Raw genomic sequence first — 108,721 nt, forward strand, 5'->3', positions numbered from 1 at the left:
GGGGGAACCTTTACCTAGTTAGGATCAGCCCTAAATTAATGTCACTACTGTGGTCACTTGGTCCTCGCATTCCACAGGACAGCAACACCCTGACAACACTGTCAGCGTTTCGGAGCTGAAAGGGAAACCGAGGCCTCCCTCGGAACCAGAGTTTGCGCAAACTCAGCTCAACAACAGGAACCCGCTCATCTATCTAGCCCCCTTCTCTTGGCTAGCGGGGGGGGGGAGGGGGAGAGGGGGGCGGAGCCTCGCGTTTGCAGTCGGTGCGGAGGGAGGGTTTTGGAAGAGCCTCCGGCTGCCTATAAAAGCCTCCTCCTGGGCTCGTCGCGCTCAGTCCGGACTTCGCTTTTGGCTACCGTTCCTTCGCTCTTGCTTCAACAGTGCTTGAACGGAGCAGGATCGCAGCCACCCCATCCTTAAAAGTCCGTTTGCCAGCCAGTCCAACCAACCTCGAATTGCACCATGAGCTCTCAGATCCGCCAGAACTACCAAGCCGAAAGCGAAGCAGGCGTGAATCGCTTGGTCAATCAATTCCTGCAGGCCAGCTACACCTATTTGTCCTTGGTGAGTATCAGAAGGCAGCTATCGCCCCTTTCGCCCCCTATCTCTTGACGTTTTCCTGGCTTTGCCCATCCCGGTGCCCTGGATTGATGTTGATGCTCGATACGGATGATGGGAGTTGCAGATCGGCGTCTCTGGAAAGCATCAGGTTGCGTCCCCCCCCTCCCCTTGTTTTTCCAAAGAGCCGGTCTTTGTGTGCGCGAAGCCCAAAATTATTTATTTATATATAAATATATAAATATATATATATATTTTTCTCCTCTCCACTTAAATGATGGATACACGGAGCCCGATTGCTTTACTGGGAGTGACTGGCAAAAGTGCTGCCCTCTCCCGCAGTCCGCTCTTGTGTGCGTTGTGTTGTGCTATTGTGTACCGTAGCCCCACCCAGCGAGTCCTTTTTCTAAATCCGTCGAGTCTGGCTTCCTCTGTTTGTAAACTGCGTAAGAAAAACGCCGCCCTCCCCCATTCTCCCCCACCGTAGGCTCTGGATTTAGATGGGCCTCTTCCTTACTTCCTCCAGAAAATTCACTGCCCCCCCTTTTTTCCCCCCTTTTCCTGCAGTAACCATGGAGACCTAAGCACAGTTTTCCAGCAACTCTGCTCTTCTGTTCACTTGGCATCATAGGAGAAAGAGAAAAGGGATTCTTCATGGGGGTAGCTTATTTAGCCATGAAGCTAACCGTCCCCACCCTGCATCTCCAGATGTGTGGGGGCTTCAGGTTCCCATCACCTCCATCTTTTTGTGGGGCTATACCAGGGGTAGGCAACCTCGGCTCTTTTATGACTCATGGACTTCAACTCCCAGAATTCCTCAGTCAGCTATGCTGACTCAGGAATTCTGGGAGTTGAAGTCCAGGAGTCATAAAAGAGCCGAGGTTGCCTACCCCTGGGCTATACTAACTGCTGTAGGTTTCTTTATCCTCTGCTTTTGATCCTGTTAATATTCTGATTCTGCTGGCTGAATCAGCAAGTCCTTTAAGGTGAGCCCATAGGCTGAGTGAACTCTTTTACACATCAGTGGCTCTGGTTTGATCATATGAGGAGCAGCTCCCTTTGAGATTCTTGATAGCCCTATTAATTATATATACAAAATCCTCTTTTTAAATGCTGTACACATTTGCCCTCAGGTTGTGCTTTGCTCCAAATGGTAACACTGCCTTCATAGATAGATAGATAGATAGATAGATAGATAGATAGATAGATAGATAGATAGATAGATAGATAGATAGATAGATAGATAGATTGATAGATAGATTCAGCTCTTTATCAAGTTATTAAAAAGAGCTTGTTCCATTCACCAGGCTGTTCTAGTTGGGGATACTGTATCCCACTACCAGAAGGTATCTGGTTAGGAAAAATGCCATAGCAAATAGTCCTTTTTGCTCTGTAAATAAGATACCTGTTGTTTGTCCTTGCAGTGTAGTTGGTTTTGGCAAGCAAGGAACTCTACACAATTTTGGTTTTGATACAAAGTCCACCTCTCCATGTTTACCCATAGTTGCATCCTCTAGAATGGTTTTAAGGGAGAAATGAGGTGGGGTTAATGATTTAATTATGTCAAACGTCTTTATCAGTACATAAACTAGAAGCAAAGGCTGGACTGATAAGCTGAGGAAGGGGCAATGGGCATTTTGGCTAAGGTTTAACCATGGCTTGTTGGATATAGCAACAGTTAAGTTTGATTAGCCAGAAACTGTAGTTTATAAACCACAGTGGGCAGGTTTACACAATGTGTCAAGCCATAACAATATTTTGGTTATGGGTAATCAATTTTTGATCTACAGTATTTTAGAAGCAAATAACTTTTTTTTCTAGATACCCATAAGTTTCTCCCTTTTAACTAGCACTTGTCCATATCCATATGGTAGATAGCAGTTGAAGGGGAGGTTGTCATTCAAAGGGCTTAAGTTAGGAATGCTGCTGGTCAGGGTTGAATCAGGCAATTCTTACATAGGGTTCATGTACCTATATCACTGCTGATTAGTGCTTTTCCAGAAATATATCGTTTCCTTGCTAAAGTGACTGTTAAAAAGCACATGCAGGCAACTGCTGTTGTGCATCTTCATCACTGCAGATTTCCTGTAGTCTACGTTGAATCTGGAATTGAAGCCATGATATGTGTGTTTTCTTGTTCTAGCTTTTGGCCTTCTCAGGACTGTTCAGGGAAAGGCAGAGCTGCAAACCATCACTGTGGATTGGCTGCAAGCCAGCATGTAAAACAATGTCATTAAAAAATTTTTATTCTAGAGCAAGGGTGTCAAACTCGCGACGTCACGTGATGTCACACGACGTATTGGAGCTTTTTCCCCATTGCCGGCAATGGGGTGGGCGCGGTTTTGTTGTGACGCGTCCGACCCGTGGGCCGGCAGTTTGACACCCCTGCTCTAGATAGTGTAATTCGCCCTTCCCGCAAAATAAGATACAGCTACAAAATATGGTTATGTGTTGTAGTTCAAATCAGGTTTTTTTTTGGTTTTGTAGATAAGTTACTAATCTATTATTCTATTTTGGGGTCTTATCAAACCATACTGTTGATGCCAACCCATGATGTGAGATGCATGCTGGATTGAAACCATCAGTATTTGGGAATATAGCATGCTAAAAGCCATGAACTATGATTTTTATAAATCACACTGACCAAATTCACACAATAAAACCAAGCCTAAACAAACTATATATCGTAATGTAGTAAATTAGAGAGAGGCTGCCTCCCTTTTGTGTAGGTAGGCAATTTTGACCATGAGCGATAATTTTACAGAAACATGGGTGAAAAGGCAAGTTTAAACTTGTGGCAATTCTAAACTTTACTTTTTCTTCCTTCTGCCCAGAGTTTTTACTACACCCGGGACGATGTGGCACTGTCCAAGTTTGCCTCCTTTTTCCACCACCTGTCTGAGGAGAAGCATGAACAAGCTGAGAAGTTCTTGACTTTCCAGAACCGCCGTGGAGGAAGAGTTGTCCTGCAGGATGTCAAGGTGAGAGCGGAAAAGTATGCTAGGGCAGGGCTTTTCAACCAGTGGTACGGGTACCACCTGTGGTACATTGGCACCTGGCAGGTGGTACGCGGCCATCCTAGAAAAGTGGTAGCAGGGGAGGGGAATGAGCTGAACCGGTGGCAGCACCGCACAAGCCTGAGCAAGACAGCTGGAGCTGCAGGGCTGTCAGGGCTCAGCGGAAGCGCCAGGATCAGTGCCAGGGTCCAGCTGGAATGTTGCAGCATCTCCAGGGTCTTGTGATTTACACTCAGATGCTTGGCAACTGATTCATGTTTATGATGGTCAGAGTGTCCTAGGGTCACGTGAATTGACCAAAACCTGCTGCAACCACCCAGCAGATTGGGGGGGGGAATAAAAACCAAACATCCCCCACCCCACCCCCACTGCCAATCCTCAACAGAAATGCTCACAACAATGGAAACCTCGGACAGGAGGAGGAAGAGCGCGGCTGGGCGGGCAGGCAGGTGCCTTGCTCGGCTGTGGCTTGGGGGGCACTTTTTCCAGTGCCATGGTAACTTTGAACAGTCACTAAGCGAACTGTCATAAGTCGAGGACTACCTGTACTTCATCACTTTTTTCCTTTTTTTTGGTCATCAAGTTTTTGACACCTTGCTAGGCAAGGTACTCGGATGTTGCCATATCCTAAAAGTGGTACAACGGGTGAAAAGGTTGAAAAGCCCTGTGCTAGGGCCCACGGAGGGTGAAAGAAAGTGGTGGTTGGCCGACAGGGGACATATGAATAAGTGGAGTGCTACTGAGACCTGATTAACTCTTTCTAATACTCCAGAAACCAGAGCAAGATGAATGGAAGAGTGGAACCACTGCCATGGAAGCTGCCTTGAAGCTGGAGAAGAGCCTGAACCAGGCCCTGCTGGATTTGCATCAAGTTGCTTCACGCCATACAGATCCCCATGTAAGTTGACAGGAGGAGGTTTGCAGGGTTAGATCCACTCCCGTCTACTATTACAGTAAATCCCCACCAAGGTATCCTGGAATAATATGTTTTTTAATTACGCTTGTCAAATTTTGTTTCGGCATATTCGCATGGGCTTACACTTAGGGAAGGATGGAGAACCTGCAAGAATCCAGCTGCAAGAGATATTCCTCATTGGTTAAGCTGGGTGGTAATGTACTACAGGCAGTTGAGGTTTAGCAGCATTTGAACATCAGGAGTTGCCTTATTTAATCCACCCCAAACCACCCAGCTAAGGTGGCTGCCAATTAAGTGAATTGTGATTTGACAGGCCTTGGATGCACCGTCTTCTCTGAAGAACTCAAAATCTGCTTTCAATTTTTAATGGGGTTAGGGTTGAGTTCTTTGCATGGTATATGCGTTTTCTGCAGTCCTACTGTCCCAAATGCTAACTGGCCAATTATCAAGAATGCAGTGGATTATTATTATTATTTTTACATTGGTAGAAGATAGGATCAGCTGATTTTGAGATTCCTTCTACTTCCTGATAGATTGGATGATTGAGAGGCATTAGTCCTTCTAATCCTTGGACTACTTATTTAATACAGGTAGGTTTTTCCTGTGGAACCCTTGAATTAAAACTCCTTTCTTTTCCTAAGCTTTGTGACTTCTTGGAGACTCACTATTTGGATGAGGAGGTGAAGTTGATCAAGAAGCTGGGAGACCATGTGACCAACCTGAAGCGTGTCCGTGCCCAGGAGGAAGGCCTTGGAGAATACCTGTTTGACCGCCTCACCCTAGGTGAATCCAGCGACTGAGCCTAGAGGTGTTGACTCCCTCCCAGCTCCTACAGCCTTAAATGTATTAAAAGCTGGCTGCTCAATAATATGGCCTCTGTACCCCTATCCATTTTTGGGAAGAAAGGAGCTGAGTCTGTAACTGGCATTAAATAAACTTGGCATTAAGCACTACATCCTGTGAACGTGTATATAATTGGGAGAATGGTCTAGTGCAGGGGTAGGCAACCTTGGCTCTTTTATGACTCGACTTCAACTCCCAGAATTCCTGAGCTAGCATGGCTCAGCATGGAAACCTCCATTTCTCCTCAGCATGGCTGGCTCAGGAATTCTGGGAGTTGAAGTCCACGAGTCATAAAAAGAGCCAAGGTTGCCTACCCCTGGTATAGTGGATATACCTGTCCAGCTTAATGGTTTGGCAACTGCTGCATTAGATTAAAGATCTGTTTAATCCAGGATCCGGTCACAACTAGTGACAAACTTAACACGAAACCAGCATCTTAAGTCAAACGTGGAACGCTAATGTAAATTCCATTTACTGCTAATGGAAGATCTGAGATAACAGCCATATGGAATTGGAAGTTCTAAGTAAGGAACTGCAGGAAAAAAACGAACAGGGCTGTATCACAAATGCCAGTAGGACAATTTTTTGCTGGCTTTGAGTGACGATTTTAAATTAAATTAAAAAGTCATCACAATTAATATACTCATCAGAAAGTAATTATGTACCGTGTTCTCAATGAGAAACCTGGACCTGGAGTTGAAGGCAGAACCTTGAGCCTGCAGCATGCAAATCAATTGTGTAACTCAGATACACCCTTTTGAATCATGGCCATCCCTTCCCACGAAGGAACTACTTTTCCAGTGCCATCATCAGCAATTAGTGTGTATTATTTGTGATGGCTATTTCTGTGTAGGATAAGGACAATGTCTCAAGGATCTGAAAACCAGCAGAATCCAGAAGAGCCTTTCTGCAGCACAAGCCACACTTCCTATTTTCCAAAACAATTTCCAAAGCAAATTTTATTCTGAAATTGTTTGTTTTCTTCATAGTCTTGTTTTTCCACACAAAGGGGGATAGAGAAAGGGACACAACAAAATTCAAGCTTTTTTTTTTGACATCCATAAATAAAAATCTAGGTGGGGAAAGTTGGAGAAAAGAGAAAAGGGGTTTAAAGGCCCAAACCAATGTCCTGCTGTGTTAAAAAAAACCTGTTTGTCTTCCCCAAGTTTAGAGGCAAGTAAGCCCGGAATTTGCAGGGCTGCCTCCCCATTGCACCAAAGGATTGGGAGAAAGAGGAAGTTCATGATATTTTTCTGTAAAAAAATGATTTTCCATATTGATAAATAAAATTGGCAGGAGAAGCAGAACAGAAAGGGTTCTCGAGTGTGTTGGCATCTGCTCTGCCTTTTGAGGTAGTTGCCTCTCGTGCTAGGGTGGCTATTATCCGTATAACAGCTAATTAAGTCTCTCAGCCTCCAGGATCACGTCTTCGCTGCCTGTCTGCACTATAATGCCTGCTTTGGTCATAGCTACGTCATCCCTGATGCAGGGTCACACTGTTTCATACTGTATCATCAGCAAAACCCTGATCCCAAACATTACAGTATATGATCGGGACAGTTCCAACAGTTCTGGCTCTTTCTTTAGAGACAACCAACTACACCAGGGGTAGACAACCTTGGCCCTTTTATGACTCATGGATTTCAGCTCCCAGAATTCCTGAACCAGCCATGCTGAGGGGAAAGGGAGAGGTTTTCAAGCTGAGCCATGCTGGCTCAGGAATTCTGGGAGCTGAAGTCCACGAGTCATAAAAGAGCCAAGGTTGCCTACCCCTGGCCTAGGCCACTTTATGACTCATGGACTTCAACTCCCATGACTTCAACTCATTCTCTCTCTCTCTCTCTCTCTCTCTCTCTCTCTCTGCCACTTTATGACTCATGGACTCTCTCTCTCTCTCTCTCTCTCTTGGCCACTTTATGACTCATGGACTTCAACTCCCATGACTTCAACTCATTCTCTTCTCTCTCTCTCTCTCTCTCTCTCTCTTTCATTTTAGACTAGCTTTTCCTCAGGATGTGCTAGACTGTAACTCCCATGAAACCTAGCTACGATGATAGTCAGGTTGACTCGTGCATCCAGCTTGGAAAGGAAGTCCCACTAATACTATCCTTGAGCAAAGTGCATTTTAGAACACTCCTCTAGCTTGTTTCGCATGCAGTCTATAATGCTGGCCTTGATCCTGCAGTACAACTTGACTCTGCGGTCTTCTGAAGTTCATCACGGTCTATGCAGAATGACCATCACCACCCTGGAAATCAGTCTAGAATGCTCTTGAGTGTCCATGGAATATGACAGCAATTTATGTGGCAAGGTGGTCCTAAGTCTCCTTGCACCTTAGCATTTCATATAAGTGCACATTTTGATCCTTTGGGCACTTTACAACACCCATCCCTGGTCCCTGGCCACATTGGCCAAGGATGATGAGAATTGAAGCCCAGCACATCTGGAGAACAACAGGCTGGAAAACATTGAGCAGGAAAGCTTCCTTTTCCTCAGTCAAATTCCATATCCTCTTCCATGGGCACTTTTTCAGCTCTTTTCTACAACGGCCCTTTACAGAAGACCTTCCGTTCGTTCGAATCTTTGCTCTAAATGGCTTTGCAAATTCCTTTCCAGAAACAGACGCAGCTAACTGGCAAACGGTCCCAAAGTATTGAATTGAGATTGTCTGGACACATTACGGAACATCCTCTTTTCTTTTTCTTTTTTTTTAAAAAAAGGCTGTGTCTAAAGAAGTGCAGAGTCATGGCTTTTAAAGGGAAGTTCCCAAACTCTGAGCACTGTCTTTCATAGTCCTCCAGATTACTCTGAAATCCTGTTGAGCATACATCCTCACCAGGCCTCCACGCCAGCCAACCGTCTAGGGCCGGGGTAGGCCACCTTGGCTCTTTTATGACTCGTGGACTTCAACTCCCAGAATTCCTGAGCCAGCCATTCTGAGGGGAAAGGGAGAGGTTTCCAAGCTGAGCCATGCTGGCTCAGGAATTCTGGGAGTTGAAGTCCACGAGTCATAAAAGAGCCAAGGTTGCCTACCCTTGGTCTAGGGTTCCCCAAAAAGATAATAATATTAGACGCACTCGTTTTATGAGCAGCCTTTAAAAGGTCTGCTCTGTTTCTGGTTCAAGGAAACCTTTGTTGGTAGGGAAGGGGAGGTAACACGATACCTTTCCTGTGTCCTTCCTACGAAGGCCTATCCCTTTTCCCTTTTCTCCCATTAGTAGTAGTTCTTATTATTGTTTTTAAATGCAGCTAGGTTCTTAAGACCTGGAGAATGCCTTCCAAAACATCAGCAGCATATGGGAGGGTGTTTGGGAGGAGGAAATGCACGACCTTAACATTTTTGATCCTTGCTCGACACAAGGATGTTCTCTTTTGTGTTCTGCAAAAAGAGCCAACGGGTCACTTCCTGACACCTTCCGGAGGAAGAGGTCCTCCAGCCTTGGCCATTCTGTCATCCAGAGACTGCCTTACCGTTCTTTAACCGAACTACCGTCAAGTGTAAGCCCCCAACATTTCTGACTGGAACACCCTAGAACCTACACTCCAGGCTTCTTTCAGAATGCAGCGCTAGGTAACAAGCTGGCCTCTTGAGGATAGGGGGAGGCGTGGGGAAAAAGAGCAGGCAGGCAAGTCAGCCTGCCTACCTAATTCTTCTCTTCGATCAGAGAACTGGTGGGGCTGCTGAGGTCACTGGGACTACTGGGGAGGGTGGGGGTGCTAGCATTGGAGGAAGTGCTTGCCTCGCTAGACCCCTTCTTGGAGTGCTTTCGCCATTCAGGGACCGGACCCGTCATGGCTGGGGGCTTGATGTTCTGCCTGTCCTTTTCTGCCTCTTCGTCCTCGTCGTACCGCTCATCGTCCTCTTCCGTCTCGCTGTGATGGGGGCTGGAGTGGCGGGAGATGGAAGGAGAGGGTGGGACCGAGGCTGGGCGCGGGTAGCGGAAGCCCTGAGCCTGCAAAGTTGAGGACAGGGGAGCAGAGTGGATGGGAGAAAGAAAGAAGGGCGAAAAAAATCAATCAACGTTGCCCGGGGTCTCTTGTCCACCCCCTCCTGCTTTCCACCACTTCCTAGAAGCCCTGAACTCTCTTTTTGAAACCAGACTGCAAGACCAGCATCCCAGCTTCTATTCCAATTTTTCCAAGGTGAGAACACTACCTGCCCTTTGAGAACTGCATTCCAGACAACGGAGAGGAATGCAATCAATAAAGTAGCCTTCTCTTTCATTAGCCACTTGGATTTACTGTTTTCTCATTCTAGCAGTTTTACAACTCGGGAACCATTTTGGATGGAGGGTTACTGGGACCTGCATCATGGACTTTCAGCCTCAAGCTGTGCAATGGACATTTCATCCTGTAGAACAGTGGTGGCGAACCTATGGCACATGTGACAGAGGCGGCACTCAGAGCCCTCTCTGTTGGCACGCGTGCCGCCACCACCACCACCAGCAGGTCCATCAGGCCACCACCGCCACCCGGAGCAGGAACCCTGCCCAGCACAAAGGAGACGAAGTGGATGACTAGCAAGCTTGAGTAGAGGTGGTAGAGCAGAGATCACCAACCATTGTCAATTGGTGGACTGGAAGAAAAGGGAGGGGGAAGCATTTTACATGTGTGCATGCGTGCACGGGGCTGCAAATGGGGCGGGGGTAGTGCCTGCGTGATACTCACTAGCCCTGCTCCATTCTTGCATGGTGCAGTGCCTTGTACCTGCACCCTGCAGGGTGTCGGTGTCCGTTTTTGTGTCTTGCAGCACGGTGGCCCATTTTTGCGTCCCAGTTTTTGCATGCCAGAGGCGGCACTCAGAGGTGTCTCCCTGCTCCCCCTGAGGGCACCATAACGCTGATGCGGCCCTGGCACTTTGCGATAAATAAGTGTGTTTTCGGTTGCGGTTTGGGCACTCGGTCTCTAAAGGTTTTGCCATCACTGCTGTAGAATCTACTTTTATTAGAACCTTCAAGTTCACCTACTGGAACTGGCTCAAATAAATGGACATACCCTACAAATTTGGCACATATGCCCAGTTGGGAGTTCGTGATCAACAGCAGAATCAAATCATACGCAAATCTTATCTCCTCAACCCTTTCAGGCCTTTTTAGCAAGGCAAAAAAATCTTTCTAGATACAGGTTGTTTTTAACTTACGACCACAATTGAGCCCACATTTATGTTGCTAAGACAGTTGTTAAGTGAGTGTTGCCCCATTTTACAACCTTTCTTGCCACAGTTGTTAAATGAATCACTGCAATTGTTAAGTTAGTAACATGGTGGTTAAGTGAATCTGGCTTCCCCATTGACTTTGCTTGTCGGAAGATCACAAAAGCCGATCCCGTGACCCCAGGACACTGCAACCATAATGAATACATGCCAGTTGCTAAGCATATGAATTTTGATCACATGACCACAGGGATGCTGCAACTGACATGTGAAAAACGACCGTAAATCACTTTTCTCAGTGCTATTGTAACTTTGGTCGCTAAATAAATGGTTTGTAAGTGGAGGATGACCTGTTTTGAGGTGATTAAAAAACCATGTCATTCTACTGCGCCTCACCAAGCAGTATATTTAGATTTACTTTTTTGGCCTTCTTGCCTTTCATAAATTTGAGCTTGGTTATAATGGAACAACTGCATTATTTTTTGCTTTCATTCCTGCCTCTGTCTCTTCCCCATTCCTCTGATCTCCTAAGGCATGGGTGTCATTTGGGACTTTCCCAGCTGGCTTCCAAGCAAGCAAAGTCAACGGGGGAAGCCCAATTTGCTTAATAACCACAGGATTCACTTAACAACTGCCAGGTTTTTTTTGCTTAAAATCTGAGCAGAAAAAGGCTGTAGAATTTACTATGATTCACTTAACAAACACCTTGCTTAACAACAGAAACTCTGGTCTCAGTTGTGGTTCCAAGTCTTTAAAATCCAGTATCAGCTCAGACAATTGCCCACATGACCTTGGGATGCTGCAACTATTGTAAACACATACCAGTTGCCAAGCACCCACATTTTGATCATGTGACTGTGGAGACTGCTGCATCTAAGGATCAGCCTTAAGTCTCTTGCTTTCAATGCCACTCTAACTTTGAATGGTCACTAAATGAACAGCTGTAAATCAAGTTGTAAGGGGACCCTATATTAGGCTTAGGTCTCTTTCGTTTCCCACAAGGGACCTTACTTACCGCAGTTGTTTCGTGTGGCTCATAGGTGAAGTTATCAGGGAAGGCCTTTGCAAGGGCCATATGCCGGGCATACATGTAATACTGCAAAGAAGAATATGGTAAGAGAAAAGAGAAAATGAATGCTGGGATTCTGGCCCCATTGCTGATTTTCTTCCCATTCCCACGGCAAGCAATAGAATTTGTTATCAGTCAGGCAGTCAACACACATCTTGTGCTGCCACCACGTGGCTGTTTTGGAGTAATTACAATGTGGGCAGTCAGACCCTCCTACCCTATGATGTATTTCCTCTTCCCTCCCCTTTCTGGGATGGACTTCCTCCTCCTTTGTCTCTGGAGAGAATCCCATCCTCCATTATTATTCAGCTAACATGTGACAACAGCAGATGTGCAGTCGCTGGGAATATTACCATTTTCTGACTATTCTGAATCCAAGCCATTGTGTATTAATTAATCTCTTGATAAGACCTCTATGGTCTAGATAAGCAGATTTCCTTAACATTAACAGCTCTCTTCAGATAGTTGAACTAGCGGAAAACACCTTTTATCATATAGAAATACCTTTATTGCATGTAGATTAAGATGACGTTTGTACAGCATTTCCAAGATATTTCCAAGGTATCTCCAAGGTCAGAAAATGGTAATATTCCCCGTGACTGCACATCTGCTGTTGTCACATGTTAGCTGAATAATAATGGAGGATGGGATTCTCTCCAGAGACAAAGGAGGAGGAAGTCCATCCCAGAAAGGGGAGGGAAGAGGAAATACATCATAGGGTAGGAGGGTCTGACTGCCCACATTGTAATTACTCCAAAACAGCCACGTGGTGGCAGCACACATCTGCTTTCCAAAACTCATTGAAAAGATTCCCCTTGGGCCCAGAACTGCAGAATCATCCACTTGGTTCTAAAACAATTGACTTCTGTCTTCAAGAGTTGATGGGATCAGGTTTCTCTACAGTCAGATTCTTTGATGGATGGAAGGAACGGGGCTGATGAGCATAAGCAGGGGAGCTTTCTCTGTATCTACACTTAAGCTGTGGCATGCTTTGCCCCGGGCAGCTCAATTTTTACGTTGCATTTGTGTCTGTGTAACTTTCTTGGAAACCCATGATTGCCATGAGTTGATTTGGCTCAAAACAAGGGCTGGGTGAGATCAAAACATGGTCTCCTGTCTTCCCCACACAGAGTTCTTCTCCCCACCACCCAACTGCCTTTTCTGTAGATGGAGAAACAGAGGCAACTTTGTCAGCCTACAAAAAGGGCATCCAGCAAATTGGCAAACGCCAGATCGCTTCCGGAATTGCAAGTTGATTGTGGAAAAGAGACAGGTGAGGGATAAGGGCAAGTGAAGCAGGTGGGAAGCACGGCAGTTCACCCTTGATTAAAAAGATAGGTATTTCCCACCACTGTTTTATTAGATCAGCCTTTGCCAAGATGGCCAAGTTGGCTAAGGGGAATTCTGGAAGCTGAAGATCACACATCTGGAGGATACCATAATTAGGAACCCATATCAATAGCTACATCTTTAATCCTATAATGTATTTATCCTATAATCTATTTTATCTCTCCAGTTTTACTTTATTACCAAATCTCAGCATATACTTAAATGGACCTAGAATTTTACAATATTTTCAACAGTTTGTTGATTTTTGACTTTAGGGATGAATGAACTTTGGGCCCCATAATGAAGGCTTCATAAACATCAAAACAATAAGATGTTGCACATTTCTGAATAAATGAAATTAATTCCTATTTGTAGCAACATCGTTTTGTATCGCAGCTTATGGAGTGGAATGCTTTCCTATACAAATATAACTTTCAAAATGAACATTTTGAAGAAATCTACAATACCTTTTTGCCTATAAGGAAAATGCGGGTGATCCTTGATTTGTGGCCACAATTGGAACCAGAATTAAGCTAAGCAAGCTGATGTTAAATGCACTGAGTCCAATTTTATGACCTTTTTTTGTCATGGTCCTTCAGTGAATGACCACGTTTTTTAAAGTAAATCTTGTGATTGCTAAATAAGTCCGGTTTTCGCCTCAGTGGGGGAGGGGCAATCTTTGCTAATCAGAAGCCGGCTGGGAAGGTTGCAAATGGCCACCATATGACCCCAGGAGTCTGCAACCGACATAAAGACATACCAGTTGCCAAGTGCTCGACTTCTGATCACGTGACCCCAGGGATACTTTGATGGTCATAACTGTAAGAAGTTGTTAAGTCACTTCTTTTCAGCACCATTATAATTTTGAATGGTTGCTAAATGAATGGTCATAAGTTGAGGACTATTTATATTATTGTATAAGAAAACTTCCAGTTATTAAGCTCTCATTTAGGGGAGTACATGTGTGCGTGAATTGCAGTTGCCACAGGAATGCGCAATTTATCATTTGCTTTAAGGACTTCATTGATAAAGTTGAGTTGAACAAGAATTTTTCTCCCTCATTTGTAGTAGATTTTCTCTAAGTTAGGAACTTAGGACCTGTATATGAAATTCTGTACATGCAATTTACTCTTTAGGTAAGAAAAGATTTAATAATGATCGTTTATGAAGTAGACATTTTTTCCTTCTCTATTTTTTTCCTTTAAGAAAGGAAAATAATCCAATCACTTCAAATGCAGAGTTGCATTCTGACATGAACCAGAATGTATTGGGAAGAAAACCTTTTCAGAGAGCTTTTATCATACCCAGCTTTTCAACAGTGAGTTAAGAATAATTTGACACTAGCCTTGTTATAGGTGGGTAAAAAATTCTTGGAGACCTTATACATTGTAAATAAATAATTATGCACATAATTGTTTGTACTACTCCCCATAATCTACTGACAGGTGCTTTTACTTAACCCTCCTCCCCCCCCCCCCAAAGCTGGTAATATTCCTGATCTGTCCTCAAATTTATTTCTGCTTCCAGGAAATTGCACAGGGCAGAGAAGAGAAGTTATGATCATAATAAAGAACTGGTTGAACAGGAAAGGTCCTTCAGTGAAAAAAAACCAGATAAAGTAGTATTTGCACTATCCGCCCTCTAGAGGCAAACATGGGGATTACAACACAGGAAGGAAAGCAGGTGAGCTGCCATAGAGTAGAGGAGTGGGAGGACTGCCACCATTGCATGTCACTGTGAAGAAAAAGCTCACCCTTCCTAGATATTTCCAATCCAAGAGGTCGGAAAGCCTCTCTGTGCGGTTGCGCTGGATAATGCGCTGCCGCCGTGACTGCTGGCAGAAGCTGTAGAGGAAAGAGGTCAACTGCGTGCACGACTCATCCAAGCCTCGGAAACGCCTGTCTAAGATGTAGATCCCTGGTGGGAACCAAAAAGATATCAAAAGCACGTCATCACCTTTGATTCAATACAGAGAACTGACAACTGACCAAAGGAAGACAAGGCTGACTCTCTTATGCCTAACTGAATGGCTGTTGCCTGAGATGCTAGAGAGTAATATACAGACGGTCCTCGACTTATGACCACAATTAGGACAGAAACTTCCATTGGTAAGTTAGGGGACTGTTGTGGCTGCTCCCAATTTTGTGACCTATTTTGCTATGGCTCTTAAGTGAATCACCATGCTCGTTAATTGAATCACATGGTTTTAAAGTGAATCTGGCTTTCCCCATTGACTTTGCTTGTCGGAAACCAGCTGGGAAAGTTGCAAATGGTGATCGTGTGACCCTGGGACACTACAACTGTCATAAAGCCATGTCAGTTGCCAAGTATCCAAATTCTGATCATGTGACTGTGGGAACACTCCGAAGGTTGTAAGTGTAAGAACGACTGCTGGTAAATCACGTTTCTCGGTGCTGTTGTAGCTTTGAAAAGTCACTGAATGAACGGTCACAAGTCAAGGATTGCCTGTAATGAAAAATGTTTTATCCAGTACACGCCTGCCTTTATGATGCTCTACTGTCCGGGAATTGTGCAGCTGGTATCCAAATGGAATCACAGATGCTGGCTCGTACTTGTAGTTTTTATATAAATAAATATATTTTACATATATTTTACACACGGAAGAAAAAGATGGGGGGAAAAGGGAAACTCCCCTTCCACACCCATAGCAACCAATCACAGCGTAGCAACCAATCAGCTATAACTGTGTGTTCTGGCTCACTACACAATCCCACTGCTCCAGCTACTAAATTTAAATATCTTAACATCTATCATATACAGTAGATTGAAATGGCTCAACCTTCTCCAAGTGGAATACCACTGATCTTTGAATTTTTGCTCCCTTATGCCCCAGAAATCTTGCTTTAATCAGCTAAGACTGGGCTAGAACAAGCAGAATGGAATCACCCTAGGTCAGGGGTAGGTAACCTTGGCTCTATTATGACTCATGGACTTCAACTCCCAGAATTCCTGAGCCAGCTGGCTCAGGAATTCTGGGAGTTGAAGTCCATGAGTCATAATAGAGCCAAGGTTGCCTACCCCTGACCTAGGTCATTTCTCCCAATATTTTTTTTCCCCTCCAGAAATATATAGATTGATCTACCCACCCAAATTATTCTCCCCAGATCCACCTGAAGGAATTATGCTGTGGTTGAGCAAAGGTTGCATTTGTTCCCACTGTGCCAATCCCTGTTTCCAGAGGTCCCGATGTGATACCAACCGTAGGCAGATGGATCTGCTATGTGTTCTTCCATGAAGCAGCCAAAGCCAGAGAGATTGGTAGAAATGCTGGGGATCCCCATCACGGTGCATTCAGCTGGAGGATAAGAGAGGTCACTGGAGGACACGGAGGGATTAAATGCTGGGGATATGCACTATCTCAAGAATTTACCTTGGAGCCTGTTCAGTTTTGGTCACTTGAATTGACTAAGCTTTCCACTCCCTACAGATTTTATGTACATGTTTGTTTGTTTGTTTGTTTGTTTGTTTGTTTGTTTATTTATTTATTTATTTATTTATTTATTTATTTATTTATTAATTTATTTATTTATTTATTTATTTATTATATTTTTATACCGCCCTTCTCCCGAAGGACTCAGGGTGGTGTACAGGGCAATAAATATAAAAACAGAATACAAAAGTTAAAAAACGATTAAATGTAATGCCCAAGTTTAAAACAGTAATTAAAAGCATATTAAAACCCCAACCCTAACCCATCAAATGTTAAAAATAGTAAACAGCTATTTTATCATCACCAGAACTTTGTTGTAGGCATTACAGGAGGCTGTGCTTTCCTCAAATTTACATTTACGTATCTGCCCCTCTTTTCATTTCAGCCATGATTCATAATATAATTTTGTTTTTATATCTGTTCCCTTAATAAGGTTCAGAAATGAGTTTTCATCCTTTTCTAGCCAAACCAGAATTACTCACATAATTTATTTATTTTTTTAATCAATAGATGATTTACATGATGTGATATAATCATAACATTAGTTACATGGAAAGCTGATTGACTACTGGAGGAGAAGGAAAGTTAATAGGCCTCAAGAGTAACAAGATGCATGCAGAATTATGTGCAAAACATACCTGCTGCAATTTTGTGACACTGTGGTATCCACTGACAACCTGTGCCTATTTGGTTGTCCTTTCAGACATATTCCCTTCCTCAATATCTTCCAACAGTGAAAGTGTTTCTAAGGCATTGCCTTCACTGGAAAAGTTGGCATATATTCACAGAGGTATCCCTCTTGAAAATAGCCCCATGTTGAACTGTGTAGCACAGTCAAACAGTATGGGAAATGTTGCAAGGCATTTTGTATTATGTCATAAACTGTTTTATGATAATTTTTGTCATAATAATAATAACAATAATAATAATTTTATTTATATACCGCCCTTCTCCCGAAAGACTCAGGGCGGTGAACAGGGCAAGCATAAAAAAATACAGAGTTACAAAAGTTAAAAAAGGATTAAATATATGCCCACTAAAAACAGTAAATACAAATATTAAAATAACAATAAAAAACCCCCACCCATCCCCCATCAGGCCAGGCCGGCTTGTTCAAATAAGAATGTCTTTAGATCGCGACGGAAGGAGCGAAGATCGGGCGCCATCCGGAGCTCAACCGGTAACTGATTCCATAGCTCCGGGGCGCCCACAGAGAAGGACCTCCCCCTGGGGGCCACCAATCGACACTCTCTGATCGGTGGCACCCTGAGGAGGCCCTCTCTGTGGGAACGCACAGGGCGAAGGGAAGTTGATGCCGGCAGCAGGTGTTCCCTAAGGTACTCCGGACCCATGCCATGTAGGGCCTTAAACACCATTACCAGAACCTTGAATCTCACCCGGAAGACAACTGGCAACCAATGCAGCTCACGGAGCAGAGGTGTAACATGGGAGTATCGGGGAAACTCCCAACACAACTCTCGCGGCTGCATTCTGTACCAGTTGGAGCCTCCGGGTGGTCCTCAAGGGCAGCCCCATGTAGAGAGCGTTGCAGTAGTCTAGACGAGAGGTCACGAGCGCGTGAGTGACCGTGCATAAGTCATCCCGGCCTAGATAGGGCCGCAACTGGCGCACCAGGCGAACCTGGGCGAAGGCCCCCCTAGTCACAGCCGCTATGTGGTCTTCCAAAGTGAGCCGTGAATCTAGGAGGACTCCCAAGTTGCGAACCCTATCTATTTTATAAAACATTTTATAAAATTTGCTCATTCCGAACCCCTACCTTGGTTCAAAAATGTTGCCCCCAAATAAAATGCACTATTTTACCCAGTGCACAATTACAGGAACAAGCACTTTAGTAGTAGGTAGATAATTTTTTTTGGCCTGTTTATAAACAGAAACTGAACAAACTGAAGTACAGCCAAAATATTTACGTATTTGCTTTATTCCAAAGATAATATAGTTTGGGAGACTGCCTGGAAATTTCAGTTTCGCCGTTAAAAAAAACAACAACAGGTGACAAAATGTAATTTTGTCCTTTTCTCTAAATACTTTCCTAGTTATTCTCATTTCCAACTGCTCTTTCAATTTTTCATATTTCTTGTTTTCTGGCAGTTAAAACTGATCATTATAATACACCACTTAATTATGCAAAAAATAAATTCCTATATTCGTATGCAGATAGGCCTTGACTACATTTTGACCCACATATGAGCCCAGACTTTCTGTTGCTGAGCAAGGCAGTTGTTAACTGAGTTGAATCTCATTTTATGACCTTTTTTGAAACATTGTTAAAAATGAATCACTGCAGTTGTTAAGTGAATCTGGCTTCTATTGACTTTGCTTGTTGGAAGGCAGTTGCAGAGGTTACAAATGGGGATCGCAGGATCCCAGGAAAGTGCCACAGTCATAAACACACGGCAGTTGGCAAGCACTTGAATTCTGATCACGTGACCATGGGGATATTGCCACAGTCATAAGTGTGAAAATAATTATGTCACTTTTTTCGATGCTGTTGTAATTTTGAACATCTGTAGATGTCTTCAAAGTAAGCACAACTAAGTAATCTATTGAGTACAACTGTGTAATCTATTTCATTCTGTGTTTCTGATGACAGAAATACTAGGGTTTATTTTCAGTACCCAAGTACATTGGAACGGGGTGTGTGTGTGTGTGTGTGTGTGTGTGTGTGCGTGCGCGTGTTGAGTCAATACCCACAAGCCTGCCCTTACAACCCACCTACCTGGTGTGTAGCCCCATGGTTCATAATAGGAAGGAAACACTCCCAAATGGCAGCCTCTAACAAATTCTTCATAGTCAACAGGAAGCAACGGACTAGTGGAAGACAGAAATTCTGGATGGAAGATGACCTAGAGAGAAGAAAAGAAAAAAGAGAAAGAGATTGTATTTATTTGTTTATATACTATCAAACTCAAGAACCAACCTCTAGTGATTTAATATAATGCAATACAGATAGTCTTTGACTTACAACAGTTCTGTTTAGTGACTGTTCAAAGTTACAACTGCACTGAAAAAAGTGACATGACTATTTTTCACACAACCACCAAAGCGTCCCCATGGTCACATGATCAAAATTCAGATGCTGGGCAACCGATTCATATTTATGACAGCTGTGCACTGTCCCTGGGTCATGTGATCAACTCTTGTGACTTCTGGCAATCAAAGTCAGTGGGGAATCCAGATTTCACTTAACACCCATGTTTCCAACTTAACAACTACAGTGATTCACTTAACAACTGTGGTAAGAAAGGCTGTAAAATGGGGCAAAACACTGTCTTGCTTAGCAACAGAAGTGGTAGTCTCAATTGTGACCGTAATGAATAATTATGAATGATTATAAAAAAGCCATAAAACACAACGGTGATCTAGTGAGGATACATTTGGAAACACACATCATTTCTGCTCTTGTAGGCACAGCCACCCTTAAAATTCTACATTGCATTTCATCCATGTGTATCTTTATGTATGTGCATATAGCTGATTCAGGTTTAGGCTGCTAGTATTCAATTCATAGGGACGCGGTGGCTCAGTGGGTTAGGACGCTGAGCTTGTCGATCGGAAGGTCGGCAGTTTGGCGGGTCGAATCCCGAGTGCCGCGTAACAGAGTGAGCGCCTGTTACTCGTCCCAGCTTCTGCCAACCTAGCAGTTCGAAAGCACGTAAAAATGCAAGTAGAAAAATAGGGACCACTCCGGTGGGAAGGTAACAGCGTTCCGTGCGCCTTTGGCGTCTAGTCATGCCGGCCACATGACCACGGAGATGTCCTCGGACAAGCGCTGGCTCTTCGGCTTTGAAACGGAGATGAGCACCGGCCCCTAGAGTCGGAAACGACTAGCACGCATGTGCGGGGGAACCTTTACCTTTTTTTATTCAATTCATGTGTTTGTAAGGGATTATGATAATACAGGATCCTTTTAAAAAATAATATATCCCATGGAAATAAGCAGTTAAAAAAACAAACGAAAAGTACAAAGATTCTGATAAACAGATAACTAGGAATAAAGCCAAAAGATGAAAAGAAAAAATAATATGACAACTATAAAACATTGTAAAATACGACCATATACCAATTACAATAAAACATTTAAAATACATTGGACATATATCTAAATTGCATCCACTAAAAATTCTTATTATTATTCACATCAACTATAGGCACCAAGACTAAAGGAAAAGAGCCTGAGTTCAAAAAATCCCAGCAGAGGAAATTCAAAATAGACTGCAAACCACCATTCTTTCCTTCAATCATTATGGCTTATCATTATTACCGTAAGATTTCCAAGAATAAATAAAAGGTTGACAGGACAATTAAAAGACAAAAATGACCAGATAAAATCAGTCATTAAATATTATAATTTCCAGCATCATCTTAAAAATGCTGGAAGTTATAATATTTTAAAATGCTTTTAAAAATACTGTACTGCAAATATCTCCCCCAAATATCTCCCCTCACCTGGCATGGACAGGCACCTGTTACTCACCTTGACACGGTCGGCACTGCTATTGAAGAGACCGATGCGCCTGATGCTGTTAAGAATTGGGTCGGTAGAATCATCCAGCATGTTGTGAGTACAGATTGGGGGGAAAGAATGGCGCTGATTGAAGAGGGGAAAAAAAAATCCAGACAGATGTTAACAGCTCAGATTTAAAATCTTAAGTCTAGAAGGGAAGCAAAGGCTGTAATTCACACATTAAACTCAGGCCCATACCTGAGTGGCAAAGATGGCTCTCTTCATCATTGTGAAATCTTCTTTGTCCAACATTTTGTTTATGTCAGGAAGGTTCCCCCTGAAATGGAAAAGCAGGCAATGAATAACATGGAAATTAATAATATTTACGGTACTCTGGGTCTAATAGAAAAAGACCTGGGGGGAAAAAATGGAACTCTTGATTTTATATATGGTGACGGCAGCAAGATTGCTCTACACCCAAAAATGGAAGGATTTTTCGATCCCCACCATGGACGGATGGCTACAAAAGCTGATGGAATGAGCCGAGATGGCTAAATTAACTGTTTTGATTTTTAAAAAAAGAATATAAGTACTTTTGTTTCTACTTGGAAACCGCTTCTGGACATTGTGCTTGAGGTAGAAAAAAAATGATACTATGATTTTGGGTTTTACTGATTAGATTGATTTGTTGATATAGAAATGGCTAGTTCATACTACTATAGAAATGTAAAAAGTTGAGATTCCATGTTAATGCCTTATCCTACTGCCACAGAGGGAGTTGGAAGTCAACGCCTTTTTTTTTCTTTTCCCCCTTTTCCACACTTCTCTCCCCCCCCTACGATTGTTCCTTACTATTTGTTTTTGTGTTTTCGTATTTTATGTTGTAAGTGAATAAAAATCTTTTTTTAAAAAAAATATTTTTTCAGTACTGCTCATCACTTGGATGCGCATTCTAGTTTTTATATCGGAACCAGGATTTCTGAAATAGGCTTCTATCAAATTAATACTTCTCAGAAGAGACAAGGCAAAGAGAAGGAGAAGGTCTCTTAAGTTCCCATTCTCTGTAGCCATGGCAACCCAGTAGTCCATTCTCCGTTGCTCAGCACTTTATCATATTTCTTCTTGCCTTCTCCTAGGAGACTTACACGAGGAGGGATTCGTACAGTTTTTTGCCAAACTTCTCCTTCACTGCATTAGCTGTATCCCTAGAATTAAAAAAAGGGAAAAAGGGGGGCGGGAAACAGGAGGGGGGGAGGAAGAAATTATGATTTGTGACAGGACCTAGGATTCCTTGAATGCTTCTGAATCAAGGATTAAGAAAAAATGGCTTCCAGTGGCTGTGGGATTTTCTTCCCAGAGAGAGTTAAGTTAGATCCAACAGACTTGAGAAAAGAGGAAGTCTGTCTCAATATCGGTATTTCTTCCCTGTTCTGAGGCTTCAGAGTAGATTGGACTATTCTCATAGACTGAAGGCCAAACTGGATGAGAAGTATGGGAATCTTTCCATTACTACCTATGTGGTGCATTTTTATCCGGCCTGTTTTGAAAAATCTCACAGCAATTTACTGGGAAGGGTCTCGTTCACTAGCTTTATCCCCATAACATTTTCGCTTTGAGGTAGGTTGGACTGAGTACAGGTAGTTGTCGACTTAAAAAATTCATTTAGTGGCTGTTGGAAGTTACAACGGCACTGAAAAAAGGGACTCAAGACCGTTTTTCACACTTACAACTGTTGTGGCATGCCCAAGGTCACATGATCAATATTCAGATGCTTTGCAACTGACTCATATTTATGACAGCTGCAGTGTCCTGGAGTTATGTGATCACCTTTTGTGACCTTCTGACAAGCGAAGTCAACGGGAAAGCCGGATTCACTTAACAGCCATGCTATCAACAACTGAAGTGATTCACTTAACAACTGTGGCAAGAAAAGTCGTAAAATGGAGCAAAACTCACTTAAGAAATATTTCAGTGAGCAACATAGATTTTGGGCTCAATTGCGGTTGTACGTCAAAGACTACCTGTAGTAGCCATTGGGCTAAAAGCTTACGATTTATGTTAAATAAAGCCTAAGAACAATTCTATTCTCCCCCATTTTACCTTGGCAGTCTTCTAATTTGTATACAAGCAGTCCTTGATTTATGACCACAATTGGGATCAGAATTTCCACAGCTGAGCAAGGTGGCATTGAATTGTGACCAATTTAGGACCATTTCTGCAATGGTTATTAATGGTTATTAAGTGAATAGCAGTAGTTGTTAAGTAAATCATGCAATCGTTAAGTGAATTCAGCTTCCCCTATTGACTAGGAAGGTGGTAAATGGCCATCACGTGAGCCCAGGATGCCGCAACCACTGAAAATATGTGCCAGGTGCCTAAATTCTGTTCACGTGTTTGTGGGGAATGCTGTGATGGTTGCAAGTGCAAGGACCGGTTGTAACTTGCATTTTTCTGTGCCATTGTAACTTTGCACATTCACTAAATGAATGTTATATCTGGTTAGAGAACAAACTAAGACATTTGAATGATTTCCCTTATATCAGCACATCCTTTCCAAATGTACTTTGAACTTGTATGGGCAGGTTGGTTTTCCTGATCAGGAAGGTTGGTGTAATGTATTTTTATTTCATTCACTACAAAGCCTGATGTTTAAGGAAGCCTGTTACAAGGATAGATTTATGAGATTTATGACACAAACTTACCAGAGCTGTTTGCGGACGGCTTGGCCTTTTAGTGTCTCCACGTTGAAATTATTTGTCCTAGCTGGCATGATAAAAAATGCTACTACTGTAATCTGGCTTCCATTCACCTATAGAGGGAGAAGCCACAAAAACCAGGTATGAAAGATCACTACAGTACTTTTAAGTACGGTCAAAACTGCTCCCAGAAGCAGTGGATAAGCTGACCCATGTTAAGAGTTTAATTAAATGAATTCATAGTTTGTTTTTAGACTTCATCTCCCCCCACCCCTTCTAATATGTGGCTGGTTCCTCACGAGTCATTTGCATTAGCCTTACAGCATGAGGACTCCTGAGGTGCTTATTAAAAAGCAGAAACTCACATGTTCCAGGCAGATAAGTGAACAATGGCCTAGAAATCTGACTATGCTTGGCAAGGATGAGGAAAACTGGATGAATAGATGGATAAATCAGGAATGTTCCTGGGATGTTCTTGTAGGAGCTACATGGATCTCCAAGAATCATGAAACTATCATATAATCCCAGGAAAGGATTCGTGACAGTAAGGCTGGTGTGAACATCTACATGTAATATGGATCTGAAATGCAATACGTTCTCTCTTCCCTTCTATTTATCCTTAGGACTGGGTTGAAGAGAGATTAGGTGGAGATGATGGCCAGACTGGGGGTCATCTATTTAAGTATCTTTTCATGGCATATTCTTGGGATACGGTTCAATTACCACTCCTGCCAGCTTAAAATAGTTCCAATATATTCTTCCTGCTTTCGTCCAAATGTATCCCGTGTAGTCATTCTACCCATTGTCTTTCCTCTCTACAACAATGTAAGCGTGAAGAGAAATCCAAAATCAATCTCCAGATTCCTTGGGCTACAGCTCCTTAACTTGAGACACATGGTGGTTCCGTTGCTGTAGCCCATGGGTCTCCAACCCCCAGTCCGTGTACCAGCACCAGGCCACCGCATGCCAAGAAACCAGGCCACACAAACAAGCAAAGCTCCATCCATGGAATGCAGGCTCTGGTCCGTGGAAAAACCTCTCTCCACGTAACCGGCATCTGGTGCTCAAAACGTTGGGGGCCACTGCTGTGGACCGTACCCTCTCAACACAGCCACATCTAATTGCCTGCCCAACATCTCTCACATCTCATTCCATTACAGCCCCCATTTTACTAATCACCCTCAGCAGGTAGTTGAGCCTGGCTAGGGCTTCCAAGAAAACGTCAGCTCCTTTGTTGGAGTATTCATAGCGTCCAGCGATGAAGAAGAAAATAGTTTTGTCAAGATTGAAGTCCAGGTGCCTAGGAAAATAACACGAGGTGATGGTGAACATGACTCTAAGTCCAAGCTTGAAAAACCAGAAATCCTATATAATTTAAAAGCCAAGACAAGTAAATTGGCTAAATAAATAAAAAGATGCACTAATAGATTAGAAATATCAATGGTGCTTATATCAACAACAACATTACAAAAATAGTTGAGGGAATCTATGTGGGGAGTGGGGCAGGGGGTGGAATATCATCCAACTCAATATGAAGAAGCAAGTTCAACAGAAATTATTTTTATGCCCTAGAGAGAAGAAATCAAAATACGTGTGGTGTAGTATTTAAGTGAAAGAATGAAATCTGCACTTTCCAAATCTGCATAAACCAGAATACAATAATCCTTCAGTGTTTATACTTTTCTGGTAATATCACACACTCTTCCCAATAAACTGCTGGGAAAAGCTTTTTTTATGGATGGGATCAATGTGCATACTTAAATAGTTGTGAGTCTTCCCTAGCAACATGCAGCAAAATGTTTTAAAATGAAGTGTGTGTGTGTGTTTAGGTGTGTGTGTGTGTGTGTGTTTAAAATAGCTCAAACACATATGCAGAATGTACAGCTGGCAGAAATCCTTTTTTTTAAAAAAAAAATCTTAATAGTTCCCTGGATTCCAGTCACAATGGTATTATTTATTAAGCAAAGTATGAATGCAAAGTGGAAAAACAAAACAAAGAAGAGATAGAGCTCCACGTGTAGGAGTTTTTCAGTGCAATAAAAAGAGAAAGGAGAGTGGACCAGAAAATAAGAAGCAAGAACAGGAAAAATGTCAGAGCTGTGACGGATGAGGGAAACCAAATAGAAGCATATACAGGTAGTCCTCGGCTTACAACAGCTCGTTCAGTGACAGTTCAAAATTACAATGGCACTGAATAGTGACTTATGACCATTTTTAAAAGTGACTCATCTGTTGCAGAATCCCCGTGATCACGTCATCAAAATTCGGGCACTTGGCAATTGGTTCACATTTATGACGGTTGCAGAGTCCCAGTGTCACCTTTTGCGACCTTCTGGCAAGCAAAGTCAATGGGGAAGCCAGATTCACTTAACCACCGGGTTACTAACTTAACAACTGCAGCGATTCGCTTAACAGATGTGGCAAGAAAAGTTGTAAAATGGGGCAAACCTCACTTAGCAACTGTCTCACTTAGAATTGTGGTCATAAATCGAGGACTACCAATATTTCTAGTCTGATTTTCATTAATGTACAGATGCCTGTAACCCTGAATAAGAAAGCAGTAGTTCTTCTTTTAGTTATTTATAAACCTATTCTTTATGAATAAGAAATGATTTTTCTCTCATATGAGTGTTCAGGAAATTTTTTCTATACCTCATTCTTTGATTTTGCTAGCCTTGAGCAAAACAAACTGCTCATTTTCCCTACTCGTCTTTGAAAGTTATTAACATTATTTATGGTCTATTATTTCATGAATTTATATCCTGCCTTTCCTGTGAGAGCTCATCCCTCATCCAATTTTCCCTTTTTCTATGCTGTCAAAGTGGCATCTCTTGCTCTCCATACAGAAAGGAAACTTATTTCACCTAAAAAGTGGAGACCAAAACCTGAGTCACTTTCAGGTGCGAAGAATCAGGACCACGGGTTAAATTCCAGTTAAAATTTATTGCTCAAGCCTATATACAGGAATCTAGTCAACTAACAGTCAGTACTAAATTGGCACTAGGTAAGAGTCAACAGAATTCAAGGGGGGCTGGATGTGAATCATTTGTGGCAACATAATGACTCCAAACGAATTCCTCTCTTGACCCCACCCCCAGTCTCTGCCTCTTCCTTCTACAGTCCCATGCATTCTTTTAAAAGGAAGAACACTAAGCCTTCACTTTACACTTGAAGGTGTGTTATGGCAACAAGATTGTGGAAGATGAATGGAGCACAAGTAGTCATTTGTTTTTAATTCATGAATATTTACATTACTTATCACTACTAGCTTCAGTTTGTTCCCTAGAAACTCAACTTCTTAGGGCAAGCTGTTATAATTGATATGATACTAGTGAAGCTAATGATAACTCACCCATAAAAATGGCCTCGGACAAATTCCTGGATACGAGCTTTGCTCTGGGCATGGAGATTTTGGAATTCATGCATAGCAGAGAACTTCTTGACATTCAAACCATTGGGAGTCACAATATCTGGATATGAAATGCATATGGAGATGGGTTTTGTAAAAAGTGGGGTTTCTCAATTTACTCAAGCTGCAATGATATATGTGTGAGTCACAGCAGGTGTTTTCCCAAATGTATTCAGCTTCCTCAGACATCCTTGAAAATATAATTGATGAATGCATTTGAGAGCAACTGATTCAACGTATAGGAATGGATGGGGTAAAACAGACCCCAAGGAGAAGGAAGGGGAGTGGCCTTGTGACATCACAAGGAGCCAGCCAATCGGAACTACTAGTCTTAGCTGCAAATAAGAATAGAAATTCTCCTCCTCCTACATCCCTTTCTTTATTCTGAAAAAGGATAAGCAGGCTGGTCCTTAAAAAAATAATCAAAAATTCACAGTACATATTAAGATTAAAAAATATTTTTAAGAATTTTTAAAATGAATTGTAAAATGGTTATTTTATATCAGGAATTCTTTCTACCTAAGAAAGAGATTAAACATCAAGCTTCAATGTACAATTTATACCAACAGTCTAATTAGTATTGTTTAAAGACTAGAAAATTTCATTACAAACTACAAGACCTGAGATTCTGCATTCTGTGCAAAGCAACCGATTTCCTTGTAATATTATTCTGTACATAAATCAAAGAAAGCTTAAACTGGATAGGATCTTGTCACACAGAACAATCGTTTAGCTTTTAAGGCAACTCACCAGGTTTCCGTTTTAACAGATGTTCAGCTTCTACTGCTGTGATTTGAGAAACGGTGGTAAAAACGTGTGTGCAGTGGACAGCAGCTCTCTCCATACAGTAACGATGGTAAATTTGCCGGTCTCCAGCTTCTTTATCCACGTTAAACTGGGGGCAAGACAAAGTATATTAAACATCCTGAAACGCACAGAATTGCATGGAGTAAAAAAGCAGGAAAGAATACAGGTAGTCCTCGACTTATGACCACAATTGAGCCCAACATTTCTGTTGTTAAGTGAGACAATTGTTGTGAGTTTTGTTCCATTTTACAACAGTTACTGCCACAGCTGTTTAGTGAATCGCTGCAGTTGATAGGTTTGTAACCTGGTTGTGAAGTGACTCTGGCTTCCCCACTGACTTTGCTTGTCGGAAAGTTGCAAAAGCAGATTGTGTGATCCTGGGACACTGCAGCCGTCATAAATGTGAACCAGTTGCCCAGCATCTGTATTTTGATCACATAATCACCATGGGGATGCTGCAGTGATCGTTCAAGTGTGAAAAATGGTCATAAGTCCCTTTTTTTTCAGTGACACTGTAACTTTGAACGGTCACTAAACGAGCTGTTTTAAGTCAAGGGCTACCTGTAGTATCCTGAAGGTTGAACAAAGGGGAATGCAATTCAATAATCTAATTTTCAAGATTCTAAGAATGTACTAATTCTACAATTTTTTTTTGTGAAATTCTTCTGTAATCCTCTTACGAGTGCTAACAAGTGGTTTCCTAGACTGAGAGTTAGAAAAACTGAGGATAGCATTTTTTTTTGTTTTCTCTTATTAATCCAGTTCCAACTACAGACAGCCCTCGACTTATGACCATAATTGAGCCCAAACTTTCTGTTGTTAAGTGAGACATTTGTTAAGTGGGTTTTGCCCCATTTTACAACCTTTCTTGCCTCAGTTGTTAAAGTGATTCACCACAGTTGATAAGTTAGTAACACGGTTCTTAAGTGAATGTGGCTTCTCCACTGACTTTGCTTGTCAGAAGGTCACAAGGGGTGATCACATGACCCAGGGATACTGCAACGGTCATAAGTATGAACCAGTTGCCAAGCATCTGAATTTTGAACACATAATCATAGAGATGCCGCAAAGGTCATAACTGTGAAAAAGGTCATAGTATGGTTATCCACACTAGGTAACGTTATCAGTGCTACAGGAAGTTTGGTTTGCTCTGTTTCTATACAAGTGACTTGGTGGGAGTGGTCGGTGGTTCCTTGATTAGGCTGTTGTTTACTATTTGATTGTTTGTCTGAGTTGGTAGTTTCTTGAGCAGAGTATTGCTTACTGCTTGATGGTTGATCTAGTATTAATCTTGATGTTAATTTCTGCTTATCTGAGTATTGATGGCAGGCAAAGAGGTGCTTGGGTCATTTTGTTTCCTTTTTAGCTTTTTGACTGTCTTTTTTTGAATGGCATGTAGATGTTGTCCATGTCTCTGTGCCTGCTGATGGCTGATTTGTCTGAGGGCCACACTTCCAGGAATTCTCCACCCACCAATTGATTTTCAATCCTAATGGTTAAAAGACTCACATCCTGCAGATTGTTGTAGAAGTCCACACTTCCTGCGCACAGGTAGCGGCCAAGCAGGGTAGCATGGGTGGTGAAGATGGTAGCTATTGGAAGTTTCCGGATCCGACAGAGGAAGAGGCCAACACCAGACAGCCACTCATGGAAATGACCAATGATGAATGGCTTTTCTTCACATTGTGCAGCAAACTGTACAAAAAAGAAACAGAAGAAGAGAGTGAAGAGAAAGATGTTGGGAGAGACGAAAGGAAGAAAGTTTTCTGATAGAAACATGTTGCCTTACCTCCCCTAGGAACCAGGCTGTGAGGAAGCCAAAGAGGACGGCGTCATTGGCCTCTCGGTCATACCAGGGAATCCCAATGGAGCAGCTTTCCCACAATTCAGTCTTCCAGCGATCCAGGCTCCAAGCGGTTGCCCCAATATCAATGAGGATCACATATGGACCCCCTTCAATCAGCCAGCGGCCAAAGTAAACCTAGATAGAAGTTAAAGACAGCAGATTAATGAATAGGAGAGGTATAAATTGACATTTTTGTATCTAATCCAGAGATATTCTGTAAAGCACAATCAACAAAGCATCAATCATAAAGGTCAGTGCTCAATTAAGCAAGTTTTATCATCAACTTAATAATACCCACACTCATGAGGTTATGTTCTATAACAATGATGGCGAACCTTTTAGAGACCAAGTGTCCAAACTGCAACCCAAAACCCACTTATGTATCATTGGGTGCCAGGTGGGCATGGCCCATTGGGTGGGTGTGGCCCATTGGGTGGGTGTGGCCCATTGGGTGGGCATGGCTGTGGTGGTAATGGCAGACTGGGTGGGACTAAAAAGTTCAATCAATTCCAACTTTGCAAGATCTTTTTTTTCCTGAGAGAAGTTGAAATTAATTGATTGATTGAAACTTTTTTTTTTGCAAATGGCGGCGGAGGCCTAGAGCGAACAGGTTTTATAAAACCTAGCTGAAGGCCTAGGACTGGGCCAATGGTGTGCATGCCCAGAGAGAGGGCTCTGCGTGCCACCTGTGACATGCGTGCCATAGGTTCGCAACCACGGTTCTATAATGATGAACAAGCATTTTGTCTCTCAGATTCTTGAAGGAACATACATTTTGCAATTTCAGGAAAAAAAGGAATCAGCACACTGTATATAGCAAAAAAAAAGATAACCATCAGAGTGAAGAATACAAAAGAAGAGGATCTTATATAAGGAAATTCCATATATACTTCCTACTTTAAATCCTGTGAATTTTCAGCTCTGCCTATTTATATGTTCAGACTTGGTCTTTTGTTTTGTGTGCCAGAAATATAAAACTTCTTTTTCTGTAGAAGCTGAAATAGTTCAAGGGCCCAACTTTATACCCATTAGATTTATCAATGGAATTACGAAAAAGTAAGCTTAAAACTATTTGTGTATACATTTAACGTGGAATCTGTACATGCAAGGAGGCTTAGATCATGACTTCTGCACTTCAGATTTTGCAGACCTCCAAATCTGAGGAGAATATCTCGGTAACTTATTTTTAATTCTCAAATTCTCCAAATGCTTTACTTTCCAGTTGAGCTTGTAAATCATGACTCCATTTTAATCCAGTAGTCTTTTTCTCCTTCATCTCTCAGACCTGCTTTAATTAATGAGGTCATCACCCCTTCTCCACTCATTTCACATACCAAAGTGTGCAGAGATATGTGCACCATGTGTGTTGTTTGTACGTCTCTAATTTTAGTCTCTGGTTCATGTTACCTCATCTCCATTTTATAAAAGGTCGCTTTGCCTGGGGTTGCTTTGCCTGGGTTGTTTTTTGCTGGGCAACCCAAAATAACTTCTTGCTCTGAAATGAGGTTAGGAAATAAAAAAAAATCAAGTAAAAAAAGAGAGAGTATTAAATGTAAGCTATATGTACCTTCCATACTGGAAATAGTCAATATCTATATTCAATAGTTCCAGCATACATTTAAATTTGTTTTTACACCAGTGTTTTCCTGCTTGCTTGTAACTGTTTTAGGTGGTTTCATCAGGGAACTGATCATAATATATTTGATATTGTCTCCAATTTGGAACCAGTACTTACATGATACAAAGATAAGCCAAAATTTCTGGCTAACTGGACGAACAATATACAGATCTGTGCCAGATTTATAATCCTAGTTTTGGGAGCTGTAAACCAGCATTCTTGGTTTTGTCACAGTGGCTGGGGTCTGTCATTGTTTTCCACAGTTTATCAATTAATGGGGACTTGTATATAAATGTGAAATCCCACAAACCAAATGCATTAGAACATACCAATACATTTTTCCTGTCTTTCTTCTTCTGGGAAGGGAATGTGAGCAAATGTGATTATTTGCATTTGTACAATAACTCAAGAGTGAGAAGACAACTTGGCATTATCTTAATATTTTTAAAATATTTGCTTACAGATATGCAGCAGCACAAAAACCCCACAATACAAATCTTTTGCTCAGCTGTGTTCTAATGACTTTTAAGCAGGCATGAGACTCCCTGGGTCCTTTGTAACAGTTGTGGGATCACAACTCTCCTCATTCTTATCTTTGTGTTGATTCTCGCTGGCATGGATGGAAACTGGAGTTCAACAACTTTAGAAGAGTACAGTTTCCCCCTTCTTCTACACCTGCACCTTGAAAGAAGATGCCTTCCCATGCAAATATTCCCAAATACTTGTGGCTTGCACCACGATGATGCAGTTTTGAAGCCTGTAGCATAATGGCAGGACCCTCATTCTCTTTGCACACAGAAAGTCCCAGCATCAATCCCTGTCAGCTCTGATTAAAATAGGGCTGGTGGCCTTTTGCCCTTTCCCAAAATTCATTCTATAGCTAACAGATCAAGCTGCCAAAATCTGGCAGCCAAGCAAAAGTTTCTCAGGTGAAATAAATGAAATAAAGGTTACCTGAGATGTGTGAGATTTCCCGTGAAGCTCAACTTACTTATTTTTGCTTTAAATCTACCTGAAATTTCCTAAAAACATTTTGCAGCCTTTCAGGAGCCAGGGACTTGGGGAGGGGAGAGGATTTCCATATTCATGACGTATCCTCATAAGATTTGGAAATTGAGAAGAGAAGTAAAAAAACAAATGCCTGACATTAGAATGATCTTCAATGGCAACTAACATTTATTTCTAGCGCTACACCCTGTTGGAATCCTACATTTCTCTCGATGTTCCTATGTAAAGATGAACAGATTGGGCCGCGGGCAGAAACCATGCCAGCTCAGGAATTCTGGGAGTTGTAGTCCACGAGTCATAAAAGAGCCAAGGTTGCCTACCCCTGCTTTAGAGTAATCTCACTGGAGATGGCCTGGAGATGAAGAATATTCCTTTTACTTTGAGGGAAAAAAGGATTAAAATCTCTGTAGGATGCCTTCACCTGGGCAGAACCTCCACAGTCCTGGTCCTGCAAAAAGGACTGGCAGGGCTATTGTGACTTCCACAGCTTCTCTCCAAGTGATTGAAGGTGTTCAGGTGCAAAACAGTCCAATTGCAAAAGATCAAACACCTTTTGCTGGCTGAAGGGAGACTGATGCTTCTAAACAGCCTTCCAGCAAGGTTTCCAACTATTTCATAATCTGGCCCAATTTCTCCCATTGATGGGGGTCCCATTTAATTAATTTAACTAAGAGTCATTTCTTTTCATCTTCTTGTCCTTTTTAATGCCCTCAAAAGTATACAAAGGGAAAAAGAGGAAAACTAATTTTAAAAAGGAACCAATGATCTTAGAAGAGCTGTTTCAAAATGTTCATATAGCCCAGGGTTATTTGTTACACAAAAATTGTGGATTCCTGGAAGTACAGTAGTATCTCAAAAGGTGTCCACAGTGAATTAAAGTAATAATTTTAAATGTTGCATAAATCTTGCACAATTTCAGCATTCTCATGGAAGACTTCACCAGATTTCAGAGTGAGATTGCTGAGATTCTATGACTTTTGGAAACCTTATAATAATATCTCAGGATTTGTGTATGTGTGAATACACTGCAAGAATCTCCTGGTTAGTGGAATGCAGGCAACCTGATACAGGTAGTCCTCAACTTACAAGAGTTCCTTTAATGACCGTTTGAAGTTACAGAGGCATTGAAAAAAGTGACATGATCGTTGTTCACACTTATGTCCATTGCATCATCCCCATGGTCACATCATCAAAATTCAGGCATTTGGCAGCTGACTCATATTTATGACGGTTGGAGTGTCCCAGGGTCATGTGATCCCCTTTTGTGACCTGACAAGAAAGTCAATGGGGAAGCCAAATTCACTTAACAACTGAATTACTAATTTAATTTCTGCAGTGAATCACTTAACTGTGACAAGAAAGGTCATACAATGGGGTAAAACTTAACAAATGTCTCACTTAACAACAAAAATGTTGACCTCAGTTGTGGTTGTAAATTGAGGACTACCTGTATTGGTCCAAAAGGAAGTCTCTATGTTAGACTGGCCAACATATGACAAAACTGATCGTAAGTTTCTATACTGTAAGCATGTGACATAGTGACTCACATGGAAATATGGTCTACACCTTCTTCAACTTACTAAAAAGAATTACTGTATCTAAAACCTCCTGGATGATGGAGAGCAATACACATGGGTTCATCCAATGGTGATCAATGATTTGAAACACTGTAACTTGGAATATAACTGTAGCAAATAGTGAAAACATGAAATTATAAAATTGGAAAGTTGATTGCCCAACTGTAATTCTTTAGCAGAATTCTTAACAAATGGTCCAACATTAAACAGGAAGTAAGACAAGAATGAGTGACATCCCCTTGATTGCTTAATGCATTCATGGATAATGCTTGAAATGTTATTACAGTTGTGTAATTTGGGGACATGAATAGTGTACTTTTGTGTGCACAAATGATTTCCAACAAATATTAGACAGAGCATAAGATGCAATAAGAAGTATGGATCTAAACACTCTACCAGGAAAAAAAGTACTTGTATCTGACAACAAAAATGAACAATTGCAAATTATTCAGAAATGGCAAAAATAGATGAATTTGCGTCCGTGATGTTGAAATGGATAGAGAAATTTTAAGATGTGCAAATGCTGAAAAAATATAGTAAACAAGTCTATTATGAGAATATCTGTTGAAAGACATATAATGGATGTGTATAAGTATAGATTTCTGCCCACATTTTATATGGAAATGAAAGTTGAATATATCAGAGGAAATGCAGTGTGATGGGAATGGAGTACTTAATACAGTCAAAAATCAACCAGTGCTGAATGGATGAATCAAATACAAGAGACCACTATGAAAAATATATATTGAGATACTTTGGTCATACAAAAGATATTAATAGGAGTCACATTGCCAAACGAAGATAAGAAGGAAGAATGAGTGGATTGGGAGTAACCAAGAAAGCTGTGGTTGGGTGGAGCTGATGAGGTCCTCAAAAAGAGTGAGAAGTTTAAAGAACAAAGGAAATGTATGAAATTATGTATGCATATAGTTTGCAAGGACACTTTGTAAGAATATAAAGATGTAGTGATGGTATTATGAACTACAGGTAATCCTTGACTTATAACAGTCCATTTAGTGACCATTCAAAGTTACAACAGCACTGAAAAAAAAGTGACTTATGACCGTTTTTCATACTTGCGACCATTGCAGCATCCTCAGGGTCATGTGATCAACATTCACATGCTTGGCAACTGACTCACACTTATGACGGTTGCAGTGTCCCAGAGTGATCACTTTTTGCAACCTTCTGACAAGCAAAGTCAATGGGCAAGCCAGATTCACTTAACAACCGTGTCACTAACTTAACAACTGCAGTGATTCACTTAACAACTGTGGCAAGAAAGGTCGTAAAATGGGGCAAAACTCACTAAACTAATGTCTCACTTGGCAACATAAATTTTGGGCTCAATTGTGGTTGTAAGTCGAGCACTACCTGTACCTTACTTAACAATGCTTTCATTTCTCCAGCTTATAATATTTACCCACCTTTTTGCATGGCATTATGTTGGTTAGTCCAAGATGAAACAGCATGCTGGATACAGTATGTGTATATGCATCTATGTAGATTCCTCAGAAACAAGGTTATCTCTAATCTCCTCTGACTTGAAGTTCTTTCTTCCTAGCCTAAAGTTGAGCTTTTACCTATCACCAGCTACCTGACATTCCTTTTAAACTAGAATTACAATGAGCTGAACTGAATATTCTTGGTGTACCGCTGTATCCATAAACATTCCTCACCAACAGAGGCAAAGAATTGCTTATGAGAATTAAGCCCACTGAGGCGTAAGTCCCACATATTTTTCCCCCCATCCTGCAGTCTCTTACTTTACATCCTTTTGAATTCATGGAGTCCATGGTTCGGCGAATGGCAGGATTGGGAGGTTCTATCAGCTCCACCTGTGTGCGCACATTCAATTCCAGGTAAGGTCCAATCAGGAAGTAATTCTCGCCCCATTCATCCAGTGTAATCTTGGCTTTCGTTTGGATAACAGTGAAGATCCCACCAACTAAAAGAAGAGAGAATAAGTGTTTGTTTTCTCCTTGCATGCTTGCAAATAATCCTGAGCACCCACTTTAGTCAAGAAGCTTTACAGCAGGGGTGTCAAACTGCCGGGCCGGTGGGCCGGTTGCATCATAAGGAGGCCATGCCCACCTCAGCTCTGGCAATGCAAAAAAAGTCACGATATCTCGTGACACGTCACATGACATGCCGAGTTTGACACCCGTGCTGTAGAGCAATGTAAATTTATTGTAGTGCAGGTTTTCTCCCTCTTGGCAATTTTAAGATGTGTGTGGACTTCAACTCCCAGAATTCCTCAGCTAGCTTTGGAAGTTGAATTCTGGAAGTTGAAGTCCATATATCTTAAAGTTGCCAAAGTTGGGAAAATCAGCTCTAATGGATTTATTCAATGCAATTTATTCTTCTACATTGTATGGATATGCTAATACATCCTGAATATGTAACAAGCAACATAAACCTGTTTAAAATAAATCTAAGAATGTACAGATTTTAGCATCTGATCAGCCTATGCTCACTTGACTCTTAAATGTGAAATTCATCAGCTGTAGCTCCGGGACAAAGTAGCATATTTTTTCATATAATCCCTTTTAAATTACTGCAGATTTTGCTAACACAATGTTTTTAACCATGCTGCTGTGGAATTCAAGGAATTGTAGTCATCACCTATCAGGTGAAGATCAAGGTAAGCTGGTCAAAGTTGAATTACATTATTCTTCACAATCTAAATATGTATTTAAAAGTAACTTTGATTAATGCATGGAAAATTGGCCTGTTATTGGCTATTGGCCCCAATGGCTGTTTCTATATTGAAATTAGCCGAATGTAGAAAACTTGTAAAACTATTTTGAAATTGCATGCAATCTGTACACTGTTGCAGGGTTATTGGTGAGCCTTTGTGTTTGTATCTCATTTTTAACCCATTGCACTGAGGGATCTTTATCAAAATCTCTGCTGATAGTCTCTTTCCAGATTCCTTTTAAAGGACTGATTTGAACTTTAAAGTCTCGAAGGCTGCATTCCCCCTATCCAAATCTTATGATCTTCTTTGGCCTTCCATTTCAATGTGACCTTCCCAAATGAGCAAAGTGGTAGAGAGTATCAAGGAGATTGATTTGGCCTTTTGGTGGCTTATGAAAGCGGTCCCCAACCTTTTGGGCACTAGGGACCAGTTCTGTGGAGAAAGGTTTTTCCATGGATGAGAGGGTGCGTGCTGCCTGCAACCCACAGATGGGCCTTTGCTTGTTTGTGCGGACCAGTTGCTGGTATGCCACGGACCGGTACTGGTCCACGGACCGGGGGTTGGAGATCCCTGGCTTATGATACTCTGATTATGATTTCCCAGAGAAGTTCACCTAATATTATCTTTATGATCTTTTTGGTCCAGATAAAGATCATGGTTATTCATTCAAGCTTTTACAATGCTTTCTCTCTTTAGTCTAGATCTCCTATTTTTAGACGCTGCTTCGCGTGCAATTGTTTTATACTGTTATTTTAACATTGTATTTTTGAGACACTTGACAGATCCAGCTAAAATGACCGATACTTCACCAGAAAGCAAAAATTCAGGGTTATGATCAACCCAAAACTCCTTTTGTTCCATTCACCTAAGCCAGCGGCTCCCAACCTTTTCTATACGCCACACCCCTAGAACGCTTCTGATAACAAAAGTTTGAAATAACAGCAACGAATTATGCATATACACTATAATTTTGAAAACCCAAGTTTCTGCATCTCCCTGGAATATCATCTTGCACCCCCAGGGGGTATGAGCACCCCCAGTTGGGAACTCCTGACCTAAACAAATCATGGTTTTGTCATACCTGCACCCCACGTAAAAGCAGATGGATTATGGAAGCAGGCAGACTGTTATCAGTCATACCCAGCACAGAAGATTGCTGCAACAGTTCTTAGTCCTCTCTCCCTCTCTCTCTCTCTCTCTCTGTCTGTGTGTCTTATGCCAGGGGTCCCCAAACCCCGGTCTGTGGACCAGTACTGGGCCACACAAACAAACCAAGCCCCTTCAGCGAGATGCAGGCAGCACACAAAACCACACCCTCTCCCGTCCATGGAAAAAACCTCTCTCCACATAACCGGTCCCTGGTGCCCAAAAGTTTGGGGTCCTCTGTCTTATGCTATACAACTAAGCCAAAAGACGTTTCTTCATATATTCAATCTCCTCTAAGTGGCTGGACTCCAACTCCTTTCCTGGGAAGCAGGCAAACCACTGTATTTACTTTACACTCAAGGACCCTGGCTCCTTCAGCTACGTTCTCCTCCCCTCTTGGGGAGCCTTGCTTCTTCTTCCAAACCAGGGAGTTGTACCGGAAAAGCAATAAAAACACCCACATGAATATTCTATGAGGGAAGAATGAATGGGAAATAGCACTGGAGAATACAAGATCTTGAAGCTTCGCAATGAAACCAAACAGAGCTTGGACTGTGTCTAGAGGTGGAGGGTTAGAGTCGTGAGAAACAGTAAGGTCTTATTGCTGAGGAACGGTGCGCATTTAGAAGGATTTATCCAAATAGTCATTTAAAGCAACCTTTCCAGCTTGGGTGCACCTATATATGTGTCCATTTCTTCCAAAATTTAACAGTCGCTATCTGGGGAATTTTTAGAGGAGTTGAAGTCCGTACTTCTGGAGGACTCTTGTGCTGGAGAAGACTTCTTTTAATGGGTTAAATTGATTTTCTTTGTGAGATCATTTCGTTATCGTAGCAGAAGAGCTAGAAAGTGAACAGGGTACTCTTATAGGCATTTTGCATTTCAGATTTGCTCTCAGAAGCAAGGAAGGGAAATGGAAATCTTTTCCACAAAGTTCTTGGCACAATCCTTTAACGTAGATACCTTGCTGAAGGAATGGCAGTCTATAGCTTCTGGAATCCTTTTCTGGGCCCTATAAACCTCTCCCAAGTGTATCATTGCGAAGAAATATCCTGCTATTAAATCTTAAAAAAAAAAAAGATTTAATATAGCAAAACAAAGGGGGGGGGGAAAGTGCAACTCTCCTGAGGAAAAACATCCAAGACTATCTTGAACTAACTCGGGTAGGCAACCTCGGCTCTTTTATGACTCATGGACTTCAACTCCCAGAATTCCTGAGCCAGCATAGCTGACCCAGGAATTCTGGGAGTTGAAGTCCATGAGTCATAAAAAAGCCGAGGTTGCCTACCCCTGAACTAACTCAAATCATGGGAAGTCTCCCCAATAGCACCTTGTCCCCCTACCCACTATAACCACAAACTCTTTTCGGGGGGGGGGAAAATTAAGCAAGGCTCCCAATTAGCAAGGAGTCAACCATTGTTACTCTTCTATTACTCACCCTGTAAGAAAAAGGGAGCACGTATTTTAGAAAACAATCTTATCTTGCTTCCTGATTGCCTCACTGCTCCCCCCCTTCCTCTGTTGGTTCAATATACTAGATTTTAGGTTGTAAGCAACACAAGGCAGGAACCTGCCCTCTCAAAGTCCATAAGATGTCAAACACTCTCACAGCATGACAATGAAAAAGATCAGATTAAATAACACACACTCTGCTAGAAAGACATTCCTTGAAGATGGGCCCCAGTACCAGTCTGAAAGCTTGGAAGACAAAACGCCGGTCCTGATGACTCACCCTAATTGGATCCTGCAACATTATCCTGGGACACATATATTCACCGTCATTTATAAGACCAGATTAAATTCTTTTTCAGAGACCTTTCTTGAGCTGCTGCCTCAAACATCAGAACCTGGTCTTCCTACCACACATCAATTACAATGGCATGCTTTTCTAAGGCATTTTAGAACTAGGTAAATGCAGGCCTCTCCTATCAACGTCACAGGGCATTGCTTCTCTCTCTATAGCTCTAGGCCAAGTCTCATCTTGGAGCTGCAGTCAGTTGCCAATTAAAGATCGGGGGGGGGGGGGGGGGGGAGGAAATGAGCAATAAGTTGTCCCATTTCTCCCCTGAGTGCCTGCATCACACCCCCAGGATTTTGTATCCTGCATTCCACAATGAATGTACTCTACACTGATGAATCTGCAACCTGTTCAGAAGATCCAAAGCTTCTCCAGAAATGTTCTCGCCTGAAGCAAAAAAACCCCCATGACTCTCTATTCTTACTTGCTTACTTGAACAGAAGCGATGAGAGTCCTGCAAATGATCACAGGGCAAAGGACAAACATGCAGGTAGTCTTATCTGAGGGAACAACCCATAACTGAGGCAGGTACCCTATTCAGAGGCAGAGATGGCCCTGAATATCATCTTGTATTCTAAGACCATCGTTTTTAGTAGCAAAATGGTACCACCCATTGACAAGAAAAAGGCAATACCTGTAGTCAATTCAGGAAAAGGTCCTATGCAGATTTTTTTAAAAAAAAATCATAGGAAAAAAAATACTTTGTGGGGAAAGTTCACAAAGTCATTCTACTAATATTCTGTGGGGAAGACAGATGAAGAACAGAAGGAAAGTATGAAATAAAGGGGCGAACATCTTGACCAGCAGCAGTGCTATTGCTATTTTACACTGCAACAATTCTTTGAAGATACAAGTGGCTGACTAGACTAATTTTGTGATAGGGTCATTCCTGGTAAATTCCATGATAAAAAATAGTTAAAGTGAAATGTGGCATTTAAAAATCTATTAACTATATCATTTAGATGTGTATTTACATATATGTATGTAGATTCACAAAAAGGCATAAAAGCCAATTCTTTTTTTGCAAAATTACAAATTCTATTTGTATTGCCATGGAATCCTGCATTCAGCAGGATTCGCTGCATTAAACAGATTCTAATTTACAACGATTATACACCAGGATCTCTGCGCGCACCAACAATTCTGTAAGTTTGTTGTAGACCATGAGTTCTAATTCTGCCTTAGGCCTGAAGCTAGCTGACACAGGCCAGTCATTCTCTCAGCTGTGTGACAAAGAAAGACAATAGTATATCACTTTCAAAAATGTTGCCAACTGAGCTGCAAGGACTTACGCAGGTAATCACCAGGAATCAAGTTACTCAAAGGCATGCATGTAAAGCCCGTTTTTTGTTGGCACTGAGAGAATTGGAAGCTATCTAAACAGGACCCCAGGTTTTTTACATCCTGCATATTGGTGATAATCTATTCTAGTACTTGACAAAAAAAAGCATTACAAATTCACATTGGGGAAGATCTTGTTCGGTGGTTGTATGCTGTGGTAAGCAGTTACCCTGGCCTGAAGATAAATCTAAACAGAGATGCAGCTTCTGAAGGAATGAGTAGCATTTCAAAGTTTCGCATACAGTGGAGAAGAGAGCTTGTATGTATTTCATGTACAGATATTGTATTGAGTACATATCAAGAATATACACAGCAGATGCTCAAAATTCAACCCAGGCCAAAAGATCTTTAATTAGCTTTTAAGAGCAGTTATTCCTGAAGCAAGCACATGAGAACAGTTTTATAGTAACACTGACATGTTCAGATTTACTGGGAATCCCTATCCTTTTTTAAAGAATGTAGTGCTCTTCTAGTTGTTTTGCGACACAGTCACGTCACTACAGGGAAAGTCAGCCTGAAACACTGTCCTTGGGATCTCGGTGCCTTAAACCTCCAGATGTGTAGCAGCTGGTTTCCAGAAGAGGATCTTCCCAATGAACACACAGTGACAGCAGCTTGCTGAATTGGACTGCCCTGGAAATGTTCACTATAAAAGGGTACTGTCATCTCAAGATAGCACTAACCCACATCTGAAAGATTTATGGATGGGAGGATCCGAAGGGAGGGAGGAAAGGTCTAAGAGTTTTCCTAAAGTGCTGAGCAATGTTGCTTGGATGAAACTGCAACCTTACAAGAACTTCCTTTCCCCCCAAATGAGGAATTTTTTTTTAAATATAAACACCTTTTGCTTTAACATTCAACATGCCAGTCAATCATTTTTAAAGACAGACAACCTGTTTCCCAATTTTTTTTTTGGTCTCCATGTCATGCCCTTCTACAATTCAATGAGTTGCCCATATAATGGTTGATTAGGCCAGATCCTTCTTTACCTGCTCAACCAAAAGAGTCTTTGACCAGCAATCAGACAAGTCTTCGTTTCTATAGACTCCATTCCCAGGTGATGATACTTGGATTCTGGCCTCAGTTCTTTCAATACTGTACATCCTTTGGCTTGCAAATAGCGCTGCAGAATCTGTTTCCAACTACCTTCCCACAAGAAATCCAGGCCTTCCAATTCCCAAACACTCTCCGGCTCCAACTCTGGAAACCGGATCATTTCCCTAAGATCTTCTTTAAAAATAGTCACCACGTACCTTTATTGGCCACCTCCCAAGCCACTTCGAAAAGAATGGCATTATCAAGGTCAAGTTCATCTTCCCAGTCCTCCAACCCAGAGAGGGAGGTCACGGACAGGCTGCGGGTCAGCGGCATGGCCTCAAGAGGACGAAAGCAAGGGCAAGAGGAGTTGGGGGGCGGGGAGAGGGGTGTCAGGGCCTAACCTGGAGAAAGAGAAAGGAAGTTGTGGTCAAAAGACAGGCCAATCTCTGTTCAGGACCAAGGGCACAGCAGGTGGCACTTCAGAACTCCTCTGCATCTTAGTTCCTAGTTTTATCTAAACTCCCCCCCCCACACTCTAAATATGTCACATGTCTATCTTGCAACCTCACCCGGCTGCCGGCCTACCTTGTTCTAAAAAAACCATTGTAAGTCACCCCCACCCCAACACCCTGGCTCATCCAACGGGATCTTTTGAGATGCTTGTCTTTTTAGTCTGGAGTAGCAGCAACAGCTGAAGGAAGGAAGGAACAGGATAAGATGGTGGAAATCTTGCAACAGATTTATGTCCGGGAGTTTTCCAAAAGGGGGTTCATTTGGGAGTTAGCCCGGAGACTAGTCTAACAAGCTTCCTGGGCGCAGCAAGGAAAGAAGAATGCTAAATCACGAAAAGCAACTCTACCTTTAGGACAACGGGCTAAAAGAAACGATGCAAACCCCCCCACCCCCACCCCCAATCTCCGTTTTCTACACCAGGTCCCTTATTTGGACAGGGTGACGTGCAAAGGAAAGAACAGGCAACAAGGTTCCTTTAAGGGGGCTGCAGGAAGGGGAAGAAAAAAAAATCTCAAGATTTTGAGGGAAACCAAATTTGTGCCTCTTAAGTTGCGTGGGGGTGGGGGTGGGGGGGAAAGGGTAGGCTTGCGTGGGTAGATTCGTGACTCTGAAGGGGGGGGGAATCAACGTAGCAAGATTTGCAGTGGAGCATTCAGGGCTCTCAGTCCCGGGAGAAATCGGGGATGCAGGAAGGAGCTAGGAATGAATAAAGGATTTTGTGCGTTGGAAAACCAAACCAAACCAACCCAAACCAGCAAGATTCTTTTGGCCTTCAAAGGAATGGAGGACCCCGATCTCTTGGCGAAGTGCGGGGAAGCCCGCTCGTCCTTACCTCTCGGGAGCCGAAGTCTGAGGACTCCCTGTCCGCCTCCCCCTCCCTCCTTCCCTCCGCCGCCACCTCCTGGACCACGCAGACCCCGAAGCCACGCCCAGGAGGTTGTTACAAGGACTTAAAGGAGTAGTAGAGTCGCTGCCGTCGCGAAGGCAGGGCGGGGTTGGGGGGAAGAGAATGGAGGCTTCCTGGAAATTGCTTTCGGTGGAAGGGAAATCGAAAGGGAGGCCAAAAATAAAATAAAAAAATAAACAATTAATCAGTGGAACAACCTGCCTCCAGATTTGGTGAATGCTCCAACACTGGAAGTTTTTAAGAAGAGACTGGACAGCCATTTGTCTGAAATGGTATAGGGTTTCCTGCCTTAGCAGGGGGTTGGACTAGATGACCTCCAAGGTCCCTTCCAACTTCTTCTTCTTCTTCTTCTTCTTCTTCTTCTTCTTCTTCTTCTTCTTCTTATTATTATTATTATTATTATTATTATTATTATTATTATTATTATTATTATTAGCTTCAGAGGCAAAAAGAAAACGTGGCAGACAGGAAGCACAGGCCGTCCTCGATTTACAAGAGTTCACTTGGTGACTGTTTTAAGTTACAACAAACAGCAAACTGAAAAAGGGACTTGCGACTGTTTTCCACACTGACCACCCTTGCAGCATACCCTGCGGTTTACCTTTGGATGCTTGACAACCGACTCACATTTATGATGGTTGCAAGTGGTTTTTTTTGGGGGGGAGGGGTCCACGTGATCCCCTTTTGGCAACCTTCTGACAAGCAAAGTCAAGGGGGAAAGCAGATCCACTTAACAACCGTGGTGCTCATTTAACAACTGCAGTGATCCACTTAACGCACGTGGCAAGCATAGTTGTACAATGGGGCAAAACTCACTTAACAAATTTCTCACTTAGCAACAGAAATGTTGGGCTCCGTTGTGGTTGTAAAAAGTTGAGGCCTACCTGTAATGAAAGAAAACCAAGGGTAAAAACATCAGGTAGGGACAGAACAGCCGATAAAAAAATGATTGTGGCTGAATAGTGGGTTTCTGATGTGAATAACTAGAGTAAAAGAGTGCAGCATAAAGTTTGAAGAGAAAGGAGATTGTGGGATAAAAGGAAGTAACAGAGAGAAAACAAATTTTAAAAATGGGGAGGCTCCTGAAAGATGGAAAATTGAAAGTAGACAGAGATTGCCAGGGAAAATTACCTTTTGATTGTTGGGATATTAATAGTCACGGGGTAGAACAGATAAATCAGGCTACAAAATATTAACTCACATAGCAGGGGCTGAAGACAGAGAAGGCAGGAAGTCAGACCTGAAATTATTGATGTTGTGGTAAGCTGAGTCTTAAAACTATGCAGATCTTAAAGCGGACATGAAGAACAAATTGTATTACAGATAGTCCTTGACTTAACAACAGTTCATTTAGTGACTCTTCAAAGTTACAGTGGCATTGAAAAAAGTGACATGACCATTTTTCACACTTACAACCGTTGCAGCATCCCCAGGGTCACGTGACCAAAACCTGGCCACTTGTCAACTGATTCATATATATGACGTTTGCAGTGTCCCGAGGTCACATGATCACTTTTGATGATCTTCTAACAAAGCAAACTCAATGGGGAAGCCAGATTCACTTAACATCCATGCTATTAACTTAACAACTGCAGTGATTGACTTAACTGTGGTAAGAAAGGTTGTAAGATGGGGCAAAACTCACTTAAAAACTGTTTTGCTTAGTAACAGACACTTTGGGCTCAATTGTGGTCATATTTAGGTAGTATTTTACTTATGCCAAGGCCCTGAATGAGAAGCAATTAAAAGAGGGAAACGTAAATTTTGACCGATTTAGTTATATTCTATGTCAGTTATTCACTCACACATGCTAGCTTCATTTAAAAGGCAAAATTTATAGGTTTCAAAACAGCCACTGAATGGGCAAGTTTCTAAGGGAAAAAATGTGGAAGAAAGAAACACTACAGATAGCTTACTTATATGGAACATAAGGGCTACGACCCCACGCATGGGGTTTTATGCACCATAGAATTTATAATTGAGATTTAGTTGCATGAGATTATTTTCTTACTTTTTTCATTTCCATTTTCAGCCTTCAAAAGCACTAACTCAATTTTCCACATAATTGTGAGCTGTCAACGTTTTGAGAGCATTTATTCAAGATTTCCCGTTTGGCAATAAATTATTCTATTAATTGTATTAAATAACAGACTCCGGTTAGCCGACCTTGCTTTTTTAAAAACAAACAAACAAAACTTCCTTTGCAGTGATCGAGAAGCTACCCAACATATTACATCCGCACACGCACGTCTTCCCAACTTCTCCAAGACATTTTTGTCAATGGCCTCACGTCGGACCAATAGGAAAGAACCAAACTTCTACCAACCAGCTTCCACGAGAGAATTCAAAAGACCCACCTCTTATTTTCCAGGAAGCTTTCATTCGTTGGTGGAGAAAGTTCGCGCCCCATGAATGATCACAAAAGCAGCCAGTGATATCTGTTAGTTTATTAATTGATCCTAATTTCCACCAATTAGCAAAAGGGCCAGCCTATTAGCAAAAGGGCCAGCCAGATGCTTCGGTCTTCCCAGTAGAACGTGGTTGATTAATATAAATCACTGAATCGCTATACTAATAAATGCTGCTGCATTTGATTTTCTACCAATGGTATATCTAAAATGGCAAACAGGTCGTTGAAAAGCGAATGAAGGATATTATAAGAGGTGGTTAATTAAAATATGACCCCCCCCAAGACAAAAAAGATTTAATAAGCGACATTTTGCTGTTGAATGGCATCTCGACAGCCAATCGTGTTTCCCCTAGTGCTAGGATGGGAACATTCCCCTCTGAAGGCACTTGCACGGAGTATATAGCTTTCAATAATTCTACCCAGAACATGGAATATAAGCGATGGTTGAACAGGGTCCGCAATATTATCTGGGACGCTACACATTCTCTTCACGACCTCGTTTTCCTTGTTTCTTTCTGGGAGGAGGCTTTGTGGTACCCGAAGCAGAACATCTAGATTCAATCACAATTTTGTCCCATATAGCATCAACCTTGTGAAGTCAGAAGTTTCCTCTTTCTGCTATGTATTCAAAATGGACAGTGTTGTGTGTGTGCATGTACGGCATATATTTGTATATGTGTGTGTTATGTGTATGGGTAGATATATACTTTCTTTTGAGAGCAGGCAACAGAACTTTATTTTTAATGTGCTCCCAGTAAAAAATGACAACAAAGGTTATCTTAATAATTTGGGGGCTGACGTTTTCGGTCTTTGCCACGGCTCTTTCTCCTTCAAAATAAATGGCGCCTCCTACATCTTTTGTCATATTGTACTTCCCTCATGGTGAAATAGGCTGCAATATGAGGTTTAAATAGGAACGCTCTTCTTTGACAGCCACTTCAGGTAATCAATGCGTTGCTTCTTCCCACCCCTTAGAAATTAAGACACCAAAGGCTGGGAGAAACGCAGATACCTTGCTGTAACTGACGTCTACGTCCCCCAATAAAATTATCCGAGAAATTCCCTCTGACCCTTATTGGTGAAAGGTTTCTTATTTCACCAATGGCAATTCAAGATCATGAGGAGGAGGCGTTCCCCAACGCTTCCCACTTTTTGTCTATCGAACGCAAAAAAAAAAGTCTTGCGCCTGCGCGCACCGAGCCCTTCCTCTTAAGTGCGCCCAATACGGTTTGAAATAGCGTGAGGGAGGGCCCTTTCCCTTCCTGACTGAAGGAGACCCCGTCGACCAATGAAAGCCCGAGAGGCGGGGCTGCCCTTTTTTCTCCTCCCCGCCTTCCCTTTTGAGTGACGGCGAGGCCACCCAATGGAACGCCGAGTCCCTTCCCCTCGACTGAACGAGGCTGGGGGAGTCCGGCCAGCGGTTCTCTTTTTCTGTCTCATTCGCAAGATGGCGGAGGCTGCAAACTGCATCATGGAGGTGAGGGAGTAAGGGGGGGGGTTGGAAAGAGGGAAAGAAAAAAAAAGGGAGGGGAGTCGGAGGCTGCCCCTGTTCCGCTCCGAGGGGCCCCTTAAGCCTTCACCCACCGAGTCTCTTCCAGAACCTTGTAACGCGATAGGGAACGGGAGGGATTGCTCAACCGAGACCCCTCCGAAGCCCCCCACCTGATGACAGCCCCCCCACCCCAGGCTTGACGGGGCTCCTGGAGAGCGCCTGCCTTCCGCCGCCCGACTGACCAAGCCCCCTACTTTCTCCCCCTCGCTGCCTTTCCCTTCTTTTCTCCCCCGTGGCGGCCCCGTAAATACCATTCCCGCCCTTCCTTCTCTCCATTAGTGGTCCATTTTTTTCCGCTGTCGCCGCCTCTCCCCCCCCCGTTCCGGACTGTCTCCACATAAGAGGTGGAGGGGGGCTAGGGAGAGAGGCGCTTCTCCCCCCACCCCCCCCAGATACGTGTGTGTGTGTGTGTGTGTGTGTGTGGCGCTGTTGCTGGCTAGGTTGGGCGGGAAAAGCCTCGGTTTTTTTTTCTTTTTTCAAATCTGGAGAGGCTCCCCCCTTCCGACGTGCCGACCCGTTTTCGCGGAAAACCTCGCACGCTTCTCCTTCTCCTTCTTCCCCCCCCCCCGCTCGCCAGCCCCGCTCCGCTCTTTAACGCGGTTCTTTCCTCATGGGAGCCGCATGGCACCGCCTGCCCTCGTTGGGCCCCGCCCCCCTGTGGCCCGGGGGGGAGGCCCCTGGAGCTCCTCCCACCGCCCGCCCCCTCCCTTTCCCCCCCTCCGCCGCCGATCTTGGAGCTCTGCGCAGCCCCCCCCGCCCCCCGTGGGTCCTCCTTCATGGGAGCCTCCTGGGGTTCCCGCTCCACGGATGGCGAAGCTTTTTTTTTTGCCCCCGGCCCATCGATCCTTAGGGTCCGACGGGCCGCCCCCTCCCCAAAGTTACGCCCCCCCCTCTGCTGGGAAGGACCCTTTCCCCCCCTTCCCCTCCCCTCCCCCCCCCCGACGCTGCCGCAGATAGTTGAACTTCTTTGTTCGCGGACGCTCCGGCTTTTTTTTCGCCGGCTGTCCCGCTGCCTCCTTGGCACCTTCGCCTTTCCTTCTTTGGGCAACTAACCCCACGCTGGCTTCTCCTAATGTCGGGCTGTTGTGGATTGCCGGATTCTTCCCACGGGTGGAAATGCAGAATCAACCCCACAGACCAATCCCCCTTCCCCCTTCGCCTAGTCCTATCTCTTCCTCTGCCCCCTTCCCACCCACCCCCACCCTCCCACCCCCAGTTTTTCAACTTCATAATTTGCCTGTATAATAATAATAATAATAATAATAATAATAATAATAATAATAATAATAATAATAATAATAATAATAATAGAAGGGACGCGGTGGCTCAGCAGGTTAGGACGCTGAGCTTGTTGATCGGAAGGTCGGCAGTTTGGCGGGTCGAATCCCGAGTGCCGCGTAGCAGAGTGAGTGCCTGTTACTCGTCCCAGCTTCTGACAACCTAGCAGTTCGAAAGTACATAAAAAATGCAAGTAGAAAAATAGGGACCACCACAGCGTTCCGTGCGCCTTTGGCGTCTAGTCATGCCGGCCACATGACCACGGACGGAGACGTCCTCGGACAAGCGCTGGCTCTTCGGCTTTGAAACGGAGATGAGCACCGGCCCCTAGAGTCGGAAACGACTAGCACGCATGTGCAGGGGAACCTTTACCTTTAATAATAATAATAATAATAATAATAATAATAATAATAATAATATAATGATGATGATGTGCCTGTTTTCACCATGGTTTTGTGAAGTGGTCCCTTTCCCTCTTAATTTTGCCTGGTCTTGACTGTCTGAAAGGAAACTGTGGGCCTTAATGCCATGGCTTCCCTGAGGGTGGTTGCTCTTTACTTTTGACAGGCCCATTGTGCTTTGTCCTAAGGAGGCTCTGATGCCTGATGGCAGACATGTCAAACACAAGGCCCGGGGGGGGGCAAATCCAGCCCGCAAAGTGGTTTCATGTGGCCCGCGAAGCCATCCTGGAAACGGTGAGGGAACGGCCCCCCCGCTTCCTTGGCTCTGGCCCAGAAACCCTCCTTCTGCCAGAGACCCTCAGATCTGTCCCACTCCTGCCCAGGCCCCCATAGGCACCCTTGATGCCAACGATGTAGAGCTGGCCATGCCCACCCAGTAGGCCATACGCACTCTAGCCACGCCCACCCAGTAGGCCACGCCCAACCTGGCCATACCCACCCGGCCCCCTGAGGGCAACCGCAATGCTGATGGGGCCCTCAATGAAATTGAGTTTGACACCCCTGCCTTATGGTGAGTTATTGCCTTCTAGCTCATTGTTCCCGTATTCTTGCACCTTGTGGTAGCCTGTGGGTTTACTGTGGGCGGGAAGACATTACTGAGACTAAGCCTCACAAGTAAAATGGGCAAATTTGTAGGAGGACCTGCTTTGACATGTGCTATGATTTGTATAAGAGATCATTTAAAGGAAGGTAAGATTGCAGGGTCTTCAGAAGAAGCTTGGGTGAGGCTGCTGGGGTAAGGTTTGGGTGAAAGGCGAAGCTCAAGGTGACTCAGAACTAAATTTTAGGAGGGTTGGATATCAGAGGTTACAATGTGTAGACTTCAGGGAGCTGCAAATTTTGGAAAAAGATTGAGGAGTGGTGGATGAATTATTTAAATTGGCAGGTGACAGAGGTTGAAAAAGGTTGGAAGGAAAGAATTATGTACTGTATAGGTAAGCAAGAAATTGAAGTATCTCCCATCTCATTTGCAAAGTTCACATGGTCACAGAAACACCATTGTTGGGAATCTTTTTCATCTGCAGGTTTTCTTCCTAGAATGGGAATGACGGCCCAATAGTTAACTGTGGGAAAGGTATATTTTTTATCATCTTCTAGCTCATTCCATTTTAGATGTCCCTCAGCCCCACCTGCCTTTCAGTTTTTGGTTTAAACAGAGCCCATAGAATTGGAATGATCCATTTAGGCCAAGCTTCTTGATCTGGACATTCCCCCTATATTGATTACTGGTGAGTCCTTTGGAGGTTCATGAGTTGAAAGCTGATTTAGGCTACTGAGTTTAGTCTCTTGCTTGATGTAGGAATCCAAATTTACCCTAATAAAGTGACTTACTAGCTTCTTTTTCAAGTCCTTCAGTTTAAAGATTGCAGGATCCAATCTGGATCGGTCACTGGGACCAGAGCTTTTGTCTCCCAAACTTTCGGACTCGTGCTGTAACCCATCTTCAGGGAACTTCTGTCTAGGCTAGATTGGATCCTGCAACATTATCCTTCATTCGTTAAAGAAGATTATCATCTCAGTAGATAACTGGTTGCCTTAACTGTCCTTCAACCAAATGCAAGAGCAGTTGTAGCTAGGGAGCACGTAGTGATGGTGCTTGGCTTTGGCACACTGAGGGGTGGTGGGGTGCATGGGTATGCCAGGGCGTGCAGGTTTGCCTAAGTCAGTAGTAACACAGGTAACTCACACTAGGCTACCAGAAGAAATCCTACAGTTTTATCCTCTGAGGAGTGGGCTAGCACTGACATCTTATTGTATAACTGCTGCATATGTGTCAGCTGAGAATTTATAAGAGCCTTATGGAAATAAATGTAAAAGCGAATCAAGGCCAGAGTACTAAGGATGTGGGGAAGAAGGTGCCCAAACAGGAATGTAGCATGAGGAGCCCTTATCACCTAATGCAGGGATAGGCAACCTTGGCTCTTTTATGACTCATGGACTTCAACTCCCAGAATTCCTGAGCCAGCTATGCTGACTCAGGAATTCTGGGAGTTGAAGTCCATGAGTCATAAAAGAGCCAAGGTTGCCTACCCTTGACCTAATGGATGTCTCTCATCCATATCTTTTTTTAATCCCATTTATATCCCGCCCTTCTCCGAAGACTCAGGGCGGCTTACAATCTAAAGCACAAATCAATGTGCTTAGCAATGGCCTTCATTCTATGTATATGCCTGCTTATTAGGGCTTTCGGGCCCCCTCCCCCCAAGCGGCATTTTTTTACAAAGTCAGCTTATTGCCCCCAACAATCTGGGTCCTCATTTTACCTACCTCGGAAGGATGGAAGGCTGAGTCAACCTTGAGCCTTAAGTAACCCATGCAACGTTTGCATTTTGTTTCACCTTCTGAATTAAGTAGCTCTGTTGAAAACAGTGTTTACCAATTCCTCTTGGAAGTGCTGTATCCGAACATACTGAATGGGGAATAGGCGGTGGAGAGAGCTGTCACTGGGTAGGTGTATAACTGAGACCTTGATGTCTGGCATAGCAACTCTGCTGGCATTTCAGATGAGGTTTTTTTTTTCTTTTCCCTTTTCTATTCCTGGCATGGGATTATGATAATCCTACAAAAAGCCTCTTTGTGACTGGAGGCAACCCTGCTCATGTGTGGTGTAGTAGTTCTGTTTAGTGATACGGTTGAATAGAAGGTGCGTACGTTATTGGGGGAGCTCAGAGGGGTGCTAGTCTTTTTTTACCATAGAGGATATAGAAGACTTCCTCTCCGATCTTGTATTTGCCAGCCTTGTTATTTATTCAATTTGTACAGCGGCCCATCTCACATATGTGATTCTGGGTGGATTGTTACAATCCTAAGGGCTGGTTTCCAGCTCTGGAAATTGTTCTTTCTGGATAACATTGGCAAACCTACAAGGAAACTTATTAATCCCTCACATAGAGAGACATCCCAGAATTGCTTCCTTATTTGTTGATCAACTTTTATCAGGGTTGGTTTTTTTTTTGGTCTTATTCCCTCTCCAAATCTTAGTTGTTAAAATGATCCAGGCTCCGGATCGGTTCCCGTTGAGCTCCGAATTGACATTCTTTCCCTTGTTACTCTCTCTCCTAGAATTTTGTAACCACCCTGGCTAATGGGATGAGCCTGCAGACTCCGCTAGAAGATGTAAATATCCTTTGAGTTCATGAACACTAGGCTAGTGCTCAACCCTGGATGTGGTTGAGCTCAGGCCAGATCTTTCCTGGTTGTGTAGCCGGCTTGGTGATGCATCGTCCATTAGTTCCCCCCCCCCCCCACCTCGCATCTGTCTCTTGCTAAAATTGCATCTATAGTTACCCCCTTGCTTTTGTAGCTCTTGCTTAGATGTACTGCCCTTTTCTCAAACTGCTAGGACTAACTAAACACCATTTCCCATAAATTCTAGGTGTAGAATATACCTACTTTCTGGTTCTTTGCCCCCTTCTTCACAGTATCATTTTACATATTGTTTCTTCTTTCTTGCTTCTGTAACGCATCTTTTAGTCCTTATCCCGTCAGTTAACCCTATGATGCAGTGCCTGTTCAGTCTGAGTGGCTAAACAATGCAGGATGGAAAAAAAAAGAATTGGGTTCATGACCAATTTTTTGTGCTTTATTTCAAATTGTTTACCTTGTTGCCCATATGAACCTTTATTTATGCCCTTAGTGGAAACTGACAGGAACCTATCCTTTTTTTTTTTGATCCATTGATAAAGCTGCAAATAAGATAATATTTTGCTACAACACTTTTTTTTGAAGCAGAAAGCAGTTCCTACTGGCTTCTCATGGTATAGGTAGCAAATGTTTAGGCATTACTTGATATTTTGGAAGGGGAGAAAGCACAGGGGCTGATTTGAGGTTTTGGATGTTGGGTGCGAGAACAGGTTCATTTGTGGTGCCCAGCTATTGTCCCGTGATTCCTAAATACCCACTTTTCAAGTTTTAGCATTTATCTCAGACATACAAATTATTACAATGGGCATCAAATTATATTAGCCTTGCATTGTATCTTGATTTAAAAAAAACCAAACTTGTTTTCTGGTTGATGTATGGGTGAAGGATTTGTACCTCGGGGTTCTCCCCCCCCTTTTTCCCCCTCTCATGTCAGTCAGTTTAAACAAAATGCTAAGTGCCTGGCATTGACATATTGGGGAGACTTTGTGGGACAGAGCTGGAGGGGTGTAAGCCAAGGTGTTGGTTGCCTTGGGAGCACTTGACCATTCTTTCCTTAACTTTTATTGCAGCTCCCCGTTTTTGGGGACATTCAGGGGGTAGAGCAGCTCAGGAGGTAGGCCATTAATAATAAAGCCTGCCAAACGTCCCTGTGCATTGTGGGAATACGAGACAGAATTGCCCTGAGAGCATTGGGGGGGGGGGAACGACAAAGAACCGATCCCCTAGATATGGTGGTACTAAGAAGACTGAAATGGCAAATTTTTATCCATTTCTGCCAGAGCCAGAAATTTCTCGTCCATCAAATGGAGCTGGTGCACTTTAGTTAGAACTTCAATCTGTGCAGCATCTGACTATCCAAATACACAGAGATTTGATCTTTTACTCCCCATTTTCTCCTCTTTGGGGAGTAAAGAATCCATACAGCTGAGGTCTTGTGACAACCTTTAAGGGGAGGAGCAGATTTGTTGTGACCTATGTTTTAGTGAACCATTGCTTGCTTGTTGAAATGCATTTCAAGTTGCCATTTTTCTGTTATTATAATATTTATCCATCCCCTTTTTGTCCAAGCCCTTTTTAACTTTAAAAAACTCAAATCGGGGATAGTATAAACCTATTTTTAAAACATCAAAAGATCAGGATAAAAGCAATCTCTCTGGCTTACAAATATGAGAACAATTTGATTTCCTTAAGAATTTAACCCTGAAAACAGAATTCTCCAATCTGGTGCCCTCCAGATGTGTTTGAGCAACCTGGGTGAAGGGAATATTGTGCTCTTATGGCTGGTTAGGATTTAAGATAGAGCCAAGATCCTCTTTGACTTGAGCTCAAATCTGGGAGATTACACAGAGAATGTGTGTAGACATTTTGGTAGTAATATGGACAGGATTTGCCATTGTCTTCTGCAAAAATACTTTTTTTTACTTCCCAGCTGTACCTGCAGAGTTTTCTGGATGCATCCCATCCAACTAATTCTGTTTAGCTTTCTGAAATCAGTAAAGGACTTAATAACTTGGCTCAATCACCCATCAATTATAAGGTACTATATCCTAGTGGCCATGTGTGCTCCTGATTACCATGCAGGTGATTGAGCAAGCTAGCAGTGGAACGAGGGAGCTACTTAGTATGATCTATACCAGGGGTAGGCAACCTTGGCTCTTTTATGACTCGTGGACTTCAACTCCCAGAATTCCTGAGCCAGCCGGCTCAGGAATTCTGGGAGTTGAAGTCCACGAGTCATAAAAGAGCCAAGGTTGCCTACCCCTGATCTATACCTTAGCTCAGGAGCCCCCAGCAGTCTAATAACATGTATAGGATTAGTTATAAGATGGTTTAAATCATTTGGGCTTGTTATATCGCTTTGCCAGGCAGTGAGTCTATATTTTGAAAATGGGACAACCTCATTGGGCAATATTGTGGCAGGACAGGTAACGGGTAACTTAGATAAGATGGTATGAACTGTTTGTAGGCCATTTTTTTTTGAGATTTGTGAATTTTGGACACCTTTCTAGATGGAGAGAAAATGGATTCACCTTTTTTAAATTTAGGGTTCTGATCATGAAAAAAGTACTATCTCAGCAGGAATAATTTTAAGAGCTACAGCTATTTGAAGATGACTGGATCTAGTTTAAGACGGGATCTTCTGACTGAGTGATATAGAATAGTTTCCCCCAGTTACACATCCTCCAAATTGGTTGGATTGCAACTTCCCTATCGGATATATGGGTAGCAATATTAGGAGTTGTAAATACAGGTAGTCCTTGACTTACGATCAGTTGCTTAGCGACTGTTTGAAATCATGATGCACCCCTCCTAAAAGATACTTATGATCCAGTTCTGAAGTTCCAATGCCCCTCCCCTCCTTAATATGATTGCATTTCGGGCACTCGGCAGCATCTCATACTCACATTTTTGCCAAGAACTTGTATTTACTTCCAGTGTTTGGCAAAAATAGTGAACAATGGGTTTCCTTAACAACTGCCGCCAAGCTATAACTGTTATAGCTATACGTTGAGGACTAGATAGATATATCCGGAAGGCACCAAGTTGGAAAAGACTGGAGTAAGGACTGAGTTCTAATCCAGCAAATTCCAGTTAGAGTTCAGTGTGACTTTGTAGATGGCTTTTAGTGGTTTGCCAGCAAAATGATAGAAGAATATATGAGATTTCGTCGAAACGTTGCTCTTATACCTTCAATTCTACGTGGGGAAAAACCCGAATGACCAAAGATCTACATATATATGTGTGTGTGTGTGTGTGTGTGTGTGTGTGTGTGTGTGTTTGTATGTATATATGTATATGAGTATATATATATGTATATATACATATATGTATATGTGTATGTGTATATATATATGTATATGTATATGTGTGTGTATATATATGTGTGTGTATGTATGTGTGTGTATGTGTGTATGTATGTATATATATATATATATATATATATATATATATATATATATATATATATATATATATATATATATATATATATATATATATATATATATATATATATATATATATATATATATATATATATATATATATATATATATATATATATATATATATATTTTAAATCCCATTTATATCCCGCCCTTCTCCGAAGACTCAGGGCGGCTTACAATCTAAAGCACAAATATTGATGCACAGAGGGGAGGGGGCTAGTGTTGACAGCATGAAAATCATGAACATTACGGGGACAATTAAAGACCCTCCTCTTTTTACTTGTATGTACGAGAGAGATGCTTGCAATGCACATTAAAAGAGGCAGGACTTTGATCATCCAGTCACACCTCCCATTTTGAATACGGATACCCTTTGCTAGTGTGGTGGTGTCTACTCGACAACCTACTTCCTTGAATTCAGCCATCTGCACTCTGCACCAGCTATAGCTTCCAGTGATGCAACACTGGGAGCAGTTAAAGTATGTTGCAATTGTCTAGCACTGAAGCCTTAAGTAATAAGTGAAAGGTATTAATCCAGGTTTATGATACAGTTCCCCCCCCCCGTAGAAATTTGTTTTTATAGAGGCTCAAACTCCACCTCCAAATCTACAACCTGTTTTAAGATTCACATGCTTGAAAATGCAACTTGTGCAATTGTGTCCTATTCAAGCGACATTATGGTCTTTATTACATAGGCTTGAGCTATATTTTTTTCCTGCTTTCTTTGTTCTTCTGACTAAGAAATCTTACTTAGAGGAAGATAAAATAGTTAATTCTACTAAGCAACTTCAGCTTGGTTTACCAGAGGTTCAAGGCATTTCCCTTATATTGGAAATCCATCCAATTGGTTTAGAATTTTAAGAATTTAACCCCTCATTTTACTTGTTTATTCCACCAACCACCGCCTGCAAAACTGCAAAAATAAATGTTCCAAGAATTTCCATTATATGAACATGTCTGGATAACTGGTCTTGGGTTCAGGCTTCTGCCTAAAGAGCTTACCACTAGTCAGAACAGACTTTGCTACTTGATGGAACACGGGTGAACCAAATTAAACATGAGGGTTAGGCTCAGTGCATACACAAAGAACCTTCCCTAAAACCAGCAAGTATAGAATAGCATCTTGAGACCACCTGGAGCATAGAAGAGATGCATGAGTTTTTTTCCTTACCCTCCAAATTGCCTGTTACAATTCTCATTATAAGGGCAGGGTCATCCATCACCTTTCTGACAACCTAACCCTTTGCACTGTCAGCCTGTGAATCTCCCAAGAACCCTAACCCTGACCTATTATCTCCCTAGGTCAGGGGTGGGCAACCTTGGCTCTTTTATGACTCGTGGACTTCAACTCCCAGAATTCCTGAGCCAGCATGGCTCAGCTTGGAAACCTCTCCCTTTCCCCTCAGAATGGCTGGCTGAGGAATTCTGGGAGTTGAAGTCCACGAGTCATAAATACTCAGGTGCTGTGATAGGTCTATACCAGGGGTAGGCAACCTTGGCTCTTCCATGAGTCATAAAAGAGCCGAGGTTGCCTACCCTTTGGTCTATACCAGGGGTAGGCAACCTTGGCTCTTTTATGACTCGTGGACTTCCAACTCCCAGAATTCCTGAGCCAGCCATGCTGAGGGGGAAAGGGAGAGGTTTCCAAGCTGAGCCACGCCCGGCTCAGGAATTCTGGGAGTTGAAGTCCCCGAGTCATAAAAGAGCCAAGGTTGCCCACCCCTGAGCTAGGGCATTATCTCCACCGAGCAAAAGCCTAACCCACAGGTCTGCAACCCGCGGCTCCGGAGCCACATGCGGTTCTTTCAGCCGTCTCCTGCGGCTCCCAGTCCTCTGCCATGTGCAGTCCAAAAAAAAAAAGTGAGACTAAAAAAGTTCGACCAATCAATTCAAATATGCAGGGTAGGTGCATATCTTGCCTTGGCTCCACTCTTCAGTCAAACCCTGTTCTGTGCATGCGTGCATGTATGCGCACACATATTTTGCAGCTCCCAGTTTTTCCTTTTGTGAGGGAACCAGTTCCGAGTGGCTCTTTCACTGTTTCAGGTTGCTGACCCCTGGCCTAACCCTTCCTTAGGATATAAGTGTGACTTTGTAAACCAAACGTTTGGCTTCTTGAGAAGAAGGAATTGTTGCAATATCTGTAGACTTTTTAACCTCATTAAAATAGATGCACTGTGACATGTTCAGAAGAAGAGTATCGGCAACAGATTTTCTAAAGGAGATTGGAACTCTGGTTTTCCCTGGGTGAAATAAAAAGAAAAGAAGCCCCAAACCGTTGAATTGAATAAAGGGTTACTTCAGAAACTGCAAATATTTTGTGAGAGGGTAATGTGAGTGTGAATTTCTACAAGCTAAGGTACTAATACTCCTTTTTTTCTTTTATGGCCATCATCTAATTAATAGTTGCATGGATTTGCCATGAGTGAAAACTGTAACTCTAAAAGAAGCAGCATACTTGTTTATATAAAGTATATATGTACATCGACATCCGTGAAAAGATGTTTGTTGGGTTTTTTTTTGCCTCTTGCACACACATTGTTAAGAAAGCACCATTGCTGCACCTGCGTTTTTAAAATCCATTTAATCAGGCATCATATAGACCAGGGGTAGGCAACCTCGGCTCTTTTATGACTCATGGACTTCAACTCCCAGAATTCCTGAGTCAGCTATGCTGGCTCAGGAATTCTGGGAGTTGAAGTCCATGAGTCATAAAAGAGCCGAGGTTGCCTACCCCTGATATAGACCATATTGATTGATATTAAAGTTATTAGTTGAGCAGTACAAATTTTAAATGTTAATACGGAATTAAGTGGGGAAATTGTAAGTTATATTAGGGGGTCCTGGGATGACTTGGGCCTTTCTGTATTTTCACCAGGTGTCGTGCACCCAGCCGGAAAGCAGCAGCAAACCAACAGCAGAAGAGATGACTTCCAAGGATTATTACTTTGATTCCTACGCTCACTTTGGGATCCATGAGGTGAGATAATTGGTGGGGATGTGGTTATTTATTAATTTATTAAATTTGTTTGCTGCCCATCTCTCCTTAGGTTTTTCAGAGAGATCCAATCTTGTCCATTTTGGGGGGGGTGTAAATAGATTTTGGGGAGAATTTCCTGATACCCATTTTCTCTGCATCTTAGGAAATGCTGAAAGATGAGGTCCGCACGCTGACCTACAGAAATTCCATGTTTCACAATCGGCACCTCTTCAAGGACAAAGTGGTCCTGGATGTTGGCAGTGGCACGGGAATACTTTGCATGTTTGCAGCCAAGGCTGGTGCCAAGCGGGTCATTGGGGTAAGTGTGATGCTCATATGCTACTGGTCTCTTGTTTTGTGATGGAGTCTGTTGGGTGCAAAATGGACGAAAGGATTTGATGGAATCCTAAGTGGACTGATAAACAGAGATTTAAAAGTTCTGTATTAAAATTAGTGCTGTTAAAGTTGTACAAATCTGCCTTAGTTTTATGAAGATTTGGAATGACGGGCAAGAGAGAGACACCATTTGATTTTATATTAACACTTGGCATTCTTTAGTGCCATTTCATCACATGTATTTCCAGGGAGGTTTCTTACTAATTTAGGAATAAAAAAAAATACAATGCACTAGCTTACCAAACATCTCTCTTTATTCCCCCATCCTGTTCCCCACTTTGGATATGACCTCAACTAATAGATTGAATGCTCCAGTATCTCTGATTATGCTGTCAAAATCGTCAAAGCCAATAAACTTGACCATGGTAAGTAAATTCATTTTTAAAAATGTCCTCAATTTCTGAGTCACTTATCTGTGTATCCAAATAGCCAGTGTTGTACAGAAGATGTTTAGAGGTAGTTCTCAACTTAGGACCATATTTAACAATGGGCTTATGTAAAGCACTTTTGACTGTTCATATACATATACGTGTGTGTGTGTATGTATATGTATATGTGTGTGTATATATATATATATATATATATATATATATATATATATATATATATATATATATATATATATATATATATATATATATATATATATATATATATGTGTGTGTGTGTGTGTATGTGTATATGTATGTGTATATAATTATGTATATGTGTGTATATACAGTTGCAAGAAAAAGTATGTGAACCCTTTGGGATTACGTGGAGCTTCAGTTGGCGGACAGATGGTCGTACGTTTTCCTGCAAAATGTCCTGATAAACTCTGGAATTCATTTTCCCATCAATGACAACAATCAGTCAAGGCCCTGAGGCAGCAAAGCAGTCCCAAACCATGATGCTCCCTCCACCATGTTTTACAGTGGGGATGAGGTTTTGATGTTGGCGTGCTGTGCCTTTTTTTCTCCACACATAGTGTTGTGTGTTTTTCCCAAACAACTCAATTTTGGTTTTATCTGTCCACAGTATATTTTGCCAGTAGTGCTGTGGAACATCCAGGTGCTCTTTTGCAAACTTCAAACGTGCTGCAATATTTTTTTTGGACAGCAATGGCTTCCTCCGTGGTGTCCTCCCATGTACTCCATTCTTGTATAATGTTTTCCTTATTGTAGATGTGTCAACAAAAATGTTAGCATGTGCCAGAGATTTCTGTAGGTCTTTAGCTGACACTCGAGGATTCTTCTTTACCTCATTAAGCATTATGTGCTACATATATATATATATATATATATATATATATATATATATATATATATATATATGCTGAGGGACTCGGTGTCTCAGTGGGTTAGGACGCTGAGCTTGTCGATCAGAAGTTTGGCGGGTCGAATCCCAAGTGCCGTGTAACACAGTGAGCGCCTGTTACTCGTCCCAGCTTCTGCCAACCTAGCAGTTCGAAAGCATGTAAAAATGCAAGTAGAAAAATAGGGACCACTACGGTGGGAAGGTAACAGCGTTCCGTGCGCCTTTGGCGTCTAGTCATGCCGGCCACATGACCACGGAGACGTCCTCGGACAAGCACTGGCTCTTCGGCTTTGGAATGGAGATGAGCACCCGCCCCTAGAGTTGGAAATGACTAGCACGCATGTGCGGGGGGAACCTTTACCTTTATATATATGCTTGGCAACCTATTCATACTTACAACTGGTTGACAAGCACCTCATGATCATGATTTGTGCAATGGGATGTACTTAGGTGGATTCCCAGGGGAGGGGGGCACTCCAAATAAATAAGAGACAACTCAGTCCAGATACTTTATGTGTGAGAAAGAGGGTGAAGCCATCGCCTCCTTGATAATTTTCAGAGTGTATGGTAGATGCAGATAGTAAAATGCTTAATTTGGAAAAATTCTGTCTATAGACGTGAAAGCAATAAAGCAGGAGTCCACAACCTGTGGGCTGCGGCCCGTTAGTGGGCTATGAGGGGTTTACAACCAGGCCATGGAAATGGCAATCGAGCGTGCACGCAAGAGTGATTCTCACTTGCATGGGCAGCATGCGTACACGCTCCATTTAAGTGAGTGGCAGGCACGCATGCACTCCACTTGCGCAAATGGAGCTGTGCGCACGTTTGCTGGCTACACATGCAGAACCATTCCCCCCTCCCCCATCAGTTCGTAAAGCCGGAAATATTGGGGAACTCTGTAATAAAAAAATCAGCTTGGAAGAATGACTATATATGTCATTCTTGGTTTGGGGGCCTGATTTGTAGTAGTCTCTGTGGCTTTCCCAGAAAGTCAGTGGGGAAGCCAGTAGGAAAGGTTGCAAGATGCTGTCACCTACCAAGAGGAGTCTCATGTTTCTGTGGGCTGGCTAAAAGAGCTGCTTGCGAAAATTTCAGCTCTATGCCTGCTTAGATTTTGGCATGGAGCTGAAATCCTTAAGCAAATAACATTTCGGCCAACCCTCAGAAACGAGAGAGAGCTGAAGTCCAAGCAGGATTTTCTTCCCCTGAGCAGAGAGGTAGCATAGTAAGGTACAGAGTACAGGGTCTCTCAAGGAGGTGGAGAATGCATGGTTTAGGCCATGTGACTCTCGGTTTGGAGCTTAAAAGTCCTTGAATTTCAGTGGGGAGGATTTTCAGCTTCCGAGTAGGGAAAGACCTGCCCGCAGCCTGCACTAGGTATCCCAGGGTCTCCCCCGCTCCCGTGACGTAACTGTAACTTACCTGGGACTCCATCTACTTAACAACCTGTGAGATTGCTTAACAGTCACAACTAGGAGTGCTGGGTTTGACTAAGAAGCCCTCTTTTGCCAAAGTGATTTTCATTCTCGCTTTTGCGCTGAAGCATAATTTTAAATCAGGTGGTTTTCCTCCCCGAAAGTGGTGTCCATCATCAAGGGCAAAGTGGAAGAAGTGGAGTTGCCTGTGGAAAAGGTTGACATCATCATCAGTGAGTGGATGGGCTACTGTCTCTTCTATGAGTCCATGCTGAATACTGTCATCTATGCCCGGGATAAGTGGCTGGTAAGTCTCCACCCTTGATTTCTTTTTTCCCCCTCTTTTTTTTATAAAGGATTTTATTGAATTTTATAGTGTTAGGGATAAAATAGGATCGGGTTAGGGATTAGTGTTTAGGGTGGGGTTGGGATCAGGATTGGGGTTGAGGTTGGGATTAGGACAGGGTTGGGATCAACATTGGGCTTATCCCCCAATAACAGTTTCATTCTTTAGCAAACAGGCTATTGTCCGGGTACATATGTTCAATTCACAATAGTTAATATAGTGATAGATAACTGTAGAGAATGGAATAATAATCAAAACCAGTATCAGTTAATCAATACATGTCATTCTTCTTACAAGCCCTTGATTTCTGCCAGTGGTGCCTAGATCTAAGCTGGCCCTACCTTATCTTTATTTTCAAACCTGGTTTGCAGAAAATGCCATTTGACAAAAAGGACAAGGTGTAGTGGTAGAATGGTGATGTGTTCAGACGTTTTGATTTGGAACTTATTTTAATTTGAAGCACCCCATTTTTGAATGGAAAACAACCGTTTTGTAATCTAAACTATAGTTCAGAAAGCCTTTCTAGTTTGAAGTGAAGAATTTTTAGCTCAGCAAACGTCCAGAATAATCGGAGAAGACCATTTTGTACATGGAATAGCTGTTTTGATCCCGGACCGGCTATTTCAAGGTTACAATGGGATATTTCTATTTCAGAAATTTGCACACCTCTAATAATAGCTATTACCTCTCTTGGCCAAACAAACATTTCAGAGTGACCTTGTCCCTGTAAAGTCTCAGGATTACATTCAGATTCATTAGACTCATCCCAGTATCTAAATCATCTAATCTTTCAGAACAGTACAGTACTAATTCCTTTAAAAATTACAGTAAGAGAGAAGGGCACCATTTATAATAGCAGGGGAATTGTTCAGCTCTTGATTAATTTTTCAAAACCTCTTTAGAAATGATTATTTGCACCTCTGGCAAAAGTTCTCCTGCAGTTTCTTGGGTAGAAATGAGGAAAGGCAATAATAAAAACACACTTTTCTGCCAAGCTGGCTTATGTTCCTGAGAGGCTGTAGTATTTAACAGGGAAAAAAATTGTCCTTGTTCTAAACGACACTCTTTCCCGGTATTCAGTTTTCAAAAGTGCTCTATGCCTTATGGGTCTCCCAGGTATTGTTGTGCTTCATGAAAAATCCATCTTTGGCTGTTAATCACAAAACATAAAACGGAATTAGAATTTCATTCTTAATAAAATAATAGGGAAGCACAAGTAAAAGTTGCAAAAGCTTTTTTCCCCACACCGACAGCAAAGTAGTGAAAGTAGGACTAAATATTTTTATCTGGTGTGCTTTAATTTAGTCTGGACGCTCTACCATGTATCTGTGTAAGTTTTATTTAATAAGTTTTATTTGGTCTGGGCTCTTGCCCTGCAATACAGGTGATCCTCGACTTACGACCACAATTGAGCCCCAAATGTCTGTTGCTGAGTGAAAATTTGTTAAGTGAGGCTTGCCCCATTTTACACCTTTTCTTGCCAAGGGTGTTAAGCGGATCACTGCAGTTGTTAAATTAGTCACACTGTTATATTTAAGTGGATCTGTCTTCCCCATTGACTTTGCTTGCCAGAAGGTCACAGAAGGTGATCCCGTGACCCTGGGACACTGCAACAGTCATAAATATGAGTCAGTTTACAAGCCTCTGAATTTTGATCACATGACTGTGGAGATGCTGCAAGGGTGATAAGTGTGAAAAACGGGGATGAGTCACTTTTTTCAGTGCTGCTGTAACTTCAGACAGTCACTAAATGAACTGTTGTAAGTTGAGGACGCCCTGTACAGAATTTGATTTGACGTGAAGTAAAGGCTGTCTCCAAGTAAGGCAAGTGGAACATTCCTCTTCATTGAGCAAAAGTATCCGATTGAGTATTTAAGCCACTGCCGTTTTACGGTAGTCACTCAAGCTATGATGGTAGCCCCTTTGGCATTTAGCTTATTCAGGAGCCAGCTGCCGGTCGAGCTCCGGACGGCACCGGACCTTCGCTCCTTCCGACGCGGTCTGAAGACCCATTTATTTGAACAAGCTGGCCTGGCCTGATGGGGGATGTTAGGGTTTTTAATGGGTTTTTATATTGTTATTGTTTTATCTGGGCGATTATTTAATTCTTTTTTAATTTTTGTATTTTCTATTTATATGTGCCCTGTTCACCGCCCTGAGTCCCTCGGGAGAAGGGCGGTATACAAATTTAATAAATAATAATAATCTTTCAGTGCAAGCTGCTTTTCTATGGATGCTAATACCATTATGACACTAGGGCACACTGCGGCATCTGTTGCCCTCCGAATGTTGCTGAAGATCTAATTACAGTGTCAATAGGGAGGGGACAGGAGGATTAATTTTAAGGAACCACCCCAGCTCAAGGACCTCTCAGGATGACGAGCTCTGAGAATTAATGTTATCTATTTTGCACTTAAAGGCTATTACTATGGATATGGTTTCAAACTGCAGGCATGTATCAGTAGTTAAAAATGTTGGTGTTTTTTTTTTGTAATTTGTGCAGAAGTCAGAATAAATATGCAGTGTTATTTGAAACCTGATTACTCATGTTCACTTTTCGTAATTAACAGTCTAGGTTACCCCTCCTTCTTACAGCGTCATTAGTACCCATGATACTATGGGAAGGATCCTAGAAGTCTTCTCCTATTTTTATTTAGAATGAATTATACTGCTTGTAAGGAATCTGGGTATTACTGTACTGTATTGTTATTCTGAAAGATGGGTTATAAATAATTGTAAGAAACATGAATTCTGACATGTATATTGTGTGTCCCTCCCCTGCCCACTCCCCTAATCAAGAAATCAGATTCTCTATGAAGGAAAGGATTGTATGGTTTTGTGGCTAATTTTTTGTTTACCATCCATTTTGCACCAGACCCCAGATGGGCTTATTTTTCCAGACCGTGCCACTTTGTACATCACTGCTATTGAAGATCGGCAGTACAAAGATTACAAGATCCACTGTAAGTACCAAGTTCTTTCCCAAAAAGGATGCCAGGCCTTTTGAGCACATATGGGGGAAATGTATTTCCCGGTGACTCTTTTAAAGGGACATCATTTTCTCTGCTTTTTTTTTATTGCCCCTTTTTTTTGTAGTGGGTGGGCGTGATTGCAAAGGCTTTCCAGGATCTGAATCCCTTCTAAACTCTATTTCTTACTGCAGGGTGGGAGAATGTATATGGATTCGACATGTCGTGCATCAAAGACGTGGCAATCAAAGAGCCTTTGGTGGACGTTGTTGACCCAAAGCAGTTGGTCACTAACGCCTGTCTCATCAAGGTATGGTGGGCTGGGGGTAACTACTTTTTCTGCCCTTGACTTTCTTAAATTGCCATTGCTGTGAACACCCTGTCTAAGATGGCATTAGGTGCTCACTGGTCATACGTTGCTTCTAGCATTGATCACCTTTCTCTGTTGTAGTGGCTCTTCAGACCAGTGACGGGTGTCAAACTCAATTTCATTGAGGGCCGCATCAGCATTGCGGTTGCCCTCAGGGGGCCGGGTGGGTATGGCCAGGGTGGGTGTGGCCTGCTGGGTGGGCGTGGCTAGAGTGCGTATGGCCTGCTGGGTGGGTGTGGCCAGCTCTACATCGTTCGCATCAAGGGTGCCTATGGGGGCCTGGGCAGGAGTGGGACAGATCTGAGGGTCTCTGGCAGGAGGAGGGTCTCTGGGCCAAGGCCAAGGTAGTGGGGGCCGTTCCCTCACTGTTTCCAGGATGGCTTCACGGGCCGCATGAAAACACTTCGCGGGCCTGATCCGGCCCCTGGGCCTTGTGTTTGACATGTCTGGACTAAAAGGTTGAACAATATCGATCACAGTGATCCTGATTAAGGAGAACATTTAGGATTGCTACTTTTGCAATCTGCAGGAGCTTGTTAGCAGAAAGAATGACAGATAATGTTTTGTGAGGATAATGAAGGTATGTTGACTTTTTTCCCCCCAATCTGTCTTGTTTTCTCTCTCCTTCGTACACCTGTGGCAGGAAGTAGACATCTACACAGTGAAGGTGGAGGACCTCACCTTCACATCCCCCTTCTGTCTCCAAGTGAAGCGCAATGACTACATCCATGCCTTGGTCGCCTATTTCAACATAGAGTTTACCCGATGCCACAAGCGAACTGGATTCTCTACCAGTAAGGGCATTTGTTACCTCAGTGTGGGAAATCAGCAATAAGGGACTTTGATCCAGTGTTTTGGCGGGGGGGGGGGGCTTGGGTGCTGAAATGTTAATATTCTGGTAAAGGATAGAACTCAAATCAATGGAATTTTCAGTTTTAAAATACGACTAGTTGATATCTTAACAGTAACACAGCACTGCTGGAAAGGCTAGATTTTGTGTTTCTCAACCTGAGTGATTTTAAACTGAGTGGACTTCAACTCCTAGGATTCCCCAACCGGCCACACCGGTTGGGAATTCTGGGAGTTGGAAGTCTACACATCTCAAAAAGTGCCTAAGGTTCAGAAACCCAAATCTAGCCTTTCTAGCGGTGCTATGTTACAGTAAGAACTGAACTAAACCAGGGCTTTTCACCCTTTTCACCCATTGCACCGCTTTTAGGATATGGCAACATCCGAGTACCACCAGTCGCCTAGCAAACTGTCAAAAACGTGACCAAAAAAAGGGAAAAAAATGATGAAGTACAGGTAGTCCTCAACTTACAACAGTTTGCTTAGTGACTGTTTGAAGTTACAGTGGCACTGAAAAAAGTGCCCCCCAAGCCACAGCCAAGCAAGACACCTGCCTGCCCGCCCGGCGGCGCTCTTCCTCCTGTCCAAGGTTTTCATTGTTCTGAGCATTTCTGTTGAGGATTGGCAGGTGGGGTGGGGGAGTGTTTGGTTTTTATGTCCCCCCTCCCCGCTGGGTGGTTGCAGGAGGTTTTGGTCACTTCACATGACCCCGGGACACTGTGACCATCATAAATATGAATCAGTTGCCAGGCATCTGAATGTAAATCACAAGACCCTGGAGATGCTGCAACATTCCAGCTGATTGGCGCTTCTTCTGGAGCCTGGCACTGATCCTGGTGCTTTCACTGAGCCCTGACAGCCCCGAAGAAGCTCTGATCCTGGCGCTTCCGCTGAGCCCTGACAGCCCTGCAGCTCCAGCCGTCTCTCACTCAGGCTTGTGCGGTGCTGCCACCAGTTCAGCTCATTCCCCTCCCCCTCTACCACTTTTCTAGGATAGTCGTGTACCACCTGCCAGGTGCCAGTGTACCACAGGTGGTACCCGTACCACTGGTTGAAAAGCCCTGACCTAAACTAAATCTAGTCTGTTTTTTTCAGGAGCATGGGTGTCCTTCCACTGTAGCATTCTTGTAGACTTTACTGATTGAGAGATTGAAAAGTAGAGTGATTGGAGGATTCAGAGAACTTCAGTTTATCTGGAGGAAAAATATCTAAAGTCAACTAAGTCAAGCAAATGGCTTGATTTATTTCCCTCCCCCCTCCCCTCCTGGCTGCTTTCTCTGTTCAGCTTCATTTTTTTATTCCCTTCAGGTCCTGAATCTCCCTACACCCACTGGAAACAGACAGTCTTTTACATGGAGGACTATCTAACAGTGAAGACAGGAGAGGAGATATTTGGCACCATTGGCATGAAGCCTAACGCCAAGAACAATGTGAGTCCGGAGGGTGGTTCTTTTCCTGCAGTGGTTTTTTTTTTTGGAAAGTTGACATCATTTCCTCCAGTGGCAAACCTGCTTGGGAAATAGAAATCAAATCTACAGAAGCTTCTTTGCCTCTTAGATTTGCAAAAATACAAAGGCCATAATAAGCATATTTTAGCAAAAACGTTATTAACCAGAAACTGTCCAGTGAGGATCAAGCACAGGGATGGCCATGGAGTGTTGGATGTGCAGTGATGGAGAGAGATGAAATGGTTGTCTGGAGAAAAGGCCATGGTTGGCTGGAATTCTAATTAGGATGCCCTTTACTCCTCCTCTTAAGTAGGGAAGCGTGAAATGTTCTGTTCTGATCTAGGTAAATTTAATCTTGCCTGTAGTGGACAAACTATTCTGTTTTGGAATCGGAACATCTGTTTAAAAATGCTATTATGTGATGCACTTTTGACATAGTAGTCCTTTTGGATAAATGCTCATAACCTGAAGCTTTTGAAAGTTGTGTCTGCAGCTCCAAACATTACCCAAATATAATTTTAATGTGACAGGGGGACCAGGGACCCTTTGATTTTAATGAAAATAAATTTTGAGTTTAGTTTTTGTCCTCATACTGTTTGTTACTTTTTGGAGAATATATTTTGACTCAGGAAATTTTCCATGTCCCTATACATTATTTGGTAGTAGATATATGCTTTGGTAGCTTGCTGCAGAAAAGTCAGTTTCAGATACACACACGCACACCTGTGGAAGTACTTCCCCCCCCCCTTTCCTTTTTCAGTCTTGGAGAGTGCCTGGACAAGTCCCTGCAATTTTCTTGGCTCTTGAGCAGCTTATAAATATGCCTGAGTAGACATGAATTAAACTAAGGTTCCTGATGAATGGCATACGTATGTGGAGGAGATAGCAGGTCTTAACCTGGGCTTTGGCTCTGTTACCAGCAGTGTTATGATTGTGGTGGTCTAAGAGGTTCCAGTTTGGGGGAATTGGTTGCTTCCTACCATAATCCTGGCCAAAAGCTGATCTTAAATGGATCCCACCCCCAAAAAATCAGGGCGCATTCATATCCTCTTTAAATCTCCTTCCCCCCCCAATTCAATCTCCCCATTCTTTGTCAGTTATATACTCTTGATTGTTGGGGGTTTAAACAAGACATATTTTTTAGGGAGTGTGATTGGCCTCTTACCGTATTTTCTGGCGTATAAGATGACTTTTTAACCCATGAAAATCTTCTCAAAAGTCAGGGGTCGTCTTATACGCCAGGTGCTGAAACTTTAGGGACAGGGCTGGCTGGAAAACCTGGAGCGGATCTCCCATTTGGTCTGCGCAGGGAAAGCGGGACCAATTGGAGAAAAAGCTGCAGTCTGTGATTTTTTACAGGCTGGGGTCTGGGCGTCTTTCCTTCTAAAGTTGAAGAGCAGCTGCAGTCTATCCCAGCTTGAAAGCCAGGTGGGGAATGCAGCAGCCAGAGCAGCTGCTTAGCTCTAAGGACACATTTGATTCAGGAACTGGGCGGGCTGGCTGGAAAACCTGGAGCGGATCTCCCATTTGGTCTGCACAGGGAAAGCTTTAGAGTGAATTAGGAAAAGTTTAATCCACTTGCACTGTTTTATGTTTACATGTTTGATGACAAACAGCCTTATGTTTATAAGTGACAGTTTTCATACCAAGTACCTGCCTGTCATAAGCATTTGAATGAAAATTACCATATTAAAATCAAATCTGATGTTTTTTAATTTTTATTTGGTGTGCGTTGGAAGAGGGGTAGTCTTATACGGCGAGTATAGCCCAAACCCTATAATTTAACAGGAAATGTAGGGGGTCGTCTTATACGCCCAGTCGTCTTATATGCCGGAAAATACGGTATATTTCAACCATAAAAAGTTTTAGAATGTTATTACCTGGTCGTTTATCCAGTTTCTCTTCCATCTCATCTCGGCACCATTGACGGCACTTAGCTAATCTGTAGCTTTTACTTCTTTTTTTTTTTTTTAGAAAAAAAATGTTTTTAGTCATGACTCAGGCGTAATTGATGAAATTAGCATAATCTTGTGAATATATAAAAGACGGTTCTGGAAAAAAAAGTTTTCTTTGTTTAAAAACTCACCTGCAAGATCTTGTATAAAATTGGGATTTGGGGCTTTCTCGCTTGAATTGTCATGCCAGGACTCTTAATGTCTCACCAGGTTTAGCACAACTTGTGAAAGTTCAGTTTTAGTGTACTTGTGAGTTTAATATCTAGGCTCCAAAAATGCAACGTATTTAAGGTTACGCACTGCAGCAAGTGGGGCGGCACGGTGGCTTAGCAGTTAACACGCTGGGCTTGTCAGCTGGAAAGTCGGCAGCCCAGGTTTGAGACCCGCGCTCCATGCGCCAGGGTGAGCTCCCCGCCTTATCCCAGCTCCTGCCAACCTAGAAGCTCAAAAGCATGCAAATGTAAGTAGATAAATAGGTCCCACTCTGGTGGGTAGGGAACGTTCTGAAAAGAGAATATAACAACGTTCGCATCACAGAAATGGCAAGTAAATCCTCCCTGTCTCTTAATGGGGATGAGGTTGAGCTTCCTGTGTGTGTGTGGTGGTGTACATTGTGTCGAAAGAAAAATGTTTTGACTCATTTTCCTTTTTCTGTATGCAGCGAGATCTGGACTTCACCATTGACTTGGACTTCAAGGGGCAATTGTGTGAGCTGTCGTGTTCGACGGATTACCGGATGCGTTAGCCCTTTTACTCCCACGGGTGTTTTTTTTTCTCCTCCTTCAACAAACCTTGCACCCAGAGCAAGTCCTCTCTGTCATCCTATTCCGTTGACGTATCACTAATTCATTTCATTGTGTAGTTCCCTGTAGCTGCACTCTGGGCCAGCAAGGAGAGGGTCAGTATTAGAGGCTAGGGGAAATAGCCAAGATCCCCCCCACCCCAAATCCCATTGCCCCTTGTTTTCAAAAGCCTTCCCCTTCCCCAACTACCAGGAACTGAGGCTGTTAGCACAATTGAAGACATGCACGTGGTTTGTCCGTCCGTTTGTTCTGAGGCTTGAGTGCCAACAGCAGGCTTCCATCATGGATTTTTTTTTTTGTTAAATCATTGTTGGTCTTCTCTGCCAAACTGTGTTGCCTAAAATTTTTCTCCCTCCCAACCCGTTTTTCAGTGTAACACTGTTCCTCGTCACCACCTCCAGTGCAAACGCTGCTTGGTTTGGGGGGGGAGGGGGGGTACATACATCAATTTCGCGTCCAGTCAGCAGGATGGGCATCCCAACAGGTTTTTTTAAATCAAGAGGGCATGTGGAGGTGTGGGTGAAAAAGGCATCTCCATTTTGTGGGTGTTGTTTTTTCACTGACGGTTTTGTACTTTTCCCTCTTAAATTTCCTGTTCAGATCTATGGAGGGTGATGGTGTTTTTTTAATCCCTTGCCCTTGGAAAGCTGACATAGTGTGACTTTCATAACTTATGGTTTTTATATGGTTACATTCATGAGGAAAAAAAAATAAAGAAGTTGAAACCAGTTGCTCTTTCTTTTTGATAGAAAAAGACAGTGTGATAATGTGACCATTTGCGTATCAACTGTTCTGTGCAGTATTTCTGTAAGAAAAGAAAGTGGGAATAGGATGAAGGATTGGGCTGTACTGTGGAGAACTCCCAAAACAGTCGGACCCAGGGTGTTTAGGATACAAAGGACTTCCATCCTGTCACTGATGCAGCTGTACAATTTTTTTTTACAAGAGATAGGATAGCACACCAGCCTTTCCGTGTGTAGAAATTAACTGGAGAAATTGTATCTTCAGCAGTGGCTCCAGCATAGCCTCCTTAACCCAGGGGTCCCCAATCCCTGGTCCGTGGAGTAGTACCAGGCTGCGGCATGCCAGGAACCGATCCGCATAAATAAGCAAAGCCCCATCCGTGGGATGCAGGCAGCACACAAAACCACGCACTCCTGCCTGTGGAAAAACCTTTCTCCACGGAACCGGTCCCTGGTGCCCAGAAGGGTGGGAGCCTCTGCCTTAACCACACAGGTAAAGAAGGCTTAGCCTAGGAAAACAGTGCAGGCCATTTGTGCCCCTGATCCTCCAAGTGTGGAATAGCCCTAACTAAACAAAGAGTGTCCAACCTTCGCAACTTTTAAGACCCGTGGACTTCCAATTCCTAGAACTCCACAGCCATTGTGGCTGAATGGAGAATTTCGGTAGTTGAAGTCCACAAGTCTTTAAAGTTGCCAAAGTTCGACACTGCTGCCCAAAACTATCCGAATTATGAAACCAAGAGCTTTTCCCCACACAATCCCTCCCCTCGCTACAAATGTGGACTCAATCATCCTTAACGCATAGCCCAGATGCATCAATCCAAGGCTTTTCAACCAATGGCATGGATACCATCTATGGTACATTGGCACCTGGCAGGTGGTACGCGACCATCCTAGAAAAGTAGCGGGGGAGGGGAATGAGCTGAACCGGTGGCAGCACCGCACTAGCCTGAGCGAGAGATGGCTGGAGCTGCAGGGGCTGTCGACTCAGAGGAAGCGTCAGGATCAGCGTCAGGCTCCAGCTGGAGCTCGGCACTGATCCTGGTGCTTCTGAGCCCAGAACCGCCGATCAGCTGGAATGTTGCAGCATCTCCAGGGTCTTGTGATTTACATTCAGATGCTTGGCAACTGATTGATATTTATGATGGTCACAGTGTCCCAGGGTCATGTGAAGTGACCAAAACCTGTACAATACAATACAACAGGGCTTTTCAACCAGTGGTACGGGTACCACCTGTGGTACATTGGCACCTGGCAGGTGGTACATGATCATTCTAGCAAAGTGGTAGCGGGGAGGGGAATGAGCTGAACTGGTGGCAGCACCGCACTAGCCTGAGTGAGAGACGGCTGGAGCTGCAGGGCTGTCAGGGCTCAGCAGAAGTGCCAGGATCAGCGCCTCTTCAGGGCTGTCAAGGCTCAGTGGAAGCGCCAGGCCTTGATCCTGGTGCTTCTGAGCCCAGAAGAAGCACCAATCAGCTGGAATGATGCAACATCTCCAGGGTCTTGTGATTTACATTCAAATGCTTGGCAACTGATTGATATTTATGACGGTCACAGTGTCCCAGGGTCATGTGAAGTGACCAAAACGTGCTGCAACCATCCAGCAGACGGGGGGGGGGGATAAAAACCAAACACTCCCCACTCCACCCCCGCTGCCAATCCTCAACAGAAGTGCTCACAACAATGAAAACCTGGTACAGGAGGAGGAAGAGTGCCCCTGGGTGGGCAGGCAGGTGTCTTGCTCGGCTGTGGCTTGGGCGGGGGGCACTTATTTCAGTGCCATTGTAACAATCACTAAGCGAACTGCTGTAGGTCGAGAACTACCTGTACTTCATCACTTTTTTCCTTTTTTGGTCGTTAAGTTTTTGACACCTTGCTGGGCGTCAGGTGGTACTCGGATGTTGCCATATCCTAAAAGTGGTACAGTGGGTGAAAAGATTGAAAAGCCCTGCATTAATCAACCTCAATTCTTAAACATTCTGTTTCAAGACAATCGGGCCTCTAGAAAGCCTTTTTAAAACACTTTTTTCCCAGTTTGAGGATGGGTTTTAAAGTTGCACTGGCATCTACAATATATCAGAATTGAGCATACTGAATTTTTTGCTGAAGTGGAAGTGAAAAACCAGTTGATTTAATGGCAGGGGGCAACCTTGAGCTCAAGGTTAGGGCTCATAGCTACCAATTCCTAAAATAAAGCCTCACATTAGAAAGTGCTCCTTATGTCTTACTTGCCTATGTTTATGCAGACTTAAAGAGCAGGATTTGTTGCTATAGTTGAATCATGTTATGGTGTGGTGGCTTAGGAGTGAAGATGCTCACCTCCCACTCAGAAGGTTAAGAGTTCAATCCTAGGTAGCGGCAGATGTTACAGGCTTGAATAAAGGGATTTTTTTTAAAGCTGAATCACAATTATAATTTAGTGTCAGTGTGTGACTGACTAGTGTGAATAAGGGAGTAGAAGAGCATATTCATGCTTGCAGAATATTGCAGATTCGTGCCTTGGAATCTCAGAAGTGAAAGAATCAGGGAAATGAGTGATGGGAGAGAACTTCTCTATGGGATCCAGGCGTTAAAATTTTAGTTTTGATGCTAGCAATGGAGGTTGCCAAATACAGAGAGAAGGCTGACTGAATGGTTCAACCAGTAACCTTGTTACAAAATTTGAATAAAGGAAGATTGAACTTTTCCTCTGGAATTACAGCACCAAAATCATTTGAAGTTTGAGCCACAGTCACATTTAAATTTTCATAGGAAAAATGAGAAGGCGTACGTGCCCCTGATCTTAACTGTCACAACAATCATTCCCAGCCAGTTCAAGATGGAGCTAGCTTAGGCAATGTAAAGTTTCTAAGGTTGCTCAGATAAATTGCAAAATGGTGTTTCTCAGTAGTCTCAAAAGAACACTACATGAGAAAAATTATGAAATGTTGTTTTTTTCTTTGATTCTTGTGCATGATAAAAGGCTTGAACTTGCCACAGCTACGTTATTGTAATGAATTTGCTTTCCTTGGAAAGTCAGTGTTTCAACAAGGACTTTTAATAAATGTGTTAACTTCCTAAATCAGGGGAGTTGGCCCCTAGGATAGGATCTGTGCATCCCCAACATCCAATTGGAGGTTCTGATACTTGATTTTGAAAGTTTTGACTTCAAAGCCCGTTTTATGGGGGTTTGGATGGTTTTAGAAGTAGCAACGGGGCTGGTGGTTTGCCTCGGGAAAGTCACCTGCTATGACCACCCCCAAACCCAGTGGTCAAATGTGAAGTAAAAATGCTCCTGGGAACATCCAAGCATTATTAGCCAGCTTTCTGTGATCCTTCAGAAAATTATGAAGCTTGAGTTGTGGCTGACAGCTTTTCAAAGATTATCCATCCTTGATTTAGATCCTTTTATTGAAAAACGTGGCTAAGGAGAGTTGTATTAAAGGAAACACTGTCCATTACCAAGATACTAATATTTTACTGTTGATTCAAACAAAAGCAAAAAGAAAGTATTGATTGGGTATGGAAACAGGTTTCTGCTACTTGGATTGCAGCAGGGAATCAGTCTTGGGGCTCACAGAGATAATCTTCGATTTACGACACCACTTAAGGACTGTTTGAAGTTGTGACGGACCCCTCCTTCAAAAGTTATTTATTTATTTTATTTATTTTAATTCCATTTATATCCCGCCCTTCTCCGAAGACTCAGGGCAGCTTACAAGCTTAGCAGTAGCCTTCATTCTATGTATATGCCTGCTTATTAGGGCTTTCGCCCCCCCAAGCGGCATTATTACAAAGTCAGCTTATTGCCCCCAACAATCTGGGTCCTCATTTTACCTACCTCGGAAGGATGGAAGGCTGAGTCAACCTTGAGCCTGGTGGGATGCGAACCTGCACTAATTGCAGGCAGCTGGTGTTACTTAAGGAGGCATTAGCCCACTGCTCCACCAAGGCTCTTATGACCTAGTTCCAATGTCCACCGCCCCCCCCCCCTTTCCCCAGGAACATTACTGCATTTTGGGCACTTGGTAATTGGTCTATATTTATGGCTGTTTGCAGCACCTCCAGTCATGTGACCACAATTTGTGACATTTTTGCAGGAAACCAGCGTTTGCTTTTGGTTTCTGATAAAAATCGCCCCACAGGAAACAATGGGTTTGCTTAACATCCCCAGCTGGTCACATGACCCGCTTTAGAATCTTGACTAACCACCACAACTGAGTCCAAAATTTGTGTTGCTAAGTGAAACATTTGTTAAGCGAATGCCCAATTTTACAACCTTTCTTGCCACAGTTGTTAAGTGGTTAAGTGACTGGCTTTGACTTTACTTGTCAGGTTGTGAAAGGGGGGGGTCACATGACCCCAGGATATTGTTATTGTCATAAATATGAGTCAGTTGCCAAGTGTCTGGATTTTGATCACGTGACCATGGGGATGCTGCAACGGTCGCAAGTGAAAAACAGTCGTAAGTCACTTTTTTCAGTGCTGTTGTAACTTAGAATGGCCATTAAACGAACTGTTGTAAGTTGAGGACTACCCGGAATTGCAGGGTCAATTATAGTTGTAACAGGAAGACTACCTGTACTCAGGAAAGCTACTGCTACAGGCTGGCATTTTGTCCCAATTTTTGTGCATACATTTGAAAACAACTACACCGTTCACAGCTGTTTTATTTCAAGACCTGCTTGAGAATAGTCCTTCCAGTCTTGCAGTGTGTGTGCTGTCACCTACAGCAGCCCATTTGGAAAGCATTAAAGGAAAGATATGTCCCTTTCAAGGGATGCGGTGGTTCAGTGGGTTAGGACGCTGAGCTTGTCGATCAGGTCGGCAGTTTGGCGGGTCGAATCCCGAGTAATCCCGCGTAACAGAGTGAGCGCCTGTTACTCGTCTCAGCTTCTGCCAACCTAGCAGTTTGAAAGCACGTAAAAATGCAAGTAGAAAAATAGGGACCACTACGGTGGGAACAGCGTTCCGTGCGCCTTTGGCGTCTAGTCATGCCGGCCACATGACCACGGAGACGTCCTCGGACAAGTGCTGGCTCTTCATCTTTGAAACGGAGATGAGCACCGGCCCCTAGAGTCGGAAACGACTAGCACACATGTGCGGGGGAACCTTTACCTTTTATGTCCCTTTAGTTGTATGCATCTTTTCCTCATTTCCTCCCTCCTCATGTTTCTGGCTGCCTGATTCAGATTTATACCCAGGTACAGCAAATTCTGCTATTTATATGCAGGTGGCCATTTTGAGAGCAGTTGTACAGGTAGTATATTTAGCAACCGTTCAAAGTTGGAACGGCACCCAAAACAGTGACTTATGGTTTTACCACGCTTGTCACCCTTGCAGCATCCCCAGGGTCACACGCTCAAAATTTGGACACTTGGCAACCGACTCGTATTTATGACGGTTGCATGGTCCCAGGGTAATGCGATCCCCTTTTGCGACCTTCTGACAAGCAAAGTCAATGGGGAAGCCGGATGCATTTAACAAGCGACTTGCACCGCTTCATTTAACAACTGTGGCAAAGAAGGTTGTAAAATGAGGCCAAACTCACTTAGCAAATGCCTCACAGCAGAAAGTTTGGCTCAGTTGTGGTCATAAGTCGAGGACTGCCTGCATTTGGGCACTTGCTACTGAACAGTCAAGGAGCCTCCAAATCACACACGAGGTCTCCCATTCATGGTCATTAGTGGCTTTTATTACGTTCAGAGCTACACACTGTTTCTTTGGACCCTGTAGGAGGCGTTGCTGATGGTAACACAGATGGAACGGACAACCCAACATTTTCTTTCGTTATATTTGCTTTATTCTTTCACTCAGTGAGCAAACAATGAGAGGCACAAAGAAAAGAAAGGGCAAGCTTTTGATCGCTCTCCCAAAGGCGGTGCCCATTGTGGCAAAGGAACAACAGGATGGAGTACAGCTGACCAAGAAGTCCTCTTCATGAGCTCCATGAGATTCTTTTAAAAGAGCACTGCTGTCCATGATAAGCTGAACGCAGCATGGACCAATTTCACGTACATCGTATTATTTTTTAATTATACATCACTGATCCGGATTCTTTTCTACTGCCCAACTTAGCCATCTGGCAGGAGGGGACCATTTTAGCACAAGTTAAGGGATGCAAATGTTTATAGCCCATTTCCATTGGGCTGGGTTCGGATTTACTAATGCTACTTCTCCAAGGGCGCATAGTTCAGCAGCTTCTCAATCAAATCCACGTGCGACAGAAGCATCCGACGACAGCAGTAGCGCTTCAGCCCAAGGGCATCCAACGCATCTCTGGAGAAATTAATGGAGAAATAAGAAATTATGTATCTCATCTTTGCACAAGGCAATTTTGGTAGCTCTGTTTTCCTTGTGTAAGGCTATGCATGGTTGCAAATGTCTCTACTGCTACCCTGTTAATGTTAATTTAGTTAATGGATGCACACTGGTTCCTATGGGCTTCGACATTTTTCATTAGGTAAGACTGTAGATCTTGAAACCTTTTTGGGGATATATATATATATATGTATGTTAAATGTTTGTTAAGCATTCAGAATACACTTGCTTGGTCCCAGACGCAGGACAAATGTTATTTCCTGTTTCAGCCTAGCCCAAGGCCATCTACAGGCAGTAGCCACAGCAGTGGCAGCTCATATTTGTGTGTGTGTGTGTGTGTGTGTATACACACACACACAAACATACACACACATATATACATACATACACAACACACACACACATATATATATATACATACACACACACACACACACACACAACCAAGAGTTATCCATACAGGAAATCCTCAACTTGTGACCGGTTGCTTAGTGTCCGTTCAAAGTTACAATGGACCTCCCCAGGGCTACTTATAACCCAGATTCAAAGTTTGAACAGCTCCTCTCCATTTGTGGCCATGTGCTCACATTTTGGGCATGTGGCAATTGGCCTGCATATAGAACCATGTGCAGCCTTCTACAGTCACATGACCACATCATTTTTTTTGCTGGAAACCAGTGTTTTACTTCCCTTTCCAGCAAAACAAACAAACAAACCTAAACAAAAACCGATAGCAGACAGTGGATTCACTTAATGACTGCTGTGAAAAATATAAAGTCAGGAATGGTTACATGAGCCGCTTTACCCGCATGACGTACGACCGTAATTCTGGGCTCGCTTATGGTTGGAGGACGAGTAACCGCTTGTATTCTAGCAATATTCAAGCAAAATCCTTATAGCATTTTACAAAATGTGCTAGTATGTTCAGGACTAAACTAGTGGAAAAGATTCAGCAGCCAAGCTTACAACTTACAAAAAACGCTAATTAAGTGGTGGCTCAATTATTAATGTTAAAGGAATCGGTAGTCACCACGGAGAAATCAAGTCATGGTAGCCATGAAGGCCTTAGAATAAATACTCAGGTGCTGTGATAGGTCTAGACCAGGGGTAGGCAACCTCGGCTCTTTTATGACTTGTGGACTTCAACTCCCAGAATTCCTAAGTCAGCATAGTCCAAGAGTCATAAAAGAGCCGAGGTTGCCTACCCCTGGCCTATACCTACAAAGTTTGGAAGAGCATAAGCCGTAGTAAACCTGTGGCCCTATGGAAACAAAGCGGGGCCTCTGTGAAGCATGCTAGAAACGGTATTGATGTTTATGAACTTTGGTATTGGAGAAGACTCCAGAGAATTATCATGGAGAGCCAAGGAAACACACAAATGGTTCGTTTTTTTAAAAAAAATAGTTCTTACTCAAGACACAATTTACCAGACTCAAGTTATCACACCTTGGATACATGTGAAGACTGACTTCTCTAGAGGGTTCTAATACTGGGAAAGGTGGGTGGAAAGAGGCGAGGGCAACCAGTACAGGTAATCCTCAACTTACAACCACAATTGAACCCAAAATTTACGTTGTTCAGTGAGAAATTTGTTAAGTGGGTTTTGCCCCATTTTACGACTCTTTTTCGCCACATTTGTTAAGTGAATCTGGTTTCCCCATTGACTCTGCTTGTCAGAAGATCGCAAAAGGGGGGATTTACATGACCCTGGGACACTGCAACCGCCATAAATGTGAGTCAGCTGTCAAGCATCCGAACGTGAATCATGTGACCGTGGGGATCCTGTAATGGTCGTTAAGTGTGAAAAATGGTCATAAGTCTTTTTTTTCTTTTTTTTTAGTGCCGTTGCAACTTTGAAAGGTCACTAAATGAACTGTTCTAAGTCGTGGACTACCTGTAACAAAGTTGATGGACTCAAATTACAGAGGCAATGAATGTACCTTTGGAAGACCTGAAGGGACCAGACTGGGACAGGTCCTCCTGGAGAAAATCTATCAATGTGATTGCTAAGTCAACTCCCAACGCCAACTTGATAGCACATCATCAATACATGGCAGCAAACAACAAAACCTCCAAACTCACCCTTCTGTGTATTCGGCCTGCAAGAGGCCCAGGTAGGCTTCCCACTTGTTCCCCACAACTTTGCCACAAGTGAAGCATCGTACAGGGATGATCATTGTGAACTTGCCTGGCGAGAAAGAGAAAGCCGTGAGTCAATCAGGCCTCTGATAGGAACCAACTTATTTTCTCCAATCTTTCTCAATCATTTGGCCTATCTTTAAGAACAGGTATTAAAACAGTGTTGTGCTGCCTCAAGGCTAGTGGAACCTCTAAATTTCTTGCGTTTTTTGCAGCCAACCAGATCATCTGGTCATCCAGATTTTTTGTAGCCCATATCTGGTCACCTTGTTCCAATGTAATTTTGACCACTCGGCACGACAGGTAACATATCCAAGTCCTGCACAGGAGATAAAACGTTTCGGAGATCCATGCCCAAGAAGGTCCATATCCTTTAAGACCCATCACACTCTTTAAGAGATGATAGCAAGATCACAGCCTGAAGTGAAATAGGCTAAGACGGGTTGTGAGAAATGAATTTATTATCTTGATTGTCCCCTTTGCTGACGATAAAACAAGAGGACATTTTTAAATCACTTGTAAAGCAGAAAGCATAAAATATTTGTCTAAAAAAAAACCAGTAGGCCACAATTAACAGTATGAAATTTCATCAGAGTCACAGTTATTGATGAGCAGTTGAATGTTGCTGCCTCCAATGAATATTTGGTCCATATATTGCCTTAGTTTCTCCCTGGTAAAACTTTTCTTTTTCAAGAAGCTGATAACTTTTATTGGACCAGAAAAACTTGAACTACTGTACAGGTGGCTACTTGGAACAGGAGAGATTTTGAAAAATAGATGTGTGCTGGCTAGGGAATTCTGGGAGTTGAAATCCTCGCATCTTAAAGTTGCCAGGTTTGAGAAACAGAGCTTGATATGGGGATCACATACCCAGTCTTTAGTTAATGCTGGCTTGCAGTTCTGAGAATTACAACAGTTCCAATATGCAAAAGGGGTCAATAAATTGAGCTGGTACCAATTACCAGCTCAATTAATCCCCAAATAGGGATTAATTCATTAAATTACAGGAGATTCCCCCAAAATGGGATAATTTAGTAAACAATCATTGAATTATTCGTATTAGGCTTTGACTTCAATGGAAAGTCTTTATTTCTCCCATTAGATTTTCCCCCCACCACCACCACCACCTCCATTTTGGTCAGAAAAATAAAACAGAACTATCAGAAATTATCTGGAGAAGCAGATAAACCTCAGCCCTCTTTTCCTGCCGCTTGTTAAAAACCCGCATGCCAGTCTTTGCAACGCAACACGTGCCGCTTTCCCATTACAGTACTGTGTCAAGTCGCTTTGGAGTAGGCGTGGACTTCAACTCCCAGAATTCCCCAGACAGCGCGGCTGTCTGAGGAACTCTGGGAGTTGAAGTCCACAAGTCTCGAAAGTGGCCAAGGTTGAATACCACTGCTTTGGAGGGAAGCGGGGGGGGGAAACAACAAAACACCCGGCCCTCCTTTAGCTTCCCCCCCCCGGCCAATTCTCAAGTCCCTCGTCTCCCCCCCCCCCAAAAAAAATCTTTAACTCGGCCCTTTCTCTCCGGCCGAGCCTTTCCCCCTCTTTTCCGGCAGAAACCCGCTGGGCGCCTCGCAGCGATCGGGCCCTCTCTCCCTGCTCCTCCGTCGCAGCGCAGAGAAACCCTAACCCTTCGCCCACCCGCCCCGGTCTCCGCTCCCACCTTCTCCGAGCTCCCGCTCGTCTCTCGGATCGCGCTGCAAATGGTGGGGGGCAAGGCAGCCGCGCGGTCACTTCCTTCGCGCTTCGGCTCGCTAGAGGGCGCTGCAGGGCGGCAGGCTCTCGGCAAGAGGCGGAGGAAAGCCGCGACGGCGTTTGGGGGGGGGGTGGGAGGAGGGGAGGGGAGGGGAGGAGGAAGCTCCTCCCTTTCCTCCCGGTGGGCGTGCCGTTTGCCCGAACAATCGAGCCCGTGAACCCGAGGCTGTGTTTTTGTTATTGTTGGCAGGCTTGACTTTTCCCTCTTTCGTTCCTTTGGAATACAGGTAGTCCTCGACTGACGACGGTACGCTCAGTGAACAACGGCCCTGGAAAAAGTGTCTTGTGATCCCCGTTTTTTTCACACTTAACGACCTCTGCAGCATCCTCAGGGTCACGCGATCAAAATTCAGATCCTTGGCAAGTGGTTCACATTTATGATGGTTGCAATGGCCCGGTGATCACGTGGTCACCTTTTTTGACCTGACAAGCAAAGTCGATGTGGAATAGAATAGAATAGAATAGAATAGAATAGAATAGAATAGAATAGAATAGAATAGAATAGAATAGAATAGAATAGATAAGGGACGTGGTGGCTCAGTGGGTTAGGACGCTGAGCTTGTCGATTGGAAGGTCGGCAGTTTGGCAGGTGGAGTGCCGAGTAACAGTGAGTGCCTGTTACTCATCCCAGCTTCTGCCAACCTAGCAGTTCGAAAGCACGTAAAAATGCAAGTAGAAAAATAGGGACCACTAGGGTGGGAAGGTAACAGCGTTCCGTGCGCCTTTGGCGTCTTGTCATGCTGGCCACATGACTACCGAGACATCCTCGGACAAGCGCTGGCTCTTCGGCTTTGAAACGGAGATGAGCACCGGCCCCTAGAGTTGGAAACGACTAGCACGCATGTGCGGGGGAACCTTTACCTTTTCCTTAGAATAGATAGAATACAATTAGAAATAATAGGAATAGAATAACCTTCGAGGTCTTCCAGTCCAGCCCCCTGCTCAAGCAGGAGAATGTCATACCATTTCAGACAAGTGACTGTCCAGTCTCTTCTTAAAAATCTCCAGTGATGGAGTGCCCACGATTTCTGAAGGCGAGCTGTTCCACTGGTTGGTTGTCTTCACTCTCAGGAAGTTTCTTCTCAATTCCAGGTTGTTTCTCTCTTTGATCAGTTTCCAACCATTGTTTCTCATCCTTCCCTCTGGTGCTTTGGTGAACAACCTGGTTCCCCTCTGCCTTGTGGCAGCCCCTCAGATACAGGAACGCTGCTATCATGTCTCCCTTATTTCTTCTTTTCTTTAAGACTAGCCAAACCCAAGTCCTGCAGCCGTTGTTCGTATGTTTTACTCTCCAGGCCCCTGATCATCTAAAGCCAGGTTCACTTCACAACTTTCTTACTAATTGAACAACTGCAGTGATTCACTTAACAAGTGTGACAAGAAAGGTCATAAAACGAGGCAAAACTCCCTCAACAAACGTCTCGCATAACAGCAGAGAGTTGGAGCTTGATTGTGGTCGTACGTCTGTTGCCAAATGTCCAAATTTTGGTCACGTGACCACGGGGATGCTGCAATGGTCATAAGTAATTTGTTTCACTGCCTTTGTAACTTTGGACCATCACTAAATGAATAGTTGTAAGTCAAGGACTACCTGTACATTAAAAATTCTAGGGAAAGACTGAGTAAAATTGAGCAGTGGAGGCAGGGCAAGTTGCTTGACAATTTGCCAGCCAACTTGCAGAGAAGTAGTGACATTACTCTGCGGCAGGAAACGCATCAAGGAACATAGTGGCTTAACCTTTTTGTTTTGGAATCTTTTGTTTTGCCTGGTGTGATAGTGTGAATGCACACCCGGGATTGGGGGTTTAGCTCTTTCCCCCTTCCACACGTGTGTATTCGCATTCATTCAGCTGATGCAGATTGTACCTGCACCCCCAATTCTTGGAAGAGAGGGACCCTTTAGCCTTAAGCCTCCCTGATTTTCTGCAAGAAACATTTGCACTTTGTTGTTGTTGTTAGCTGCGAAGTCGTGTCCGACCCATCGCGACCCTATGGACAACTTTCCTCCAGGCCTTCCTGTCTACCATCTTCTGGAGTCCATTTAAGCTCACGCCTACTGCTTCAGTGACTCCATCCAGCCACCTCATTCTCTGTCGTCCCCTTATTCTCTTGCCCTCAATCTTTCCCAGCATTAGGCTCTTCTCCAGTCAGTCTTTCCTTCTCATTAGGTAGCCAATGTCTTTGAGTTTTAGCTTCAGGATCTGGCCTTCTAAAGAGTAGATCGCCTTGCAGTCCAAGGGACTTGCAGGAGTCTTCTCCAGCACCAGAGTTCAAAGGCCTCAATTCTTTGGCGCTCAGCCTTTTTTATGGTCCAACTTTCACTGCCATACATTGCAACTGGGAAGACCATAGCCATAACTATATGCACTTTTGTTGACAGGGTGATGTCTTTGCTTTTTGATGTGCTGTCTAGATTTGCCATGGCTTTCCTCCCCAGGAACAAGCGTCTTTTAATTTCTTGGCTACAGTCCCCATCTGCAGTGATCTTGGAGCCCAGGAAAACAAAACCTGTCACTACCTCCATTTCTTCCCCATCTATTTGCCAGGAATTAAGAGGGCCGGATGCCATGATCTTGGTTTTTTTAATGTTACGTTTCAACCCAAGTTTTGCACTCTCCATCTTCACCCGCAACAAGAGGCTCTTTAGTTCTTCTTCACTTTCTCCCATTAGAGTGGTATCATCTGCATATCTTAGGTTGTTGATATTTCTTCCGGCAATCTTAATTCCAACTTTTGATTCATCTAGCCCTGCCTTTCTCATGATGTGCTCTGCATATAAGTTAAATAGGCAGGGCGACAGTATACAGCCTTGCCGGACTGCTTTCCCAATTTTGAACCAATCAGTCGTTCCGTGTCCAGTTCTCACTTAGACGCACAAAAAGTTTGTGGTGCTTGTGAGTGTAACAAACAGTGAAACAATTGAAGGAAAGCAGGAGAGGCAGGAAAGATCCACCACCTCCCCCCTTCTGCTAACCGAAAAGGATTCCACAGAACTGGATTGACGCGAATCCAGAAAAACTATTATACTACAGTATTATTTTTAGATTGGGGGAGGATTGAGACTGGCACAAACGACCCAAGTTTTGCTGGGATTAGGAAACGTCCCTTTCCAGAGCCCCTTGGACTCCTCCCCAGATCCTCAAACCCGCCTTCCCCCCTAGCTGCCCCCTTCCCCCCACCCATTTCCTTTCCCCTGTCCCATGCCTGGAATTCCTCCCCCCCCTCCCTTTTCATCCTGCATCTCGCCTTCCGAAGGAGCCACATTCAGATTCGGAGGTACCTGGGACGGGACGGCCTCGAAATCCATTCCCCCCCCTCCCAAACTTTTCTGAGCTGAAGTCAAGGTGAGGGGCGCATCTGATAGGGGGTGGGGGTGAGCAAGGGAGGCAGTCTCCATCACAAAAGGCTGGAAAGATGCTCTAGAAATAAATAGAAGAAATTTCGAGGTAATTCTGCCCTTGTATGTTCCTTTTGGATGGGCTTGATCCTCTTTTTTTAAAGATTATGTTTATGTCTTTCTAAATTTCTTCTTGAAAATGGATAACACTTAGCATAAAAGCTATCCGGACTGGAAAAACTAAAAAGCAAACCATTTATTTTTTTCTTTAAATGTGGTGGGAAATATATATGTAATTTTGAATATGTGTGTATATTTACATGCAATATACCTCTTGGTGCAAGATCAGAAAATGGGTGGCTGGCTGGGTGGGAGAGAAGACCAAAATACCTACTGTAAGTATATGTGCTGTTTTAAAAGTTGGCCTTGTTCTAAAGACTTTTTTAAAAAAGTATTTTATTGTTTTAAATTCTTTATTTCTCTCCCTTTTCTGACATACTGTCCAAAGGGGCAGGGAAAGAGGAAGCCCATCCATTTAAATAAAAAGAAATAAACTTTAAATTTAAATACATTTAAAATAAAATTTAAATTTAACATTTCAATAAAAATGGGTTATGTGATTAAAACAAACTAACCAAATACAGTTAACCAGATGTCAAAAATGTTGAGATTTCTGTTCAACTAAAGTTAGAATTAAGAGAGCAGTCTATCTGGTTTATTTAAAGTGAATTAGAGGAGAACGTTTCTCCAAAATGGCAAGCAAAGAAATGAGAAGAGAAACTGAAATATATATGGCAAGAAAGATGAAAGGGGAAGATCCTAAAAATGGAGGGAGTTGAGGTAAAATGTGGCTGTTTTATATGGTTTTGAATAAGGACGGAATACAAGTCTTGACTCAATTTCTCCACTTCTGGCAGAATTAAAATTAGTCTCATGCGACTTCAACTTGTTTTTTGTTTTGTTTTTAAATTGCATTTTACAAGTGTTTCTGTTTTTCAACTGGAGGGGCTTTTAATTAAACAAAACAAGCAAAAAAACCTATAGAAATAAGGGAGAATAACAAGATTTTATAAGGACTTCTCACACATGTAAGTGTGTATACAACAGTGCAACAGGTTCCAATTTTTAAAATGTTGAATGTATATTTCTGCTTTTCCACAGATAATGTTACAATTTTTGTAACCTTGAAAAATTACTTATTTAGGTCTTGCCACATTTAAAGACAAAACAAGTAGGTTGCCTTTTAGGCTTTCCAGTTCTGATGGCTTTTATGATAAGTGATCGATTTTGAAGAAGAAATTTAGAAAAACATAAATACAGTGTTAAACACAGAGAAAATACATTGTTTTTATAGGCACTCTGCCATTCTGTTCTGTCCTTTTCCTCCCAAAGCATCTCTCTGATTTTTGTGACACCCCCCCATTTCTAACTCACATTTTTAGCATGCTATTTAACATTTCTGGTGGTTTTATTTGATATATGTTTATACGAGAACTATTTTTTCCCATAACAACAAGAACCCTGTCGGGTAGGGCAGATTAAGGACACCATGGGCACATTAAAAGAGTACAACAGAATCACAGAGATTGGCAGGGCTAAGATTTTCTGCGTTTAAATTATGTTAAGCCGATTTTATATTTATAACACTTTTTTCGTATATTTCCCACTGATGATAGGCAGGAAAGCTACATTTAGCTTTATGATAGATAAAATTCTGGCCCCAATTTGGTTGTGAGCCGAGGACTACTTTTATTACACTACATTCAGGTAGTCCACGACTTTGTTACAACGGCACTGAAAAAGGTGACTTATGACAATTGTTTACATTTACAACCACTGCAGCGGTAGTCACGTGATCAAAATTCAAATGCTTGGCATGACGGTTGCAGTGTTCCCGGGTCATGTGATCACCTTTTGTAACCTTCAGATGAGAAAGGCAATGGGGGAAGCCAGATTTACTTAACAACTGTGTTACTAATTTAAGAACTACACTGATTCACTTAACAACTGTGGCACGAAAAGTCATAAAACAGGGCAGAATTCAATTAACAAATGTTTCACTTAGCAACAAAAAATTTGGGCTCAATTATGGTCTTAAGACAAGGATTACCTGCCTAGAACAGGTGCTCTTGTTGATACCAAGGCCCTACATTGTCATACATTTTTTTTAAGTTTTATTGATTTTCTAATTTTACATTTAAATATTTAAAAAGCAACATGGCGGCTGGGTTAAACGATAATTCAATAACATACAAGTATCTTTAGTACAAGTCTCAAATTACTGCATTAAGTATTTCCTCTCTTTTCCCCTTAGTATTTACTGTCTCATGTTTAAACTAATACAATTATTATCATTTCAATTAAATAATAACTTCCTTACATTTAACAATAATTTTTAGTTTATACATGTCCTGGTTATTTAGCATTCAATCTTTATAGACTATCAATTACTTTTTCCCAATTTTTAGTTTCCCATTAATATTTAAATTTAACATTTAATATTGATAATTTCCAAGTTTTAAATATCACAATTCATCACAAAATCTAATGTTCAGGATACACATCTTATCTATTTGAATATATTCAAATATATTCTATTTCTCCACCATCTTACATCAACTAATTAATAATACAGTATAACATTCTTATTTTCTGTTAATTTCCAAATGTCTTAAATTTAATAACCAAAATTTCTCTTATTTCAACATTAAATACTTCTCTTTTTCTCTTGATGTCTACTATCTCATATTTGAGCTAATAGTTTTTAGTATAATAGCTAAGTAAAAATATTTATTACATTTATCAATAGATTTTAGCTTATATATATCTTAATTACTTTTACATTCAGCCTTTATAAGCAAATGAATATTCAAATTTAACTTTTAATATTTATACTTCCAAGTTTTAAATGACCAAAGTTTTCTTTATCTCAGCTCATAACAAAATCTAGTATTCAAAGTACTCATCTTGTCTATTTGAGTATGTTCTATTTTAATTCTTACTGATAAGTCAAACCCCCAATTTTCTTCTGCCTTATTCTAGCTTTCTTTCTTTGCCAACTCGCCTTCTATGTCCATGCTTTTAAGTCATCAAATAGATCTCGCTGTATTATTATATATATTGTTTGAAGTAGAAAAGGCCATCCGGTCACCATTTTTTTTGGAAGGACTAACAAATCGTCTCTCTATTTGTCCATCTCGACTGTAGTTGTCCTGAAATGTTTATCTTCCCTTCAGTCTGTTCTTTTTGATCCTCAGATTTCTTCTAATTCATAAAGAAAGTCTTTTCCCTTTTCCATGTTGTCAGTCTCTTTTCTGTGTTTGTCAATCAATTGAATCTTCTATCATAGTATTTAATTGTTCCATTTCTTCTATTACATTCTGTAGTTGATTCTTTAGTTGTAATCAAAATTTGGGTTCGTATATCCAGGCTGACATCTTGTTCTTTTTTGTAGCTTCTTATTTCATCAGTAGCTATAAGAATAGTTTCATAAATTGCTTTCAACATAAAGAGAATCTGTTCCTGATCTTCATCCATGTTCTCTTAGTAAAGTGTTAAGTTAAAAACTTTACAATCAGAGAATGAAAATAATTTTGTCACTGAGTATAGAACACAGCTGGGCTTCTCACAGCTGATGAGGTTGCAAAAGTCTTATCTATAGTCTGGGCTTCAAGCCAAGTCTCTTTAGACAATAACAGGTCGTAATATCAGGTTTAGCCACAAGATGTCACCCATACCATTTAGGGTTTGTTTTTTTAAGTCCAAAGTTTTTATAATCCTTTTTCCAATTTTACTTCTTTTTTGTAAGTAAAAACCCAAATCTTCAATAAAAATAAGAAGTCTTTTAATCCACAAATTTTAGAAAGATAAAGATCCAGTCAGAATCAGGTTATTCTTGTGATGTTTTAAACTCCCCTGGATAGTCAGTCGCCACTGTTTTTAGAGGATGGGATAGAATCTCCCTTCCCTCTCTCATGGGATGGGGGAATACTTTGGGCAGCTTATACAGGTAGAAAAAATAGTTAGGATTGAAGAGAGGTAGATCTCACCCAGTCTCATCCATGCTGCTTTGTAGGTGCCTGGTGGTAAATTTGACTTTGGCTGTCTGTAACCTAGTGATGGGCCATATTTCTATGGCCGATCTTTCGTCTGCCAGTTTGGAAGGTTGCCCCAGATCGAGCGGAAGGGCTACCACCCTCCCACAATCAAGCGGGCATCCCCTCCTTGCTGGTCGCCTCTACAAGGGCGACTTTTGACCCTTTCCAGGGTCCCCCAGTGGTGCGAAATGGGACATGGAAGACAGAGCTCGACTTCTGAATGTTTGTGGCGGCCGTGGCAGCGAACCAGAAGTCCCATTGTCATACATTTTTATAGGCAATAGCCAGTACTTTGAACTGCAATACTGAATTGCAAAGAAATGGAGTGATAGCCTAATGCCTGTGCAACTACAATAATGGCAGAGCGATATGGCAGCAGTGGCCTGATCCACTGTTGAACAAGCAGCCATGTTCTGAAGTTGCAGATGATGGTCTTCAAGAGCATCCCTGCCTAATGTAAGTTGCTGTAATCCAGTTGGGGACATGGAAGACTGCATAGTGACACCCGGTTCAGGAAAAGGTACAGATGAATCCTTCTGACCACAGCTGCCACTTGCTCTTCTCCTAAAAAGTGTAGGAGTTGTAGTGCAACCCTGTCTTGGATCAGAGATGGCCACTTATATTGGAAGACTTCTGGGCTCCATCTTAAACATAAAAACAGAAACCTAGAATCATAGGGCTGGAAGGGACTTCAGAGGTCTTCTAGTCCAGTGGTCCCCGTCCTTTATGTCTTGGTGGCCCAGTGAGGGGGAGAGGGGACATGCATATGTGTGCCGGCCTGCCACTCACACGGCCCGGTTCCAAATAGGTTGCGGCCCGGGGGTTGGGGGACCCCTGTTCTAGTCCAAGCCCGTGCTCAAGGCAGGAGCCTTATACCATCCCAGTAAAATGGTTGTCTACTCTATTTTTGAAAACCCCACTGCAAGCCATTCCATTGATTAATTGTTCTCATTGTCAGAAATACTCTCCTTATTTCTAGGTTGGGTCTCTCTTTAACAAGCTTCCACCCATGGCTTCTTGTCCTGCCCTCAGGTGCCTTAGAGAATATGTCAATCCCCTCTTCTTTGTGGCAGCCCCTCAAGCAGTGGAAGATAGCTATCGTGTCCCCCGTAATCCTCTTCTTTGATAGACGTGGCATGCGTAGCTCCCTCCAGACCCCCCATCATTTTTTTTTGCTCTTCTCTGCCTTTTCCTTCCCATCCAAACTCTTCGACAGCTTCCAGCCACGACACTGAGACCGCCACCACATCACTCATAATAGTTTAATCCACCTCTTACGAAATGTTTAACTGAGATAATGGTTTTAGAGTATTTAGGGTCCCTCACAATTGTGTAGAGATGGTCAGTGTCTACACGGCATGGTTTCTGTTTCTTAAGCTGCAAACCAGCCACCCCAACCTGCGGCTCTCTGGAAGTGTTGGGATTCCCATGCCAACTTGGGAAATTCCCAAGTTGGCATGGGAATTTCAGTCCTGCACCTCTGGATGGCATCAGATGGGTGAAGGTGGATGTCTACAGCTAGTCCTCGACTTACGACTGCAACGGAGCCCAAAAATTGATGCCGCAAAATGAGACCTTTGTTAAGTGAGTTTTGCCCCCTTTTGTGACCTTTCTTGCCACAGGTGTTAAGTGAATCACGGCAGTTGTTAAATTAGTAGCATTAGTAACAGTGACAGTGAATCTGGCTTCCCCATTGTCTTTGCTTGTCAAAAGGTCACAAAAGGGGATCACGTGACCTCAGGACACTGCAGCCGTCATAAATACGAGTCAATTGCCAAGGGTCTGAATTTTGGTCACGGGACCATAGGGATGCTGTAATGGTCACAAGTGTGAAAAACGGTCATAAGTCACTTTTTTCCGTGCCGTTGTAACTTTGGTCACTAAATGAACTGTTGTAAGTTGAGGACTACCTGCACTTGCTTAAGAGGAGGAACACCAACCAAGTAGGGCAGAGGTAACTCTGTGTGTGTGTGTGTGTGTGTGTGTGTGTATATAAAAAGTCAAGATAGTGGCTGTGCAATTGAGGCCCCACTGTTTTTTATATGTAATTCAATGGAGACAATGTGGAGCTGGCAAATATGTAGTAAAATGACATTTTTTTGGTGGGACTTGGGGGGAAAAAACAGACCAAATTCAAATTCCTACTTAATTACAACAGCTTATTGGCTTGCTTCATTGGGATAGGATAATCTAAGATGGAACAAGTCCAGCATTGTTTTGGGTTAAAATGTGTCCTTTTATGCTCCAATGCAGTTTGTTTTTCATGTTTGCATGAAGTCTCACTCTTGATTCAATTAAGCATGTTGTTCAAATAAGACCATAAAGATTATTTGCTCTTCATCAAACAATGGGTCCTATATATGAAGAGTCACAAGTCCTACTGAGACCAATTGATTAAAATAAGGCTTCCTCCTAGATCAGTATTTTTCAGACTTGGCAACTTTAAGATAGGCGGATTGGGAGTTGAAGTCCACACACCTTAAAAGTTGCCAGGCTTGAAAAACACTACCTTAGATAAATATACAAGAGCCTGTAGTTCATTATCAGGCCCAACTCTAGACATTTTGATGCCCTAGCCTAGGCCAGGGGTGTCAAACTGCCAGCCCGCATGCCAGATGCATCATAGTGAAACCGCACCCACCCCATTGCCGGCAATGGCAAAAGGGTCACGATATGTCACGATACATCACGTGACGTTGCCCTCTCTGTGGGCACGTGCGCCGTCGCCCCAGTTCTAGGCCTTCAGCTGAGTTTTATAAAATCTTTTTGCTTTAGGCCTCTGCCGCCGTGTGCCAAAAAAAAAAAAGTTCAATCAATTTCAACTTCTTGCAGGAAAAAAAAATCTCGTAAAGTTGGAATTGATTGATTGAACTTTTTAGTCCCACCCAGTCTGCCATTACCATCGCAGCCATGCCCACCCAATGCGCCACGCTCACCCAGTTAGCCACGCCCACCCAATTGGCCACCCCTACCCCCAATGGGCCACGCCCACCCGGCATCTGACAATACATAAGTGGGTTTTGGGTTGTAGTTTGGGCACTCGGACTCTAAAAGTTTCACCATCACAGCCCTATACCTTTTCAGACAAATGGTTGTTTAATCTCTTCTTAAAAACTCTTAGTGTTGCAGCATTCACAACTTCTGGAGGCAGGTTGTTCCACTGTTTAATTGTTCTAAAAGTCAGGAAATTTCTCCTTAGTTCTAAGTGGTTTCTCTGCTTGATCAGTTTCCATCCATTGCTTCTTGTCCTGCCTTCAGGTGCTCTGGAGAATAGTCTGACCCCTCTCTTCTTTATGACAACCCATATGGTTTGGTTCAACTTCCCATTTTCTTAGAAATGATTTCTTTTTCTTCAGGCTTTTTAGCTTTATGCTTATGATTTTCTACTTTTTTTCTTTTCTCGAAGATTTTTGCCTGTTTACTCTGAATTACAGTAAATAATTTTAATTACTTCAGCACCCATTGTTGTCATATGGCAGCCATTCCATGAAATTAATATTGAGTGGACCACTGCCATGGGGCATGCTCTACTACTGCTTATAACGTTAATAAGGTGTTGGTCACGTAACTGTGGAACCAGCTGCCTGCGGAGCTTAGGACTGCCCCCAACCTCCGTTCATTCCGCCGGGACCTGAAGACCTGGCTCTTCGAGCTCTCTGGCCCAGGCTGAGAATTTTTTTAATTTTAATTTTAACTGGGTTTTTATTTTTCTCAGGGTTTTATTTAATCTTTTTAAATTTGTTTTAACGTTTGTATTGCCTTTCTTTTAAATGCCCTGTAAACCGCCCTGAGTCCTTCGGGAAAGGGCGGTATATAAATCTAAATAAATAAATAAATAAATAAATAAATAAATAAATAAATAAATAAATAAATAAATAAATAAATAAAAAATAAAACTTGCTAATCATGTGACTCTCTCATTTAGTAATTTAACGTCAAACCTTTGTCTAATATTATCAGCATCCTGAGGTCCCTAGCTGTAATAATAATATTTCAGGATTTTCAACACCAGGTTAGGGTGCTGCTCACTACACTTGACTGACTTTGTGGGTATTTTCCAAAAGCATAGAAAGAAAATGTTCTAAAGCCATAAGAGAAGATTATCACATTTTATACTCATGCATTCTGGAAGTCTTTTCAGCTTTGTCAGTCCCTGAAATTTGGTACAGGTAGTCCTCGATTTGCAACAGTTCATTTAGTGACCGTTCAAAGTTATAACGGCACTGCAAAAAGTGACTTACAACCAGTGCTTTTTTTGTAAAAGAAAAAGGTGCCGGAACTCACACATGTCATACAACCCGCCTTGCCTACCCTACAAGGTTCCATCCAAAAAAGGTGCCGGAACTCCGTTCTGAGCATTCTATGAGAAAAAAAGCCCTGCTTACAACTGTTTTTCAGCTATGACCTTTCCAGCATCCCCATCATCATGTGATCATAATTCAGATGCTTGGCAACTGGCTCATAGTTATGACCATTACTGTGTCCCAAGTTCATATGATCATCTTTTGCGACCTTTTGACAAGAAAAGTCAATGGGGAAGCCACATTCACTTAACAACCGGGTTACTAACTTATCAGTGCAGTGATTCACTTAACAACTATGGCAAGAAAGGTTGTAAAACTCACTTAACAAATATCTCACTTAACCACAGAAATTTTAGGCTCAATTGTGATCGCACGTTGAGGACTACCTGTGCAGTAACAGACTGCCTGAATTGCCTAGGCCAGAGGTCTGCAACCTTGACAACTTTAAGATTGGTGGACTTCAGCTCCCAGAATTCCTCTGGCTGAGGAATTCTGAGAGCTGAAGTCCACCAATCTTACAGTTGTCAAGGTTGCAGACCCCTGGCCTAGGCCTAGAACCAGCTCTGCCATTATGAAGACACGGGTTGAAGACCTAGGATTGCACTGGGCTGCTTAGAAGCAGGATTATATCAGCATAGAAACATCACAGTCTGGAAATTTGTCCCAATTTATCACCAAATACATGCTGACAGGTAGTCCTTGGGTTATGACCAAATTGGAGCTTGCCAATTACGACCGCAAGTGATGATGGTTGCCTGCGCCTCACTTAATGATGGGATGGGGGGAGAAAGGCGAGGGTCCCTGCAATCAGTCATAAGAGCTAATCTGCTCAAATTTAGTGCATATGGCTGTGGGCATTCACCTCGGTTCTAATTTATTATTTATTTATTTATTTATTTATTTATTTATTTATTTATTTATTTATTTATTTATTTTATTACATTTATATACCTCCCTTTCCCGAAGGACTCAGGGCGGTTTACAGGGTGATTAAAAAAACCCAAATACAAAAGTTAAAAACAAATTTTAAAAGAAATTATATGTGTCCCTCTCTAAATAAAAACCCCAGTTAAAATAAGGTTAATCCTCAGCCTGGGCCAGAAAGCTCGAAGAGCCAGGTCTTCAGGTCCCGGCGGAATGAACGGAGGTCGGGGGCAGTCCTCAGCTCCACTGGCAGCTGGTTCCAAAGGGCAGGCGCCCCCACTGAGAAGGCCCTATCCCTGGGTGTCGTCCGCCGGCAATCTCTTACCGGTGGCACCCTGAGAAGACCCTCCCTGTGGGAGCGCACTGGACGAAGGGAACTTGATGCCGGCAGCAGGTGTTCCCTCAGATATCCCGGACCCAAGCCATTCAGGGCTTTATAGGTCATCACCAGCACCTTGAATCTCATTTACATGAAAGCTGGGACATGGCCACTGAAGTAAAGACAAGGATAGAGAAAGCTCGAACAGCATTCTTCAAAATGAAAAAGGTCTTCTGCAGTCACGACAGAAGCCTAAGATTGAAAATCAGGCTTGTCAGATGTTATATTTTTTATCTATCCTGCTCTATGGAGTAGAGAGTTGGTCTCTGACAGAAGGCCCTAGCTGGGGAGACTAGAAGCATTTGAAATGTGGATTTACAGGCGGCTGTTACGTATAAACTGGGTTGACAAGATCAGAAATGAGGAGGTGAGAAGCAGCCTGGAAAAGCCTGGAAAAGCCAAGGAAAATCATCAAAACAATGAAAAAATGAAAGTTAGAATATTTCGGACATGTGATGCAACACCCAGAAAAATACGGCATACTCCATTTAACCCTCCAGGGAAAGACTGAAGGCAAACGAGGTCCAGGCAGAAGAAGAACATCATGGCTTCAAAATCTAAGGGACTGGTTTGGACAAAACTCAGCAGCACTTTTTCGTGCGGTTGCTGATAAAAACAGGATCGCCAACATGATCGCCAACATCCGATAACGGATATGGCACAAGAAGACGAGGAGATGACTTTGGGGGTGCTGCAGTCACCATAACCTTGAACAACCAGTGGTAATTAGCTCTTGGGGGAGGCAGTTCCATCATAATTTCAAATGGTTGCTAAACAATTGGTTGTAAGTCATGGACTATCTGTACTTTAATTCACATCTTTGGTTTACCTTTTTAATTCTCTTTCAGGCTTTCCTTTCCATTTTGGAAACAAGGCTTAATTTCCAGTAGCTAGATAGAAGTCCAAAGTTATAAAAACTTTTTAAAAAAACTTTGCTTATCAAAAGTCACTAACTTATGTCATTTTCATAAGATTACACAACTGATTCCCTCCCAAACACCAGTGTTTTTATTATAATATCAGTTCTGTTAGTTCTATTCAGTGCTTTTTTTGTAAAAGAAAAAGGTGCCGGAACTCACACATGTCATACAACCCACCTTGCCTACCCTATAAGGTTCCATCCAAACAAGGTGCCGGAACTCCATTCTGAGCGTTCTATGACAAAAAAAGCCCTGGTTCTATTGCAACAATTACTAGTTCTCCCCAATATATATTACTATTTTTCCACAGGCAGTGATGTGATACAATATGATCTTTAAATTTTTCATGTATTTCCCTGTTCCTTATCTTTCATTTTACTAATATGATAAATTACTTTGGAGAACTCAATCCTTGCATACGCCACAATAGATTTTGCATTTATTGCGTCTGTTGCCTAAGCCATGGTATTTTTACTGACAAACTAAGCTTTGTCTTGAATAATGTAATGGAAATACTATGTGTTATTGAGTCTTGCCTCCATGTCTCTTTCTAGGTTTATCTTTGTGCATCATGGGGGTGAGCCGAGGATGTTTGCTTTGTGTTAAAGTGAAAATGTTTGTGTTCAATCTCATCTTCTGGGTAAGTATGGCAAGTTTGTGTTTCTATAATGAATTTGAGTGAATTCTACGTTAGAATTGAAATGATGCATCAGAGAGCCTTCCTACTCAACAGGTTTTCCTCATGCCTTACAAGTCAGTGAATTATTCTAGATCAGGAATATTTTCTATTAATTAGTGCATGTCTGTCTGTCCGTCTCTCTATCTAATTTAACAGTTAATGTGATCGAGGGCAGCTTACAAGAAAGAAGTGAGATATAAACAACAATTAGCAATGAACAATAATAATCAATAATAGGCAATCTGGCTCACATTGATATTGTCTCCTGATAGGAACTTACTCATTGTTATAACAACCATAATCATACTTGATGAAACTTGTAGGCTGCCCAACTGTCAAGGGCTCTGGGCAGTTCAGAATAATTTTTAAAATAAATCAATAAAGATAAATGATAGCAAGCACAATGTGGTGAAGGCTCTCATTTTCCCTCACTGAGAGCCTGGGTTAAAAAAAAACAGATCTTCATGCATCTTCCAAACAATAGCAGAGTTATAAACTCTTGTCTTATAGGACTGATGCTAGATTAAACAAAGTACAATGCAGAGTATATATTTACTGATTCCATATTGTCACGACAAAACATTCTAAAACCTGGCTTTCATTTCCCTGCGTGCTCATTGACTGAGCTCTTATGATGTCATGGAATGTTTATAAACATTGGAACCCCACAGCGTCCACAACAATTGAACACTGGACTCGTTTCCATTGTAGAAGCGGGAGATCCTTTGAGGTGGTAGGGAGAGAGTTTGATAGACTTGTGGGATGTGAACCTGCACTAATTGCAGGCAGCTGGTGTTTCAACTTCAGGATCTGGCCTTCTAAAGAGCAGTCAGGGTTGATCTCCTCTAGGACAGACCGGTTTGATCGCCTTGCAGTCCAAGGGACTCGCAGGAGTCTTCTCCAGCACCAGAGTTCAAAGGCCTCAATTCTTTGGCGCTCAGCCTTTTTTATGGTCCAACTTTCACTGCCATACATTGCAACTGGGAAGACCATAGCCTTGACTATACGCACTTTTGTTGACAGGGTGATGTCTCTGCTTTTTAGTGTGTTGTCTAGATTTGCCATGGCTTTCCTCCCCAGGAGCAAGCGTCTTTTAATTTCTTGGCTACAGTCCCCATCTGCAGTGATCTTGGAGCCCAGGAAAATAAAATCTGTCACTACCTCCATTTCTTCCCCATCTATTTGCCAGGAATTGAGAGGGCCGGATGCCATGATCTTGGTTTTCTTAATGTTTAGTTTCAACCCAAGTTTTGCACTCATGATAGACTAGAAAGGCAAAAAGTATTTGTGAGAATCAAGCTAATTATTTCTCCTGCAACGGGATCCTGGAACACGAGGAGAAGAGTTGAGCCTCCGTTCTTGATTCTGTGAATGTGCTTCTCTTCTGTCTCTCCCTTTAGCTGGGTGGCTGTGGGGTGCTTGGCGTGGGCATATGGCTGGCCGCCACCCAGGGCCGTTTTGCTACCTTATCCTTCTCCTTCCCATCGCTGTCAGCAGCCGGACTCTTCATGGCAACAGGTGCCATCATCATGGTGGTGGGGTTCCTCGGATGCTTGGGGGCAGCCACAGAACACCGATGTCTCCTGATGACGGTAAGTAGCATCTCTTTGGACCATACTGTGTGCACAAACAAGAGTCAAATGGAACGAACGTTAAATGAGCCCATTGGCAGAAGCGGGTGCTATTTCTGGCCAGAGAAGGCGGTATCTACAGGACTTCATCTAAGGGCTCCTTGGTGCTCTCTGAGCTTGCTTGTTTTCTTGCCGACGTTTCAATACCCTAACTATAGGTAACACAACCGGTGCTAGTAAGGAGTTGCTGTTCTCTTATCAGTTTATAATTCTGGTGTCTTGCCTGTCTTGGTGGGTGGGGGCAAGACACCAAATATAAACTGAGAGCAAACAGCAACTCCTTACTAGCACTGATGTTGTTACCTAGTTAAGGTAATGAAACGTCTACAGCAAAACAAGCAAACTCAGAGAGCACCAGGTAAAGGTAAAGGTTCCCCCGCACATGCGTGCTAGTCGTTTCCGACTCTAGGGGCCGGTGCTCATCTCCGTTTCAAAGCCGAAGAGCCAGCGCTTGTCCGAGGACGTCTCCATGGTCATGTGGCCGGCATGACTAGACGCCAAAGGCGCACAGAACGCTGTTACCTTCCCACCATAGTGGTCCCTATTTTTCTACTTGCATTTTTACATGCTTTCGAACTGCTAGGTTGGCAGAAGCTGGGACGAGTAACAGGCGCTCACTCTGTTACGCGGCACTCGGAATTCGACCCGCCAAACTGCCGACCTTCTGATCAACAAGCTCAGCGTCCTAACCCACTGAGCCACCGCGTCCCCATAAGAGAGCACCAAGGACCCCTCATTTCAACCCCGAGCTGCAAATCTTCTCCTTCATTAAGACTTAATCGGAAGCAAGATTTGTCTACAGCAGATTTCCCCAATGTTTCAGGCTTTGCGGAACGGCAGGGGTGGGTGGGGGTGGGGATAGGAGAGGAGAAGGTTCTGTGCGAGTGGCCAGCAAGCGCCCGCATGTGCCCGCAGCTCCATTTGCGTGAGTGGTGTGCACATGGGCCCTGCTGCTCACGCAAATGGAGCGTGCGCGCACGAGCTTACCCACCGCTCGCACAAGTGAGGATGCATGTATGCACGCACGCCTTGCCAGACATTTCTGAGGCCTGGTTGCGATCCCCTCATGGCCCAGTAGCGGGTCGCGGCCCACAGGTTGGTGACCCTTGGTCTACAGGACCTACTTAAAGACCAGGCATGCCCGGTCATAGAATATCATTCAGAAGCAATACATTTCTGAGCAGGGATATTATCACCAAGAAGGAGATCAAAAAATCAACATGGCGACCCCCAACTATGTTATCGATACCCCCTTATTTTTTTCTGCTCCCCAAAATTGATTGCATTTCTTCCTAAGAATTGCTTTCAGTCTTTTGGAAGCACGACTTTACTTGTTTTCTTTTTGTCTCCTGAAGAGTTTCTACCTTTGCGCTCTTTATCTTTTTATCTAATATACTGTAAGGCACCGACTCCTTTTCCTACATTCGTATACAAAATGCTGTGGGAAGTGTTGTGTGTAAAAAAAAAATGGGTCTAAAGGCTTTAATAAATTAAAATAATAGAATTTAAAAATGTGCACTTTTTTGGGGGGGGTGTTATGTGCAGAGAAGCCTGGATGTAATTGCGCAGCCAGGGAACACATCTGGAGAGCATCAGGTTGAGGAAAGGTTGTGTTGCAACAGTCTGGTCATATATGCACAATCCTGTGAGTCCATTAAAAATATTGAGCAGTTAAGGTTCGCATGATAGAAACAATCCTAGCTAAAATTTGTACATCACTGTATACAGTATACCACTGTAGTCCTCATCTTATAACAGTTCATTTAGTGAGTGTTCAGAGTTACAACAGCACTATAAAAAGGGACTTATGACCGTTTTTCACACTTCTGACTGTTTCAGCATCCCCATGGTCACGGGATCAAAATTCAGATGCTTGGCAGCTGACTCATATTTATGGTAGTGGCAATGTCCCAGTGTCCCCTTTTGCGACCTTCTGACAAGCAAAGTCAATGGGGAAGCCAGATTCACTTAACAACCATACGGCTAACTTCACAAATGCAGTGAGTCACTTTAACAACTGTGGCAAGAAAGGTCATAAACTGGGGCAAATTTCAATAATAATAATAATAATAATAATAATAATAATAATAATAATAATAATAATAATAATAAATAATAATAAAGACATTTAACAGATGTCTCACTTAGCAACAGGAATTTTGAGCTCAATTGTGATTGTAAGTTAAAGACTACCCGTGTAAACATAAAATATGTACCTAAACATCCTGGGTTGATCAATATATCTGTTTTTTTTCCCTTAGTTCTTCCTGGTCCTTTTTACTCTCTTTCTCCTGGAACTAGTTGGGTTGCTAGTTTTTTTCACTTGCCGGGATAAGGTAAGGATCCTTATTTTCATATATTTAGAAAAATTAGAAGGAAATAGGGGTAGAAGAGATTGCTTAAAGAAAAGCCTCATTGCTCTGCATTCCAGTGATTATGGCATCAACGATATCAGAAATGTGTTTCACGATATGAATTCTCAGTATCCAAAGAGGTATGTAATAATACAGACTGAACACCTATCTCCATTTCACGGAATGAGGAAAGAATCCGTTATCCAGGTACTGTGTTTCCCCCAAAATAAGACCGGGTCTTATATTACTTTTTGCTCCAAAAGACGCATTAGGGCTTATTTTCCAGTTAGGACTTATATTCGGGGGAAATACGGTACTAAATGCATCCGTCTGGCTGACAATCTTAACTGGGGCTTATTTTGGGGGTGGGGCTTATATTACGAGCATCCTGAAAATTCATGCTAGGGTTTGTGTTCCGTTGGGTCTTATTTTCGGAGAAACACAGTAGTCCTTGACTTTCAGCCATTCTTCAGACATTGTTCGAAGTTACAGCAACGTATGACTGGTCCTTGCAATTACAAACCTTGCTGCACCCCCAGTCACATGATCAGAATTCTGGCAGTCGGCAATGGGCATGTACTTATGACGGTTGCAGCATCCTTCCATCATGTGATCACCATTTTGAGACCTTCCCAGCCAGCTTCAGACAAGCAAAATCAATGGGGAAGCCAGATTTTGCTCAACAACCAAATGATCCACTTAACAACTGCAGTGATTCACTTAAAGAACAACTGCACTGATTCACTTAATAACCGTGGCAAATAAAATCGGATGCAACTCATTTAAGAAACTGCCTTGGTTATGAATTGTGGTCTCAGTGGTGGCTGTAAGTAGAGGGCTAACTTCTATGGACTTAATTCTTCATTTCCATACCTTAAAGGTGACAAAGCTACAGCTCAAGTTTTACACCCTCAAAAATGTCCTTTGACGAGGTAGAGCACATATTCATTTTTTTAAAAAAACAAACAAAATAATTGGGAGAAACAATTATTGTCCTGGCTAAGTCATCTTCTTTGCTTCTGCATGGTCAAGAGATCAGGTCAGTCCTACAAAGTTTGGTGCTATGTATCAGAAAATACAATATTTAATAGTCATATACCAATGTAGTCATACTTTCCATCCGTTCCTACTTTAATGTCTCTAGAACTGATGATGATGATGATGATATGAGAGAGAAAAATATGCAGGTTTACTTTCAACCTCTCCTGTTTTCCAGCTGCAGGTCTAAGAAATCAGTTAAGAAACTGGAAAATTTGCATCTGAGCATAGAATAGGGTTTCTCAAACTCAACAATATATGGACTTCAACACCCAGAATTCCCTCAGCCAGACACGTACTACATGTTGTAGTATGTCCCAGCAAGCAAAGGCGTCCTTTTATAGGATATTACATTCCATGTCCATACACAAACTTGTTGGCTTGTTTTGAAGTTTCCCATCCCATAAAAGTTCCCTTTAATCAGATTACTTAATGTTAGCGTCCTTAGGTAATGGTATTTTGATAATCTAAAAGGTGATATGAAAAGAACAGACTGAAGTGTTAAGTACAGGTGGTCCTCGACTTACAACGGTTCATTTAGTAACCGTTCAAAGTTACAACGGCACTGAAAAAAGTGACTTACGATCATTTTTCACACTTACAATCGTTGCAGCATCCCTGTGGTTAAATGATCAAAATTCAGATGCTTGGCAACTTGACTCGTATTTATGACGGCTGCAGTGCCCCGGGATCAAGTAATCAGCCTCTGCGATCTTCTGCCAAGCAAAGTCAATGGGGAATCCAGATTCACTTAAGAACCATTTTACTAACTAACTTAATGAATGTGAGGATTCACTTAACAGCTGTGGCAAGGAAAGTGGTAAAATGGGGCAAACTCACTTAACGAATGTTTCACTTAGCGACATAAATTTTGGGCTCAGTGGTGGTCGTAACTCGAGGACTACCTGTATACAAATATGGCTTGCAAGTATATGAAATATTTTAATATCAGGTTTCCCTGTCTAAGACTCTGACCAGGCCAAAGTACCCTGTTTCAGCATAGATCAGGGGTGTCAAACTCAATTTCATTGAGGGCCTCATCAGCATTGCGGTTGCCCTCAGGGGGCCGGGTGGGTATGGCCTGGGTGGGCGTGGCCTACTGGGTGGGTGCAGCTGGAGTGCCTACTGGGTGGGCATGGCCAGCTCTACATCGTTCGCATCAAGGGTGCCTATGGGGGCCTGGGCAGGAGTGGGACAGATCTGAGGGTCTCTGGCAGAAGGAGGGTCTCTGGGCCAGGGCCAAGGCAGTGGGGGCCATTCCCTCACTGTTTCCAGGATGGCTTCGGGGGCCACACAAAACCACTTTGCAGGCCGGATCCGGCCCCCGGGCCTTGTGTTTGACATGTCTGGCATAGATCATTCCAACTCCCTTCAATTTTTGGGGAGAAGGCTTCTTAATCACCACTGCGAGGACTGAAAACTTGGTTCAGCAATCCCCCCCCCAGACATTTACTTGAAACACTAAAAAAAATAAATCATTTGGTACATGTAGTATGTCTCTCTTCCAGTTTGATCAGTATGCTCAGTCTAACCTCAAGGAAGGACTCAAACTCTACGGCACAGAAGACAACGTGGGATTAACCAAAGCCTGGGACCTTGCGCAAAATGAGGTGTGTAAAACACTGTTCAGTGTGGTACCTACCTGGTTTGAAACCATTGGGAGTTTTTCCTGACATCAGACACAAACACACACTTGTTCCCCTCCCCACCCCCTTTCCTTCTTATCTTCTTGCTTTGCAGTTTCGTTGTTGTGGGGTACGGAACTACACCGATTGGTTTGAGGTGCGGAATGGCACATGGGTCCCCGAGTCCTGCTGCTTACAGCGAAGCGATGGTTGTCAAAGGGACAGCGCCAGCTGGTGGAAAGAGGTGAGATGGCAGCCAAGGATTGTGCTGAAGGTGATTGATACCGATAGAAGAGAATATACTGTGTGTGGCTTAGGCTTGAACTGTGGAGTCCTTGGCGCTCTCTGAGCTTGGCAGTTTCGTTGCAGACGTTTCATTACCAAACTAGGTAACATCATCAGTGCATCAGAGATTATTGGGAATTCCCTTTCCTGCAGTGGTTTCCAATCTGGCACCTTTTCTAAGAGAGTCTGTGTAAGGTTCTGCCTCAGCTGTCGCCTCAGGAAAGCATGACTCTTGAAACAGGCATCATTTCAAAAGGGGATCTTTTACTGAGAGAAAGTGATTGCAAGGAAGCAAGGCGGAATCTGAAGTTCCCTGCAAAAGCATTTAGCTCAAAGTCCCATTTCCCCAGCTCCACCCCAATGCCCCACCCTATCAGGAGCCCATCAGCTGGTGTGAAGATGTGAGAACTTCCAGCTGAAAAAGATTTTAACCAGCCATTCTTTGGTGCCTCCTCCCTGATAGCCAGCAGGAGTCAAAGCAGATGGCCCTGAGGGCTTCCCCCCACTCCCTATTTCCCAATTTGAAAACATCCTCAATCCACAGTAACTCCTGCTCCCCTTCCTCTAGGAATGGCAGCATTCCGATAGGGACCTGGCAATCTGTAAAGCAGGGGTCTTCAAACTTGGCCCTTTTATGACTTGTGGACTTCAACTCCCAGAATTCCTCAGCCAGGCACGCCTGGCTGAGGAATTCTGGGAGTTGAAGTCCACAAGTCATAAAAGGGCCAAGTCTGAAGACCCCTGCTGTAAAGACTCAACTGCCAGACTGAAGGACAAGAGAATTGCGGGAGGCCTGCAGACATCTCCTTCCTGCATGGATGACCTTCCAGGTTCCTCAACCCCAGTGCTCTGTCGAATTTGTTTATGCAACGATGCACAACCTGAAATTCCACCTTGCAGCCGGCTGTCCTCTCCTCTGCATGTTTATGATTTTAAGGATGTCTTATCAATGTCAACATTAGATAGCAATAGTGTTTTTGTATGTGTGTAAACATGAAAGGTGTTTCAACATTAGGTAGCAATAGTGTTTGTGTATGTGCGTGTGTGTGTAAACATGTAAAGGTAGCCCTCGACCATGATTGAGCCCAAAATTTCTGCTGCTAAGTGAGACAGTTGTTATATGAGTTTTGCCCTGTTTTGTGATCTTTCTTGCCAAAGTGATTTAAGTGATTTAAGCTAGCAACACGGGGGGGGGGGGCTAAGGGAATCTGTCTTCCCCATTGACTTTGCTTGTCAGAAGGTTACAAAAGTTGATCGCATGACCCCGGGACACTGCAACCGTCATAACTCCATGCCAGTTGCCAAGCATCTGAATTCTGATCACGTGGTCATGGGGATGCTGCAATGGTTGTTAAGTGTGAAAAATGTGTGACATGCGTTCTGCCCCATTTTACAACTTTTCTTGCCACATTTGTTAAGCGAATCGCTGCAGTTGTTCAGTTAATACCACGGTTTCCCCATTGACTTTGCTTGTCAGAAGGTCGCAAAAGGAGATCACAGGACTGACTCCAGGACACGGCAACTGTCGTAAATGTAAGCATCCGAATGTAAATCACGTGGCCCTGGGGATGCTGCCAGGGTCGTCAGTGTGAAAAATGGTCATAAGTCCATTTTTCCCAGGGCCATTGTAACTTTGAACAGTCACTAAGCGAACAGTTGTAAGTCGGGACTACTTGTATGTACCGATCTACTTCCAATTCTAAATTTGAGACAACCTCCTTTTTCTGATTCCTGTCATGTTTCCCAAATTTACTTTTGAAGGCGTAATGTTCCTATGTTCAAGGAGCCCCTGAAAACTGCTAGGGGCCATTACTTGCTGATCTTTTCCAGGAGTAGAGTTAATGGGAATAATATAATACAGGTAGTCCTCGACTTACAGCAGTTCATTTAGCAATTGTTTGAAATTACAACAGCACTGAAAAAAGTGACTTATGACCATTTTTCACACTTACGACCGTTACAGCATCCCCTTGGCCACATGATCAAAATTCGGATGCTTGGCAGATGACTCATATTTATGATGGTTACAGTGTTCCAGAGTTATGTGATCCTTTTTTGAGACCTTCTGATAAGCAAAGTCAGGGGGGAAGCCACAGTCACTTAAGAACTGTGTTACTAACTTAACAACTGCATTGATTCACTTAACAACTGTGGCAAGGTCATAAAATGGGACAAAATTCACTTAACAACTGTCTTGCTTAGCAACAGAACCTTTGGGCTCAATTGTGGTTGTAACTTGAGGACTACCTTTATACAAATAGTCCTCAGCTTATAATCACAAATGGGACCAGAATGTTTTATTGCTAAGCAACACGGTTCTTAGGCAAGCTGCGCCTGATGTACAGCCTTTTTTTTGCCACAGTTGTTAAATGAATCACGCAGTTGTTAAGTGAATCCTGCTTGACTTTGCTTGCTGAAAGCCAGCTGGAGAGGTCACAAATGGTGATCACCTGATCCTGGGACACTGCAACAAATGTGATCACATGTTAGTTGCCGAATGTCAGAATGTTGATCCTGTGACCATGGGGATACTGTGATGCTGTGTGTGTGAGGACTGATTGTAAGTCACATTTTGTAGTGCTGTTGTGACACTGAACAGTGACTAAATGAATGGCTGTAAGTAAAGGTTTACCTGTGTGGGACATTCCCCCCAAGGTTTCCTAACCACTGTTTTATGGGCTTCTCTTTATTTTCCTTGCAGCCTTGCTATGAGAAGGTGAAACGCTGGCTAGCGGAGAACATCTTTGCAATGGGCATTTTTGCTGCCTGTATCATCGTTGTCCAGGTGAGGTGGTCAGAGCACCAATGGCAGATGGAGTAGCCTAGACCAATGTTTTTCTCAATCTTGGCAACTTTAAGATATGTGGACTTCAACTCCCAGAATCTGGGAGTGGGAAGTCCATACATCATAATGTTGCCATGGTTGAAAAACACTGTCCTAGACATGTAGCAAGATTTCCTTGAAAGATCTCTATTCTCACCCCAAAGAGCAAGGGTGGGGGAACGATGGCCCTTTTATGACTTATGGACTTCAACTCTCAGGAATTCTGGGAATTGAACTCCACAAGTCACAAAGGGGCCATTGTTCCCCACCTCTGACACAGAGCAAGGGAATGCAAGCATCTCTCCCACCCCTCTTGGGGAGGTTATTTTCCCCTGAATTCCTCAAAGTTAACACCTGCAAATTTGAATGCACAATTTTCAGTTGAATGAGGAAGAAGTAAACATGGACTTGCAACCTTCCCCTAGATTTAATGTACTTTTTTTTTGCTTAATCCTCTTTAACCTAAAATAAAGCAGTAGACATTTAAATCTTTGCCTGCTCAGAGGGTACCATACATCACCTCAAGTCTCCTGCTGCACTAAAAGAAACATGCACAACAAAGTGTGATTTTTGTTTCTTTTTTAAAAATGGAAACTATATATCGTGAGAAAAAGAGCAAAGACCAGGCAGAAAACCCAGCTGTACAGCTCATTAAAGTTATGTAGATTCAACAAAGACAGCATGTTATGCTTAGGTCATATAATGTGCAAGACAGCAATGAGATCAGAAAAGCAGTATGTACATTAAATATAAAAATAATGCAAAGGACTTAAGTTTTTGGCCAGCTGTTAAAAAGCCAGTTCCACTGGTTTCCAAGATTTCATCAAGCATGGCTTACGCTTCATAGTATTTATCTGGGTTTTAACATATCTAAACTGCAAAACTTTCAATGGCCACTGGGTGGCAGGAAAGAGGCAAATTTTCAGCATTCCTCTGCTGACATCTAGTGTTTGCATAATTTTTACAAGTCATAGCCTAGCTGCGGATCTGATGCCATAGCTGTAGATCTGATGCCACAGAACAGGGGTGTCAAATTGCCCACCCGTGGCCCGGTTGCATCATGTGGAGGTCGCACCCACCTCAGCTCCGGCGATGCAAGAAAAGTTGTGATACGGTGCAACATGTCACAAGACGCAGTGAGTTTGACACCTGTGCCATAGAAGGAAGATAGTAGAACTGGCTTAAGTCACTTTTTAAGTGTGACCAACACCCAGAGAGAATATTCAGCTCACTAAAATTTGTTTGGTTTCTGTCCTGCCTTTTCCTTCAGGAGTGCAAGGCCTCATATATAGTGTCCCTTCCTGCCTTTTTATTCCCACAATCACTAGTGATGGAGAAGGAGTGGCAAAAACTGCCAGGGAATTTCTTTGGCTGAGGTAAACTTGAACCTGAGTCTCCCTCAGTGTCAGTTCAGACACAGCACCCTGGATGTTATAACCCCACCAGATGCTCTAAAGTGGCCTTCTCCAACCAGATCCCTGTAATTTTCAACCTATGTGGAGAGTGCCAGGCTGAGGAAAGTTGTGTTACTAGCGTAATCTGTACTACCTGTTCTTGCACTATCCAAAATTCCATTAAGGCAGCAAGATGGCTGGTGGAAAAGGTGCGGAGAAGGGCCCGTCCTGCTCCATTCACTTTCTAGTTAAACCTGGTTAAACGTAGTTTGAAAAAAAGAGAGGGGGGAGAAAGTACACCACCTGTACCCATCCTTTGCTGCTCAGAACTGAAGGTCTTCTGATGAACTACTACTAGGTCCTATGGGGGCTAGGCTTAGAACAGTGTTTCTCAATCTTGGCAAATTTAATATGTGTGGACTTCGACTCCCAGAATTCCTCAACCACTACAGGGTTTGGGGAATTCTGGGAGTTGAAGTCCCAAATTTTAAAGTTGCCAAGAATGAGAATTTTTTTTTTTTTATTTTAATCCCATTTATATCCCGCCCTTCTCCGAAGACTCAGGGCGGCTTACAATTTAAGCACAAACCAATGTGCTTAGCAATAGCACAGCTTAGAATATTATCAGTTAGTTTCTACATGTCCGAGCAGTGAGATTACTTCGTGGCCCAAGCCAAGAGCTGGCAGTACTTCCTTGTGTTTTGGAGCAGACAAGGAACAAGCATTTCCAAGAGATAAAGAGTACCATAAGCTGGGTTAGGGCTTCTGTTGTTTTTTTTTCTGACTAAATCTTTCTCTATTCCTTTAGGTCTTGGGTATCGTGTTCTCCATGCTGATGTACTGCCAGGTTCGGAGGGTAGAGAAATACTATGACTGACTCCATCCAAGTCCATTCCATGTCCTTTCAAACTTAGGGACATGAGATGCAGAAGGATCAAGAGCATTTTTTTGCTCCTCTGGATTTTTTTTATTTTTTTTTGCATTGGTCCCTTCCTGCATCTTCTTTCACTTGTCTCTTCTTCAGGTGAAAGCCAGTTCTGATGCTTGGTAGGTTCATACCATGTGTGCAAGAGGGGATCTGTCTTCCCATAATAACCAATTCTCCTGAGGAACTTCATCTCTATTCTTTCTATTGTCACTTCTCCCTATATCTTATGATGTGGTTCCCTCCAACCTGCTGCTTTGTATACAAGAATAAAACAAGCACCAATAAAACAATATTTATCTTTTAGACAGTGCATTTGGAACCTGTTGTCTATTTGTAGTATGTGTTATTATTTAGTTGCACCTATAACTGTATTTTAAAAAGGCTGGGAGGTTGACTAAAAAACTTGAGATTGGCCGAGTAAAATCTTCTTAAGAATTATACATATTATTCATGTCCCATTTTCCTTGACAAAAGCAAAAATGAATTTAATGGCAAAGCAATGTTCCAAATGAACATTGATGGGAAAAGTGGCAGTATTTCATGGAACAATATTCCTGTTGCAGTCCTTCCATTTTAGGCAGTTATAAGAAGTCACCCTCTTGTCTTTTCCTAATTACAAGTAGTCCTCGACTTATGACAATTGAGCCCAAAATTTCTATTGCTAAGCAAGACAGTTAAGTGATTTTTACCCCATTTTATGACCTTTCTTGCCACAGTTGTTAAGTGAATCACT

The 108,721-nt window shown here is 42.8% G+C and overlaps 5 protein-coding genes across 9 annotated transcripts; 3 read left to right on the top strand and 2 right to left on the bottom strand.

Annotated features, from left to right (window-relative positions):
• Positions 1 to 313: 313 nt before the first annotated feature.
• On the top strand, positions 314 to 5,446 carry LOC308677194 (ferritin light chain, oocyte isoform-like). The gene is made up of 4 exons (XM_081343376.1): positions 314 to 564; positions 3,393 to 3,539; positions 4,348 to 4,473; positions 5,133 to 5,446. The coding sequence occupies exons 1-4, from the start codon at positions 463 to 465 to the stop codon at positions 5,289 to 5,291; spliced, it is 534 nt and encodes a 177-aa protein (XP_081199502.1). The 5' UTR covers positions 314 to 462; the 3' UTR covers positions 5,292 to 5,446.
• Positions 5,447 to 8,028: 2,582 nt separating this feature from the next.
• LOC308677994 (glycogen [starch] synthase, muscle-like) lies at positions 8,029 to 43,557 on the bottom strand. The gene is made up of 17 exons (XM_081344768.1): positions 43,131 to 43,557; positions 42,001 to 42,186; positions 35,528 to 35,709; positions 29,502 to 29,693; positions 29,222 to 29,407; positions 27,656 to 27,800; positions 26,849 to 26,966; positions 24,676 to 24,796; positions 23,503 to 23,609; positions 21,946 to 22,005; positions 21,059 to 21,137; positions 20,831 to 20,944; positions 19,073 to 19,199; positions 16,105 to 16,200; positions 14,638 to 14,801; positions 11,502 to 11,582; positions 8,029 to 9,287 (listed from the first exon to the last, which is right to left on the bottom strand). Exons 2-17 carry the CDS (start codon positions 42,116 to 42,118, stop codon positions 8,979 to 8,981), a joined length of 2,199 nt encoding a protein of 732 aa, XP_081200894.1. The 5' UTR covers positions 42,119 to 42,186; positions 43,131 to 43,557; the 3' UTR covers positions 8,029 to 8,978.
• A 3,436-nt stretch (positions 43,558 to 46,993) lies between these two features.
• Positions 46,994 to 71,054, top strand: LOC308676961 (protein arginine N-methyltransferase 1). Of its 2 annotated transcripts, XM_081343034.1 has the most exons (11): positions 47,059 to 47,092; positions 51,970 to 52,023; positions 58,378 to 58,479; positions 58,643 to 58,798; positions 59,177 to 59,240; positions 61,751 to 61,893; positions 64,808 to 64,895; positions 65,096 to 65,211; positions 65,915 to 66,065; positions 67,429 to 67,550; positions 70,185 to 71,054. In XM_081343034.1, exons 1-11 carry the CDS (start codon positions 47,063 to 47,065, stop codon positions 70,266 to 70,268), a joined length of 1,110 nt encoding a protein of 369 aa, XP_081199160.1. In that variant the 5' UTR covers positions 47,059 to 47,062; the 3' UTR covers positions 70,269 to 71,054. The 2 variants fall into 2 exon arrangements, with proteins under 2 accessions (XP_081199161.1, XP_081199160.1); XM_081343035.1 differs by lacking the exon at positions 51,970 to 52,023 and having other exon boundaries at positions 46,994 to 47,092.
• Positions 71,055 to 76,714: 5,660 nt separating this feature from the next.
• LOC308678454 (DNA-directed RNA polymerases I, II, and III subunit RPABC5-like) lies at positions 76,715 to 81,214 on the bottom strand. 3 transcript variants are annotated; one of them, XM_081345660.1, is made up of 4 exons: positions 81,178 to 81,202; positions 79,775 to 79,827; positions 79,452 to 79,557; positions 76,720 to 77,327 (listed from the first exon to the last, which is right to left on the bottom strand). In XM_081345660.1, exons 3-4 carry the CDS (start codon positions 79,544 to 79,546, stop codon positions 77,219 to 77,221), a joined length of 204 nt encoding a protein of 67 aa, XP_081201786.1. In that variant the 5' UTR covers positions 79,547 to 79,557; positions 79,775 to 79,827; positions 81,178 to 81,202; the 3' UTR covers positions 76,720 to 77,218. The 3 variants fall into 3 exon arrangements, with proteins under 3 accessions (XP_081201784.1, XP_081201786.1, XP_081201785.1); XM_081345658.1 differs by lacking the exon at positions 81,178 to 81,202 and having other exon boundaries at positions 76,715 to 77,327; positions 79,775 to 80,531; XM_081345659.1 differs by lacking the exon at positions 79,775 to 79,827 and having other exon boundaries at positions 76,722 to 77,327; positions 81,178 to 81,214.
• Positions 79,438 to 108,284, top strand: LOC308678453 (tetraspanin-4-like). Of its 2 annotated transcripts, none has more exons than XM_081345656.1 (8): positions 79,438 to 79,483; positions 95,785 to 95,870; positions 97,310 to 97,501; positions 99,802 to 99,876; positions 102,441 to 102,542; positions 102,673 to 102,801; positions 105,544 to 105,627; positions 107,869 to 108,284. In XM_081345656.1, exons 2-8 carry the CDS (start codon positions 95,802 to 95,804, stop codon positions 107,935 to 107,937), a joined length of 720 nt encoding a protein of 239 aa, XP_081201782.1. In that variant the 5' UTR covers positions 79,438 to 79,483; positions 95,785 to 95,801; the 3' UTR covers positions 107,938 to 108,284. The 2 variants fall into 2 exon arrangements, with proteins under 2 accessions (XP_081201782.1, XP_081201783.1); XM_081345657.1 differs by lacking the exon at positions 79,438 to 79,483 and adding an exon at positions 84,506 to 84,613.
• Positions 108,285 to 108,721: the final 437 nt, after the last annotated feature.

Source organism: Vipera berus, assembly GCF_964194415.1.
Source record: "Vipera berus genome assembly, chromosome: Z".
In the NCBI taxonomy this organism is placed as follows: domain Eukaryota; kingdom Metazoa; phylum Chordata; class Lepidosauria; order Squamata; family Viperidae; genus Vipera; species Vipera berus.

Coding starts and splice junctions, on each gene's coding strand:
- LOC308677194 (XM_081343376.1), top strand. CDS start 463: ATGAGCTCTCAGATCCGCCAGAACTACCAAGCCGAAAGCGAAGCAGGC. Junction 565..3,392: donor GCTACACCTATTTGTCCTTG/GTGAGTATCAGA, acceptor CCTTCTGCCCAG/AGTTTTTACTACACCCGGGA. Junction 4,474..5,132: donor CACGCCATACAGATCCCCAT/GTAAGTTGACAG, acceptor TCTTTTCCTAAG/CTTTGTGACTTCTTGGAGAC.
- LOC308677994 (XM_081344768.1), bottom strand. CDS start 42,118: ATGCCGCTGACCCGCAGCCTGTCCGTGACCTCCCTCTCTGGGTTGGAG. Junction 24,797..26,848: donor GTCCGAGGCCATTTTTATGG/GTGAGTTATCAT, acceptor TTATTTTCCTAG/GCACCTGGACTTCAATCTTG. Junction 11,583..14,637: donor ATTGGAAATATCTAGGAAGG/GTGAGCTTTTTC, acceptor TCTTCTTTGCAG/TATTACATGTATGCCCGGCA.
- LOC308676961 (XM_081343034.1), top strand. CDS start 47,063: ATGGCGGAGGCTGCAAACTGCATCATGGAG. Junction 59,241..61,750: donor AGCCAATAAACTTGACCATG/GTAAGTAAATTC, acceptor CCTCCCCGAAAG/TGGTGTCCATCATCAAGGGC. Junction 64,896..65,095: donor CAAAGATTACAAGATCCACT/GTAAGTACCAAG, acceptor TTCTTACTGCAG/GGTGGGAGAATGTATATGGA.
- LOC308678454 (XM_081345658.1), bottom strand. CDS start 79,892: ATGGGTCTTAAAGGATATGGACCTTCTTGGGCATGGATCTCCGAAACG. Junction 79,558..79,774: donor CAAAATTACATTGGAACAAG/GTGACCAGATAT, acceptor CTTTCTCGCCAG/GCAAGTTCACAATGATCATC. Junction 77,328..79,451: donor CAGGCCGAATACACAGAAGG/GTGAGTTTGGAG, acceptor TAATTTCTCCAG/AGATGCGTTGGATGCCCTTG.
- LOC308678453 (XM_081345656.1), top strand. CDS start 95,802: ATGGGGGTGAGCCGAGGATGTTTGCTTTGTGTTAAAGTGAAAATGTTT. Junction 95,871..97,309: donor TGTTCAATCTCATCTTCTGG/GTAAGTATGGCA, acceptor CTCTCCCTTTAG/CTGGGTGGCTGTGGGGTGCT. Junction 102,802..105,543: donor GCGCCAGCTGGTGGAAAGAG/GTGAGATGGCAG, acceptor TTTTCCTTGCAG/CCTTGCTATGAGAAGGTGAA.